Here is a 131,756-nt window from a genome sequence, read left to right on the forward strand (position 1 = left end):
TCTCCGGTTTAGATAATCTCTGTGACAGGAAAGCACAGGGATGAAGTCTGCCATCACTCGGGGATCTCTGAGAAATAACAGCTCCCACCCCCACATCAGAGGCATCAACCTCAACCACAAACTGCAAAGCAGGGTCAGGAACGGACAGGATGGGAGCCTTAGTGAAGGCCCTCTTAAGGCGGACAAACGCCTCCTCCGCCTCAGGGCTCCACCTGAAAGTAGTCTTGGGAGAGGTGAGGGCATGTAAAGGGGCAGCCACATTGCTGAAACCCCGAATAAATTTTCGGTAAAAATTGGCAAAACCTAGGAATCTCTGTACCTCCTTACGAGAAGCAGGGGTCGGCCAATCCCTCACCGCACTGATCTTGTCTGGGTCCATCTGGACGCTTCCTTCACTGATAATGAAACCAAGGAAGGACACCGATGTCTGGTGAAACTCGCACTTTTCAGCTTTGACATAAAGCTGGTTCTGCAGGAGTTTTTGTAGAACCTGTCGGACGTGCTGGACATGTGTCTCTTCATCTGGGGAAAAAATTAAGATATCGTCCAGATATACAAAAACAAACTTATTTAACATGTCCCGAAGGACGTCGTTGACCAAAGCCTGAAAAACGGCAGGAGCATTCGTCAGGCCAAAACGCATCACCAAATACTCATAGTGACCACTAGGGGTGTTAAAAGCGGTCTTCCACTCATCCCCATCCTTTATTCTAACCAGGTGATAGGCGTTTCTGAGGTCTAATTTGGTGAAGATTCGAGCGCCATGTAAAAGCTCGAATGCCGATGACATCAGAGGAAGTGGATAACGGTTACGAATAGTAATATCATTGAGTCCCCTATAGTCAATACAGGGCCTCAGGGTCTTGTCTTTTTTATCTACAAAAAAAGAACCCCGCCCCCGCCGGGGACGAGGAGGGCCGAATTAGACCTGCTGCTAAAGACTCGTCAATATATTTCTGCATAGCAGCAGTCTCAGGACCAGACAGAGAATATAGCCTTCCCCTAGGGGGACAGGAGCCAGGGCGAAGGTCTATAGCACAATCATAGGGTCTGTGTGGAGGTAAAGAGGTGGCTCGGGATTTACTGAATACCTGTTTCAGATCATGATAGTGTACAGGCACCTTATTCAGAGCAGGAAAATCCGTCACTTCTTCAGAGACCACCTGAACAGGAGCCACCGAAGCTGAATCAGCTGGGGACAAAAAATCAGAGTCATTGTGTCCAATTCCACAAGAAAAACAGTCTTTACCCCAGGACCGGATCTCCCCCGTACTCCAGTCCAACTGGGGATTATGTCGCTGGAGCCAAGGGAAACCCAGGATGAGCGGGTGTGCCGCAGAGTGATAAATGTGAAAGGAGAGGGACTCCGTATGTCCGTCAGCAAAACGGACCGTCACAGGTTGGGTCTGATGGGTGATTCTGCAGATGATGTGGTCATCCAAAGCTCGAGCCTCTAGTGGACGCTCGAGAGACGACAGGGAGAGTCCCAGTTTAAAGGCGAGTTGATCGTCCATCAGGTTAGCGTCCGAGCCGGAGTCTATCAGAACTGGGTGCTGTAAAGACAGAGATTCAGAGCAGAGGCAGACCAGGGGAAGCTGACGGGATAGACTAGACATACACAGAGTCCGACTAAGCAGCTTATCCTCACCTGGAGCGGGTTTTCTTTTATTAGGGCAGGTTCTCACCCGATGACCCTCCTGACCACAGTAGAGACAGAGACCCGCCGCCAGTCGGCGCCGATGTTCCTCCGCTGAAAGTCGAGTACGACCTGACTGCATGGCCTCCTCTTTAGTGCCGTCACCAGCCTCGGCCGCCGGTAGATGGAGATGGGGAGATGGGGAACTGGCAGCCGGTCGTTCGTCTGCGGGTTCAGCCTGCCAAACCATCATCTGGTCCGAGGTGTGAATGGCCGCCGTGATGACCTCATCCAGCGTCTTCAGTTCCTGCCGGAGAGCCATTTCCCGGCCGATGGTACGATTAAGACCAGACTGAAAAGCACTGATTAGAGATAATTCGTTCCACCCTGCCTCGACAGCCAGTGAACGGAACCGACTTACATATTGCCTGATAGACATACTTCCTTGTCTTAATCTCATAAGCTGTTGCCCCGCCTGCTGCCCCCGTACTGGGTGATCGTACACACGTTTTAATTCCGAGCATAAACTGTCAAAAGAGCGTGTGGACGGGGAACCACTTTCAAACAGAGCGTTGAAATAGCTTAAAGGGGGGCCCCTCTAGTAAACTAGCAACATAAGCAATCTTAGCTGCGTCACTAGAAAAACGATGAGGCTGAGCCTCAAAAATCAGCTGGAGCTGAGTGAAAAAATTTCTACACGTATCTGGATCTCCAGCATACTTGTTGGGCGGGGGAATGTTAGGTTCATCGGCGGAACGAACCGTAGAAGCCGCAGCCACTGGTTCGACAGGGAGGTTCGGTTCAGGAGCCCGGGTGTTGGAAATCTGGGACATCTGGACTGATAATTGGTTCATCTTGTCCATGAGGGAATGTAGCACTTGCTCGTGCCCCCCCAACCGTTGCCCCTGCGAGCGAATGGCCTCCCTGACCTGGTCTAGGTTGGCTGGGTCCATGCTTGGCCAGTTCGTACTGTTAGAACCAGAGACACAAGACTTGGACCCAAATGCACAACCAACAGACAGGAATAAAGTTAATGAGTGTTTATTAAACACGGACAGAATTAACTGTTCACAAAAAGGTTTCTTTAGAGAATCCTCGCAGGTTAGACAGTGTGAATTCGTCATGACGTCCGAATCCAGTAAGGGGAGCTCTCTGCCCGGGTCGGGAGCACACGAGGGGAACCCGACTAAAAACAAGCAGAGAAATGTCAGGGGACAGACCAGGTCATACACAGGAGATCCAAAAAACAGGCAACGGTACATGGGGGAAAAGCAAAGGCACAAACCGTGAGTCCAGGCAGAAAGTCGAAAACCAGTGTAGCAGAATCAGGCAGAGGTACCAATGGGGATCAGGCAGGCTCAGAAAACGAGGAACAAACCGAGTCAGGAACGAACAGACAGGCAGACGAACAGGTTCAGGGAATCGCTGGTAGGTAATCACAACACAAGGAAGGAATACGAACTGGCACAGGACAGGGGAAAACACAGGGCTTAAATACACAGAAGGGCGGGAAGACAATGAGACACAGGTGGAACAAATCAGGGCGGAGACAGGTAATCAACACAGGTGAAACAATCAGGGAGAGGAAGCAAAGACACCAGACATGACACAAGAGGAGGATTAACAAAATAAAACAGGAAGTGACACACAAGACAGACAAAACATACAAGAGTCTGGTACTGATATGACAGTATCCAGAGATGAAAAGCAACTGTCTACAACAAAAAAGAATGTTCACCATTCACATAAAGGGTTAGTCCATAATCCATAGGCTTTAATATTTAATACATCCAATATCTATCACTAATTGTCATCTATTCAGTGCTGTATTCTAATAGATCAATGACTGCAGTCTCAGGTCTGTTTTTTTTTTGTTTGTTTGTTTGTTTTTTGTTTTTTTTTTTTACCAGGGGGCAGTTTATAGATAAATATCATTGCATTTTAACCTCAGTTTTGTCTCATTTGTAAGCAGCTGTGGGATTGTAGCTCCACATTATGTAATAACAGTGCAATATGTAATAATGTAATAATTTTTCACCTCATTATGTAATATCACCGCATTTTGTAATAAAATTCTTGAGTGTATTTTGCAATAAACTTTGCTCCATTTTGTAATAACTTATTACGTATTGCAACAGTTATTGCAAAATGTGAGTGCAGCACTTTTTTTTAAAGAAAATTTAATAATTTGGCACATTATGTAACTAACCATCGAAAAACCATTGAAATTAATGCCTTAATTGGAAAAACCATCATACTAGCAGAACAACATTAGGCGTTCCATCTTAAATAGAATTCATTAAAAAAAAAAAAAAAAAACCTAGTCAAATGTTTCATTGGTCAAACCTAAATCAAATGTAACTTTGTATTCATTGTAATGGGGAATGTGTGCGCAAACTACAGACAAAAGCTGCACTAATTAAGTATTACTGAATAGAAACTTACGGGTGCACTTACTTTTCTGAAGTTATTACAAAATGCGGCAAAGTTTATTACAAAATCCGTTAAAGAATTTTTTTTTTTTTTTTTTAATTAATAATTTCTGGCAGACAGAAATAATACACATACATACACGACAAGGCTGGGATGGGGGTGGGGGGTTACAGAGCATTATATTAATACAATTTGTTACACAAAAAAGAACAGGACCATAAAATTAACATATATTTTTTAAGCAAACAAGATTTGACAGTGGCCCATGGCCCTGGTGTTTATATTCACTGGGAGAGTCCAAAAAAAGTGAGGTCAGTTCCATATGTGGCGAGAGAGAGAGAAAGTAGGGAAGTCGGGTGACAACGCCACCTGGGGAATTGCACCCCAGGAAATTAGTAGGAGGCTCACAGGTTCGAATTTGAAAACAATACCACAGGGGCATAGACGATTTCCATTTAAAACAATTTATTGGACAAGCTATTATTAAAAAGACTGCTATTAAAAAAACCGAGTAATTAAAAAGCTAGCACGTGGCCCATATGGGTGAACAGGGCCGGGGCTTACCACTATGGCAGGGATCCAACAAAATATAAAAAAGGGGACCGCAAACCAACACCTGTGAACTGCACACCAACAAAAATTGGAAGCTTTGTGAAGAAAATTCCACCACCAGGGATCACGCTGCCGCCCTAGGCCCACGGCACCTGTTCAAAAGAAAAGAGAGAACAATTAATAAAAGGCCACGTGCTGCCCCCAACCCCTCAACTAAAGTAAAGAAAAAAACAATTAATCAAACTATAATACACAAAATTAAACAAAACATAATAACAAACTAAGAATAGACAAACACTAAACAAAAAGGAAAAAATATATACTAGAAATTCAACTAACCCAACACTTAACAATAAACAAAAGTTACTAAACAAAAAATGCAGTATAATAAGCAAATTAACCATACAAAAGAAAGAGGAACACAATAAACCAAGATTCAATGAAACACAATATAACAAATGGAATACATACAATTATAATAGAACACAACCCAATAATACACTGACACAAAACAAATGAAGATAATGTAACAAAAGATTCAATGAAACCAATTCAATATAACACAAACAAACGAACAAACAAACACACTTAACACAACGGAATACAAATCAACCAAATGAAAGGAAGGAAACGCCGAAGAGGGAGATGGCGCATCCGTGTCGCTCCGCACGGAGGCCACGGATGTGGGATTCAAATAAAATCATAAAAGGCAATCCAAACGCCAGAACAGCAGTGCTTCGGAGGGTGAGGGAAATTGCGGTGGTGGACTCTGGGAATGTCCACCGGCTCCACAGTCACGTTATGTGTAGAATGGGACTTTTTCAACCCGGCTTCACCACACTGTAGCATAAAAAGAACATAATTAGCTCCGGGAGCCAGGCAACAAAGACAAAACTGCACCGACAGACTGACAACGGCAACCTACCGGTGTACATACACCCGATTGAACGCCAACAGGGAAACACGCTTCCACACACTGTTCAAGAAGTCAGTTGCACTACAACAAATGGTAAAATAATAAATGAGGAGGTACTAAAGTGCTTTCGTGCAACCGACCAACGGCGGATTGAAAGCGGCTTACCTTCTCAGCCTCGCCGACCAGCCACCAGCGTTGCACTGGATTTTTAAAAAGAAACGCCACACAGCCAACGCTGCTGCTGATGAGGAAGAGCGAAAAGAGAGAGAGTAGTTGCACCTGCGTATATATACGGCGCGTAGCGCCTCCCTTCAATCAATGCCGATTTGGCACACGGGGGGAAGGGAGGAGCAAATCCTCCTGCCACACATAGAAGGAGGTCCAAAAAGTCCCTGTACCAGCTGTCTATACTAATAGTGTTGTGTTTGAGTTCCTTCCAGTTCCAAGGATTTTATTATAAAATGGGGTGAAAGAATATTACATTACTACATACTACACCGTTATTACATGATGCGGCACTACAGAGATAAATTGAGCTGGTAGAGCCCGGACGTGGAACAGAGGGTTTCTATCGATCCGGTCTTGATTTATATCACTACCAACCTGCTCACTCGAATTTATTCCTTACTTACACCTTACCTGTGAAAGGTGATTCCACCAGATCTTGTGTTTATGTTTCACTCGTTAGAACAGCCATAAGCGCCACAGAAGTCTGGCATCATTTATGGTTTTGTCAGGAGATTGTCTGTTGGAAACATTACGTAGAATTTGGATTTTGGGTAGTAAAACCGACATTTTTTTAAAACACCAAAGCATTGTGTATCATACCTACATGTGCGATGTTTTCAACAAATCAAACCGTTTGGAAATTGGCCAAAATTTCAGCATTACCCAGTGGCACATTAGGCCCTTTCCCACCGCAGGAACTTTTGCAGGAACTTTCTGTATTACCCTGAACTTTCAAAGTTCCTGGTGCGTTTCCACTGAAAGTTACCCTGGTAACTGACCCTCCCCCAGCCCCAAATTTACCCCGAAGAAGTTCCTGGTACAGAGGTAGTACTTTCCAGATTACCAGGAAGTTTAGGGGGCGGAGCTGTGTACTGGAGAAGGCTGAGTGGTGGACTAGACTCGCAGTATTTCCGCATTCTGTTCACCGCCAATATTTAACTCATTTCATTTCCACTAGCTTTGTATTTTGATAATTTGGAAGATGGACCGAAAGAGAAGCTACAACAAGTGGACGGACGACGAGGAAATTCAGACGGACTTTGAATCACCGACACAAAACGAGCGAGTAAAAGCTGTCGGAGCCAAATATAAGACACAAGCCTAAAGAAATACGAGAAAAGAAGAAGAAATTTATGCAGGATTAAAAGAAACTAAAGGACCACAACGGTCGCAGTGGATCTGACTGTCGAACAAACAGATGGTATTCATATCACAGAAATATTCACTGTTTAGTTGGTTCATGCTGTAACAGTAGTCAGCGGCATCAGCTGTTTAGTCCAAAGTGAAGTCCGGTTAACCTAATGCTAACTGGTCAACAGTCTGACGCTAAACCTAAATCAGAGAACTGGATGTATTTGTGTTGTCGCCATGAGCTGAACACTGATTTATTCTGTATGTTCGTGATTTCCACCTGAAATGGACCGGACGGACTCATCTCTTTTTCCGAACCTGTGGCTCGTTTGTGTCTTGGTCCATCATCTACTGCTGTTTACAATGGCCCAGGTCAGACATTTGACATGTCACATCACACTGGTAGGAATCTGTCATCATGTGTTCTGTTATTCATTTTAACATTTTTATTACTTTTCCTGTAGGAAAGCGAAAAAGGGACTGGGACCATGGAGTTCAAGACCGGCTGTCCTAGACTAGCTGGACCAGACCCTGATCCAAAAGCCTGAACCTTTCACACGTGTTCATTTCCCTTTTAATCTCAAGGCACCTTTATTTTGTTTCAATTTTTAATTAAAAAAAAAAAATCTAACCTAATACTATCTGTTCATTTACAAGGCATCAAAATATGAGTATAAGTACTTTTATCAGTAATATGCAGTTGAATTAAATGCAGGCATTTGAGTAAATGTGTCTGACTTTAGGGTTGAACCTGGACTATATCTGTAAAACAATAGAAATGAAACAGAACCATCCATCACACTGAAAGTTAGATGTGATTTAGTTTAAGGAATGAGAAGTTGAAAATACATGTTCTACCATTTTTAAATACAAATTAAGGATATGTAACAATGGTTAACTTCATTTAAAATGTATTCCAGATGGATTAAGTGATTCAACAACCAGTAAAACGTTAAACCCAACCCATCCACTTAAAGTAGTGTGTCATTTTATTGGACTAGAGGTTAGTTTGTGAATGCACATGAACAGGACAACAGTTTCTGTTACTGCTCCCTCATACATCATCAACCTGATTTGAATAAATTACCCTGAACTTTCGGGTGCGGTGGAAACGCAGTTACCAGGAACTTTTTTACCCCAAAAAGTTCCTGGTAAATAAGTTCCTGGTAATAAAGTTCCTGGGCCTTTTGGTGGGAAAGGGCCTATTCAGAGGATTGTATGGGGGCTAACTTTGGATGCTAGTGTTAGCACGGCTGCTAAACTCATTAAAAATTCAACATTAGCAAACTGAAAACTCAACAGAATTATTATAGGATGAATCAGATATTACAAACAACAAGTTACAGGAGTTTGGCCTTCTTTAACTCATGAATAATAACTTTAATGAACTTTTATTGGCAGAGCTCAGCTCTACAACAACTCACCTGGGGAAGGCTTTAACTGGAGCATAGCTGGACGTGCCTACGTCACTGTGCTGGAAGCTGCCACTCATACACATACACAAGACTCTACACACACACAGGCAGGATATAATGGTGAAACTAAGAATTTTTTAGAGGCTATCAATATTCAACCGTTTCATGTGTGAATCACTGCACCTGCGCCACTTCCTGAGCGTCACGTGATCTTCGGCACGACTTATGATTGGGTGAAAGTTAGATCGAGTGGCTCAGTACTCCACTGGTTTTGCCTGGTCAAGATGTTATATCGAATTTTTTTTAGATTGATTTTTTTTTAGATTGAATTTGAAACACATTGTATTTGAGAATATTGAATTAAAAAACTTTTTTTTTTTTAATAATTGAATTCAGAATATGAAACTATGTGTAAAAATTTAACAATTAAAAAAAAATCAACTCTAAAAAATTCAAATTATGAAATACAATGATTCAAAAAAAAAAATCCAATTATAAAAAAAATCAAATAACGAAATACAATTATTAAAAAATTCAACTACAAAAAAGTTCAAATTACAAAATACAACCATTCAATATCTGATGACACAAATTTGCTTCCATAGAGCTCACAGTGCGTTTTGAGACAAACCGCTGCCATTTTGAAAGGTATCGGACGTTTCGTGACCACGTGAGGAGGAAGTGAGCGAGGACAGAATACGGAGCAATCGAGCAGAGCGACCAAAGCAGGCGAAAAAGGACCAGCCCTCAACTCTACTCATCTTGACTACCTGGGCTAACTTTAGCTACATGTGCTGAGGTCGAGGGAGTAACTGATCTCAACTGCAACAATGCCGACAGTAACTTTACCCCCGAAAGAAAACGCTCTCTTCAAGAGGATTCTGGTGAGTTTGCTACTGACTAAACGTACATATATGCTGCCGTTAATCCCGGGACATGCCGGCTTTTGAGATCCGGTGGAGGCTCTGGGTGCAGCTCTCCGGTTGTTAGCTTCATTATTAGCAAAATGGCATCATTGAATGGGTTGGCTAGTCCGGCCCTGTTATGCGCTGTCACGCCAACTCAAAGCCAAATTGGTTATTTTGGATGCAGTTGTGACTTTGACAAACGCCTTGGTTAACACAGTATTGTAGTATTTATAAAACATTTGTGGTCTGGATTAAATCCTTACAATTTCATAGGTAGTTGCAATAGGCCCTACCGCTTTTCAAGCTTATGATCCACGATGGCTAAGATACCTCGATAGCAGTACAAGTAACGATCACATGTATTGTCAAGATAGCTTCCAGTATTACTTTCCCAGGTTTTGTTGCGTTTGTTTTATTGATGGCTATAGACAAAATATGCATTGTTATTGTAAAAATACTTGCGAGTTTGTTCGGTGGCAGACGCCCATGCTAACCCGTTACCAAAACTCAGCTCGCTATCTGTTTGGCGTTTGCTAATCGGCTATCAGTAGCTAACTATTTATCCTGGTTTAGCAGACTATAGATTAATGTCAGTCCGATTTTGTTTTTGTGGTCCGCCGCCTAACATTCAGTACTATACAGGCTGACCTGTATTAAGCCTGATCTATTCGGTGCGTATGAAAACAACTGAATCCCACTGAATGACCGGCTTGATTGTATCAGCAAATCTGTAGCTGCTTCAGGCCTGCTGTGTTCTCTATCTATCTATCTATCTATCTATCTATCTATCTATCTATCTATCTATCTATCTATCTATCTATCTATCTATCTATCTATCTTCAATGAATTATTGGGGCTTATGACACTTTATTTATTCTCTGCAAACAGTACAATATATGTCAAATGAATGATTGATGAGGTGAGATTCAGGCCTAGTTGTACTGTTACAGGGATAGAGCTGTCTTTACTAGCTGGTGTTTTGTTGTTGCTTTGAGCTGCCATGCTGTCTGGTTGACAATGTTTGTTTTGCTTTTAGATGTGTGATTTTCAGGGACTGTATGGAGTATGTGAGCAGTTTTTAACATCACTAACTGCTCCAGATGAACAGCGTTGTTGTGGAAAGCAGCAGGGCTCAGTCTGCTTAGAGTGCATGTTGGCATTGAGTTACCTCTGGCAAAAAAAACAGCCCTGTGACCTGCATCTGAAAAGTTAGTGAGCATTTGCTACATACCTCACAGGGAGTATTGCTTTTCTTTGAACTGTTGTTGACTTGTTTTATTTTCTGATTTGTCAATACACTCCTACAGAATTAATCACAAAACACAAAATATTACAACTTGGGTTAAAGAGTGCAAACACTGATGAAGTTACACTCAGTTGATAGGAAATTAATGAAGAATAGAGATGTTTTGTGTGTGCACAGATTAAGAGATAAATACAGTGAAATTTCAGGGTAGTAAGTGAACTGCTGAGATACCATCCAATATAGGAAAATGTCCTGTTGTTTGATGGACAGCTCCAATACCTAAAGAGCACGTCTCATCAGTGTGACTGAATACAGAAGGAACCCTTAGCTTAAATTGTTCATCAATGCTAGGATGTTAAGACAGATTCTAAATGTAACCTGTTTGCTTCCTATAATATATTGACATTAAATGTGCTTCTTCAGTTGCATACGACATACACTTTGAGTAAAGAGAGAGTACTTCCCGAATCATGATTTGTCCTCAGTTCATGTCACCAGAAAACATTCAATTAAAATTGTAAATTGTCCAAAGCATTAAATAAAAAAGGGAAATTTAGTTTTTAGTCAGATTGTCCAGCTCTATGAATAAGAATTGTCGTGGTTTACCTTTTTCAGCTTTCCAAACAGAAACTCCTCATTATTAATAAGGGATGCAATGATCCACATTTTTTCCCTTTCCGATCCGATCCTGACACCTGAATTTGGATATCTGCCAAAACTGATACTATTCTGATACCATACATGATCATGAACTATTGTCATGTTCACTGTTGGAAATATGTTACAAACAGATTGTTCTATTACATTGGGTGTTTAGTAAATAAATCACTGTACTCTGCACAGTCAAACAGTTCAAGCATCTTGAATTTTATGATCAGATGATAAGAATCGTGAGTGATATAGCTGGGTTATTCAAAAATATTTTTTTGTATGTTGGAGTCCTAGAACCATCATGAAATTTTACATTTTGTAAGCATATGTGATGGTCTTTCAGAAAATAAGTTCTTTTGGTTGGTACTCCTTGTCATACCTGTGGTATTTGAAAGTGAAAATTAATAAAAAATGTTATTTTGTGATTTTATTATGACAAAAACAACAACAAAAGAGGATCATACCCATTAATAAATGCTGATCCGATTACTCTATATACTTATGTAAAAGGATGTGTAATTATTTGCAATATATCATATTTGGTTTGTGTTTAATTGGTCAATAAATATAGGGGTTCGTCAAAGTTTCAAGTTTATTTTCCAGATTTCACAAGGTCATACCACAGTCCCAATAAAGACAATGTTATTGAGAATAGACATGTGCAATCTATATGTGGTAGTCTTCCTTTGCCAAAAATTTCATGCATTTAGCTAGAAAACTTACTGAGATATTGCACTTTAAACTTTGCTGCATTTTAAGACGATTGCGAAATGCACCAAAAACGGCAAGGAGGGGGGGTGCCTTCAAGAATTTTTTTCTTTGGATACATTTGATGTATCGGTCTGAAATTTTGGCGGGGCTAGTTTTCATGGTTGAACTTCACACGGTAAAAATTTGAAGCAAGTCCAAGATGGTCGAGCAGGAATTTTTTTCTAAACCCGTTGAATTGAGGTGGAATGACCCTTGTGGGTAGGGCTGTGTATTGGCAAGAATCTGGCGATACGATACAAATCACAATACTAGGATCACGTTACGATATATCACGATATATCATGATACTATTAAAAAGGCAATTTTTTTGTTGGTTTTGTTTTTAAAGATTTTTTCCTGGAAGAATGGAATTACACCAGAAATCTGCACAAATATTAAACACATTTTTATTTTATCCCAACAGGATCTAATGTTATATCACAAAATATTCCTGTGCTAAAACTGAAATGATGTTTTACAAGACATTACAGTTTAAGATCCTGTTCAAATGTTCATATTCTATTAGTTAAGAACTAACATCAGAACATTATTTTTTGTTCAATCCCAACAAAGGAACTAACATTATTTATTAAAGAGTGTTAAATAATAATAAATAAAATATAAACACAAAAGAAAAACAAAAAACCACAAATGAACCTCCACAATATCTGCATTTGAATAAATGCCTTAAAATGTCGATACAGTATTGTGAAATGAAATATCGCGATATATTGCAGAACCAATATTTTCTAACAGCCCTAATTGTGTTTTTTTTTTTTTTTTTCTGCATAGAAGAGGTACAGTTATGCATTTGCAAGACCAAAGAATCAACACAAGAATCACTTCATTGGAAGGTTAGAGTTTAAGTTTGCCCTCTAGCACTGTGTAAGTTGTTAGTGAGATGGCTAAAGTTGTCACAATCTTGAGTTCTCGTACAATTTGTGTGTCTTTTCACCACCTTCCTCCACCTTGCAATGTGATCATGGCGTCGGAACAGGAACAATCTGTGACTGTTTCCCCAAATTCAGCATTTGTAGCTCCTTATAGCATACCCTGCAGCAGAGAGCCAGGGCTCTGTCAGATTCTTTAGACTCCCTGTGTAACTCAGGGTCTGAGTTATTTTGGGTGAGGTGCAGAACATGCTGGATAAGCGCCGCTGGTGGTGTTAATTTTGCCAACTGTATGTACAATGTACAGCATGTGTCTGAACATTCAGCCTCCCTGATTCCATGGTAATTAAGTTTCACTTGTGCTTTTATGTGCTGTTTTGCTGTTTCCTCTTGTTGATGTATTATGTTCTGTCAGTCGTGTCTCTTTGCTCCACTGATTTATCAGTCCTGAAGTTACTTTCACACCCTGAGAAAATGGACATTTGGTGTAAGAGATAGCCTGGAAAACGTAAGAGATAGCGAAGTAAGAATGGACCAGTTTCTGTCACTCTACTAAAGACACAGACATGCACAGAGCAGCTGGAGTCATTACTTATTTGCAGTGTTGTATAGTAACAAAGTAGTAGTAACTAGAAAAGAACTTGGAGAGCGCAGACCCCCGCCAGGGCAGATCAGTGCCTCCCCCGATCACCACCAAAATGTAATCATTTGTTCCTTGTGCCAGTATCAACATTTCCTGAAATTTTCATCCAAATCTGTCCATAACTTTTTGAGTTATCTTGCACATGGACAGAGAGACAGACAAACCAATGCCGGCAAAAACATAACCTCCTTGGTGGAGGTCATAATACTAATTCTTCATTACTGTACTTAAGTATGTTTTGGGATAATTTTTACTTTACTGCAGTGTATTAGGCAGAAATGGAGTAACAGGGTGTGTAAAACAAACAAGCAAAAAAAAAAAAACAGGGTGTGTAATATTTCGGCAAGCGTAAAAGCAACCAGTGTTGTTGAATGTATTGTCAAATCCTGTCCATTATACAAACAACATTTTAACAGCTTAGAAAATTTATTCAACCATGTACAAATGTGTAAAAATAGTTTGGAAAAAAATAATTAATGAAAATAATAAAAATTCCACTCACTTTTCAGTGGCAAAACAAGTTGAAGTTGATATAAGATGGAGATGACAAGGTATAAAAGTTATATTGGTTAGAATACTCACACAGTGTGGATGTCTGATTGGTCCATGTGATGCACTTTTCCACCAAAAGAAATATATGTAATATGTTTTCTTTTATGCAAGCGCTTCTTGCTTGATGGAAATTCACTTAGAAGCTTGTTTTTACCATCTCTACCTGCACCAGATGCGCACCAAATGTAATGACACTATTGCTGAAAAATTATGCTTTTAATGTGTCTCATAAACTTTGGTTTTACATGTGCTTTCAACACCATTTGCTTCACAGTATTAATTTGATATCTGCACTTTCCACACAAATTGAAACAAAGTTAACAGCACGGCTCCCATCTTGCTGCTACGTCATGTTAAATCCCACATGTCATCAGGATGTGCCAACACATCCAGGGACCCTCCAGAGTTAATTGATGGTTCAGTTCATTTTTGCAAAGAATTTAGGACTTGCAGCTGACGTCACTGGTCATGTGATTGTTGTTTACACTGCCATATTGGTAGGCACGCTATCTGGATCCAGAAAATCAGAACTGTTGCTTTATATCATGTTTTTCTTTGGACTTGTGTTTAGGTGTTTTGTTATTTGCAAGTATGTCTGCTTGTGATAAAGGCACCATAGATGAGTTTCAGTGTTTACTAACAACAGTGATGCGTGTGCAACTTGGAGGCAAAAACACGAGTACCAGCTACCAGCCGGCTCACATCAGCCGCGAACACCTCCAGGCTCTCCCCCGGAACTCGTGAACAAGCCGATATGTTAGCTCTAAAAGGGTCCATTAACTCTTTCTGTCCAAAAGCCGATCCCATCCTCTTTCACGGCAGCATAATTTGACTTGACCGCATTGGGAAGGCTGTCCCATAGTAGAAAAGCAGACTTGCACAGATGGGGAGTATTCTCACCAGCTCCCTGCTGAACTCACTGGTGTCGCCCACCGTAGCTCCAGCTGCCACTTCCATCTGCCTCACCTAGCTGAGGAAACTCTGGCTGCCATCGCCGGCAAAGGGAGCAGGTAGATCCACAGTCACTCTCTCTATAGGGTGATAGGCCAGGGGAAGCCCTCCTGGTAGGTTTAAAGGGGTCTTTATCACTGTACCACATGATGACAATTCTTTTTTTCCACGCTGCTAACCACAACAGGCACGCAGGCTAACTATACTGAGAAGCTACGCTAACAGCGGTAATAGCTATAAACAGTGGTCGGCAGAACAGAACCACCGCTGCCACCAATGTAACCGAGTGGTCTTTCTGCCTAATTTATAATTGGTGAAAGCTAAGTAATAAACGGCACACAGGAGTTTAGCAGGTCTAGCGTTTAACACGTTGTACGATCCAAGGAAAGCTTGCCTACCAATATGGCGTCATAAACAGCAAACCACATGATCATGTGACATATGTGCAAAACGTCAATAGAAGGATTTAGCCAAAATTAGGCTGTGACAAGGTAAAAGACAATATATATGTCAGGGTAGAGACTGCGATCTGGTAGGATTGGCGATTCTACCAGTAGAGACTCCGATTGTAGTCTCTACCAGTAGAAACTCCGATCAGAGTCTCTACTGGTAGAAACTCCGATCCTGCCAGTAGAAACTCCGATCGGAGTCTCTACTTGTAGGGTTAGGGTTAGGGTTAGGTCTGGTAGGATCGGCAATTCTACTAGTAGAGACTCCGATCGTAGTCTCTACCAGGAGAAACTCCGATCAGAGTCTCTACAGGTAGAATCGCCGATCCTACCAGATCGCAGTCTCTACCCTGACATATACAATATATTGATAATTAGCATGGCTCTGAGCAAGCCGCGCACCATTTTTTTTTGGTCATGCTTTTTGAAAATTGACTGTGCAAATCACAGGTACATGGCTCGCAGCCTAATGCACTGCTTTACTGAGTATTTTTATTCTGTTTACTTTCACTTTTATTTCACGACATTTTCTAGCTCAATTGCAGACTTCTACTCTGATACATTTTTAATGCACTGTATCGTTACTCATTACAAAAAAAAAGGAAATTTAATGTTTTCACCGCTGAGATTGCTGGTGACTGCAAAAATGTCAGGAAGCTGATTTGACATTAGTCCGAATTGCGTAATGCGCAAGTGTAAATGATGGTTCACACTCAGTCTGTCAGCAATCTGTTGATGTGAGCAGCAGTGTAATATTCAAAATTCTGACTGCCTTTAGTTGTTATTAACATTTACTTTAGGGATGCACCGATACCGGTATCGGGTCTGATACTCAGTGTGCATACTTGTGCTAGTACTTTTATTTGTAAAAGTACGCCGATACAACCGCACCGATATCACTTACAGCAGAGTAACATTCACAGTAAAGTGCAGCAGGTATGCAGCAGAGGAGTAATGTCAGCAGTGTGGAGATTTTTCAAAGTAAATGACGGTGACAAAAGTAAAGCTGACTGCAAGTAACGTTAAAGACAGACGGAGCATTCTGTCTGTCCTCTGCATACATTCCATCAGTTTTCCTGGTGCTCGTGGATGCGTACCCAGACGGAGAATACCACCGGGAACTCTGAAGGAAGCGTGTAAAAACTATGAAGTTTGATGATGAAGGGCTGATTTGTGTTGTAATAATTAAAACTTCTTCATTGGCATACGGTCAAATATGATAACTGGTCAGAGATTGCGTTTAATGCTTCATTCTTTCTTCATGCAGATTATTTAAAGGTGGAATAGTTCTGGTGATGACATGGGTAGGATGATTTGGATTTGACATGGATGAGATGATTTTAGTCTAAAACAAACGGAAATAATAACTATTACTAAACAATTCCAAACATATTCAAAGATATTCAATTAACAATAACACAAAATACAACTCACTCAAGTATGCATCCATCCAGTCTGTGCATTTAAGTCTTTGTCTTCTCTTCAGACCACATGCTCCTAGTCAAGCAAAGGGAAAGAACATGGTCTGGGCCCGGTCCTTCCTCTTAAATGGTTGGGTGTGGCCTGATAGGTGAGGCGAGGTCCTGCCCCTCCCCAACCAGGAAGTGGAGTTTTTAACAAAGTGGGTCTTTTCAAAGAGCGACTGTGAGTTAGTGAAAAACTACTGACTTATTTATGAGAACTACCCTCATCAATATCAATGTCAACATTAGTACCCACATTTGTGTTACCTCTGTCATCTCCATGTTTATTATTACTGACTTTATTCTTCTCAAAAAACTTTATTTTTCTTCATGGTATTTGGCCAGTATGGCTAATTAAGAGCGGCGCCCCCTGGTGGATTGATTGAGAAATGCTCATTCCAACGCATTAAATGTTAGTAGCAGCACTTTGCTACAGTCAGACTAATCACAACGATAAGAAAGCACATTTTCAAAAGTAACTAAGAACTGTAATGGTATTATTAAGTGCTCATATTGGTACTTGGTATTGGCAAGTACTCAAATGTAAGTACTTGTAAGTACTCCAGACCAAGTGCAAGTGTGGAAAAAAGGGGTATCTGTGCATCCCTAATTTACTCATACTTTTCTTCTCATTACTTGAGTACGTTTAATTGTAGATTACTTGATATACTTAAGTACAGTAAATACTAGATACTTAAAGACTTTAACTTGAGTAGCATTTCAGCTGGCGACTTGAACTTCTATTAGAGTAATTTTTGTTGGGTACCTGTACTTCTACTCAAGTGGGACTTTCCAATACGTTAAACAACACTGCTTATTTGTTGATTATCCCATTATTTGTTTGAGGAAATGACATTTCAGTTTCAAAAAGACAAATGTTGATGCTGCAGATTGCTCCTGAAGATGAAGATGTTTGGTTCACTGTAAAACTAAATATCAGATACTGACCACTGATAATTGGTAATCAACTAAACAGCAAATGACAATGATGCTTCCCTTAACATTCAGTTCATCTCATTGAGTTGGTTTTGTCTGTTGTAGCTGTGACCCTCTTCACTTCAGAGGCTGCTGATTGAGGGTCTGGTTGGGTTGTGTGTTTTGCTGACAGGCATGGACATGACTGTAGTTTGAGTGCTTTGTTTCATTTTCATTGCTGTGCTTTGTTATGTAAACAGCGTGCTCCAAGTTTGCTCCAGAGTTAATTTACATCATCATCATGCAGGGCTTTACATTAACCTTTTCAACCTACTGGCCAAAACAGGACCCGTAACTTTCTAAAGTCACTGGACCTGATCCATGAGCTAGTGGCCCATATATCGAGCCTACTATTTTTGGTTTGGGCATATACAGAGGATGTGGCATTGTTTCGTTATTTTCAAATTTTCATTAACCATGAAAAAAGAACGCAAGTGGCATGGTGAATGGGTTGTTTTTTTTAATCTTTTATATTAAAAAAATATTATGCATGATTCATAACCTGCCTTGTTCTAATTTCAGATTGCATGTGCCTGCTTGACATACACCTCATACCACCTCATCTTTGCACAGTGACAATGTCCTTTGCCTTAACTCAATCTGTGTAGTATTGTGTCTGTGCACCTTTTTCTGTACAATTTCAAAATGTGACAGTGCTAAATAAAAAGATGGAACATCATACTGATTTTATGCAGCTGATTATAAACATTGACAATGCTTACTTGGCATATAATTACAAAAAAATGACTGCAAATGAAAACTGCTGACAAACTGCAGAATTTTCCAAATAAAATTTATCTTTGAATAGAAAGTGTGCTTCTTACTAAGCCAACTCCGTCGTTCAGGCCATTTGGACATAAAACCTCTTTTTCTCTTCTTTTGATCACCTTCTTTATCAGACTTCTTCTTTTGTGCTGCTGTCCTTCTTGTCTTTGTTGCTATCCCAGGATTAATTTGATTTATCACCCAGACGTGGGTGCAGATAATAAGCACAGGGAGAATAGGTTGTCACAATTCCGTATACAAATGGCACCCTTGGACACATGGTCTTTCTGGTCACACACAACTCTTGTGCACCAGTTGGCACACTTTTGTGTCATATAAAGCTACAGCTATTGATAATTTGTGTAATCAATTAATCTATCAATTATTTTCTTTGATTAAATGATTGTTGTGAAAAGAACAGTAAAAATGTGAAAAGACTTGTCTAAGAAAAGCAACTTGGCCTTTCAATTTCAGAACCAGCTAAATTCAATTAACAACCACAAAAAGTAGAACTGTAGAAGAAAGAGAGAGAAAAAAAAAAAAAAAAAAAAAAAAAAAAAAAAAAAAAAAATATATATATATATATATATATATATATATATATATATATATATATACACACACACATACACATATTACCGGTCAAAAGTTTTAGAACACCGCAATTTTTCCAGTTTTGTATTGAAATTCAAGCAGTTCAAGTCCAGTGAACTGCTTGAAATGGTACAAAGGTAAGCGGTGAACTGCCAGAGGTAAAAAAAAAAAAGGTAAGGTTAAACAAAACTGAAAAATAATGTACATTTCAGAATTATACAAAAAGGCGAACAAGAAATGGGTTAACAACTTAAAGCAGTTCTGCAGCAATGGAGGTTGATCAAGCCTCCAAAGTTGGTGCTACCAATTCCTACAGGTGTCCCAACATTTCTGAATTCCTTCTAACCCCCTCTGTCGGCATAAAAGTAGTGTTGGAACACACTTTGGTACCATACCATTGTGAGCATTATTTGAACAGTATTGTACTGCCGAAAGTATTGTGTTACTATAAAAATGGAAAAGAGGAAGGGGCAATTAATGATAGAAGAGAGACAGACCATCATAACACTTAAAAATGTAGGTTTTTCCTACAGAGAAATTGCTGAGAAAGTCAAAGTGTCAGTATGTCCAGTTTCCTTCACCATCCAAAGGCACTCAGAAACTGGGGGAAATGCTGACAGGAAGAGGTCTGGCAGACCCAAAGCCACAACAAAATCAGAAGACGAGTTTCTGAGAGTCAACAGCTTGCGTGATAGGCGACTCACAGGACAACAGCTTCAAGCACAGCTCAATAGTGGTCGTAGTAAGCAAGTCTCAGTTTCAACTGTGAAGAGAAAACTTCCAGTTGCAGGTTTGATGGGTCGAGTTGCAGCAAGAAAGCCATTGCTGAGACTTCATAATAAGAAAAAGAGGCTTGCCTGGGCCATGAAACATTGCCAGTGGACTACTCAAGACTGGAAGAAAGTGTTATGGACTGATGAATCCAAATTTGAAATCTTCGGTTCGTCAAGTAGGTGAAAGGATGGTTCCTCAGTTTGTGACATCAACTGTCAAACATGGAGAGGAAGTGTGATGGTCTGGGGCTGTCTTTGGGTCTGCCAGACCTCTTCCTGTCAACATTTCCCCCGGTTTCTGAGTGCCTTTTGATGGTGAAGGAAACTGGACTTACTGACGCCTTGACTTTATTGGCAATTTCTCTGTAGGAAAGACCTACATTTTTAAGTGTTATGATGGTCTGTCTCTCGTCTATTGTCAATTGCCTTTTCCTCTTTTCCATTTTTATAGTAACACACTACTTTCTGCAGTACAATACTGCTCAAATAATGCTCACAATGGTATGGTACCAAAGTGTGTTCCAACACTCCTTTTATGCCGACAGAGGGGGCTGTAAGTAATTCAGAAATGTTGGGACACCTGTAGGAATTGGTTACACCAACTTTCGAGGCTTGATCAACCTCCATTGCTGCAGAACTGCTTTAAGTTGTTAACCCATTTCTTATTCGCTGAAAAAGGCCTTTTTGTATAATTCTGAAATGTACATTATTTTTCAGTTTTGTTTAACCTTACCTTTTTTTTTTTTTTTTACCTCTGGCAGTTCACCGCTTACCTTTGTAGCTGTTCATTGGACTTGAACTGCTTGAATTTCAATACAAAACTGGAAAAATTGGGGTTTTCTAAAACTTTTGACCGGTAGTGTATATCCTCGGACGGTCAGTGATGAGCCTAAGGAGAGATTTTTTACTTGATTGTCCAACTACACAGCAGCTGCGTACAACTGATAATGCTGATAATAGTATAAGCTGATAATGTCTTGCAGGTTGTATTACATCAGTATTTCAGCATGACACTCAGCTGTGTGCAAAAATCTGATAAATTGTGTTATGAGGAGCAGTACTCTGGATATACCCCTGAAAGGAAATTGCATATTGATGTTGTTCTTTTGCTATAATGTCACAGCAGGAAAACTAGCATTGAACTGAATTTTTGACCAGAACTAACCTCAAACATTTTTCAAAATGTGAACCATGTAATAGAAAGTAAAATATTCTCCTGAGTTGACATGGCGTAGATCCTGCTGATGTGAAACTACTTGCTGTGACCTGCGGGGACAGCATCCACCATCAGTCTCTGTCTATTGTTTCCTCGTGGCCTGATGTAGTTTTTCTCATTCTCTTTGACAGAGATGTTATGAACACAAACAGTACAGAAATGGCCTCAAGTTCTGCAAACAAATCTTGTCCAACCCCAAGTTTGCAGAGCATGGAGGTAAGCAGAATTAACGTTTGGATGGAAATCTGCAGTGAACAATTTTCTTTTCACTAATAATACGGGATGTGGCTCTGATTGTTTTCTGGTCCATTGTATCCTTACAGAGACTCTGGCAATGAAGGGCCTGACCCTGAACTGTCTGGGTAAGAAGGAAGAGGCCTACGACCTGGTGAGAAGAGGCCTCCGCAATGACCTCAGGAGCCACGTCTGTATCCTCTCACAGCAGGAGTCTTCTTTTCGGAGACAGTGTTGGGATGGGTGTCATGCCACACACTACGTATATTAAGTCAGCAAATCCTCACTCTTGTTTTTTTAGCTGTCTTTTAGCCTTTCTCTATTTCTGACTGTCAAATCTGTGCACATCACTAACAGATAAGTTCTACCTCAGACAAAAGTCAACACATTTTTGAGTGGACAACATACAACTTGGTCTTTTTGATTTCACTTCTCATTTCTTATTGTTAGTCTGCAAAGAAAACCCTAATTTAATGTGAGGGATCTTGTTTTTAGGGCATTACAACAAATGAATTTATTGTATAAAATGTACATCTCTCTTCCTTAACAGTGAGGTAGTTTTGTTGCAATATCTTTGTAAAAAAAAAAATGCTATTGTTTCACATTCCAGGTCATGCTATTTAGTTTTTTTATTTACCTTTCATAAATTTTATGAAATTGTAGTTTTTGTATTACTACCCCATGCTTCCACAGGTGGGTCAAAAATGACCCACATTCATTTTCAGTGGAATTTCATCTGAACCTTTGAGTCATCCTAGTTCAACACTCAGTGAGCCTGTTTACATGCACACCAATACTTCAATCATTGTCCAATTTCTGGAGTTGTCAGATTATTTAAGTGACCATGCAAATAGGATAATCTGAAATGTTTTATCAGATAACCTCATTTTCCTGAGGGCTCTGCCCAAGGGATCCATAAAGTTGTATCTAATCTAATAACAGCAGTAATCAGATTGTGAGAAATCGGATTAACACACCTGGATTTCTCCCCAATAGTACGATGTCTTCCTGCATGTATACAGTTTAATATGATTTATTTTGTTCTTTTATGTCTCTGCATGTGTAAACACAATTAAAATAATAGAGAGCGAAAGTTACGTAGTCAAACATGAGTGGAAGACAACAGGAAGTTTAAGTCACTTGAAGGTGTAACGATTAGAGATTTTGGTGCTATGATTATCGCCAGAGAAATAATCATGGTTTCATGATTACTACAATCATTTTGTGGGGGTTTATACATGGGGGTGCAGTCCATGCCACACATACCCATTATGAGGTACGCGCGGCCCCATTCGACCGTATGTCCCTTTGCTAAATGAAAGTGAAACTTAACACGCGTTACTAAAAAAAGTCTCCCATTTGTTTAAGGGGGCAGTGCCCCCCCCGAATCAGTCCCACTCTACTGGTGCCTCAGATTATCTTTTGTAGTTTGCTTTGTGATCAAACAGAGCATGTTTACTGCATCAATTCACAAGTTTACCCTCCCGAAGCTTGTATGACAGTCTGAACTGCTGGAGAAGAATTGCCTTACTCTACGAAAGCTATGTAGCCAGATTGTTGTGAATGGATTGTGCAACGATAGCCTAAAGCTATGTAGATGATAGTAGCGAACACAAACTCTATGGAAACGAAAGTGAGCTCGCATCAAAAATATATATACGGTCAAAACAATTCAGAAATACATCCGCCCCCTCAGACAGATGGTCAGTTTGTTCCTTCTCTGTCATTTTCTCTTGTGGAATGATGATTGCAGTGCTTGTGCAATGTTGCTTTTGTTCTGTGCAGGATGCACATATTGGCGTGTCTTTGGTTCCACACTTAATCTTAGTTAGATGGTTTTTGGCAGCCTTGACAATTAATTAACCTTGACATTTAAAATTGCGATTAATCGTAACACCATCACATCGTTACAACCCTACCGTCACTACATACTTATGTACTCTGAGAGGAAAAACGATAATGGACAGGAGCATCTAAACCAGGGTTTTTCGATTATCGCATTTCCTAAGTGCATGCAAATGCGTTAGATGTATTATCAGATCAATTATCAGGTTTATCACTGTTATCAGACTTCATGATCATGTAAACAGGCCCATTCATTCTACATTTATTCTACAGCAAGAGGTAGAGTCAAACACAAAGGTGGTCAAAGGCGGTGCTGTAGCACCATGGGCCACTATATTATAGCATATAGCATATAGGGCTGCACAATTTTGACCAAAAATAAAATCCTGATCCCCCCCCCCTCTAAACACTTGATTTGGATTTTTGGGTAAAACTACAAAAGACAGCAGAAGTCAGCATGTCGTCTTCGCGGACAGTCCGCAATGCAAGGCCCTGCTCCCTACCTCAAATCTGTGATGGTATCACGAACCCCCCCAAAAATTCCATGACGGGCTCATAGAATTTATACCAATGTAAGTCAGGCAAGGGAGTAGGTTTGATTCTGACATTGGTGGGGACACAAATGTCTGGTCTAGTTTCGGCCAACTTGATATGTAAAGTGTCATGAAATAACTTTTGTTATGATTTGGCGCTATATACATAAGATTTGATTTGATTTAACAAAAGTGCTCCAAGGCAGCACTCCTGAAAGTTGATGTTTTTTTGCATTTGCAATCATAATTTCGCATCATGTAGAGCTGATCAAACAAGCAAACAATCACAGTCAGTCAGTTCTAGCCATTTTGGCACCCTAGGCAAGATATGAATGTAGTGCCCCCCCCCTTTTTAAAAACACACACATGCACACAAACACACACACATACATATGGGGGGGCACGAAGAGGAGATACATGAAGCATGAGAGGAGATGCACAAAGCAGCCAGCAGTAAACCACATAGAAACATATATAAATCAGATAGAAACATTTGTAAACCAGCCAACCAGGGGCCTGTTTCACAAAACTAGGATAAGGGATTAAGCCAGGATATGTTGGCTATCCTGGCTCAACTTATCCATGATCTGGTTTCACAAAAGCAGGATAGGGGAAAGCAGGATATGTTTTGATATATGTTACCATGGAGATTTAGTCTGTGGCGCTAGCCTGGTCCAGACCAGGCTAAGTTCCAGGATTTATTTTATCTCATCCCTCATCTCAGTCAACAGTCACCACAAATGGAAACCAATAGTTCTTCCACTGCCCATTAAACAATGGAATCACAGTAACTAGACCCACTGTCAGTATTTAAACATTTGTGATTATCAATTTCAATAATTTCACATAAATGATGATTTTAGATGATTTTGCAATCATTAGATCAGTTCAGTTCAATTGTGTTTATTCAGACATTTCAAACATTAGACATTTATGCAGATACAATTTTTAAAAACTTAAGAGTCTGTGAAGGAATAGCCTGAAGCCTAAGATCATTCTGCTGACCACCCCATTCATATCACTAAACAAAATTAAATAAAATAGATACCAATGTCTTTAGCTTAGTAACAATAGAAACAACAAAAAACTAAACAGTTCAATAGTTTGAGTGGAAAAATGAACATTCACATTATTCATATATTTTCATGACATTTAAACATAGTTTTAAACATAAATAGTGTTGTACAGTCTGAGAACTCAGGATTGAACTTGTTCCAAACATTTCCTCCAACACACATACTAAATGTGTTCATATTTGTTCTAACAGAAGGTTTATTGAACACACGACTTCCTCTGAAATTAGAAATAATTTCCCATATTTTAATCAAGCTCCGAATATGAACAGGCAACCAATTTTTTAAATTTTCAACATGAATTGTTTTGTTTTAAAGTAGACTAAGTTACCGAACTTTAAAACTTTTAGTTTGATCATAAACTGATGAGTGTGTTCCCTATAGGACACTTTATTGATCAGTGGTATTAGCCTTTTCTGAATAATGTTGATTAGATTTGTATTAGTTCTGTCAGTATTCACCCACACCTCCATGCACTACATCTTCACTTCTTTTGTATAGTTATTCCAAGGAATTTGATTACATTGACCCTTCCAGTCTCTGTATTATTTATACTTAGATAACTGACAGTTTCCCATAGACTATGTATGTCATATAAATATAAATGCACAAAGAGTAACATGATGTTCCTTTATTGAATAAGGATCAATCAAAGCAATTAAACCATCAGCTCCTTTAAAACTGAAGTCACACAGTGGCTGTACAAGATAGAAAGAACAGAACCAAAGCATATGAGAGAACAGAAGAATAAATACACATTTAAAGGTAGAATACAGCCCACATGTCTGTACACTGAAAGAAATACACATCTGTACACTGAAAGAAATGCAAGACAAATCCATACGTAACAAATGAACAGACAAATGAATGGATGCAGTAGCCTCACTGCAACACAGTACACACAGTAAACACACAGTATAAATACAGTATACACACAGTATATACACAGTATGTAACACAAACATCAAAACAGGCCAAATCAATTTAAATTGAATAACAAAAAAAAACAAAACACAAATTCCTCTGCCCCTGCAGGACATATTTACCTTAAATCATGTACGTGAACTAAAATAATTGAACACATATTGGTCCTTGGCCAGCTGGCCACTGCGGCCATCAGGGAAGATGGCAGGATTGTCCCAGTCCATGTGTGATGCACTTTTTTGAGTGGGGGCTCCCTCCCTCCCTCTCCTTCCTCAGGCCACATTGTGGAGGACAGTACAGGCCACAGTGATGTCACATGACCTCACAGGGCTGACCCTTAAGTGGTGAAGACAGTGAAAGCATTCCTTCAGGAGGTCAGAGGTCATTTGGATCCTGGTCCTTGTCCTGGCATGGGCATGACTGTAGGCCTGCTGTGGTTCCTGGGGGTCTGTGTATGGTGTCAGGAGAAAAGGATGGTAGGTAGACCCCCTGTCCCCAGGCAGACCCCCTGTCCCAGAAACACACCAGACAATTCACCTGTCAGCACAAAACCTCAGCACCACAACCTCATAAACACAGAGACATTCTGGACACAGATCTGATGTAAAACATGGTTGTTAATAGAGGCTGTGGCTCACCTTGTGATCGGCGCTGACAGATTCCAGAGGTCCGATAGACTCAGGAGTCATGGACTGAACCAGAACCAGACCACTGAGACACAACACTGATGAGACAGTCAGCATGGACAATCTGAAGTGATCAGATGAAGAATATTAAACCAAACAATGAACAGTGTTCATGAACCCATAAAGGCCCAGCACTACTTTAATGTCAGTTCACAAATGAATTTTCTCTATATCTAACCTTTCTTAAGTGATTTATCTCCATTTGTTATAATATTATCTTCTGTAGTTTGTATTTTATCAGTATATATCAGATATTTTCCTAGATTTAATTCACTGATCATGCAGATGTTCATTACAGCTCAGATTAAAGTTGATGGTTATTCTATCAGAAACAGATCAAACTGAATAAACAGTGTCTTTTTCAGTCCAATCTGTCATTAACTGAACATAAACCCAGTGTCCATCCATTGCCATTGATCCAACTCCATGGGTTTTACTGGTGAATCAATGTTGTAGAAGATGACTGTGTTTCCACGTTCACTACAGAGCCTCTGAATGTCCAAATGGGTCATATCTGATGACCATGAAAAGATGAAGAACTGTATTTTACACCAATTATTGACATGGGTTAATAGGATTAGTGGATCAACAGGGATTAAACAGTTTAGATCAGTAGTGATTGATGTTTGGGTCTTTATGGGTTAATTAACAATATCAAAGTCATGAATCATGATAAGATAAAACAAGATAAGTTTATTTATCCCAAAGGTAAATTCACTGAAGTCAGTGAGCTCATCTATTTATCAGTTATTCAGTCTGATGCAGTTACATTTACACAGTTTCACTCGCATCTACAGTTAGTTTAACTTACAGTTTCACAACTCCGTTTTCACAGGTGTTCATTAACTATTTGGGTTGTAATTGTGATGGTTTCAGCGGAGTGGTCAGTGTGTGTTTGTGCACTACTTACTCATTCAGGCTGTCTGTAATCCTTCGCCACGCTGTCTCTGGTTGTTTTTGTAACTGTGCTGCTGTTGTCTTTCTTTTTGATTCACTCCTTTACTTCCTCGTTAGCCAAAATGAGGAGTTTTGCGTCCAACGGGGTAAAGTTCGCTGCTGTAGTTGCCCTGGTGAATCGGTGAATCTGTGATCGATCTCGGGGTCTATTTGAGGAAGCCGGGTGCGCGCACTTATCCAGGATGAGTTACACCTGGCTTGATGAATCCGTGTCCGTTCATCCTGGCTTGGTCTTTGTGAAACCGATTAAGCCTGGGCTCCCATGTTTTGGATTCGTTGAGCGCGGCTTAGTCAGTCATCCTGGATGACGGAATCCTAGTTTTGTGAAATGGGCCCCAGCAGTAAACCATATAGAAACATTTATAAACCACACAGAAACATATAGAAACCAGCCAACTAGCAGTAAACCCTATAGAAACATAAATAAATCAGATAGAAGCATTTGTAAACCACATAGAAACATATCAAACAGCCAACTAGCAGTAAACCATATAGAAACATAAATGAATTAGAAATGTTTATAAACCAGCCAACCAGCAGTGAACAATATAGAAACACATAGAAACCACACAGAAACATGTATGAACCACATACACATATAGAAACCAGCCAACTAGCAGTAAACCACATAGAAACAGATATAAACCACATAGAAACATGTATAAACCCTATAGAAACATAAATAAATCAGATAGAAGCATTTGTAAGCCACATGGAAACACATACAGGGTGGGGAAGCAAAATTTACAATATTTTGAGGCAGGGATTGAAAGACAGTGTATGACCAATTAGTTTATTGAAAGTCATGAGAATTTATTTGCCACAAGAAATTTACATCATAGAAAATGTTTTTATTGTATGTGTCCTCCTTCTTTCTCAATAACTGCCTTCACACACTTCCTGAAACTTGCGCAAGTGTTCCTCAAATATTCGGGTGACAACTTCTCCCATTCTTCTTTAACAGTATCTTCCAGACTTTCTCGTAATAGTTTTGCTCATAGTCATTCTCTTCTTTACATTATGAACAGTCTTTATGGACACTCCAACTATTTTTGAAATCTCCTTTGGTGTGACGAGTGCATTCAGCAAATCACACACTCTTTGACGTTTGCTTTCCTGATTACTCATATGGGCAAAAGTTTCTGAAAAGGTATGGATAATAGTGTTAGGTATGATTATGACATCAATATATGTTTGGTTTCAAAACAATTGACGTAGTGCCTGCTGAGAAAAAACAACTAAATGTTCATTGTAAATTTTGCTTCCCCACCCTGTATAAACCACATAGAAACATATATGACCCAGTTCAGCAGCAGTAAACCACACACCTTAGCAGATATTTCATATCTTAATCATCTACAGTTCCATTATTAGCCAACTTTGCTTCAGTTCAGTTCAGCTAGTTGCAGCTAGTAACATAAAATGTATTTTAACATTATAAAAGGTTGCATACCTATACCTAATTGGATTATTTTTCTGCCTCCTCTTTTCTCCTCTTCTAAACTGTGCAGCTAAGGCCTTGGAAGGCCTTTTCATGGTGATAAACTCTTCAACCTTTACCTGGATGCTTAGTTCAACACCTGTCTGACTGTCATTCAGCTCTGCTCTGTCTCTGTCACTCACACACACAGTGAGCACCGGTCTGGGAGAGCTCACCTGAGAAATTATGGGGGGGGTTGTTGTTTTGTTTTTGTTTTTTTTTCCTCTTATTTCTTTATTTTTAAGACAATTAATGAGAAATTATCATGTTATCATTTATCAGCCTATGCCACTAACCGGCCCTGCATGCACCGACTCACATATGCACACGCATGCAGGCAGAGACATGCACAAATGTAAATGACACCTCTGATAATAATAATAATAATAATAATAATAATAATAATAATAATAATTCAAATCCGTCGAGCTGACGTGACCCAGGCAGAACAAATGCATACATGTTGTTGACAACTTACGCTAAGCGGTTGGAGATACGAAGTGCCTCCTGTCCGGTCCAACTTTTTTTTTTCCTTTCCTGTCCAACAAGCGGATAACTGTAGCATTTACAAGTAGATGGAGTAACAGCAGGGATGGCCAATCACATGTACAATAGCAAAACCGCAGAGCCAATCAGAGAGTGAGACTTAGGTTAGAGGCAGGACTTCTGTCAGAGACCGACTATTAACCCTTTGTGTGCCATAATCATTGACTAAACACTACGGACAGCAGTAATATTGGTAGGGACAAAACAATAGTGGCTGAATATTGGTAGGGACGTGTCCCTAGCATCCCTATGCAATTCTACGCCCCTGACGTCAGGCATCAGTTGTGTGTGCGTGGACCACATAATATGAGTGATCCCCATGTGGTTATATTTAAATTGGGGGATCCGTGTGTGGAAGAGACTGACCCAGGACACACTGGAGGGATTATATCTCTGGGCTGGCCTGGGAATGCCTCGGGATTCTCCTGGAGCTGGTGGAAGAAGACGGTACGGTATGAATCATAAGATGAGTGATCCCCCTGCGGCTCAGAGGCAGTGCAGCTCAGAGGTATGAGCAGAGGTCGCTTTAACCAAAAGTATTCTGTCATTGATGGATTTTTTTTAAGGATGACAGAAAATTCTGATGGCCATCCGTCATTTTGACAGGTTAACATACTGAGGGTAATTTACCAAAGAAAGTTTTCACACAACACAGTGAACAGAACCTGCCCACAGGATCGTTGGTCTGTCTCTCTTAACAAGGCATCAAACAGTCCATAACACCATCCTACCTGGATATAACTCTACAGCGCTTGTATATAACCCTACGGCACCACCGTTCACAACTATGCTGAATACAACACTGGAGAGTCCTGCATCAGACAAAAAAGAAGAATTCTTGTTGGCACGGGTAAAATTAAATGAAATGCGGGTGGTTAGTGGGCAAGGAAGTGAAAAAATAAAAGACGATGCATTGATGAAAATAATTTGCAGGACATTTAATGATTATAATCTAATTTAACTGTGGTTGACACCCAGCCGGTTTGTTTGTGTTACCTCTGTTTACATCCAGCCAAAGATGTTATTGAGCAGCACATGCTAGAGATTTATTTATGGCATGTGTTTTAGCTAAACATAAAACCCTTAAAAGTGAGTTACTGTGTAGACAACGTGTTTAATCATGGGTCAGGTCAGGTTGCGGGTCTAATGTACTTGGGTATGGGCAAGTGTGGGTTTGGAAAAGTAAACCCATGCAGGACTCTACAACACTGTTAATTACTTCTGTCAAATGACTCACTGTTAGTTCACCTGTAGTAGACCCCTGTCCACTTGATGGCAAGTATGCATATTATTCAGTCATTGTCAAGTCTTGTGTCATTGTTTAGCTGACTTCAGCCAAAATTATATGCTATGTTGCTTGCGCAAAATGTCAAGACAGCCACGTCTCCTTAGTTATTTTTAAAAGTCCAGTAAATGTAATGGCATTAATAAACACGATGAAAAAAGAGGGACTGATGTGGTGGAGGATGAAGGGCAAGCAAGTAGTAGTGATAACATTTATCAGCCAGCAGCAACTATAGTTGCTGCATCATTGAGATGTTTTTGAACAGTAAATACTACAAAGTATGTCTCATTATCATTAAAAATTTAATTTAAAATGACGGATAATAATGTGTTATGACAGAATTTTTATGACCCTGTCTGTCAAAATGACGGACAATAAAAATGTGTAGTGCAACGTCTGGGCACGAGAGAGATGAAATTGATATGACAATTTCCCTTTTTCAAAAATCATCATAAATAAAAAGTCCGAATTTGATTTAAAATCAATTAATCACACAGCCCTAATGGCATATGGGCCACTATACTTGACATTGGCACCTTGAATGCCTACACCTTTTTCATGGCCAAGCATCGTGAATTCATGTGTGGTATCACCAATGCACCTCCTCAATAAGTTCTCAAAGGAGCTTGGTGCCCTATACATGAGAAGGTGATAATTGAAGGAATGGGAAGGTGTAGGGTTACAAAAGCCACAACTAAGTCACAGGAAAAAAGCAGGCTTGTACTTGTACTTATACTGATCTTCATTCGCTTGTCCGTGGTCGTGGGGGCAGCAGCCTCAGTAAAGAAGCCCAGACAGCCCTCTCCCCAGCCGCTTCCACCAGCTTTTCCGGGGGAATCCCAAGACATTCCCAGACCAGACAAGAGATATAATCTTTCCAGCGTGTCTTGGGTCGGCCCTGAGGTCTCCTCCCGGATGGACATGCCCGAAACACCTCCCCAGGGAGGCGTCCAGGAGGCATCCCACACTAGATGCCTCAACCACCTCGACTGGCTCCTTGCGACATGGAGGAGCAGTGGCTCTGAGTCCCTCCCGGATGTCCGAACTACTCACCCTATCTCTAAGGCTGAGCTGCTTGTACCCGCGACCTCATTCTTTTGGTCATTACCCAGACCTCATGACCATATGTGAGGGTCGAAATGTAGATCAACCAGTATTTTAGTAATTCTGAAATGTACATTATTTTTCAGTTTTGTTTAACCTTTTTTTTTTTTTTTTTTACCTCTGGCAATTCACCGCTTACCTTTGTACCATTTCAAGCTGTTCATTGGACTTGAACTGCTTGAATTTCAATACAAAACTGGAAAAATTGGGGTGTTGTAAAACTTTTGACCAGTAGTGTACTTAAACTCCTCCACCTGAGGCAGGACTTCCTCTGCAATCCAGAGTGGGCACTCTACCCTTTTCCAGCTGAAGACAATTGCATCCGACTTGGAGGTGCTGATCCTCCTCCCAGCCACTTCACGCTGCAAACCGCCCCAGTGAGAGCTGAAGGTCGCTGCTTGATGAAGCTAAGAGGACCATATCATCTGCAAAAAATGCAGAGATGAGATCCTCCTGCCACCGAACGCGACCCCCTCCCCCACCCAGCTGTGCCTTGAAATTCTGTCCATCAAAGTTATAAACAGAACCGGTAGGGCTGCACGATTAATCGATTTTAAATCAAAATCGGATTTTTTAATTAGGACGATTTTTAAAAAAGGGAAATCGTAAAATTGATTTCATCTCTCTTGTGCCTTCTTGCGGGCTACCGTAGGCTCTTCCTCCTATCGGTGGCAGCGGTCTGTCACAGAAGTCTGTGTAATGACCGGACTTTAAATGTGTTAATGTGCCCGCAGTGCTTATAGCAATGTAAGCCGTGGCTTCATGCACGGATCCCGCTACTGAAATATAACTGCATGCAGATCATTCATCTTCCGTTGTCCCGGTTCCGTACCATACTGTCTTCTTCCGAACCGGGTCCGGGGTTGTGGGGTCATCAGCCTCAGCAGAGGAGCCCAGACAGCCCTCTGCCCACACACATCCACCAGCTCCACAGATAGAATTCCTCCAGCGTGTGCTGGGTCGGTCTGTTCCACGCACGGATCTCTCAGTTTAAATAGAACCGCATGTGGATCTCTCATATTACGTGGTCCACGCACGCACGACTCATGCCTGTCAGTGATCTACATTGGCATCATTTCTGTGGGCCAGATACCCCAAAAAGGAAGAAAAAAAAAAGCATTTTTTTTAAAAATAATTATTTAGTCCTCTTATTTGCTAAATTTTTCATTCACAAAAGTAAGTTCTGTAACACAAAACCAAATATTATTTATTTTTTGAAAGATGTTGAACTTTATTCAAAGCTGCTAGATAAATCTGGAAACAAAAAGGCTATAAAAAATGTCAGTATTTGCTCTGATTTGGACATTGTATTATAGTGTATTCCCCCTGGCAAACTTATGTTATTTTCTTGTTGTATACATTGTTTGTATACTCTACTTCATTCAAGAAAGATTTAATTAAGAAAAAATAAACTTCTGTGGGTTCATCACATGATACCATCACAGATTTGAGGTCAGAGCACTGCCTTGCATTGTGGGCTGCTCATGAAAACAACATGCTGAATTCTGTTGTCTTTTGTAGTTTTACCCAAAAATCAAAATCGAAAATCGAGTTTTTAGAGGAAAAAAATCGGGATTTTTTTTTTTTGTTGCCAAAATCGTGCAGCCCTAAGAACTGGTGACAAAGGGCAGCCCTGGTGGAGTCCAACTCTTACTGGGAACAGGTCTGACTTTTTACTGGCTAAGCAGACCAGGCTTGCACTCCTTTGGTACAGGGACTGAATGACCATTAGCAAGGGGCCATCCACCCCATACCCCTGCAGCACCCCCCACAGGATACCCCTATGGACACGTTCGTAAGCCTTCTCCAGATCCACAAAACACATGTGGACTGGATGGGAAAACTCCCATGCCCCCTCCAGCACCCCAGCAAGGGTATAGAGCTGGTTCATGGTTCCACGTCCAGGACGAAAAGTGCATTGCTCCTCCTTGATCTGAGATTCAACTACCGACCATACCCTCTTCCCCACTACCCTGGCGTAGACCTTACTGATCCCCCTATAGTTAGAACACACCCTCTGGTCCCCCTTCTTAAAGATGGGGACCACCACCACGGTCTGCCACTCCAAAGGTACTGCTCCTGATGCCCACACAGTGTTGCAGAGGCGTGTCAGCCAAGACAGCCTTCCAACATCCAGAGCCTTGAGATACCCTGACCGGATCTCATCAATCAGCTACCTTCGGATCATCAGTGGAGCCAAGGATGTCCAGGTGCCAAGTGCACTAATGGACATCCTTATGTTTGAACATGGTGTTAGTTATGGCCAATTAGCGACTCGCGCAGAAGTCCAATAACTGAACATCACTTGGGTTCAGATCAGGCAGGTCATTCCTCCCCACCATGCCCCTCCAAGTTACGCTCTCATTGCCCACATGAGCGTTGAAGTCCCCCACTAGGACAAATGGAGTCCCCTTTCGGGGAGCTTTCCAGCACCCGAACCAGGGACTCCAAAATAGGTGGGTAATCTGAACTGTTGTTTGATGCATACACACCAACAACAGTTAGGACCCGTTCCCCAACCCGAAGGTGCAGGGAAGCAATCCTTTCATCCACTGGGGTAAACCCCAACATGCAGGCATGTATCTAGCCAGTAACGCTTAACCTCTTCCACAAGCTCCCGCTCCTTCCCCACCAGAGAGGTGACATTCCATGTTCCAACAGCCAGCTTCTGTAACTGGGAATCAGACCACCAAGGCCCCTGCTTTGGTCTGCTGCCCGATCCACAAGGCACTGGATCCTTCCACTTCCCCCTGCGGGTGGTGGGCCTACAGGGCAACAAGCCCATGTAACCAGTTCAGGCTGGGCCAGGCCAGACCTTATGGGTGAAGGCCCGGCCACCAGGCGCTTGCTCACAGGCTCCAGCCCTAGGCCTGGCTCCAGGGTGGAGTCCCAGTAACCCTCCAGGCCGGGTTTAAATACTCTTGGTCTTGTCTTTCATCCGGGTCTTCTGAACTGTTCTTTGTCTGGCTTCTCGCCTAGGATCAATCTGCCATGGGAGACCCTACCAGGGGCAAAAACCCCCAGACAGCGTAGCTCCTTGGGTCATCAGGGCTCTCAAACTCCTCTACCACGGTAAGGAGACAGTTCAAGGAGGAGTCCCCAAGTAACAAAGAGGGTAAAGTCAGCAGTCAGTGTGGGATACGCAAGGTACCTGTGTGGAATTATCATAGCCAGAAACGGGTAGTGTATCACAGCTGTACACAGTGATGAGACAGAAGGCAAGAAGCAAGAGGAGCTGGACAGTTGCACTCACTCACTCACTCATACACACACTCATACACTCGCACACTTGTTCTCATGCACACACTAAATGGGTGTTGACATTGTTCTATTGCTGTTATATAGTATATATTATATGCTATTTATTATAGTTAGCTTTTCAAATTTTCAAAATATTTTTTAAAAAAAATTAATTGTTAAAAATATTTAAAACATGGCATTCTTTTGTGAACTGAAACATGATACAAACAAGAAAAGCACTCAGAGTGCAAACCTCCACCAAGACAGATCTGCCCCCCCCCATCCACCACCAAAATTTAATCATTTCTTCCTTGTGCCAGTATCAACATTTTCTGAAAATTTCATGAAAATCCGCCCATAACTTTTTGAGTTATCTTGCTAACAACGAACAAACAAACACGCACGCAAACGCGCAAAGCAAAGCGATCACAAAACCTCCTGGCAGAGGTAATGATTATTTTTAACATGACAAAAATGCCATTAAAATATATTGCTTTTGACACAGGTCATTTTTGACCCGGTTAAGGAAAAGCGTAGGGGCCAGTCACTCTAAGGGTTAAATACATTCTCTCCCTTATTAGTGGGTATAAGTAACTGAATTATTTTATTGCACTCATAACAACGGAAATCAAACAAAAACTTATCAACTTTAGATTCTAGGAGCTCCTAAAACGATACTGACTTATTCAGCAAGGTATTCACTTAATATATGTGAAGTTCTGCTGTATTTGAAAAAAAAAAAAAAAGAAAAAATCTGCTATCTTAAGTTTAATAGATGGGGCAGTGTCACTGCACACTCCACCGATGTAACAAAATTTCTGCACTGTTGGATGCAAATCGTTTCTGTGTTTTCTCAAGGATTTGTGTTTATTCTAGCAGAGGAGGAGGGAGGGGAGGTAAATTAAAAGTAAATTAAATGATTTAAAAATTATTAATCAAATGAAAGGTTTTAATTTTTCCCCCAGCACTTATTAAAGTATTAGTTATGCTACTCTTTGTCATCCTCTCCCCATCTATGCGGTTTTTATTTTTATTTTATCTTTAGAAATTACAGTACAAATAATGTAAGAATAAAACAAGATTAAAAACTCACTATTGAGAGCTTGATTCCTGCCCCTTCCACTGTGGCTCATGGGACCCAACTTCAGAGAAAATATGAATGGTATTTAGTGGCACCAGATAGCATAATCAATTTCAGAGATATTTGTATCTATTAAAGGTGCCCTGCCACATGTATTTCATTCCTTTTGTGATAATATCTGAGGTTCTACCATGCACTCTGTAACATTTTTTTGTGAAAAAATGCCTTGGTTACCAAGTTTCAAGCCATTCTAATTTGGTATAGAAAGCCTGCTGGAAGACTCAGCTCGATTTGCGCCAGTTCTCATGAATATTCAACATGCTACGAGGGCCGTTCAATAAGTTCATGGCCTCACCCAGAACAGAACAACACAGACTGATAATTTATATTTTATTTTTCAACATAATCTCCATTTACAGCAATGCACTTGGTCCATCGATGTTCAAGCATCACTATCCCAACACGAAAGAATGTAACATCCTGTATTATAACAACCAGTATTTCTGGGTGAGGCCATGAACTTATCGAACGGCCCTCGTAATTTGTTTAATTGTGATTGGCTATCAGCAAGTCAATGAGAGCCTGGCTTTTCGGCATCCTTTACCCTGTGCAACAAGTGGAGGAACTGGTGGAAACTGAAAATGAAACTCGACATGCTTTGAACATCCAACTCCTGGCTTTTATGCATCTCTTGTATGAACCTTAAGTGGAATTTTCACAACTTCTAACCTGTATCCACTGGGCCCGCCTCCACTGCTCTATGGGTATGGCAGGCCAAGTCTATCACAATCTGCCACTCCCACCTCCCGTTTATTATGCTGCAGCTTGCTGTATATGAAAACTATCACTGAGCTAGATGAATTCTGTGGGCGTGGTCTCACCCAGACAAGCTCATGAATAGTAATGACTAGAGCCCGACTGATTAATCGGCCGGCAGATTAATCGGGCCGATTATAGCTTATCACCGATTAATCAACATCGGCCAATATGTAGCCGATTTATTAACTGTTTTGCTGCGGACATTCTATCGCTCGCTGCTCCTGTGTGTGTGTGTGTGTGTGTGTGTGCGTGTGTGTGTGTGTGTGCGCGTGCGTGCTGCTCGGAGAGTTAGAGGAACAGTAAATCCTGTCGGTTTCACTTTCACTTGTGCTCGGACAATGACGCTATCACCCCCCACACAGTATCACAGACCGATACCCCCCATTCTGACAAGGATGGTCCGCTAATCCCTCCCGCTCCGTCCACCCCCTCCAAAGACCGCTACTCCCCATTCCGGCCAGGATGGACCGCTAACCCCCCCCTTCTGTCTGAAAATCATGGACCCCCCCCCCCCCCCCCCAAGTCTTATGAACTATTCAGCCCCCACACACACCCATGTCCGTACACTTGTTGTCTGCTTCACAGTTTAATTCTGCAGGTATGCCTGGGTATTACTAGTGTAGGGGAGACCGGGGACAGTTGTAACACGGGTCCGTTGTAAGTCTTGCACTTGCTCTAATCAAGAACAACTTAGGGCTCACCGAATTCACTCTGCACATGCTCAGTTTAGTCCTTAGTCTACTTTGGAAGTTGTAGTGCCGTGAGGCAGAGTCATCAAAATTTGTGAGGGAAAACATAATTTTGTGGTAGTAATATTTTTACCTCTAATTATTTTTGTGATTGAATAGTTTGCTTTATAGTGTGACTCAATAAAGGTAGGCGTCGCTTACATTTTAAAGAATGATTTACCAAACATTTTTTATGTCACTACTACTATAAAATATAGACTCACATCTTTTTCAAAAGTCTGCTCTCCCTAACATAAAAACTACCACATGTGCAACCTATGGTTCCCCACAGGTCACAGACTAGTCTAATATCAGACGATTATACAGCATTTGAAAGTTGTGTAAATTAAATTTGTGAGATGAAACAAAGATTTATGCAACTGTTAATCTACCTGTCCACAATTATATTATCTAATATAAGATTATTATGTCCTGTGTAGATCAATGTTCTTATTTCATATATCGGCCAACATATCGGTTATCGGCCAATATCGGATATCGGCCGATATAATGGATATCAGCTTTTTTTTAGCCCACAATATCGGTATCAGCATCGGGCCCAAAAATCCCATATTGGTCGGGCTCTGGTAATGAGCTCAGGCATTAACACATCCCACTGACCAGCTTTTCTAATTGACCTGATTTCTCCGCTCATTTCTTTTTAGTGGCAGTAGCAGGCAGAGGGGGGTAGCAGTTCATTTTCAAATTCACTACAAAACACAAATGCCTATGGACCTAAGATATTTGAAATAACACAAGTAAAAACGTTTTTGTGTGGAAGCGCACCTTTTAGAAAGTCACAGTTTGTGTGATGGTAAAGAAAACAGCTCAGTGGACTGCATTTCTCCTCAGTGCATCAAGTACACTAAAACAGCTGTTACCTCAGTGTGTTTCAGCTCAGTCTTCAAAAGGTGAGGTTGAGAAGGGAAAAACATTACAACAGTGGACACGCTGCAGAGACACGTTGAATTTCTAATTCTGAGTAATTTTAGCCAAATGGATTAGTTCAGTAACTATCCGTGTAAAATTATTATTACACTACATGTATAGTTGGCTTCCACACCTCTACCAGCACAGGTTGCTGGCTATTTAGCATGCACATGTAAAATGGTGTCATTTTTGATTTTCTATCTATAGGTTATATTTCTTAAAATATCTATGTTGCCTTTTAAGAGACCCCAAACAAATTGTCATGGGTTAATGTGACACAGCTGACAGGGCAGGAACACACAAGATGGACCTACTGATCATGTTACCATGCTAGGGTAAGTCTCACTTGTGGAGGTCATAAGGGTCTGAGAAGGGTCCTTAGTTAAGAATTCAACTATTTCCCTCAGTTATTTTAGGTGTTCAGTGGCAAGGATTACACTGGTATATATGTCACAAGATGCAATACTTTTGTGAATTTTATATACTGAACAATATGGGAATTTGATTCTCACACACCCAAGTCTATCAAGACATGTTCACCTGGTTGCTTTCAATTAGAGATCGACCGATATGATTTTTTTCAGGGCCAATACCGATACTGATTGTTAGTACTCATGGAGGCCTATAACTGATATTTGGAGTCGATATTCCTTTGCAGTAAAAGTGAAAATATTGGTGTCAAAATTTTGAATTATATGAACTCCAACGCTAAACTGCACTTAAACTTTAAATGCCTTTAAGCAAATGTTTATTAAACAGCTTTTCTGATTTGCAACATGTCAAAGGTTTTTGTAATCTTAGACAATAGACATCTTTGTTTAAAAATTCTAACAAGAAGTGCAAAGAGCTCCCAGGCTCAGCAGCATGTCTTTATAAAGTTAAATGAAAAATTAAACAAATAGCTCCCAAAATTTAAATATAACTGAAATGGAATTTTATCTTTCACTTGTCATTGTTTTAAGTTCAAACAAAAGCAAAAAGTGCTGGGAGGTCCCAGGTTCACCAGCATCTCTTATAAAGTTAACTGAAAATTTAAATAAATAAAAAGCTTGAAAGAACGCATACTGAAGGAGTGAACTAGCCCAAAATCTCAAAATTGACCACTGCATGAAAAATCGATGTTTTTGCCTGCCATGTTTCACCTTAAACAGCCATTATTGCCGCACAGTTTTCTCTCAGATGGTGCGTTGCTGTCAGTTTCAGCAGCTTCCCATGTGGCCTACATACACACAGAATTCTCAGCCCATCCCCTTAACGTGCTATCCTGCAATAAAACTAACTCAATGTTTCTGCTGTAAAGGCAAAATTCTTGCCACCACACCGTACATTTCATACAAAAAAAATCATCACCATTGCGTTAGATTTATTTTGTGTAATATATAATCGGCCAGGACAAACGTCCTGCCCTCTCAAATGAAAGTTTGCTAACATTCAGGAGATAGGGAAAAGGTAAGTGAGCGTTAAGTTTCACTTTCACTTCCGCAGACTGCATTTCCCCCTCCTTATGGTATTTTAAGTAGGATGGAAACCCCCACCCCACCTCACCCCCCTCCCCTCCCCGCTGAACCGCGCACAGGTGGGACAATGACAAAACAGTTGTTTCAAGTTTTCCTCAAAACGCCCTCTGCGGAGTCATGTAATGCAACCTTATAATGCAGTAATTTCACATATAGTTTATTTTTTATACCACGTATTTATTCTTACTCAATTTTTACCTCTTACCAATTTTTTTTAAGAAGGGGGACCGGAGGATGTGCTCCAACTATAGGGGGATCACACTCCTCAGCCTCCCGGGGAAAGTCTATTCCAAGGTACTGGAGAGGAGGATCCAACCGATAGTCGAACCTCGGATCCAGGAGGAACAATGCGGTTTTCGTCCCGGTCGCGGAACGCTGGACCAGCTCTATACTCTCCATCGGGTGCTCGAGGGTTCATGGGAGTTTGCCCAACCAGTCCACATGTGTTTTGTGGATCTGGAGAAGGCGTTTGACCGTGTCCCTCGTGGTATCCTGTGGGGGGTGCTTCGGGAGTATGGGGTCCGGGGCCCTTTGCTAAGGGCAGTCCGGTCCTTGTATGACCGAAGCAGGAGCCTGGTTTGCATTGCCGGCAGTAAGTCAGACCTGTTCCAGGTGCACGTTGGTCTCCAGCAGGGCTGCCCTTTGTCACCGGTTCTGTTCATTATTTTTATGGACAGAATTTCTAGGTGCAGCCAAGGGCCGGAGGGGGTCCGGTTTGGGGACCACAGGATTTCATCTCTGCTTTTTGCAGACAACGTTGTCCTGTTGGCCTCATCGAACCTGGACCTTCAGCGGGCCCTGGGGCGGTTTGCAGCCGAGTGTGAAGCGAGCGGGATGAGGATCAGCACCTCCAAATCCGAGGCCATGGTTCTCGACCGGAAAAAGGTGGTTTGCCCTCTCCAGGTCGGTGGGGAGTCTTTGCCCCAAGTGGAGGAGTTCAGGTGTCTTGGGGTCTTGTTCACGAGTGAGGGAAGGATGGAGCGTGAGATTGACAGACGGATCGGTGCAGCTTCTGCAGTGATGCAGTTGCTGTATCGGTCGGTTGTGGTGAAGAAGGAGCTGAGCCGAGAGGCGAAGCTCTCGATTTACCGGTCAATCTGCGTTCCTACCCTCACCTATGGTCATGAGCTTTGGGTCATGACCGAAAGGACAAGATCCCGGATACAAGAGGTCAAAATGAGTTCCCTCCGCTGGGTGGCTGGGCGCACCCTTAGGGATAGGGTGAGGAGCTCAGTCACCAGGGAGGAGCTCGGAGTAGAGCCGCTGCTCCTCCGCGTCAAAAGGGGCCAGCTGAGGTGGCTCGGGCATCTGTTTCGGATGCCTCCTGGACGCCTCCCTGGGGAGGTGTTCCGGGCATGTCCCACCGAGAAGAGACCTCGGGGAAGACCCAGGACACGTTGGAGAGACTATGTCTCTCGGCTGGCCTGGGAACGCCTCGGGGTCCCCCCGGAAGAGCTGGAGGAGGTGTCTGGGGAGAGGGAAGTCTGGGCATCCCTGGTTAGACTGTTACCCCCGCGACCCGGCCCCTGATAAGCGGTGGATAATGGATGGATGGATGGAATTTTTACCACTTTTTTTTTTTTTTTTTTTAAATATATCATGGTATTTACCACGGTGAGACAGAAACCGTATCTCTCTTCTCTGTATGTCCTTAGCATCTAGTGAATTGACAATAAAAGTTTCTGAATTGTTGAAAAATGAAAGTGATGTTAATAAAGTTGTTGAATGTGCTGTTGGATGAAATTCACACATGCATCCACAGAAATCATCTGTCTCTGTGTGTCTGTGAGTGTGTATGTTACTAGTCTGTAAACTTCATATTGTATGCAGGAAATGTGTGTGTTCCTTAACTCCCTGTGTGTCCCAGGCTGGCACGTATACGGCTTACTGCAACGCTCAGATAAGAAGTACGATGAGGCCATCAAGTGTTACCGCAATGCTCTGAAGTGGGACAAGGACAACCTGCAGATCCTCCGGGACCTTTCCCTCCTGCAGATCCAAATGAGAGACCTCGAGGGCTACAGGGTGAGGACTGGTGTGATATTAGGGGTCAATCAATCAATTTGAAAAACACTCTTTTCTGTAATGTAGTTAATTTCAGGACCCTAAAGATTAGGACTGCCATGAAAGGCAGAGCTTTGAAATGTGTCACGTCGTCTTTGTTATACAAGAACAGAACAACAGACTCCAACAATATGTGGGGGAAAGAAGTTTCCTGAATACCCACACTTCCATCTGTCACTTTCCTTGATCCAGGACTGTGTGACTCAGATCTGGAGAGGATGATGCATATCAGCAGGCAGATACCAGGTTGCAGTCGGTCTTGACTACATTGTCAAGACCGACCAATAAAAATTTTCATTTCCCTCACCAAATAAGCATCTAAATCCCAGGAGAGCTGTTCTACATTGAACAGCTCTACTGGGATTTAGATGCTTATTTGGTGAGAGAAATGAAAATCTAAAAGCCTGTTTGAAAGGATTAAAAATATGCATGAAAGACCAATAACAGAAGGGTGCTGAGTGAGTGCAAGTTTTTTGTATTTTTTTTCTCACCTTTCTTTCTGACTTGGAGTACCTTGCATCAATACGATGAATCAGCAAAATTGCTTTTCTCCAACTTAAGCAGCTAGTGGTCCTCTCCTAGTTTAGTCATAATACAGAGGCCATAAACTCAGCTTTTTCATCACACTGTTGGGTTCAACATTAAAGAACCAAATACAGTGGAACATCTCAGTATGAATTTAATTCTCTGATGCTGAGACAGATTACTCTCAGATCGAGGGTACAGTTATACTTTAAACCATGTCTAAACTGTGTTCCCTGTTTCCTCATGTAGGAGACGCGGTACCAGCTGTTGCAGTTGCGTCCAGCACAGCGTGCATCTTGGATTGGTTACGCCATCGCCTATCACCTCCTGGAAGACTACGAGATGGCTGCAAAGATCATTGAAGAGTTCAGGAAAACGCAACAGGTAATAATTTTTATATTCAAGTGTTTTGCAGTCACAGATGCACGTACACTGACTACTCACATATGAATATGAGTAATTTTAGTTGAAGTATGGGAGTTTTCTGTACGTTTGACATGATCACAGCAACAGTAGAGCTCGAATTCTCTTTGGCCAACTCCTGACAAGACCCGTGTACTTCCTGTATTTGTGCCCTCTATTTAATACATAAAGCTGGTGTGACTATTTCCTGAACACCAAAAACACAAGTCCACCAGTATCTCCCATCTTTTTCACCTTAGTTTAACAAACTATGGCTTTTTTTTCTGTTATTTACACATGTATCTTTGTGTGTCTGTCCAGACATCTCCAGACAAAGTGGACTATGAGTATAGTGAACTACTGCTGTACCAGAACCAGGTGCTGCGAGAAGCGGGTCTGCACAAGGAGGCCCTGGAACATCTGTGCAACTATGAGAAACAGATCTGCGACAAGCTAGCAGTGGAAGAGACACGAGGTTGGACGCTGTGCTTTATGATGACTTGTTCAGCTACGATTTTTGGTCCAGATTTTTGCACTTTTGTGTCTGTGTCTAAAGTAAATTTGCACGTGTAAACCATGTCTATCGAAGCAAATGTGTGCCATCAGATATTGAATGGTTGTATTTTGCAATAATTTTTTTTGTTGTATTTTGTGATTTGAATTGTTTAGAGTTGAATTTTTTTTAATAGTTGTATTTTGTAATTTGAATTTTTTGTAGTTGAATTTTTTTTTTAATCATTGTATTTTGTTATTTGAATTTTTTTTTATAATTGAATTTTTTTTTTGAATTGTTGAATTTTTACAGTTTCATATTCTGAATTCAATTATTTAAAAAAAAAAATTAATTCAATATTCTCAAATACAATATGTTTCAAATTCAATCTAAAAAAATTCGATATGACATCTTGACCAGGCAAAACCAATGAAGTACTGAGCCACTCAATCTAATTTTCACCCAATCATACGTCGTACCGATCACATGATGCGCACGAAGCGGCGCAGGCTGGGACTGCTGTGAAAAACCATTGTCTTGTTTCGCGTGGGCGTGGTTTACTGGAGCGTCGCCGTGCACATTCTTGGACCGCTTGTTGATCGTGTAGCGCCGTGCCCATGCTTGTCTTCCCAGCTGCGCTGCAGCAGGACAGGGTCTGGTACTGGAGAGGCTCTCCCAGAAGTAAGCGATGCTCTTGTGTTTACAAGCCTATCTTGCAATCCACAGGCGAAAGACACAAATATTCACTCTTTGGTATGTGTCATAAACATAAATATGTGGATTTCTATATGACATACGTAGAAACAAATTGTAAGAATTATCTGTAAATTGATAATTAGTGAGGTCAGCAGAGTGGTATTGTTATCCAAGTTTATGTGAGGCATAAGAAAACACTGACAAAATGAACTTAATGCATTTCAAATGGGTTTATTCACACTGAAGTAAAAAATAACTAGACTCAAATACAAAATGTTTTAAAAACTTTACAAAAGGGAAAAAAAATCCAGGTGCTGTTGGTGTGAGTCTGCCTCCTCGTCCATGGACAACAACTGTAAAGAACAAAACAAAGAAACCGTGGTTTAATTGGACATGTTCTCCCAAATGTGGACAATAACCCTGTCTAGTGGAACACAGTTCAGGTAACTACTCGGTTCAGTTCTGACTTTATTGAACCCAGGAAACAGTGTTGGAGACAACAACACGGAAATGTTATTGTTAGCTTGTTGTTAGCATACCAGTAGCTAGTGTTTTAAAGTCTGTAATGTTTGTAGCTCGCTTTAATCTCTGAAGTCGACTTTTTGTGAGCCATTAACCATGCGTTTGAGAAACAAAACTTACCAATATCGTCTGCCGCTGTTTGAACAATAGGGCTGGGTATCGTGGCCAATTTCCATAATCTATTCGATTTCGATTTATAAGATTCTGAATTGATTAATCACGATTCAATTCGATCCAAAATGGATTGATTCAGTATTGATTGATTCAGATTAATTTAGTGATATCAAAGTACAATTGATTATTTGACTGCCGCAGTCATGCAACACATCAATACTGGTATAAATATTGATATTAGAAAGGAAATAAATATGACATTTCAGCAGTAAGTAGCTGAATCTGCTCTTAAATAATGAACGGGACAGAAACATTCCCATGTTTCTACAGTGGCGTAGAACGAGCTTCTTCATCTTTATTCTGTTTTACAGCTGGTGGCCTCTACTCACTGGGGGGGGGGGGGGTCACGCTCCTAGATTGTTGGTCGGGGGTGGGGGTGGGGGGGTAGCGTAGCGGTCGGACATTGTCGCTTTACTATTCCTCTAACTCCATACTCAGCCATAGGTGACGGTATGGATCCAAGTTATTATTCCAAGAACGACCGGCTTCCGCGACTCGCCTCGGAGAACCTTTGGGCGGCCAGTTCCTTCACACTGCAGGTTCGAGTTTGAGGCCAGGAGGACCTCCAGCGGAGGGGTTTTCCCCACCCTTCCTCCGCGTCTTTTCCGCACCAGAGCCATCGTGAGCAAGACCAAGGAGTTCGCAAGACAAAATTAAACGAAATCGATCTAAGATGGATTAAATCGATTTTTCTACCCAGCCCTATTGAACAACAGACCTGTCCACAATCGAAAGCCTCCAGTCCGTAATGCTGTGGCCAAGTTCAGTGTATCGGTTGTCTGATTCACCGGTCCCCTAAAATTCAGTCCAGCGGGTCCAAATGCGGGGTAATTTTTTTTCAGCCATCCGCTGTGTCAAAGCTGTCTTTTCTGGTCCCTGTAGTCCATCTTTAACTTTTCTAGTTTGTTTAGAAGCTGGTCCGGTCATATCCATCTCTCTTTATATTTTTTCAAACACCCGCTTTGTGCGAGACGTTCCCTCCAACTTGTCTTGGACTTGGGATGAAGCCCACAGTGTCAGAAAACACTGGGTCTCCTCCTGTGTTCACTGCTGCTTGTTTTTGGCATCTATTACTCTTTCTCTAAAAACTAAACTAAACTAAAAACCCGCTGGCTGTAGTTTTTAAAAGGCCAGTTCATAGCTTTCACTGTTCCTGTTTGGTTCTGTAATCTCGACCCACCGATGACGCAGGGGGTCACTTCATCAGTTCTTAGTGTGGCCAGTGGGCGGAGATTACAGACCCAACAGGCATCTAATGAACCACATTTGCTTCCATACATGTCCTTTGTTTGGAGACATTTAAGTCTGAAAACACAGAAAAGCAAGATGGTAAAATACAATGAGACCAGTATTCTGATTTATGCTATATCATACAACAAACCAGTTAACCAACATGGTATTGGAGTCAGCGTATGTCCAAATTCAGGTGTCCTGAAACTTAGTAACCTGCAACTACAAAAACTGTTGCCTCTTGAAGGAGGTGGTTTTAATCACATGTTCCTTGACACTGCTGATGTTCTTCTTGTGTTGTTTTAGGAGAACTGCTGTTAAAGTTGGAGCGTCTGGAGGAGGCAACAGAAGTTTATCGTTGCCTGCAGGAGAGAAATCCAGAGAACTGGTCCTATTACCACGGGCTGGAAAAGGCCTTAAAACCAAGTATGTTCTTGTTTTCAACAAGTACCAAAACAGGCTTTATAATGGACAATCTACACTTGACATTTTTTTTTTTTCATAATTCTCTTTTATTGAAAGAATTCAGATTTTTTTTCACACATTGAAAAAACAGACAAATACAGAAACTATACACATCCAGAGAGTAGGTGTGAAAAAACAAAACAAAAACATTTACAGCAGCTCATCATGGTCCTGGCATACAGGATCCCAAAGTAAAGAATCAATGTATAAATAAAGATACATAAAAACACAAAAACATATTTCCTTCAGAGGATTTTGGGTTCATATTCATGCATTCATCTCAGCAAAATCAGGTCTCAAAGGCTTCACATATCTCACCCATCCCTCCCAGTGCTGCACAAAAAAATCCATCTTCAAATTTACAGTAAAGGTTATTCTTTCCATCCTATAAATTCCCATGTCTATCCAATTATTTATTGTCGGTTCTTCCTGTGTCATCCATCATTTAGTTATTGCTTTTTTTCCTGCAGCCAGTAATATGCTGAATAAGTATCTGTTTATGTTTTTGACCTCTGGAGAGATGAATCCCAAATACATGGTTTTGAAATCAAAGGGTAAGTAGGTATTACGAATGATTTCTATGGCTTTATGTATTTCTTTCCAATAATGGTTCATTTTTTGGCATTCCCAGAAGATGTGGAAATGATATGCAGTGTGGCAGCTATAATGCCTCCAGCACTGTGAATTCCCATTTGTACAGTGTGACTTATGGTTAGGGGTAATAAAGAAACGAGTTACGTTTTTCCAACAGAATTCTTTCCATAAGTGAGACTTTGTACTTTTCCATTGAAACTGGCAGATGTTTCGCCATTCTTCGTCCGTTATTGTTAGGCCTCCCTCTTTCTCCCATTTATCTTTTATGTATCTTGTTGAGTAATTGTTAAAGTTATAGAGACTTTTGTACAGTTGTGATATAATGTCTCTTTTCATATCTGATTTATATGCTTTTATGAATAGCTGGATGAAAGGTTTGCTGTCTTCTCTGATACTCTTCTTTTTGATGTTTTGGTTGTGATAGTTCCTTAATTGAAGATGCCTATAGAAATCTTCCTTTTCCAAAGAGAACTTTTCTTTTAATATTTGAAAACTCATCATTTCATTTTTCTGTATGATGCCACTCAGTGATGTTATACCCTTTTTAATCCACAATTTAAATCTGGAGTCTAATTTATTTGGTAGAAAATCAGAGTCGTATGTGCACCAACTGAGAATTTTAATATCTTTTTGTAATTTATATTCTTTTATTGTCCCTATCCACATCTTTAAGACAGATTTTATCCTTTGATTTTCTATTTTGTCTATGTAGTCCTTGAGGTTTTTATCGGGCAATAATGCCTGAGTGGGGATGTCAGATAGTATTTTACATTCGATGTCTTTCCATTGTGCTTCATAGGATAGATTACACCAACACAATACACTTGACATTTTCAAACTCTTTGATTTTTAGCTAGCGTAGAAGAGAGACAGAAGATCTATGAGGACACCTGGGAGAAGTACCCCAAAGGACTGGTTCCTCGCAGGCTGCCCCTCAACTTCCTTTCTGGTGAGGCAGTAATCAGTTTTCTTTCATCTAAATCGGTGATCCCGTTTACATGCACACCAATACTCCAATCATTATCCAGTTTTTGGATTCATCAGATTATTCAAGTGATCATGTAAACAGGATAATCTGATAGGCTTTATCCGATAACGGCAGTAATCTGATTATGAGAAATCGGATTAACACATCTAGATTTCTCCCCAATACTCTGATGTCTTCATGCATGTATACAGGTTAATCTGACTTATTTCATTCTTTTACATCTGTGCATGTGTAAACACTATTAAAAATAGTAGAGAACAGAAGTTACGTAATTAAACATGAGTGGAAGACAACAGGAAGTTTAAGTATACCATCACTACGTACGTACATACTCTGAAAGAAATCCAATAATGGACTGGAGCATCTACATCAGAGTTTTTTGATCATCGCATTTCTTAAGTGCATGTTAATGCGTTAAATCTGATTTTTACAATTATCTGATTACTCCCAGATATCAGACTTTTATGGTCATGTAAACAGGCTCAGTATCTTGAGTTAAAGCTACATTTGTTTTTTTTTTAGAGCAAACTAGCTGTAGCTGTGTTGGATTTCTTTTCTCAAATTACTATCTTCAAAGTCCTTTGAATGAACTAACCATCAGTGATGCATATTTGATTTTATGAAGCAAAGTAAATGTTATAGAACCACTTCCTCTGTACAGGTGAGAAATTCAGAGAATGTCTGGACAGGTATCTGAGGATGAACTTCAGTAAAGGCTGTCCACCCGTCTTCACCACCCTCAAATCACTGTATAATGACAAAGAAAAGGTACTAGTGCTGTTTGGAGAAATCTAAATCATAACCATGAATCTGCTTCTTTAAATTAGGGTATATAATGCACCAGAGAAAACAGCATACATGTCTGTCAATCAGAATTAAAACTAGGTTTCTTTCTGTTGTATGGCAATCATCCTCCCTCTCTTTGCAGGTTGCAATAATAGAGGAACTGGTGGTTGGCTATGAGACTTCACTAAGAAGCTGTCGAATGTTCAGTCAGAACGGTGAGGAAAAACTTACACGGTGAAAATGATGTCTCTTAAGCCAACAGCTGTTATTCTCTTTTATAGCTTTAACTACTGCAGTCTTTTCAATTGCAGCTCTGAACACTAAACTCAAAACAAGCAAAATACTATATATATGGTTTAATTTGTGATATGGTTAGGTGTACCAGAGATGAATGGTTGGGTAAAGCATCTTTAGTATCTGACTTGAGTGGCATTTATTAGATAGTCCTTCTGATTAGATCTTCTTTAAACTGAATTTTACTGGTGTAGAAAAAGTTCTGTTATTGTTTTTTTAACTGTCCAAAGTGTAGATGATGCATCAAGACAATCACTGCATCTGTGAGGATAGTAACTTCTTCACCTGTTCCCAATATGGGACTTGTATAAAGTATTTGATTAGGCTAGTTCAAAATACTACCTCCATTTCACTACCTCCACTGTTACAAAATTTGTCTGCACTTTTGTAGATGATGGGAAGGAGGAACCACCAACCACGTTACTCTGGGTCCAGTACTTCCTGGCACAGCACTATGACATGATTGGCCAACAGACCCTGGCGCTAGAATACATCAACACAGCCATTGAGAGCACGCCAACGCTGATTGAACTCTTCCTGATCAAAGCCAAGATTTATAAGGTAAAATCCAGCTCATAGTATATATATTTACAGTTTCTTACAACTGAACAATGTTTTCAGTAGACTGCATGTTGTGACTATTGTATTGACCTTTGTCATTTCGCAGCATGCTGGGAACATTAGAGAAGCTGCTCAGTGGATGGATGAGGCCCAGGCTCTGGACACAGCTGACAGATTCATCAACTCCAAGTGTGCCAAGTACATGCTGAAGGCTGGCATGATCAAAGAGGCAGAGGAAATGTGCTCCAAGTTCACACGGGTGAGAAAACTGTGTGGGTGTGTACACGCATAAAGCTGACAAGCTGCAGAAAAACATCCAAACAGATGCTCATTTACACTTAATGTCATGCAGGGATCAGTGATGAACAGTATATTTCCATGTTCTCAGAATATTTTTGAAATTCAAAGGCTAATTTACTGTGTTTTGTTGTTTGTTTTTAATCGCAGAAACTTGGACACTTAATTTATTTAACATTTCCCCTTTTCTATTGGTTCTAGACTGTTGTTTAAGCAGTGAAATCTCTAAATTCTTGCAGTGTTTCCAAAAATCTTGTTGAACATTGAAAACTTTGATTCTTTGGTGCCTTTCAAAGAAACTGTAGAGGATAACAAATTGATACTTAAATATCACAATATCTGATTTTAAGAAATTTGATCAATTTGAGCAAAAAATGCTGTATTGATTTTTAAATTAATATTTGACATGCAAAATTTCAAAACAGTTATGTTATCTTCAGCTACTCTAAACCCAGACAAGGAATTGTAGAGTCAACTTGTCACATACTGTAGGTGTCCCTTGCCATCAAAACATTTTATGCTTGGTTAATTTATCCTGTTTGTGTCCTTGACCAAGGTGTAAGCGTTTGTTTGTGGATTGAACAGCATCAGGGTGCTGGTTGCCGGTGTTCACTGGCAACCCACTGCTCCTAGTGGACTAGGATGGGTCAGATACAGAAAATCTGAAAATTAAATTAAAAAATGCTCAAAATACCTGGGGCCTCATGTACAAAGACTTGTGTGGATTTCATACTGAAACCTGGCGTACGTCCAAATCCAGAAAAGTCCGTACTCACAAAAAAATGCAGATAAACAAAACTGTGCGTACGCTTGAATCCAAGCACACTTCCTTTGTACATCCCAATCAGCGTGGAATTGACCGCATATGTTGGAGTACCTAACTCCTCCCTCTCCATGCCCATATTTAAATATGCAAATCAGCATAAACAGGGTCTGCAGGTGGGATTCCCTCTGGGATTCCCCTCTCTGCGTGATCAGATGATGACGTCAAGGTTTACGCAAAGCGGAGGCCAAAATAGGCGGAAGGAGAAAAGAGGGCGAACTCAGCCCGTTTGAGCAGAGTCGCCGCTATTTTGAGTGACACTGCTCTCACAGGGGCGACTTGAATCATCCCCAAGGTAAATATATATTTAGTATTTGTGTAACTCACACATTAGTTCATTCTACGGGTCATACAACAGTCTGATCACAGCCAAACAAGATAAAGGTTCATATGTAATCATGCCAGGATTTCCAAGAGGAAATCAAAGACTTGTGTTTAACCACTCCATTTATTATTTCCCAAAAGACAATGAGACAGTAGACGGTGAGGCGCAGTTTCAGTCTATCAGACCGTGGATCCAACAGCCAGCTGCTGTTGCCCATTCTCAGCCGCGTCCTCACCCGTGCTCATCTGAGTCACCAGAGGACATTGTGTGGGCAATCGGCGGCGTCAATGAGCACCTGGACCGACTTATAAATATTCCCACAGACATTAATATTACATTAAATGCATTTATCAACAAGTGAATTCTGTGTCCTTGTCTCTTCATGTGGTTGAAATCACATCCTGTTTGGATGGCAGAATTGGCATTGATGGGTCCAGGGTTGGTCTGGTTCTGGTGGTGGATGTGCTGCTCTGACAGCAGGATGACTGTCGGTGTGTTCATTGTTTAACTGTGTGTTTCTGATGTGCACATCAATCGGAGGAATGACCTTTGTCACATTATTAACAATTTCTCAGTATCACCTCTAAGTGTCACCAATGGTTCAAAAGCACTAGAAACGTGCGTATGCCAGCTATGAAGTTGGCGTGGAGGACTGCACACTTCCACAGTCATGTCCCTCTTTGTACATCTGAACGTGAGCGTGGAAAAGGGCGTACGTTTTTGTGCGTATGCAACCTTTGTACATGAGGCCCCTGGACCTGAGTTCAGCAGCAGCTCTGTTCTGATCCTGAGCAAAAGTCAGAGCAAGTGGACTACAGTGCTTCACACACTTTTGGATAGTTTGGGAGAAAGACTCAAATGGGTGGCTGGTCTAACTCATACAGATTTAGCTATTGGTGCCAAGATTTATAGTCGACAAGGTTAGCTTTTTCTATGATGTCAAGACTGGTGGTATGACTATAGAATAATGATCTTATGAGCTGTTGACCCAATGCTAAAGAAAAAAAACTAGTATGACTTACACATTTGTCCTGAACAATGACAACATATCAAATTCACCTCAGTTTAATTATGAAAGTCCAGTCTTTCACACAGGTTATCATTATCTTTGATTTGTCTATATTTAGCCTTTTTTAATGTATGTAATAAAAAACAAAAAGATCAGTTTATTATTTTTTATTTATTTCTCCACTGCTGTTGCTTGTTTTTGATTGTTACCACAGTAAGTATGCACATGTTGGTATGTTGTTTTTTTTTTATATTAAAATGGCAGTTTTCTTATTTAAATCATATTCACAATATAAAACCACAATTTCCTCACCCCTTTATTAGATTCAAATTCAGACTATGTTAATCCCCGAAGGGCAATGCAGTTCACAGTTACCCTGCCTTATTGAGCATCCAAACAATTAGGGACGAAGAAACAAATCCAAAACATTCATAGCAGCATATGACAGCCACATACACATTCACCTGTCAGTACTCATAGAACAGCAACCAGGCACTAAATTCAACAGTGAAATGACTAAGATGCTAAAAAAGAATAAAAACACAATAAATAGCAAATAAAATAAGCTTCAGTCACTTCCCAGCACTTGGCAGCCTGATAGCTGAGGGAATAAATGAGCTGGAATATCTGTTTGTTTTCCAAGGGGGTGCATAGTAGCGCCGTCCAGAGGGCATGAGAGAAAAGTCGGGGAAGAAAATGTGTTGAGACTGATCTATAATTCCCCTGGCTTTCTGGACCATGCGTTTTTCCCAGAGAGAGCTCAGGTCCGTCAGCTGAACTCCAATAATCTTTGAACAGACTTTAACAATCTGGTTCAAGCTGTTTGTGTCCTTTACTGACAGTCCATGGAACCAGCAAAGCTATTATGAGCTATCATGATCCATATACACTAGTCAACATTTGCTAGGGATCAGGACTATAACTTTGCTATATTCGGGGATGTAATTCTGGAAACTTGAAAATTTACTTTCCCAGTGGAGTACAGCCTGCGGATGCGGATGGTGGCCACACACATTATTGACATCACACCGTATGTGTTTCAGAACATTCTGAGTGGTTTCAGTGAGAACAAAATTGGAAGAGTAATTGTTGTGAACTCTAATTTCTAGGGTTGTATCACCCTTTTGCCTGAAAGTGCAATAAAAATTTGTTTTTTTTACCTTTTAGTCCATTTTTCTTTACATGACTAGCCAAAGTACACACATAATATATGAAGTCACCTAAAATATTATACAACATCAATTATTGTGCAAATATAAAACTGATCCCTAGCAAATGTTGACTAGTATATAACCCCAGACTCATCCCTATGAAACAAGCAGCCACAGCACAAAAACTTTCACAGGCAGGTTGAATATCCGTCTTTCTGTAGAGCTTTATTGTTCAAGATTTGAGCTTGGTTTTTTACTTCAGTAACTAAAGAAAACTGAAAAAAGAAAGACCAAAGTCTGAACATTGCAGCAGACCATAGTATGTCAGAACAGTGCTGTTTAGCACTAAATGGAATCCATACAATGTCTTGTTTGATGATTTAATTTGCTGATTCATGGCTGCATTTTGCCTTTGCCTAGGAGGGGGCCTCAGCAGTGGAAAACCTGAACGAGATGCAGTGTATGTGGTTCCAGACTGAGTGTGCGCTTGCCTACAAGGCTATGAACAAGTTCGGTGAAGCCCTCAAGAAGTGCCATGAGATTGAAAGAGTGAGTCCTTCTAGAAATGGTCAGCCATGGTGTGTAATGTTTTGCACAGAAACTCCCCATCTGCCCTGAATTCACACCGTCCCTTCTCACTCATTAGCATTTTGTAGAGATCACGGACGATCAGTTTGATTTCCATACGTACTGCATGAGGAAGATGACGCTACGCTCCTATGTGGACCTACTGAAGCTGGAGGATGTGCTCCGAATGCATCCCTTCTACTACAAAGCTGCCACCACCGCCATCCAGATCTACCTGAGCCTCCATGACAATCCCCTGACTGACGACAGCAAGGAGCTTCAGGCTGATACTGGTGAGGCTTCAGGAGTAATTGCATCACTCCAGAAGAGATGGATTCACATTTTCACTGCTCATTATTGTATTGAATCTGTCAGAGAGTGTAGTAAAATGAAAATGATAAATTTAGCTTTGCTCTCTCTTCTTAAGCTAACCTCTCAGACAAAGAGCTGAAGAAGCTGAGGAACAAACAGCGGCGAGCTCAGAAGAAGGCTCAGCTGGAGGAGGAGAAGAAGAATGCTGAAAAGGAGAAGCAGCTTAAAAACCAGAAGAAGAAAAAGGAGGATGATGATGAGGAGATTGGAGGACCCAAGGAGGAGCTGATCCCAGATAAACTGGTTAAGGTTAGTAGCTGTGTTTTTCAACCACTAGGTCAAGGAGTCCTCAAAAATGCTATATAATGTCTTCACAAATGTGTTTTTTGACACATTATCACAACAGGTTAATCCAGGACAAGTAGCCCAGTGTTCTCCCTGTGTCATTGTCCCTAAAGCTGATGTTACTGTTCTTTCTCTGTCACCTTTGGTTTATAGGTAGAAAATCCACTGGAGGAAGCAGTCAAGTTCCTGATGCCTCTGAAGCACCTTATCAAAGATAAAATAGACACACACTTACTGGCTTTTGAGATCTACTTCAGGAAAGGTCAGCAAACCAATACAGACTACTTTTTTCCCCTCAACACTGCTTTTTCTCCTTTTAAATTTTTCAACCATGTTGCATCTGTCTTCCCTCAGAAAAATACCTGCTGATGCTACAGTCAGTGAAGAGAGCATTGGCCATCGATGCAGATCACCCATGGTTACACCAGTGTCTAGTACGCTTCTTCAGAGGAGGTAAAGATTCTTGTTACTGGGTCCTACTTGAGCTACTTTTAATTCCTTGCATACATCATATATCCCTCCTTTTTTCTTTACACTCTACTTTCAGTGTCTGAGAGCAAGGGGCTGCCGGAGGTGGTCCGGACGGTGCTGAAGCAGGAGATCACCCGGCTGTTTGGAGACAGCAATGCTAAGAGCTTCAACCAGGCCTACCTCACCAAGCACTCCAACTCTATACCCCACCGGTTGGCTGGTAGGTCTTTTTAAGATCCCTAGTAATATTCAGTATTTGGACATTTTCGTTCCATGACTGAGAACTATTTACCTCTCTTCCTCTGTCACGCAGCTGCTAAGATGATGGTGTATCTAGACTCATCGACAGAAACAAAAGCAGCAGAGCTGGCCACTGCTCTAGATGAGTCACTTGACAACAGAACCATACAGGTTTCACTAAGTCTTTGGGTTGTTTGGGTACTTTGTATTCCTTTAAAGAAAATACAGTAGTTTGGTTGTGACAAGTGCAGTTGATGCTTCTGTAAAAGAGTGTCTGGGATTCTCATTTTGATGGGACATTTGCAGGGATTTAGTCATTGTAATACCATGTGCAAAGGCCACATGAAATGTATGTTTTTGTTAATCCTTGCAATTTTTCGTATGTACTGTAGTTGAATCTCAGTTTCTTTCATGTCACGGGGAGCTTTTAAATGGTAACAGATTGGAAGGGTAGGGAGGCAAAGAATACAGATTGAAATATTTGTCAAGTGGTGGGATTATTCATCCCATCACATAACCTTAATGAATAGAATGATATAATTTAGTATATTTTTTAAACTTGCTTTTCGTTCCCTCATCAGATCTGCACAGAGGTCTTGGAAAGTCTCCGGAGTGGTATCCTGGGCGACCGCAAGGAGCGTGCGGAGTCTTATCGCACTGAGTGTCACAAGCTTTACCCCTACACATTAGCTTTCATGCCCCCTGGATACGAGGAGAACACCAAGATTGCCAACGGAGACGTTTCCACAGAGACAGAGGAGCTAGCCAATGAGATGTGAGCACAGTACAACAACCGTGGATGAAAAAAATGGAATTGGGCCGAGTACGAAGCCTCACGGCTCGCCTGGTGGCCATTTTGTTTAGAACCAGGCATGGGAAGCAAAATGTGTGTTTCGTTCTTTGGCTCAGCTTATCAGGTCTAACCTGGCATGGCTTGGCTCCCTCCCAAACGATGAAAATCAGGACTGTATGTGTTTACTGAGTACATGTGTGTTTGTGTGCGTGCATGTGTGTATATTTGTGGGAAAGCGGGGGAGGGGAAGTTGAAGATGACAGAATGGCCATTTTACTTTTTTGATAGAGCAGACACTCAATGCAGAATATGAAAATAAACAGTAGTTATTGGCAAACTGTTGGGAGAAACCATGACAGATGGACACGGGTTTCTTCAGAGTTGACGGTGATGAAAACCGCTCGAGTTTGACTCGTTGCTGCTTCAACACATGCCTAACACATACTGTGTTCCCCTTATTTTGTAAAAGAGAAGTTAATTTAACTGAAAGGACTCGTCTGTTCCAGTGCAAGGGGAGACTTGAGGCTGAGTGGATCTGATCTGTTGGAAGTTGAGCAGGAAGAGGCACTGAGGACCTGAAGTAGACACTTGAGGACATCCAGCGGCCGCAGGTGGATCTGAATCTGCTGCAAGGATCATCTGTGCTCCCACTAAACCTGCCGCCGATGGTGTTAAGAAAGAGCCAACTTCTGACAGGGCACTGAGAACTCATGTCAACAAGCTTTTTTGATCAGACTGCACTTCCCTCGTGGTCCCCGGTTCAGCTTGGGAATATGTAATCCTGTGTTCTTATGGAGCACCTTGTAGCACAGCTTAAAAACTGTAAAGGTTGTATGTTGTGCTCCATCCAAAATACACTGCTACTCTTTAAGGTAGTTCAGAGAAAGCCAGATAGATCTAAGCAATACATAGACACCTTCCTTCCTGTGCTGAATGGAACAATGAAACTTGTTACTATTACTGATAATCATTTTAAGATCTGATTTGATCGTGGTTCCACTGGCAGTCACTTGTCTCATCGCTGTTGTCACTGTTTATTTTATCTGCATGTACACAAGGACATAGCAGTTGAATGTGGAAATGAGCCTCCAGTACTTCACACGTCTCCTCTCTGCAGATCAAAACATGGCTCCCAAATGTCAGAGCTCATCAGCAATTGTTACAAGGCGAGAGAAACAATAAGCACCTGGAGTTTGTTTTTACTAATCTGCCCCCCCCCCCCCCCCCTTTTTACTTATCTTGATTTTCTTCCTGTTTTCCTCTGTTTCGGGTTCTAATGTGAAAGATGAATTCTGAGATGGTGATGTATGATATCTCTGGATTTTTGTATTAAAACCAAACAAAAGAACAGAATGGTATGTGTGTGATAACCTACACTGGGTTGCTTGTGTGTGTCTGGCCAAGTGTGACAGCAGGGGGCACCACCTTGGCTATTGAATCTTATGGATGTAAAACATATTCCTTGGGGGTATCGATCTTCAAATTTTCTGCAAGAAAATTTTGATTTTGTAACATCTAAGACATTGAAATGTATCCTTTTCGCACACAAGTTTATAACTACACATTCAGTTTGACTAGCTTCAAACTTGTCAAGATCAAACTCAACTCAGTTTTAACACGAAAGCCGTCAAATACACAATCACAACATTTACTATACTGGTGGGATAAAAGCCCGTTATTGCAGTAACTAGTTGTTTTTGAAATTTGGAAGTCCTCAACATATTCTAGTAAAATATATAAATTGAATCATAGACTTTAATAGCTCTTTTCTACCTTGATGAAAGCACTTTACACCATCATATTCACTGACTTGCACATGTTGACACTAGTGAAACAGTCTCTAGTACAACTTGGAGATCAGTGTACAGCTCAAGGACACTTAATCATAAGGGCAGGAATCCGACATTGAACCACCAGCTTGCCAGTTAGTGGATGGTCCTTTTACCCCATGAGTCACACTGGCACAAAAACTGAGTGAAAAATGTATCCTGTTTAAAATATCCAACTTTTGAGGACATGCAATATGAAAAATGTGGTAAGGTAATTTTCAAGGGATTTCCCAATGGAAAAAGTTTCCACATAAAAGACAAACGATGTCTCCTGTCTCTGGTCCAGATCACACTAACAATTCCAGTGTTGTAATGCAAAAAAGTAGTCAGCCACTGATTTTGCAAGTTCTACTTAGAAAGATGAGAGAGGTCTGTAATTTTCATCAGAGGTACACTTCAACTATCAGACAAAATGAGAAAAAAAAAAATCCAGGAAATCACACTGTAGGATTTTTAAAGAATTTATTTGTCAATTATGGTGGAAAATAAGTATTTGGTCAATAACAAAAGTTCAGCTCAATACTTTGCAATATAACCTTTGTTGGCAATGACAGAGGTCAAACTTTTGCTTTAAGTCGTCACCAGGTTTGTACACACTGTAGCAGGTATTTTGGCCCATTCCTCCATGCAGATCTCCTCTAGAGCAGTGATGTTTTGGGGGTGTGGCTGGGCAACACAGACTTTCAACTCCCTCCACAAATTTTCTATGGGGTTAAGGTCTGGAGACTGGCTAGGCCACTCCAGGACCCTGAAATGCTTTTTACAGAGCCACTCCTTCATTGTCTGAGTGGTGTGTTTGGGATCATTGTTATGCTGGAAGACCCAGCCACGTTCCATCTTCAATGCTCAGTGATGGGAGGTTTTGGCTTAAAATCTTACGATACATGGCCCTGTTCATTCTTCCCTTAACACGGATCAGTCGTCCTGTCCCCTTTGCAGAAAAACAGCCCCAAAGCATGAGGTTCCCACCCCCATGCTTCACAGTAGGTATGGTGTTCTTGGAATGCAACTCAGCATTCTTCTTCCTCCAAACACGAAGAGTTGAGTTTTTACCAAAAAGTTCTATTTTGGTTTCATCTGACCACATGATATTCTCCCAGTCCTCTTCTGGATCATCCGTATGCTCTCTGGTAAACTTCAGACAGGCCTGGACATGTACTGGCTTGAGCAGGGGGACACACCTTGCGCTGCAGGATTTGAGTCCCTCGGCGTAGTGTGTTACTGATGGTAGCCTTTGTTACTTTGGTCCCAGCTCTTTGCAGGTCATTCATCAGGTCCCTCTGTGTAGTTCTGGGATTTTTGCTCACCTTTCTCATGATCATTTTGACCCCACGGGATGAGATCTTGCGTGGGGCCCCAGATCGAGGGAGATTATCAATGGTCTTGTATGTCTTCCATTTTCTTACAATTGCTCCCACAGTTGATTTATTCACACCAACCTGCTTGCCTATTGTAGATTCACTCTTCCCAGCCTGGTGCAGGGCTACAATTTTCTTCCTGGTGTCCTTCGACAGCTCTTTGGTCTTGGCCATGGTTGAGTTTGGAGTCTGACTGAGGCTGTGGACGGGTGTTTTTTATACAGAGTTCAAACAGGTGTCATTAATATAGATAACGAGTGGAGGACAGAAGAGCTTCTTAAAGAAGAAGTTGCAGGTCTGTGAGAGCCAGAAATCTTTATATATATATATATATATATATATATATATATATATATATATATATATATATATATATATACAGGGTGGGGAAGCAAAATTTACAATATTTTAAGGCAGGGATTGAAAGACAGTGTATGACCAATTAGTTTATTGAAAGTCATGAGAATTTATTTGCCACAAGAAAATTTACATAATAGAAAATAGTTTTATTCTATGTGTCCTCCTTCTTTCTCAATAACTGCTTTCACACGCTTCCTAAAACTTGCGCAAGTGTTCCTCAAATATTCGGGTGACAACTTCTCCCATTCTTCTTTAATAGTATCTTTAAGAAAGTCGACATTGCTGTGTGATGTTCTATTGGTAGCATGTTCTAAAACGCCCCAAATAGCATAATCCAGAGGATTTAGATCTGGGCTAGAAGGCGGCCATAAACATGATTCCCAAAAATTGCTAAAGTTGGGTTTGTTGCTGTTGTCAACAAGTGTTTTGGTGTTCTTGTGTAAGATTTTAACTTCAAATCATATTTTACTGCATTTCTAACTGTCTCGTTGTCTACCTCAAGCTCAATTGCCATTTTTCTCATGGATTTGGTTGGATCCTTTAGGACAGGCATGCCCAAAGTCCGGCCCCCGGGCCAAATCCGGCCCGTTTCTAAATTTCCACTGGCCCGAAGCGTCTGTCATGAAATCAATCATATGTGGCCCGCCAGCACGGTTGCCCACAGTAAAGAATACACACATACAAAAAAGCAATTTTACTGCCATCCTTCACCAGAAGATGGCAGTAGACCTGTGGCTGCACTCTTGCTGCGTGACCCCTATGTGAACTATTACCACTGTGGTACATTTTAGCCCATTTCTAAAATGGCAACTGGAACTAAAAAAAGGAAAGTTGACAACGAGGGCCGCCGTTTCCAGGACAAGTGGAAATCGGAGTATTTTTTCACGGACATACGAAACAACTGCGTGTGCTTAATTTGTCAAGAGACTGTGGCTGTTTTCAAAGAATTCAACATTAAGCGGCACTATCAAACGAAACATGCTAACTATGATAAGCTAACAGCAAACGAACGCACCGAAAAACTGAAGCAACTTGAAGCTGTTTTAATAGCACAGCAGCGGTTTTTCACAAGAGCCCGTGAATCACATGAGAATTCTACAAAGGCGAGCTACGAGGTGGCTATGCTGATTGCCAAGCACTGCAAACCTTTTACTGAGGGTGAATTTATTAAAGACTGCATGATGAAAATGGTGGAGAAAATTTGTCCTGAAAAAAAGCAAGAGTTTGCCAGTGTTTGCCTGGCTCGTAGCACTGTGGCACGGAGGATTGAAGAAATTTCATCTGATATTAAGAGACAGAGGCAAAAGGAGTGGAGTTTGACTTTTTTTCGTTAGCCTACGACGAAAGCACGGATGCGTCTGACACCGCTCAGTTACTGATTTTTTTGAGAGGAGTGGACAATGAAATGAACGTGAGTGAAGAGCTACTTGACCTCCAGAGCCTTAAGGACCAAACGAGAGGAATAGATTTGTTTGCTTCTGTTTGTTCCGCCGTAGGTGACATGAAGCTACAGTGGAATAAAATCACTGGGATTATTACGGACGGCGCACCTGCTATGGTTGGTGAGCAAAGTGGGCTATCAACCCTAGTCTGTAAAAAAGTCAGCGAAGAAGGAGGCAAAGCTGTAAAACTCCATTGTATTATTCACCAACAAGTTCTATGTGCCAAACATCTGAAATATGATCACGTTATGAAACCGGTGATAAAGGCTATTAATTATATTCGCTCCAGAGCCCTGTGTCACCGTCAGTTTCAACAGTTTCTGATCGACATCCACACTGAATATGGAGATGTTGTGTATCATAATGACATAAGATGGCTCAGTCGGGGGTCTGCACTGCAGCGATTCTACTCTCTCAGAAAAGAAATCGGACAGTTCATGGAACAAAAGGGACAACCGATCCCAGAACTCTCCGATCCTGTTTGGTTGGCTGATTTTGGATTTTTAGTTGACATAACATGACATCTGAACGCGCTGAACACGAGCCTTCAGGGGCAAAATGCAGTGGTAAGCCAGTTGTATTCACACACCAAAGCTTTTGGAACAAAGCTGCTACTTTTCCAAAGTCACCTGTCACAAACGCAGCACAATACCACACATTTCCCATCGCTGCAGGAAATGATGACCAGTTTTCCAGCAAACAATATCAGTGCGCAAATGAGGAGGTATGTAGCAAACATCTCATCTCTGGCTGAGGAGTTTCAACAGCGTTTCAGGGATTTTGCAGCTATTGAAAGGGAGATCACACTTTTTTCTTCTCCTTTTTCCGTAGATCCTAATGACGCTCCAGCCCACCTGCAGCTGGAGCTCATTGAGCTGCAGTGTGACGCGGAGTGTCAAAGTCGGCACCAGCAACTCCCTCTTATAAACTTTTACCGCCAGCTGGACAAAGACAGGTTCCAAGAGATTCGAACATTTGCTGAAAAAATGCTGAGTTTGTTTGGCTCGACATACTTGTGCGAGAAGACGTTCTCAGTAATGAACATTAACAAGAACCGCGTGAGGACAAGACTAAGTGACTCACACCTGCGTGACATCCTGCGCATCAAAACCACTGTTTTTGAGCCAGACCTGCCCTGTTTACTGCAGTCGAGATCTCAGTATCACCCTTCACATTAATACAGGTCAATTATTTTGTTTATTCTTCTGAGGAGAATAAATACTAAAGTCTCAGTGGGTTGTTTTTTGTAATGATCAAAACCACAGTTTTGTCAAATTTCAGTCAATTGACTATACTGTCCTTTGTCAAAATCCACTTTGATGTGATTTGTTAAAACAAAATCAATAAATACATGTTTCTGAAAAAGATTTCAGAGTCAGATTTCATAAAATAGTTCATTGGCATTTTTTTTTTTTTATTATTTTAAGCTTTATCTATCCTGATAAGGAAATTGACAACAAATACTCATTTGCAATGTCAACCTAGCTGCAGACAGCAGAGTAAAACAAAGCAAAATAAAAGCAAATGCAAATAAATATATACAACAAACTATACAAAGTGATATAGTTACATATTTACGTGTTAATTTACATTTGTAATAGTTCAAAGAATGTCAGACTGAGTGGTCGGCCCCCATACATTTTCACCTCACCAAATCTGGCCCTCTGTGCAAAAAGTTTGGACACCCCTGCTTTAGGATTTTGGATTTGAGAGCTTTAATAAAAGCTTTGGTATGTTTTTTATTGCTTCCTCCACTTCCAGTATTTCTTGTAATAGTTTTGCTCATAGTCATTCTCTTATTTACATTATAAAAAGTCTTTATGGACACTCCAACTATTTTTGAAATCTCCTTTGGTGTGACGAGCGCATTCAGCAAATCACACACTCTTTGACGTTTGCTTTCCTGATTACTCTTATGGGCAAAAGTTTCTGAAAATGTATGGATAACAGTGTTAGGTATGATTATGACATCAATATATGTTTGGTTTCAAAACAATTGATGTAGTGCCTGCTGAGAAAAAACAACTAAATGTTCATTGTAAGTTTTGCTTCCCCACCCTGTGTATGTATATATATATATATATATATATATATATATATATATATATATATATGTATATATATACATATGTATATATATATATGTGTGTGTGTATGTATGTATGTATATATACAGGGTGTCCCATAAGTCTCCATACATAGGAGACATAATACATTCCATACATATATGGTTCTAACATGTATTTCTTTATATTTCTTCTTTACAGTTCTTCAGCAGTGGAGGACACGCATTGAAATGTGTTCCCGACAAAATGGCAGTCATATAGAGCATATTATATAAATAAAAATGGTTTATGTCAAGAAACGTTTATTTTTCCTATGTATGGAGACTTATGGGACACCCTGTATACATATACATATATATATATATATATATATATATATATATATATATAATTGAGATGGTTTGGGGTGAGCTGGAGCGCAGAGTGAAGGCAAAAGGGCCAACAAGTGCTAAGCATCTCTGGGAACTTCTTCAAGACTGTTAGGAAACCATTTCAGGTGACTACCTCTTGAAGCTCATCAAGAGAATGCCAAGAGTGTGCAAAACACTCATCAGAGCTAAGGGTGGCTACTTTGAAGAAACTAGAATATAAGATATGTTTTCAGTTATTTCACACTTTTTTGTTAAGTACATAATTCCACATGTGTTCATTCATAGTTTTGATGCCTTCAGTGAGGATCTACAATGTAAATAGTCATGAAAATAAAGAAAATGCAAAGAATGAGAAGGTGTGTCCAAATTTTTGGCCTGTACTGTAAAAAAAAAAAAATAAAATAAAATATATATATATATGTGTGTGTGTGTGTGTGTGTGTGTGTGTGTGTGTGTCTGTGTGAGGGGAAAAATCATGACAACATAAACCTTACTTGTTACTGGGTACTGGTGGCATCCAACCTTGAAGTTTCGCACCCCTGACTTGATCAGCTCATCAGATATGTCTGCATCAACCTCAGTGTCTGATGTATCAGTCAAGCTCAGCACACCGTCAGTCATAAGTTGAGCCTGCAGACTAAATTTGTCGCTTACTGGGAAAAATACAACAAAATGAATTGCATTAAGCTACATTATCAACCATGTCATGTAGACTTATAAATGGACCCCTCCTTCTCCCAGCTGGCAAGTCTGGTGCACCATAAACAGTAGACATACTGTACATACAATGTAATTTTTTAAACAAAACTAATAAAATATTCTCTATAAGGCCAAGAGGGCATTTTTGGTTTGAAACGTGGAGACAAACCTTCCTGGAGAAACTGCAGGAAATCAAAGTTTTCATCAGTTTGTGGAACTTGGATGTATTTTTGGACTCCTCCATATTCCACCTTTGCCTGTATATATTTAGTGAAGTCAAGAAAGGATAGAAATAAAGAAATGCATCTGCACTTTTCAAAGACCTCAGACACAGAAAAAGATTTATTGTTAGTTATGTCATTGAGGTACCCTAAAAATTTGAGATGTCACTCAAAATAAACTCAACAAAACTGTATGTGAGACAAAACAGATGATACATGAAAATCACATCAAACATAATACTCTTTAAAGAGCATTGTTGCTCAAACAATGAACTGTAAGTGCTGTAAAAAATAAGCTTTGAATGTACCTGAATATTAAGCAAGAGACCACTGTAACTGTGTGTGGAAATTAATTGTTCACCTCAATCTTTTTTAACATTAATCTGCAGTCACAATATTTTGGCCCACTAAAAAGACAACATGCTCTACTGCTGCAGTTAGCAGGAGAGAAGCAACCTGTCTATCGACACAACAAGCAAAGCAGCTGTATGATCAACCAATTAGAAAGCTAGTCATTACTGGAGGACTCAAGTCATCAAAAACCGGATTTCACAGTCATAATTGTTTCGGACAAAAGTTATATTCTGACCAGAAATCTTCACCAAGACCTGTGTCATTTTCATAAAATAAAATGAATGGAGAAATAAGTAACTCCCAGTTCGGAGGAAGGTTTAAAACACTGAGTTTCAGCTAATATCCAGGGCTAACTAGCAGCAATTAAACTAGCGTTAGCTCCTTTGTAACACACCACCTAGCAACTCCACCGCTAAATATATGACACTTTTTGACTCATCTCAGTCAAAAGGTCAAGCCATACTACTATTGACTATTTAATGCCGTCAATTTTTCTGTCACAGTGAAATTAAGTATGCATGCTAACCGCTAGCTCCTTCAACAGTAAGGTTGGCGGGTATCAGCGTGGCGATATTAGTTCGAAGTTACAGTGACTCACCATTGCAAAACGACTGGTGCCAGAGGAGAAATACCAACATAAAATATAATATTAACAAATAGTAATTATTTTACTTACCGAACAATTTTAATGTAGAAAAGCAGGTCAGAAGCACGTTGATATTTGCAGCAGTCACTTGAGAGCTTTCATGCAGACTCTTCAGCAGACAAGGTGTATGTACAGTGGGGGCGGGGTAACATCACTTGGAGTGTAAATGCCAGGTTCAGAGTAAGAAGTTCAGAGTTAATATTTATACTATTACACTTTCAGATTTGATTTAGTGACACTTCGTTTTTACACTCGGTTTTGACAACTATTTATGAGCTGAGAATTAAATATAATGACTTTGACTCTATCCAGAGTATAATTGACTCTGCTTTTACTCAGATTTCACTAACAACAATATTTTAACACTTCTCAATTTGCTGTGATGGAGCCTACATTACACTTTGTAAACAAGGTATCCAAAGTCTAAACAATTTATATAATACCAACCTCTTTTTTGGCATAGATTAATTTTTTTTTTTTTCAATGTCATGATATGACGCAATATAGATATTTGATTTGAAGTAGAGTCTAGTACGATTTGATATGCTGTTTAAAATGAAGACTTTCTTCCCAGAGGTGTTATACTTGTTAATATAAATTTTTATTGACTCATTTGATTTTTATGTCTAAGCAGCAGTTTTTATTAACATTTGAGGAATTACTAGTTTCTAGTTTTTTGTTCTACTAACGTAAAGTTGACAGTAGATTAGCAGATTTGGACTTCGGCCGTTAATAGCGAACAAAGGAAAGGACCTCAAAGCACATATGTTACCTTGTTGTGATCTTGGTTATGCTGGAAAAATAACATCATTTCAGCCTAAATGACCCGCATTTCATTATATCAAAAGCAATTGCTTTCTTTAGCAGGAACGTTGTGCACGGACAGCTAAAGTGCTCAAACGCAAACAGTGGGAAATAAGCTTCTGCTAAAGGAGGGACATTTTAATTATTTCTTGCCCAACAGCTCCGCCCAAAAGAGGAGAGGAGCCTCCATATTCACAGGCCATGATAAGGACACCTCCCCCTTCCTACTACAGCACTCGGTTTAGGGAAATATACTTTTGCTAATGAAGAAGGCACTTTTAAAATGTTTCTTGCTCAATAGCTCCGCCCACAACAGAGGAGGACCCTGCATACTCAAACCCCATGACAAGGACACCTCCCCCTTCCTACTACAACACTCATTTTATACAAATATACTTTTGCTATTGATGGAGGAACTTTTTAAATATTTATTTTTCAGTAGCTCCGCCCACAAAGGGGGAGGAGCCTCCATACTCACAGCCCATGACAAGGACACCTCCCCCTGTCCTGAATGAATGTGACAAAAGTAGTTATTTTACAGTTATGTACATGTACTGTTGTCTATTAACAGATAATACTGATAAATCAGTGTAGTAGGAATACTACAACTCTCAGTTTAGGGAAATATACTTTTGCTAAAGAAAGAGGAACTTTTTGAATATTACCTTTTCAATAGCTCCGCCCACAAAAGGGGCGCAGCCTCCCAACTCACAGCCCTTGACAAGGTCACCACCCACTTCCTACTACAACTGTTAGTTTAGAGAATGATAATTTTGCAATTGAAGGAGGAACTTTTAAAATATTTCTTGCTCAATAGCTCCGCCCATAAGGGAGGAGGAGCATCTATACTCAAACCCCATGACAAGTACACCCCCCCTTCATTCATTCATTCATTCATTTGTTTATTTATTTCGAGCATTGCAGAATACATGCAAATTCGAAATTACAACAAAAATCATTCATCTATACTGAAAAAGGAGTGGGAAGAAGAAAAACCTATTTAATCCCACCCCCATTCTCATCATCAAATAACTTAACATAATAACATTTTAAATCCTCACTCCTGTTCTTTGACTTCAAGCCAGAACAATGGACAAAGTAGGCCTATACCAAATTAGAATGAACTTATTTGACAGCATTTACATTGTATAACCAAAATGTGTGTAAAAAAAAAAAAATAGAAACAAAGTATATTCCTGGTGGTGTTACCACATCAACTTATATGATAATAATTACATACCAACAATGATAAAAACAAAAAACTACAATACCACAAGTGGTAAAGAACAGCAACAATTACATACCAACAATGGTAAGAAAAAAACAAAAAACTACAATACCACTAATGGTAAAGGGCAGCACATACCAGCAATTGTAAGAACAATACCAGATGGTAATGGACTGGCACGTGCAAAGTGGGGGGCCGGGGGGGCCGGGGGGGCTTGAGCTCCTGCTGCTTTGATCCTCTGCCTACAAGTGCCCTTTTTAGTCTTTTTTTTTTTTGTGCAAAAAACTGCATGACTAAACTTTTGGTGACTAAAATTTTGATCAATGATAATAAATGTTACAAGTGGTTTAATTTGGCTGTCACTTGACCTGGTCATGGTGCCCTTTCATCTCTGTCATGCCCCACCCCTTCCTCCTGTGCAACCTTGCTTGCAACACACATACACCCGCGCATGTCCTGGTCTGGAGAATGAATGAGGAGGAGGGAAGCTCCGCGATTCAAGGTACATGAGAGTCCACCCCGCTATCTGCCCAAAACATTCACTTGTTGCTCTGGTCCTATTCTTCAGCAACTATAGTTTTGGGGCCAAAAACCGATTGTAAGTGAGTAAATAATTCAATATCATCGTCACGTCATGGAATTAGCTCACAGACTAGCACGCCCTAACAGGTGGGTGCCCACCTGAGTCTGAGTCTGAGTCCTCACTGAAGTAGTCACACATGCTTGCTTATGTTTTATTTCCATAAACTGTTGAGTTTTTACGGAAGCGTATTGCATTCACAAAAAAAAATAATTTCGGCTCTGTTTTTCTGAATTAATGAGATAATTATCTCATAATTACGAGAAAAAATAAGTTAAAAAAAAAATCGGCGCTGTTTTTCTGAGTTTATGAGATACTGTTTCCTGGGAAAAAAAGCTCTGTTTTTCTGAGTTTATGAGATACTTTTTCCTGACAAAAAAAACAAAACAAAAAAGCTCTGTTTTTCTGAGTTTATGAGATACTGTTTCCTGAAAAAAAAAAAAAGCTCTGTTTTTCTGAGTTTATGAGATACTGTTTCCTGAAAAAAAAAAAAAAAAAGCTCTGTTTTTCTGAGTTTACGAGATACTGTTTTCCGGAAAAAAAAAAAAAAAAAAAAAAGCTCTGTTTTTCTGAGTTTATGAGATACTGTTTTCCGAAAAAAAAAAAAAAAAAAAAAAAGCTCTGTTTTTCTGAGTTTACGAGATACTGTTTTCCGGAAAAAAAAAAAAAAAAAAGCTGTTTTTCTGAGTTTACAAGATACTGTTTCCTGAAAAAAAAAAAGCTCTGTTTTTCTGAGTTTACGAGATACTGTTTTCTGAAAAAAAAAAAAAAAAAAATGTGGCTCTGTTTCTCTGTGTCAGTGGGACAGTGGTCCCTGGTCCAGGCAGGAGCTCCTTCTATCTGTGCTGCTGAAAGCCTCGCGGGGGAGCGTGAAGTTGTTTCCGTTCTCGTAACCGGTTCCGATTACGGATCATGGAACTAGTTTCATTCACAGAAATCAGAACCAAGCCCCGCTTTGTGCACGGATCAAGCCCTTCAAGCACACCGGTGCTCAGAGCCTGTAACCCTGCTTCCTGACAGGGCACGACCGCGGTGATGGGAGTTGGCATTAATGAAGTCAAATAAAATGACATTCACCAGCATTAAAGAAAATATACACAGCAGAAGAGTGCAAATGTGGATTCATTTATTTGTCGGACCTGATGGAAAGCATTAGTCAGAACTAGATCCATGGAGGAGCGGCTTGGTGAACCGGTTCATCCCCCCCCAATAACTTTCCATCAGGTCCAGGCGGACAGCTATCCGCTCCCCGGTGTGTAAGCCGGACTGGAGCGGGTGGAAGGAGCAGCTCAACTCGACAGAACAGCGGCGCTCGGAGCCTGTAGCCCGGCACCACGACGCGGTGATGGGAGTTGGCATTAATGACTACTACCACTACTAGGACTCCTGCCATGGGGCGGGTGTCCCGTCCCGGTGCATTGGGCCGACCAGGTGAACCAGTGTTTTCCATGGCTGGTGGTCCTGTGCCAGCTGCTCTGCGTCCTCCATGGTAACTCCATGTTGTTGGAGGTCACCCGCAATGACGTCGAACCATCGGGTGCGGGACTTGCCTTGTGGTCGTTTCCAGCCTTTGGGTCAAACTGAAGGATGGCTCTTGTTGGATGGTCAGGAGGGAGGCGGAGGACATGACTGAACCAGCGGGGGCGACGTTGCGTGGCCAGGCTGGATGCTTTGGGCTGGCGTGTACGGGCTCCAAGCACCTGATTGGAAACCCGCCGGGTCCACCTGATGTTTTCGATGGTTCTGAGAGCCCTGCTATCAAAGCCATCTATTCTGACAGCCAGAGTCTGGTTTAAGGGCCGTGTTTCCGAGCCATAGAGCAGGATGGAGAGGACGGCAGAGTTGTAGATCCAGAGCTTCGTCCTGCGTGAGATGGTCTGGTGCCGCCACAGTGGTTTCCAGAGAGACTGCTGAGCTGATGCTGCCAGGGCTCTTCTGCGGGTAATCTCTGGTTTTAGGTCCCCGTTGTCTGTCACCACCCCAGATACACAAAGCTCTTGACAGGTTCTACAATGTCATTACCAAGCTGCAAGGGAGGTGGATCCGGCCCATCACCGACATGCATGAGCTTGGTTTTTGTCCAGTTCACTTGGAGGCCAAGCTTCTGTGCCTCTTCACTGTATCTGCCCAGAGCATCTGTCAGCTGACTGTAGGATGTGCTGAGTAGGATGGTGTCAGCAGCGTACTCCAGGTCCTGGCATTAATGAAGTCAAATAAAATGACATTCACCAGCATTAAAGAAAATGGAAACAACAGTGTACATGTGTATTCATTTATTTGTCGGACCTGATGGAACGCATTAGTCAGAACTAGATCCGTGGAGGAGCGTCTTGGTGTACCGGTTCACCCCCCCAGCCCCATAGCTTTCTACCTGGACCTGATGAAAAGCTGTCCGGGGGTGGGGGGTGAACCGGGACACCAAGACGCATATTTTCTTTAATGCTGGTGAATGTCATTTTATTTGACTTCATTAATGCCAACTCCCATCACCGCGTCGTGGTGCCGGGCTACAGGCTCTGAACGCTGGTGTTCTGTCGAGTTGAGCTGCTCCGTCCACCCGCTCCAGTCTGGCTTACACACCGGGGAGCGGATAGCTGTCCACCTGGACCTGATGGAAAGTTATCGGGGGGGGGGAGACGAACCGGTACACCAAGCCGCTCCTCCATGGATCTAGTTCTGACTAATGCTTTCCATCAGGTCTGACAAAAAAATGAATACACATTTGCACTCTTCTGCTGTGTATATTTTCTTTAATGCTGATGAATGTCATTTTATTTGACTTCATTAATGCCAACTCCCATCACCGCGGTCATGCCCTGTCAGGAAGCAGGGCTACAGGCTCCGAGCACCGGTGTGCTTGAAGGGCTTGATCCGTGCACAAAGTGGGGCTTGGTTCTGATTTGTGTGAACGAAACTAGTTCCATGATCCGTAATCGGAACCGGTTACGAGAACGGAAACAACTTCACGCTCCCCCGCGAGGCTTTCAGCAGCACAGATAGAAGGAGCTCCTGCCTGGACCAGGGACCACTGTCCCACTGACACAGAGAAACAGAGCCACATTTTTTTTTTTTTTTTTTCAGAAAACAGTATCTCGTAAACTCAGAAAAACAGAGCTTTTTTTTTTTTTCAGGAAACAGTATCTTGTAAACTCAGAAAAACAGCTTTTTTTTTTTTTTTTTTTTTCAGAAAACAGTATCTCGTAAACTCAGAAAAACAGAGCTTTTTTTTTTTTTTTCCGGAAAACAGTATCTCGTAAACTCAGAAAAACAGAGCTTTTTTTTTTTTTTTTTTGTCAGGAAACAGTATCTCATAAACTCAGAAAAACAGAGCTTTTTTTTTTTCTTCAGGAAACAGTATCTCATAAACTCAGAAAAACAGAGCTTTTTTTTTTTCAGGAAACAGTATCTCATAAACTCAGAAAAACAGAGCTTTTTTGTTTTTTTTTTTTCAGGAAAAAGTATCTCATAAACTCAGAAAAACAGAGCTTTTTTTCCCAGGAAACAGTATCTCATAAACTCAGAAAAACAGCGCCGATTTTTTTTTTAACTTATTTTTTCTCGTAATTATGAGATAATTATCTCATTAATTCAGAAAAACAGAGCCGAATTTTTTTTTGTTTTGTTTTTGTGAATGCAATATGCTTCCGTAATAATTTGTTGAATGCTTTAAATAAGATTATTGCTGTATAATATTTTACAAGTTCATGGATTTTTAATATCTTTGACTGAATAAAGAGATTATGAGTGTGTTCTAAAAGTCCAACCTTATGTATGATCCATACTGCTCGTTTCTGTAATATGACTAATGGATTAATGGTGCATTGGTAACCATTTCCCCACACTTCAATACAATATGTGAATTATGGGAGGACCAAAGAGCAGTATAAATTATGGAGTGCATTTTCATCAAGGTATGTTTTCTATCAAAGCAAAAGTCAGAGACTGAAAGGTTGTATTTTGCAATAGTTTTTTTTGAATGGTTGTATTTCATAATTTGAATTTTTTATATAGTTTAATTTTGTTTTTGAATGGTTGTATTTCATAATTTGAATTTTTTCATAGTTGATTTTTTTTTATTTTTTTTTTGAATGGTTGTATTTCATAATTTGAATTTTTTTTTTTTGAATGGTTGAATTTTTACACATAGTTTTATATTCTGAATTCAATTATGCAAAAAAAAAATAAAGTTTTTTAATTCAATATTCTCAAATAAAATGTTTCGAATTCAATCTAAAAAAATTCAGTCTAAAAAAATTCGATATAACATCTTGACCAGGCAAAACCAATAGAGTACCGAGCCACTCGATCTAATTTTCACCCAATCATGCATCAAGCTGGATGTCATGTGACGCTCAGATGGCGGCACCATAGACATATATACTTTTTTTAAATTTAGAACAGCACTGTTTACAATACAAAATGTTTTTTTTTTCATATCAAGCCAGACATACATACGCACTGCTTCTGCCCATTACAGTGACGTGCCTGCAGGGCGTCCATCATAATACCGTGCAGCCAAGTTAATACAGTGCTACTCACTGCCACTGCGCATTAAGTCTATAGAGGAAAGAGGTGTTTGTTTGCACTATTAAAGTGTACATAAATCGCTCAATTGTTAACATATATTTACATGGGTTGTTTATTACAAACGTCAGACATGGAAGACAGATAGACAGATACAGACATAAATAGAATAAGAGGAACTCAGAAAACGTGGTGTGCTCAGGTCTTTATTTTAAAGAATTGCTTTAAGGGTATATATTGCATTTGATTATTATTATCATAAAAATACTATTATTATCACTATCATAAATAATACTATTATAATTTGACTATTATTATAACAACCAAAATCACAAATATTGCTATTATCACTACCTTATTATTATAACTTTGAAATATTTGAGATAAATGCAAGAACATAAACAATCCCCCTAGAAAATATTTACAAATTTACAAGAATATTTACCAGAGCTGCCTTTCATTAATCAGGCCTATGGAAGCTAAAACCCCTGAAAACAGATAATTGTTTCACACAGCTTTGATTGACTGTTCATTTCAAATATCTACATTTAAAACCAGTCCAAGAAAAATCAATATTAAAAAAAACATATTCGAAAAGGAGCAGGGTGAAGTTCAACTTATTTACTCCCTCCCCCTTACCCTATATTTTTACTGACCATACATTCCCATGTCAGCTCCTATGAGCCTAACAAACCTTATACATATCTAAATAAATTCTGACTAAGCCTGCACAAAACACAAAATGCTACTCACATCAAAAATAAACTCTGTCCATTTAATGATAGTGTTCTACGTCAAACTGATCATACTGTAACACATTTTAACTAATACTTTTGTCATATTTTCTTAACATTTTTGTTTTGATTGACCTTTTAAATGTGTTATTTGATGTAACTTCCTTCAATTCATCATTGAAGTTGTTCAATAAGTTGATTCCTGAAGTCAGTGTTATAGTCAAAGTGGCGCAGCCTAATTTTGAGAAACATAGGTACTAATCTCAGTAGGTGTGAATAGTGGTTATCAATGCCAAATCGTGTTTCTTCAATATATTCCCTGAGCAAAAACATATCCTCTGTGTCAATCTCTTCCTAGACAACATGCGTCAATACTGACACCTTGGGAGTTTGTCCTAATTGGACCTGGCCAATCACCTGCTCTGCTGCTTTCATCACCTTTATAAAAAATAAATAAAAAATGGAATATATGAAACCTCAAAATGTTTCAGAACGCGTAATGTAATGTGATGATTTGATATGAGCTTTAATTTTTACTGGCTGTAACAAAACCTAATCTGTAGGACTAAAGTAGTTCATGTATTTAACAAGTAGGCAACATGAAGAATACTGTAGTAATGTATGGGGATGGAGCAGAGGAAGATGGAGAGACTGTGTCCAGTAAACATGCCTTCAGACCATGGAGGTGTAGTGTGAGGGTGAACTCTCTCTATGCTAACTTCTAAAATGAAGTTAACATAAACTAATTAGTAAAACCCCTTTAAATAATAAGGAAGGAGGAGTCTAACTGAGTGTAAACCTATATGAAATGTTCAAATCAGTATTTCCATTTGACCAGAGGATCATTCCAGTCTGTCCTTCAGCTCTTCACACATGAGGTTCTCTCCCTCAGATCCTCCAGAGGAGCACCCATACTCATCTTCGCCCTTTGCTCCTGGATCATGCTGTTGTTGTCCTGCTCCAGACTCTTCACTCTAACCAGAGCTTCAATAAGTCTGGCTTTCAGAGCAGTGGGAGAACCACCTAAAGTAGAACTGTGGTCCTAATGGAAAAAGGAAGGAAAAGATTGAGTGATGTTTCTAACTCCTCACTTCCACTGCTGGCTCACATGCTTCATCTCATCCCTCAGTCCCAGTGTGGGCACCTTGGGCATGAGCGTCTTCATGCCAGGGACAAATATTCAACAACTACAGTAGGTTTAAATTTTAAATGGATGCTCATGTGGATTTGAGCGGGTCTAAAATGAGTGGCAGAAAGCAACTGTGATGGAGGTTTGAATCTGACCAGGGCCTTGATGCGCTCATGTGTTTGAGAATTATTACATGTAAATACTTCCAACATTAGTCTGAGGGTCAGCCTCATGGAAATGCTGAGGTAAATCCACCGGCAGGCTCTCTTCAGCTTTCCTCTAAGCTTTTGTGGTCCTTGATGGTGCTGTTAAAAATAAGAAACGTAATACAAAACTTAAGAAAAGTATTAAAGCTGCAAGCAGCATTGGGTGGGACCTCGCACTGGGCGATCCGCCTCTCATACGTCCCGCCTCCCATGCGTTCTGCCTCCTGTGCGTTCCGCCTCCCATACATTCCGCCTCCTGTGCGTTCCGCCTCCCCTACGTTCTGTCTTCTGTACATTCCGCCTCCTGTTAATTCCGCCTCTTGTGCATTCCACCCCCCGTGCGTTCTGCTTCCCATGCGTTCCGCCTCCCATACGTTCTGCCTCTTGCGCAAGTTTCAGGAAGCATGTGAAGGCAGTTATTGAGAAAGAAGGAGGACACATAGAATAAAAACATTTTCTATTATGTAAATTTTCTTGTGGCAAATAAATTCTCATGACTTTCAATAAACTAATTGGTCATACACTGTCTTTCAATCCCTGCCTCAAAATATTGTAAATTTTGCTTCCCCACCCTGTGTACATATATATATATATATATATATATATATATATATATATATATATATATATAAAACAGGGTTTTACTTTGAAAGGCAATTTTCTGACTTCCTCTTGGACACAGCTCATAGCGTCCTCCTATATTTTTTGTAGTGCTGATGTAAGGAACGTTTTGACATTGGTTTCATGTCTCTCGGACATTCCTGCTGGCCGCTATGGCGGTTTCTGTGTTTTTTGACATAGGTGGCACTAGAGAGCGCATTTTGACACCTACAGGGTTAATTTTTGCATTTTATCAAATCTTTCGCCGGACCTGAGATACGTGCCAAATTTGGTGAGTTTTGGAGCATGTTTAGGGGGTCAAAATCCAGTTCAAAGTGGCGGACAGAAAATAATAAAAAAAAGAAACAAAAAACAATAGGGGCCTTGTCTTCTGACTAAAACTTTATTGTGTGTGTTTGTGTGTGTGTGTGTGTGTGTGTGTGTGTGTGTGTGTGTGTGTGTGTGTGTGTGTGCGCACTTGTGGGTGTGTGTGTTTTTATGTGTATGTGTGTTTGTGTGTGTGTGTGTCTGTTTGTGGGTGGGTGTTTTTGTGTGTGTGTGTACCATTCACATTTTTATCATGTCTTCATTTTTATTCAACTTTTATTCATCTATAATTTTTTACATACATACATATATTTCTTATGTAGTTTTCATATTTTTTTCTGTATTGTTCAAATGTTCTTGTGTGTAGACAGTTTATCAGTGAAGTGTCTTGTCATGTTTTCAGTCACACTAGGAATCTGACTGTCTGTTCATGGTCTTACAGCACCACCTGGTGGTTTCACTGTATGCATTCCACAGGAAAAGATTCAGCCAGTCAGCTTCCAGCTTCTGTTTCTCTGTCAGTCTCCTCTTCGGTGTCGAATTACGAAACAGAGACAAAGCTCAGAGTCTGTGGCAGGAGTCTGCCTGAATTTGCAGAAACAAACTGCGATTTATCCATAACGGTACATCCAATCTGAAAAATTCTTGTACTAGAAGCAAGCACATAGACTCCTGAGCTTATTTAATGAATAATATTAGTCATAAGAGACTGAACTGAATAAGCAGTGATGGTGGAAAGCACCTGGGGCCTCATGTATAAAGCGTGCGTACGCACAAAAACCTGGCGTACGCCCTTTTTCACGCTCACGTTCAGATGTATAAAGAGTGAAGTGACCGTGGAAATGTGCAGTCCTTCACGCCAAGTCCACAGCTGGCGTACGCACGTTTCTAGTGCTTTGGAACCCTTGGCGACACTTAGAGGTGACACTGAGAAACTGTTAATAATGTGACAAAGGTCATTCCTCCGATTGATGTGCACATCGGAGATACACAGAAGAACAATAAACACACCAGCATGAGATCCTACTGTCAGAGCAGCACATCAACCAACAGAACCAGAACCAGAACCAATTAGACCCTGTATCCATCAATGCCAATCCTGCCTGGATGGACATTCAGCAACAGCAAAGAGACAAGGACATAAAATTCATAGGTTGATAAATATAGTGTTCATGTCTGTGAGAACATTTATTAGTCGGTCCAGTCGCTCATTGACTCCGCCCATTATCCTCACGATGTCCTAATGTGACTCGGGTCAGTACAGACCCATGCTGGTCGGACGGGCATCAGCAGTGGGCTGTGGTGGACCAGAGGACTGGTGTTGCATAAAATACGGACCTTGTCAAATTTGGACCTATTTGGAATTTGCGCATGCGCGAGCGCAGCCTTACCGGATGTCAGGTTCAGCGAGGCTTATGAAATAAGTACCTTGCGAGTAGAATTGTGCGCTTTTGGGTTGGGTTAGGGTTAGGGGTTAGGGTTAGGGGTTAGGGGTCGCTGAACCTGACATCCAGTAAGGCTGCGCTCGCGCAAATTCCAAATAGGCCCAAATTTTACAAGGTCCGTATTTTATCCCACACCTGCTAACACTGGGGAGTCAACAGAAGCCTCTGTGACAGGAAGATGATACTGTGTCTGACTGTCTTCTGTCTCATTGTTGGAAAATAATAAATTGAGTGATTAAACATGAGTCAAAGTCTTTGATTTCCTCTTTGATATCCTGACATGATCACACATGAACCTTTATCTAGTTCAGCTGTGATCAGACTGTGTATGACCTGTAGAATGAACTAATGTGTGACTTACACTAATACTAAATCTATATTTATCTTGGGGGTGATCCGCATCAGCCCTGTGAGAAAAGTGTCACAATATCGGCGACTCTTTCCTCAAACAGTCTGAGTTCGTCTCTTTTCTTCTTCCACCTGTTTCGTCCTCCGCTTCGCGTCCACCTTGACGTCATCGTCTGATCCTGCAGACAGGGGAATCCCAAAGGGAATCCCACCTGCAGACCCCGTTTATACTGATTTGCATATTTAAATGTGGGCGTGGAGAGGGAGGAGTCAGGTACTCCAACATATGCGCTCAATTCCACGCTGATTGAGATGTACAAAGGAAGTGTACTTGGATTTGGGCGTACGCACAGTTTTATACATCTGGATTTTTTTGTGCGTTCGGACTTTTCTGGATTTGGGCGTACGCCAGGTTTCAGTATGAAATCCATGCAAGTCTTTGTACATGATTCCCCTGGTCTTTGGAATTCCTGGAAAATAGAATACATGCCGAGGCAGATTGCCAACTTCCTGTTGGATTTAGCTCATGAGTGTGAGTGTATGATTTTTCGGGCTCGATGAGACCAACATTTTGGCGTTGGTTTCATGTCTGTACGACATTCCTACTGGCCACTAGGGGCAATTTTGTATGCATAGGTGGCGCTACAGAGTCCATTTTGGCACCTAAGGGGTTAATTTTGATATTATATGAAAGTATTAACCAGACATGACATATGTGCCAAGTTTGGTAAGTTTCTGAGCATGTTGAGGGGGTCAAATGGCAGGTTAAAGCCAAAAAAGCATAAAAACTAACAATATTTTATAAATCCATAACTGTACATCCTATCTCAAAAATTTTTGCACGGGAGAGCTGGGGTGATTTTTCTGAACGTATGGGTATATAACGTGGGGAAAAGTTGAAATTTAAAAATTAGTCCCAAACATCGCATTTTGCCGAACTTATAAAAAAATAACTAAGACAGTAATTAGAAATTTGCGAAGCCAGTTTTTTGAGAAGGGTTCACTCTATCTTTTGGTGCTATTTAGAAGCCAATATGACAAAGTGGCTCATACTAGTTTTAAGTTGAGGGTTTTACTTTGAAAGGCAATTTGCCAACTTCCTGTTGGAGTTAGCGCTCGGCGCCCACTGGAACATCTGTAGTGCTCAATGTAAGGAACATTTTGACATTAGTTTCATGTCTTTTGGACATTCCTGCTGGCTGCTATGGTGGTTTCCGTGTTTTTTGACATAGGTGGCGCTAGAGAGCCCATTTTGGCACCTACGGGGTTAATTTTTGCATTTTATCAAATTTTTCACTGGACCTGACATACCTGCCAAATTTGGTGAGTTTTCGAGCATGTTTAGGGGGTCAAAATCCAGTTCAAAATGGCGTCGGGAAAATAATAATAAATTAAAGCTGCAAGCAGCATTGGGTGGGACCTCGCACTGGGCGATCCGCCTCCCATACGTTCCACCTCCCATTAGTTCCGCCTCTCATACATTCTGCCTCCCATGCGTTCCGCCTCCCGTATGTTCTGCCTCCCGTACATTCCGCCTCCTGTACGTTTCTCCTCCCGTGCGTTCCGCATCCTTTGCGTTCCACCTCCCATGCACTCCTCCTCCTGTGCGTTCCTCCCCCCGTACGTTCCGCCTCCCATACATTCCGCTTCCTGTATGTTTCGCCTCCCATGTGTTCCGCCTCCTGTGCGTTCTGCTTCTTGGTTACCATCGACACCTTCGTTCCACTCACACCTCTCCGTCCCGACACCAGCCCCCTTCCTTTTGCATCCGTCCTCCTTTCATCCCTACAGAACACCTGCACCCCTCTGCTGAAACCATCACCTTTTAATGAGGCTTTTATTTTGAAAAGCCAACTGTGTGTGTATGCAAGTGTGTGTGAAAGACCGAATCCGTTTGAGTGACTTGAAATTGTACAAACAGGTGAGCATAAAACTTATACTTTATCATTTTAAATAATGCTTTGGTTTTGTAAAACTTAAGTGTGTGTGTGTGTGTGTGTGTGTACCATTCACATTTTTATCATGTCCTCATTTTTATTCTAGTTGTCATATGTAACTGAGGCTTTTACTTTGAAAGGAAATTTTCCGACTTCCTCTTGGAGAGAGCTCAAAGCGTCCTCCTATATTTTTGTAGAACTCAATGTAACGAGGGGGGTCAAAATCCAGTTCAAAGTGGCACGGAATAATAATAATAATAATAATAATAATAATAATAATAATAATAATAATAATTGAAGCTTCAAGCAGCATTGGGCGGGACCTCGCACCGGGCGATCCGCCTCCCGTGCGATCCGCCTCCCCCATGATCCGCCTCCCGTGACCGTCCACACCTCAGCTCCACTCACACCTCTCCGTCCCCATACCATTTCCCACCCTTTAGTGTCTGTCCTCCTTACATCTGTACAGAACTCCAGCGACCCTCTGCTGAAACACCATCACCTTTAAAATGAGACTTTTATTTTGGAAACCCTACTGTGTGTATGTGCATTTGTTTTGTATGTGAGAGAAAGAATCAGTTTGAAAAATGAATTGAAATTGTATCAATAAGTGAGTATAAAAGTGATGATTTATCACATTCAAGGCTTTTATTTTGGAAAAACCCTATTGTGTGAGCGTGTGTGTTTGTGAGAAAGAGTACTTTTGAATGAAGAAATATTGTACAAACAGTTGAGCGTTTGGTCACAAAAATGAAAAGAAGTTATGTAACAGACAGTATGTATTATTTTTAATAAGGGTTTTATTTAGAAAAAAATGTACTGTGTGTACTTTGTAATGTGTGCAAAATGTCCAATATCCACAATATTATGATGTAAAAACCTGTTTTAAAATGTGATGAAGGGAAGAAAAAAAAAAAAAAAAAAAAAAAAAAAAAGCTATTTCCCTGTCTGGGGTTTGAACCCAGGACTCCTGTGTAACAGAACACTGCTCTAACCACTGGTCATTTGTCAGAAACCCACCAGATGGCAGTAGTGTGCTTTAAATAGGGACTTTGTCATTGTGAAAAGTGAAACTACACTTACTCTTCAAAAAAAAAATCGCCATAATTCCATAACCATAGGTCGTATCTGAAAAATTCTTTCACTTTTGGATTCTGCAGACTTGTGGGAATTTAATGAGGTATAACTTTTTTTTTCAGAAGTCTGAAATGAATAAGCAGTAACTGCAGAAACATAGAGTAACTTTCAAAGGCAGATTGCCAACTTCCTGTTGGAGTTAGCTCATGAGTGTCAGTGTATGATTTGTCGGGCTCAATCAGACCAACATTTTGGCATTTGTTTCATGTTTCTGTGACATTCCTACTGGCCGCTAGGGCAGATTTTGTGTGTTTTTTAGTACATAGGTGGCGCTACAGAGTCCATTTTGGAACCCAAGGGGTTAATTTTGATATTGAATCAAAGTGTTCACCAGCCATGACATACATGGCAAATTTGGTGAGTTTTGGAACATGTTAAGGGGGTCAAATGGCAGTCTAAAGTAGAAAAAGTATGAAAATAAACAAATTGTTATAAATCAATAACCGTACATCCAATATCAAAAATTTTTGCATGTGAGAGTTGTGGTGAGTCCCGTGAATGCGTAGATATTTCACATGTGGGGAAAAACTCCAAAGTGAAAAATGAGTCCCAAACCTCGCAACTTTGCGGGCTTCTAAAAAAAAACTAAGACAGGTCTGGAAAAGGTACGAGACCACTTTTTTGAGGAGGGTTCACTCTATCTTTTGGTGCTATTTAGAAGTCAATACGACAAACGGTGTGATCAGAGTTAGTTTTAGAAATTTTATTTTGAAAAGCATATTGCGAACTTCCTGTTGGAGATAGGTCATAAGTGTCAGTGGATGATTTGTAGAGCATCATCCAACAAAGATTTTGGCACCGGTCTCATGTCTGTACGACATTCCTACTGGCTACTAGGGCTGTTGCAATGTTTTTCACATAGGTGGCACTAGAGAGCCCATTTTGGGACCTATGGGGTAAATTTTTTCGTTGTATCAAATTTTTCACAAGGCCTGATGTGTGCGCCAAATTTGGTGAGTTTTTGAGCATGTTTAAGGGGTCAAAATCCAGTTGAAAGTGACGGCGGAAAAAAAAAAAAAAAAAAACGAATGAAAAACGGGAAAAAAATAATAATATTAAAGCTGCAAGCAGCATTGGGCGGGACCTCGCACCGGGCGTTCCGCCTCCCCCGCGATCCGCCTCCCGTGACCGTCGACACCTCAGCTCCACTCACACCTCTCCGTCCCCATACCAGTTCCCACCCTTTAGTGTCGGTCCTCCTTACATCTGTACAGAACACCAGTTACCCTCTGCTGAAACCACCATCACCTTTAAATGAAACTTTTATTTTGGAAACCGAACTGTGTGTATGTGCATTTGTTTTGTATGTGAGAAAGAATAAATTTGAAAAATGAATTGAAATTGTGTGAATAATTGAGCATTAAAGTGATGATTTGTCACATGTAAGGCTTTTATTTTGGAAAAACCCTATTGTGTGAGCATGTGTGTTTATGAGAAAGAGTACTTTTGAATGAAGAAACATTGTACAAACAGTTGAGCGTTTGGTCATAAAAGTGAAAAGAAGTTATGTAATAGACATTTTGTATTATTCTTAATTGGGGTTTTATTTTGAAAAAATATACTTCGTGTACTTTTGAATGTGTGCAAAATTTCCAATATCCACAATACAATGCAGTAAAACCTGTTTTAAAATAAAAAAAAAAAAAAAAGAAGTTGGATTGCCTGGGACTTGAACTAGGGTCCTTCTGTTCCATAGGTAGCTACATGAACCACTGCACTACAGACAGACAAGCACAATAAAGCACCAGGAAGAGTTTTATAGGTATTTTGCCATATTGAAAAGTGGAACTAAACATAGTCTTGAAAAAAATCGCCATAATTCCATAACCGTAAGTCGTATCTGAAAAATTCTTTCACTTTTGGATTCTGCAGACTTGTGGGAATTTAATGAGGTATAACTTTTGTGTCAAAACCCTGAAATGAATAAGCAGTAATTGCAGAAACATAGAGTAACTTTCAAAGGCAGATTGCCAACTTCCTGTTGGAGTTAGCTCATGAGTGTCAGTGTATGATTTTTCGGGCTCAATCAGACCAACATTTTGGCATTTGTTTCATGTGTCTGTGACATTCCTACTGGCCGCTAGGGCAGATTTTGTGTGTTTTTTAGTACACAGGTGGCGCTAGAGAGTCCATTTTGGAACCCAAGGGGTTAATTTTGATATTGAATCAAAGTGTTCACAAGCCATGACATACATGGCAAATTTGGTGAGTTTTGGGGCATGTTAAGGGGGTCAACTGGAAGTCTAAAGTGGAAAAAGTATGAAAATAAACAAATTGTTATAAATCAATAACCGTACATCCTATCTCAAAAATTTTTGCATGTAAGTGTTGTGCTGAATCCCATGAATGCGTAGATATGTCACATGTGGGGAAAAACTCCAAAGTGAAAAATGAGTTCCAAACATCGCAACTTTGCGGGTTTCTAAAAAAAAAACTAAGACAGTTCCAAAAAAATAGTGAGACCAGTTTTTTGAGGAGGGTTCACTCTATCTTTTGGTGCTATTTAGAAGTCAATACGATAAACGTGTCATCAGAGTTAGTTTTAGGAATTTTATTTTGAAAGGCATATTGCGAAGTTCCTGTTGGAGTTAGGTCATAAGTGTCAGTGGATGATTTGTAGTGCTTCATCCAACAAAGATTTTGGCATTGGTTTCATGTCTCTACGACATTCCTACCAGCTACTAGGGCTTTTGCCGTTTTTTTCACATAGGTGGCGCTAGAGAGGCCATCTTGACACCTATGGGGTTATTTTTTACATTTTATCAAATTTTTCACCAGGCCTGACATGTGTGCCAAATTTGGTGAGTTTTCGTGCATGTTCAGGGGGTCAAAATCCAGGTCAAAGTGGTGTGTGAATAATAATAATAATAATAATTAAAGCTGCAAGCAGCATTGGGCGGGACCTCGCATCGGGCGCTCCGCCTCCCCCGCGATCCGCCTCCCATGACCGTCCACACCTCAGCTCCACTCACACCTCTCCGTCCCCATACCATTTCCCACCCTTTAGTGTCCGTCCTCCTTACATCTATACAGAACACCAGCGACCCTCTGCTGAAACCACCATCACCTTAAAATGAGACTTTTAATTTGGAAACCCTACTGTGTGTATGTGAATTTGTTTTGTATGTGAGAGAAAGAATCAGTTAGAAAAATGAATTGAAATTGTGTGAATAATTGAGCATTAAAGTGATGATTTGTCACATTTAAGGCTTTTATTTTGGAAAAACCCTATTGTGTGAGCATGTGTGTCTGTGAGAAAGAGTACTTTTGAATGAAGAAACATTGTACAAACAGTTGAGCGTTTGGTCATAAAAATGAAACGAAGTTATGTAATAGACATTATGTATTATTTTTAATAGGGGTTTTATTTGAAAAAAAATTTACTCTGTGTACTTTGTAATGTGTGCAAAATGTCCAATATCCACAATACAATGCAGAAAAAACAGTTTTAAAATGAAAAGGAAAAAAATAAAAAAAAATAAAAAATTTCTTGGATTGCCTGGGACTTGAACCAGTATCCTCTTGCTCCATAGGGAGCTACATGAACCACTGCATTACAGACAGACACATGTAAGTGTGCACCAGGAAGAATTTTATAGGGAGTTTGTCATTGTGAAAAGTGAAAGTAAACATAGTCTTCAAAAAATCGCCATAATTCCATAACCGTAGGTCGTATCTGAAAAATTATTTCACTTTTGGATTCTGCAGACTTGTGGGAATTTAATGAGTTATAAGTTTTTACTCAAAAGTCTGAAATGAATAAGCAGTAATTGCAGAAACGTAGAGTAACTTTCAAAGGCAGATTGCCAACTTCCTGTTGGAGTTAGATCATGAGTGTCAGTGTATGATTTTTCGGGCTCAATCAGACCAACATTTTGGCATTTGTTTCATGTTTCTGTGACATTCCTACTGGCCGCTACAGCAGATTTTGTGTGTTTTTTAGTACATAGGTGGCGCTACAGAGTCCATTTTGGCACCCAAGGGGTTAATTTTGATATCGAATCAAAGTGTTCACCAGCCATGACATACATGGCAAATTTGGTGAGTTTTGGAGCATGTTAAGGTGGTCAAATGGCAGTCTAAAGTGGAAAAAGTATGAAAATAAACAAATTACTATAAATTAATAACCGTACATCCAATCTCAAAAATTTGTGCATGTGAGCGTTGTGCTGAGTCCCGTGAACACATAGATATTGCACATGTGGGGAAAAACTCCAAAGTGGAAAAATGAGTTCTAAACATCGCAACTTTGCGGGCTCGTAACAAAAAAACTAAGACAGTTCTGGAAAAAGCGTGAGATCACTTTTTTGAGGAGGGTTCACTCTATCTTTTGGTGCTATTTAGAAGTCAATACGATAAACGTGTCATCGGAGTTAGTTTAGAAAATTTTATTTTGAAAGGCATATTGCGAACTTCCTATTGGAGATAGGTCATCAGTGTCAGTGGATGATTTGTAGAGCATTTTCCAACCAACATTTTGTCATTGGTTTTATGTCTCTACGACATTCCTACTGGCCACTAGGGCTTTTATGGTGTTTTTTCACATAGGTGGCGCTAGAGAGCCCATTTTGGCACCTATGGGGTTAATTTTTTCATTTTATCAAATTTTTCGCCAGGCCTGACATGTGTGCCAAATTTGGTGAGTTTTTGAGCATGTTTAGGGGGTCAAAATCCAGTTGAAAGTGACGGCGGAAAAAAAATAATAAAAAACGAATGAAAAACGGGAAAAAAAAAAAAAAATATTAAAGCTGCAAGCAGCATTGGGCAGGACCTCGCACCGGGCGTTCCGCCTCCCCCACGATCCGCCCCCCGTGACCGTCCACACCTCAGCTCCACTCACACCTCTCCGTCCCCATACCAGTTCCCACCCTTTAGTGTCTGTCCTCCTTACATCTGTACAGAACACCAGCGACCCTCTGCTGAAACCACCATCACCTTTAAATGAGACTTTTATTTTGGAAACCCTACTGTGTGTATGTGCATTTGTTTAGTATGTGAGGGAAAGAATCAGTTAGAAAAATGAATTGAAGTTGTATGAATAAGTGAGTATAAAAGTGATGATTTCTCACAGTTAAGGCTTTTATTTTGGAAAAACCCTATTGTGTGAGCATGTGTGTCTGTGAGAAAGAGTACTTTTGAATGAAGAAACATTGTACAAACAGTTGAGCGTTTGGTCATAAAAATGAAAAGAAGTTATGTAAAAGACAGTATGTATTATTTTTAATAAGGGTTTTATTTTGAAAAAAATGTACTGTGTTTACTTTGTAATGTGTGCAAAATGTCCAATATCCACAACAAAATACAGCAAAACATGTTTTAAAATGTGATGGAGGGAAGAGAAAAAAAAAAAAAAAAAAAAAGCTATTTCCCTTCTTGGGGTTTGAACCCAGGACTCCTGCATAACAGAACACTGCTCTAACCACTGATATATTATCAGACACCCACCAGATGGCAGCAGTGTCCTTTATATGGGGATATTGTCATTGTGAAAAGTGAAACTACACATACGCTTCCAAAAATCGCCATTATTCCATAACCGGAGGTCGTATCAGAAAAATTCTTTCACTTTTGGATTCTGCAGACTTGTGGGAATTTAGTGAGGTAAAAGTTTTGTGTCAAAAGTCTAAAATGAATAAGCAGTAATTGCAGAAACGTAGAGTAACTTTCAAAGGCAGATTGCCAACTTCCTGTTGGAGTTAGCTCATGAGTGTCAGTGTATGATTTTTCGGGCTCAATCAGACCAACATTTTGGCATTTGTTTCATGTTTCTGTGACATTCCTACTGGCCGCTAGGGCAGATTTTGTGTGTTTTTTAGTACATAGGTGGCGCTACAGAGTCCATTTTGGCACCCAAGGGGTTAATTTTGATATGGTATGAAAGTGTTCAGCAGCCATGACATACATGGCAAATTTGGTGAGTTTTGGAGCATGTTAAGGGGGTCAAATGGCAGTCTAAACCGGAAAAAGAATGAAAAGAAAACAAATTGTTATAAATCAATAACCGTACATGCTATCTTAAAAATTTTTGCATGTGAGTATTGTGGTGAGTACCGTGAACGCGTAGATATGTCACACGTGGGGAAAAACTCCAAAGTGAAAAAAGAAAAAGTAAGACAGGTCTGGAAAAAGTGTGAGATCAGTTTTTTGATGAGGGTTCACCCTATCTTTTGGGGCTATTTAGAAGTCAATACGACAAATGGTGTCATCGGAGTTAGTTTTAGAAATTTTATTTTGAAAGGCATATTGCGAACTTCCTGTTGGAGATAGGTCATCAGTGTCAGTGGATGATTTGTAGTGCTTCATCCAACAAAAATTTTGGCACTGGTTTCATGTCTGTACAACATTCCTACTGGCCACTAGGGCAGTTGCCATTTTTTTCACATAGGTGGCGCTAGAGAGGCCATTTTGGCACCTATGGGGTTAATTTTTGCATTTTATAAAATTTTTCGACAGGCCTGACATGTGTGCCGAATTTGGTGAGTTTTGGAGCATGTTTAGGGGGTCAAAATCCAGTTTAAAGTGGCGTCGGGAAAATAATAATAATAATTAAAGCTGCAAGCAGCATTGGGCGGGACCTCGCACCGGGCAATCCGCCTCCCCTCACCGTCGACACCTCAGCTCCACCGAGCCCTAAAGTCCAAGCCACGCCCTACTCAGCAACATATGAAACCCCATAAGCACTCCCTGTATATGAAGGATGTGATGATCAAAATTTGAGTGTGGCATGTGGCCTGGTTAAGGTTTGATTGACATGTTGGATGTATTACATTTGTACATATAGCCTCATTTTTAGACAACACTGTGTTACCCAGTAAAGTATCTTCGCTTACTACACAAACTACAGTACCACTTTAACCAAAATATCACAAATACCACTTTACAGTTAATAAGAATTTATTTAGAATCAAGTCATATCGATCATCATTTTACATATATGTAGTTGCATTAATTTAACAAAAAAAAACTGACAAAACATCTTTTAGAATTTTGCATTTTGTTTAAGAAGCGCCAAACACTACATTTACAAATGGTAAATTTGTATAAAATTATGCCTTTTCTGTGCAGTAGGGAAGGTTAAAAATTCCAACATTCACTGTAAACATGTAATGTTCTGAACACAAATTACTGTGAATAGGGTTCATCTAAACTACTGCTAACTGCTGCTATATAATATTACACAGAAATAAATATCAAGTAAAAAAAAAAAAACACTTTAAACATATCACAGACAACACTTTAGAGTTAACAAGCATTTATTTCTAATTAATTAATTAATGTTTTTTTTTCTTCTTGATGGGCTCAGCTGGCTGACAGGCAGCTATCTGTACCAATAAGAAAAAAAAAAAAAAAAAAAAGATAGCAAGATGGCGGCGCGCATAGTTCGCGAGGCTCAGCGTCTCTTCAGATTTTGCAAATTAGTAGTTTTAGTCATACTCTGTTCGGGTCTGTTCGTACAGAACAGCATCTCCCTAACATCGTACACCTGACAGGAGCTTCTGGACATCAAATTTCAACCATCGGATAGTTTTATCAGCAATCTCCATCTCTTCCCTGAGCTGCGGAGATCACCGGACACTCCGGGGACTGCCAAGCCGACAGGAAGTTCTCGCAGGCGGCGCAGGGACCGTAAACAAAGGCGGGGTAAACGCAGGGGGCTGGGAGCTAAGCTAAAGCTAACACCACACCAACTCTCCTTACCCAGCATTTTCCTTGCAAACGTGCGGTCCCTGGCAAACAAAATGGACGAATTACGACTCCGGATTACAAACAGTAAACGGATTATGGACTGTAACGTCATGGTATTCACGGAGACATGGCTACATAGCGAGATACCCGACAATGCTATCCAGCTAGCCGGGCGGCTCACTCTCCGTGCAGATAGAACAGCTGATGGCTCCGGTAAGACAAGAGGCGGGGGATTGTGTATGTATGTCAATAAGGCTTGTTGCACAGACTCTGTCATTGTTGAAAGCCACTGCTCAGCGAACCTAGAGTTTCTCTTGGTTAAATGTAGACCTTTTTATTTGCCGAGAGAGTTTACATCTACTATCATAACAGCTGTATATGTACCCCCGGACGCCGATGGCAAACAAGCAATGACTGAACTTCACACTGCCATCAGTAAACAACAAACAACACACCCAGAGGCTGCATTCATTGTAGCTGGCGATTTCAACCACACTAATCTAAAGACTGTACTTCCCAAATTTAAACAACATGTCTCCTGCCACACCAGAGAAAATAAGACTTTGGATCATGTTTATTCCAACATCCCTGGAGCCTACAAGGCTACCGCCCTCCCCCACCTGGGTCAGTCTGACCATCTCTCTTTGTTCCTCACCCCCACCTATTCACCACTCATCAGCCGTGTGAAACCAACTGTGAAGACCATCAAGGTATGGCCTGCGGAGGTAGACTCGGTACTCCAGGACAGGTTTAAGAACACAGATTGGAGTGTGTTTGCCTCCCAGGCTACCTGTGGCTCCCAGATTGACATTGACTCTTATACTCACGCAGTAGTGGAGCACATCAACACCACCACTGACAGTGTTACCACAGAGAAACAGATCACCACATACCCCAACCAGAAGCCTTGGATGAACAGGGAAGTGCGACTCCTACTGAAAGCACGTAATAACGCGTTCAGATCAGGAGATGCACTCGCCTACAGTGCATCCAGAGCAGAACTGAAAAGGGGCATCAAAAAGGCCAAGCATGAACATAAGCTCAAGGTGGAGGAACACTTTGTGAACTCCGACCCTCGTCGCATGTGGGAGGGCATCCAGGCCATCACAGATTACAAGAACAGCAACACCTCATCAGCAACCATAGATATGTCCTTTCTAAATGAACTGAATGACTTTTATGCCCGTTTCGACAAGGACAATAAAGAAAAGGTCATAAAGCTCACACCCTCTGAAGACCTTCAGCCACTCACCCTCTCACACACAGACGTCCAGATCGCACTAAGCCGTATCAACGCACGCAAGGCTGCTGGCCCTGATGGTATTCCTGGACGTGTGCTCAGGGCTTGTGCTGAGCAGCTCTCAGGAATATTCACGGACATTTTCAACCTGTCCCTGGCCCAAGCAGTAGTACCGGCGTGCTTCAAAACCACATCCATTGTACCGGTGCCAAAACTCTCCTCTCCAAAGTGCCTGAATGACTACCGCCCGGTGGCACTGACTCCCATAGTGATGAAGTGCTTCGAGCAGCTGGTCCTGGCACACCTCAAAGATTGTCTGCCCCCCACACTCGACCCACACCAATATGCCTACCGCAGCAACAGGAGTACAGAGGATGCAGTCTCCACAGCGCTGCACTGTGTACTCTCACACCTGGACAAGAAAAACACTTATGCAAGAATGCTGTTTGTAGACTTCAGCTCTGCATTCAACACTGTCATCCCTGCCAAGCTAATCACAAAACTCACAGACCTTGGAATCAGCACCTCCCTCTGCAACTGGATCATGGACTTTCTGACCAACAGACCACAGCATGTTAGGTCAGACCACGTCACATCCTCCACCCTCACACTCAGCACTGGTACTCCACAAGGTTGTGTGATGAGCCCCTTCATCTACTCCCTCTTCACCCATGACTGCAGACCTATGTTTGAATCCAACTCCATCATAAAGTTCGCAGATGACACCACCGTGATCGGACTAATCAGCGACAATGACGAGTCGGCATACAGAGCAGAGGTCAAACACCTTGCTGCTTGGTGTGCGAACAACAACCTACTCCTCAACACCAGCAAAACAAAAGAAATCATCGTGGACTTCAGGAAGGAGAAAGGAGGCACCCACACCCCCCTCCACATCAACGGCATGGAGGTGGAGCGTGTCTCCAGCTTCAAATTCCTGGGGACCCACATCACAGAAAACCTGACCTGGTCCACCAACACCTCCCACCTGATTAAGAAGGCCCATCAGCGTCTCTTCTTCCTGAGAACACTGAAGAGGAACCAGCTGTCTGCTGTCATCCTCGGCAACTTCTACCGCTGTGCAATAGAAAGCATCCTGACTAACTGCATAACAGTGTGGTATGGAAACTGCTCTGCTGCGGACCGCAAAGCACTCCAGAGGGTGGTGAAAACTGCCCGATGCATCATTGGTGCCCCACTTCCGGACATTGAGAGAGTCTACAAGAAGAGATGTGTGCGCCGGGCGCGTAGCATCCTCAGAGACTCTTTTCACCCAGCCAACAGACTCTTTCAGCTCCTCCCCTCCAGGAAGCGATTCAGGAGTCTGCTGACCAGAACAAGTAGATACAGGAACAGCTTCTTCCCCACAGCCGTCACCCTACTGAACTCTGCCAGCAGATGACTCCACACCTCCTCCTACCTGTGTTGACTCTTGGCGCACAAATGCACTGATAACTACACATCTGGTTCCATAGCTGTACACATTCATCAATACTCCTTACTGTTAAATCTATATCACACAACCAATATTACATGTGTGTGTATATATGTATATGCTTACATCCACACTGAAGCTTTGTGTGCATGCATAGGTGTATATATTTATGTATGTATATGTGTATATTCTGTAATGAACATCCTATTTATTCAACTGTATATTCAACTGCACATTCAATATTTAATTTAACCACCTTATTTGCACTAGCTGTACATAACTGCACTCATCTGTACATATTACTTACCTGTACATATGATATTTAACTGTATTATACTGCACTTCTGCTGTTTTGCACTTCTGATTGAATGCTAACTGCATTTCGTTACCCTGTATACTGAGTAATGACAATAAAGTTGAATCTAATCTAATCTAATAAGGCAGCAGCTGACACCAACTGTACTCCCAGTCATCATTGCCCATTTTTCTAACACCTTTGCTCTTTTATTTGGACATTTTACCAGGGAGTACTAATTAATTTAACTACCATAAAAAATACATATCAGAAATACTTGGGGATCACAGAGTTGAGACGTTATATACAGGAACAAACCTCAGAGAGAAAAAACATAATTAGTTCTGGCACACAGGAGGAGATACATGTTTTTATAATGCAATTTTGTCCTGTTCAACACCACTGGTACACACAACGAGAGGTGTGTGTACCTTTTGGTGCCACAACAGATTTGCTCTTAGTTCATGAACAGTACATCAATCTTAAATCAGAAAGTGCACCGTTAACAATGAACTTCAACCTGAGGAAAAAAAAAAAAACATACACATACAACCACATTCAAAGAATACATAGAAACTTAACAGTTACAGCACAGACCAACCATTCACATATGGCAGAACCCAAAAACACAACTACGTACAGTGGTGACACACGATTATCAATACAAGAATATCTATTCACCATGGTTAAATCTATGTGCTTCGCATAATGCACACTATCTAACAAGATAATAAATATACATAAATACCTGATATAAAAAAACATCAATAAATATACTGTCCCAAAACGCATACAATAAAACCACAAAAACAACTACACAACCTAGTTGGACAGATTTACACATTTAAGGAACAAAGTAATATGTACATAGTCATTTTTGTCTTAAAACCCTATATATAAAAAACAACTACACCTAGTCATAAACGACTGCAACAATCATCACGCAAATTATTTAACAAGAGACTGGCAACATTTTGCCAGAATAAATACCAATAAATACCCAATATCAATAACCATCAATAAATATACTGTCCCAGCATGCATACAATAAACCACAAAAACACCTACACAACCTAGTTGGACAGATTTACACATTTAAGGAACAACAAAGCATTATGTACATAGTCATTTTATTCTAAAAACTATATATATAAAATATATATATAAAAAACAACTACACCTACTCATAAACGACTGCAACAATAACAACCAGATCTAAGTTCATGACTCTTGTTTGCAGCATGCACATTAATTAACAAGAGATCGGCAACATTTTGCCAGAATAAATACCGATAAATACCAGATATAAAAAACCATCAGTAAATATACTGTCCCGACACAAACACAAACCACACAACCTAGCTGGACAGATTTACACATTTAAAATGCAACAAATAAATATATACACATGCTAAAAGTCAGTTTCCTCTTACAACCCATAAAAAAATAATCAATTATGCCTACTCAAACTGTAAAAACATCATCAACCATAACAACCATCAAACCTAATCTACTCTACATCGGACTCGTCATCGAAAAAACCCTCTAAATCTTCAAACTCCTCTGCAAACAGCAAATCTACATCTTCTAATAAATCCTGATCTTTAACACGAAAACCACACCAGATGGCTTCGTGATCACTAAAGTACGCAGACATCACTGTACAATCCACATCATACCATGTTGTTTTGACATAAACATGGTCAATCAGTGTCCCCTTCTCAGTTGTCTCTTGCGTTACATGCTGAATATATCCTTTTTGGCACATAAATTTACAAATTGATGGTCTTTTCAAAATGTCCTCATTAAAATCCCCCATTATAACAATTGTGTTACTGATTGGATTCAACCAATCTAGTAACTTCCCCAGATTCTGTTTGAATAATGAATTTGGATAACATGGTGGACGATAAATTACTGCCATCAAGATGTTCAATTTGGTACACAGGCACACCAAACACTCCAGATTCAAATCGGGCACCTGCAGAATCTCACAGTCCAAATCACCTGCTGTATACAAGCCTACTCCACCATGTTCTAGGTCCCTAAGCTCAGACAATTTGGGGTTACTGCTGCTGTAACACAAGGCTCGAGGACGACTGTGGAAAATGTAACCGTCAATGTGAACACTGTCTGTTGAGGATTGTGCACTGAGCCACGTCTCTGTCACAGCAATACAGTTAGGCTGTAAATGCTGTGTGCAAGACACCAAATGGGACAGGTGGCGACTTAAACTTTGAACGTTCATTAAATACACAGAGAAACTATGTGTATTTAATGAAGGCTGTGGTTGCTCAATCAGAAATGGAGGCATGCTATCCAAGGCCTCCTTTATAGTGTCCTTGCAGTAAATGGCCTTCTCTTTAAAATCCCTGATGACGAGTCCAGACAAAGCCCTGACACGACTAAGCGCTACATACGCCTGCCCAGGTGCAAACACCTTATTGAACGAAACAACGGCCTCATCTACAGTTAACCCCTGCACTTTATGAACAGTACACGCCCATGCTAGCCTAAGAGGAAACTGACGACGCAGACCACCCCGTGCAGTGGCCGACTCCTGAACGGGATCAATGGCAGTAGAATTACGGCATTCTACTGCAGCATGTGAACGTTGCTTTCTCCTCTGTGAGCCAATTTTTTCATCATCAAATTTAACATAAACTGTGAGAGGGAAGCTTTTGTCCTCTCCGAACTCAATATGAGTAACAGTTCCACATGCTCCATTGACCAGACCGTCTACAACGTCAATGTTTCTGCAAAGCATTACACGTGCGTTCCGAGCCAAACAATTTCTCGGGTAAACACGTGTACGATGCTCTGCTGTGATGCCCTACTATCTCCTCTAATTTACCCTTTTTCTTGCTATTCATAAAATCTTGAGCCTCAATAGTGGTATAATCTGGACAAGTTGCAAACAACCGTTTCAGGTTATGCTCACTGGTTTGCATATTAGTTGGAAAGATATGCAAAGCTGAGGTCTCTTCCCCAGTCTCACGGGACTTTAAAATCGCAACGTCGCTCTTCAACAAGGGGGTTTTCTTAGAACGCACTCTCAATCTATTCAGCAGCTCAGCAAAAACACTATCCTTCTGCCTAACGACTGTTGTGAGCTCCACCTTACTAAAATTACACCACAGGTCCACACCCACCTGACTGGTGTACAGAGGCCTCCCTTTAACGGGTGGCAACTGATGAAAGTCCCCCACAGCTATCACACTAACTTTACCAAAAGGGGAAAAGTCGCCTGACTGCTTGATCTGCCTCAACCGGCAATGCACATAAGCCAACAGATTGTGATCTACCATGCTGATCTCGTCGATGATTAGAATTTGGAGGTAACTCAGTTGAGCTCTCAAAGAGTTTAGCTTATCTTCACCCAAAGGAATGTAAGGTAAGCTAACCTGTTTGCCAATACTCAATGCGTGATGAATTGTTACTGCATTTAAATTATATGCAGCTACGCCTGTGGGAGCAGTTAACAAAACAGAAATAGTATCTGGTCAATCACAAAGCGTTGACAGCAGTCTCCCTGCCTCATATTGGATAGCTCTGATTAAATGACTTTTCCCTGTCCCTGCGCCACCTGTCACAAACACATGCAAAGGCTCAGGGTTTTTACCTATCACCTTATCCAAACACCACTTCCTAATCCTATCAAAAACAGCCTTCTGCGCATCATTCAGGGAATGAATCAAGGCTAAACCCTCAGTCCTAGACAAAATGGTGGTGTTTTTCTCAAACTGAGCTACCTGTCTACCACCAACAAACAAATCGGGGACATTTTCTTCACATTCTACCAATTGCTCATCCTGTATCTCTGCCTGCTGCTGCTGCTGTCTATCCTCTAAACATTCCAAACGTTCGACTTCCTGCTCAGGACAAAGCTCCCCCCACGCATCTTCATCAACACCATTTAACTTCTCCACAATTTCCTGAGCACGCTCTAAATGAGGACAGTCCACTTCAAACTTTGCCCTATTCTCATCGACGACGTCCTGCACCAAACGCACGGAGCCGTCAGCCAACGTCACCTCCCCTTCCTCATAGAACTGTTTGAAGAGCGCAAAGCCTTCAGGCTTGAGCTCTGAATCAGTTCGATAAGGAAGGAACAACTGCAACAGACTCTGAAAGTGGGCTTCCTATTGTTTTTCTAAATCAAAACGCATGTACCGCACGACCGCAAACTGAGATCGTGTTCTCCTCAAGATGAATCCCAAACCGCCTTTCAATTGAATTTGGTTTGGAGATTTTTCATTCTTGGTGAGAACACGATACTCCGACACAAAAGTACAAATGCACATGTCGTCAAACACATCACCGTCGGGCCTATTCCTGTATCCATCTACGATGCTAGTCATCCACATATCCTCTGACCCAATACCATGAGAGGATGCCCTTTGCAACAAAACACCGAGGGGCAAACTCATTTTCACAATGTTGTTCCCTGTTGGAACGAACACAACCTTCCTGGAACACTCCTTCAAATGCATGTTCGTTAGCCTATACACCGCCTCCTGAGCACAGACATCTCTGTTGTGTAAATATACACTGCCGAGCTTTTTCATAGCATCTCTAGCAGAGAGATTTCCTCGTTTTGATGCTTCTTTTTGGGCACTGCTCAATAACAGGCCAATTTCTCTCTCTGCTTTTGTAATATACGATACGATGTATATGATGACTGCGTAGGCGTCGGTGACGAAGCTAATGTCCATGTTAGCATTCCAGCACTTAAGCAAATTCTTGTTATATTGATTAATCCAAGTTTCATTTACCCCTCGTCGATAAACCACCCTATTCTTTTTCTCCAGCTGCCTGTAAGCCATCTCAAAGATTGCCTGGTTAATCCCCACACTGGCAAACAACTGTTCTACACTAGCAAAAGGCTCATCCCTCTCCATGGCATTTTTAACTCTAGTCATAATGGACTGAGCTAGCTCCTTAGGCATCTTCTTATCTAAATCCTCCCGACACGTGCACAATGGCTTGTCATTTGAATCAGAAGGCTCCCCTGTCTCCTTTGCCTTCTGTGCACAACGGCATTCCTCGATTTTGCAGATGAATGTGCGTGCAGAAACTGGTTTTGGAAAATTAAAACGACATTGCGTTTTGTTTTTCTTACACGACTTTGAATGTCTCTTCGAATGTGTCTGAACTGATGACACAATGTCCAAGAGCATGTCATCGTCTGAGGGTAGCTCACATGTAATATACTGGTCAATGAACTCTGCAACCTCTTCATCTGTGTTTTTGTAAATTTGGGGAGCTCCCTCCATCCAAAACAGCGCATGAACATGGGGAGACCCCCGCTGCTGGAATTCTATCCTATAAAAGTAATCAACAATCTTGCCAATTGGTTGAGCAGGAGACATGAGAACTTCATTCAAAAAACAGTGCCATCTGTAATCGAACATCCGCGCAGCTGTAACTGGGTTGCGACGCAACAACTCACACCTATCGGCCCAATCCAAATCCTCTACCGTCTGCCTTCTGCCTTCCTGTTTCAGGATGCTGGCAAGGAGATTCTGCCAGCGCAGATCTGCAGACGAAAACAACGCAAAAAACGTAGGAATCCCTAACTGTCTCACGGACGCAATGAGATCCTTTTGCACAGAAGACCAAAAGGCTGGCGTCCCGCGTATGGGCCGAAGGAACCGATAACCGTCGTCAAACTCCAAAAACTGCTTCAAAGACTTCTCATCTTGAAGCATGCTCATACTGATCCTCTGAGACTTCTGACCTCCTTTACCCTTACGCATAGCTACAGAAACACTCGACACAACCTGATCCATTTCAGACATCTACTGACTGTAAAAAATATACTCAACATTCCATGCAAAACGGCCGTCGGCATGCATGATCCTATTATTAAAATAACGCGACAATGTTAAATGATGCATGCGACTATCATGGAAGGTCTTAGTACTCAGAGGAAACAACACCGGGAAACACTTTGCTTCATTCAGATGGTCAGAAAGCATCCTAACTGGACTGTTTCCCTCTGCAGGCGCTATACTCACAATATCCTCAAAATACTGGTCTAAAGTTTCTTGCCCTATGTCAACAGGAAATAAGCAAGTGTCCTGAAACATGCAGTGCTGTTGTCTATCATGTAACAGTTCATCTTGCACTATGTCTGCTGATTCCTCATCTACACCATCAACATCTGCTGCAACATCCTCAGCCTGGCTAACCTCACCCTCTACAACAACCTGCTCAACCTGAGAAGACTGAACCTGAACATCCTCATCCTCATCCTCAGGGTCAGGCTCTTCTTGCTCACCATCCTCCTGCCTACAAAACTCATTAATCCACTCCTCGTTGAATTCAATATCTCTATACAACACATTTGTCCTCTTCAAATATTCTAGCGCCCGCCTTACACGCAATGTATCAACAAACTGATACTCGTAGTGGCCTTTATAGGTCAGTTTACGTTTCAACTTAACCTGAAGCAGAGACCCCTCCATACTGGACCGCGGCAACACATTGGTGGTCTGTACAATGTTGGCCGGAACACGTTACAGGCCCATGTACACCATTCTGACCACCTTTAGGCAACGCTAACATCTTCATAAATGGGATGTGTAAAGCTATCAGGTGCTGCTCTAAGCTATTTAGACATCCCAGTTCTGAAGGAATGGGGTCTAGATTGAGGTTATTTCTCCATGATTCAGCTGGGACTTCACCTTTACTAATCTTATTATGACACGTATAACAAATCCACAGCTGACCTCTACACGCAGCTAAGTGACACGGTTCAACACAACCCTCATCACAACTATGCAAATAATGCTCACTAATGCAATTATCTGCAATGCCAGCTGTTGCTACACTTGCAGCATAAACTTCCCTGTCACATGTCAGCACCTGAGATTTAAACATTAACCTATGACAAACACAGCACACAAAATCTGGTCCATCCCTGACCTTCTCTAAAAAGTGCTCCATAACCAAACCAAAATCTACCAACCTCTCGAGCCTCTGCTTCCGACTCAACCTCACACGAGCAATAACCTGCTCCCTATATTTATAATTACTGCGATAATGCCTTTTAACATTTTGCTTAACCTTGTCTCTATGCTGAAGGTCATCTCTGAATTTCCTGACACTTGCAGCTTTAACCCTGTTCCTATGCTGAATGTCATCTCTGTATTTCCTCACACTTGCAGCTTTAACCCTGTCCCTATGCTGAACGTCATCTCCGTATTTCCTGACACTTGCATCTTTTACCCTGTCCCTATGCTGAACATCATCTCTGTATTTCCCAATTGTCTTTAATTTAATCCTCTCCCTGAACGCCACATTCTCCCTGTACATCTTCCTCCACTGCAACTTGTGTGTCTCTCTCTCACATTTGTCACGCAAACTTTTCTTCTGCCTCAAATACTTAGACCTCACATTATTACTATTACTCACACCAACACCCTCTATCACCTCAACAATGTCTCTATCTGAACATGTACTGTCAACATCTATCACTGTTGACCTGGTACTATAGCCTGTCTCCTCACTAACTCTACAGTAACCGTAACAACCCTGCTGTCCAGGCTTACACACACAAACAACACACTCAAAATGCTCCCCACTGACATTTTCTACGTAAATGCAGTCTGCTGACGAACACTTATTGCTACAAGTGTACTTTATCCAACGTCCACCGAGAAACGTGCACACACCAACACCTAACCAATCTGCAGTGGCCTGGATTTCCACCTCTGTGGCCCAAGTGTTTACATACTTCATCCTGGACAGCTTAATGTACTCTGAAACAGAAGAATAACCAGTCCTCAAAAGACTCTGATATCTATCAGCATTACACTCCAACTCTCTACAAATGACCAACCTAATCCTACGATGGTTCTTCTGTGAACCACTAACAGCCTGAGAAACAGCTCTGAAGAAGCAGTTCCCGTCTGGAACTATCTTTTCGTTTCTACAAGGAACACCTAAATACCCGACCTCTCTACACACCAGACCACTGACTTTCATAAACTCTATATTCAACTGGCTACACAGAGCCTGACACACATCTACACCGAGGGGACGGAAGACCAGCTCTTCATTCGTAACTGCATTGACAAACTCTACATCAGAGATGACTGTAGCCCTATCAAAATGCTTTGATTTCTTTGATAGACAAGTGCTTGAAGAAATCTTGCGCTTTCTACCATTAGTAGCTTTGGATTCTGCTTCCGAGCTACTGCTAACCTCACCAGAAAAGGTGGGCAGCGCTGGGATCATCTCTACACCAGCCCCACTCTCAGACACAAAGGGGGCTGCACAATCATCAAAGACCTCACTAAACCCTGGTGCTGCAGCAGCGCTCATCTTAGAGATACAACTCTCTACAGAAACACCAGACGGCCCTGGACACACAATGCTACTAATACTAATGGCAGACAGCTCAAAGGGTTTCTCCCCTGAAGTGAGACTGTCAGCCAAACAACAGATGTACTCATACAGATCACAGAGACATGAAAAATACAGAACTACACTGGTACTGTCACCATGTACCAGGCCACAGCTACTGCGTGAGTGACTGTCGACCACAGCGAACTGTCCATTCTCACAGATGATGGCAGACGTATTGCCACAAAGTGTCAGCAGACAAGAGCTGTACTGACTAAAAATCCTCCCCAGACCATTCTGCAGACTAACATACACACCGACGTCAATCCATTCACCTGATGTAACACCTACCTCACCTGACCATGTGTCACCACAATGTACACTAAACTCTGGTCTATCTATTGGAAAAACCTTGGGAAGATCTGGAACAGATAACAAACCAGACACGTGGCTGAAGAGGTTTTTGGTACGCAAATCGCAATACAAGTTATCTCCTTCAACCAACACGCGATCCAGATCAAGCCCCTCCCACGAGAACACACTTTTCACCGTGTGTCTAGCTAAGCTGACTAAGGCAATGGCCATACACTGCACTCCTCTATACAAAAACCTGTGATCTCCCTGGTGAAAAGATCCACGCACAACCTTTACTAACCCAGTCCCTCCATGATCCCTCCTGGTTGCTGCCACATGATCACAGTCCGACTGAGCTGCACTAACATGAGGAACACTAACACAAGGAACAGTAAGAAAAGGAACAGAACCACACTTACCTTTGCTGATCTTCTGTGGCATCTGAGCTCCTTCCTGGACAGCGGACTGGTCCCTCACAGCCTCTGGCACCACCCCAACCTCTGGCATCTCCACCTCCCCCTGACACAATGTAGAAATGGCATTTTACCTACTAAAGTCATCAGGAGAAGAAATAATGCTGCTACCAATAATCAATAAGTACACACCTGGACCAACGCTGTCCTGGGCTGGGAGGCCACCACATGGGCAGGTGAAGGTGTTGCCGGCACCTATAAAGTTTAGGTACAGAGCAATGTTAAATCAACGCCGAGTCATTTATTTGCAGTTTGTGTTATTGGAATATAAAGAAACAGACATACAAATGCACGCAGTTTTACATTTTAACATTGGTGTGCATTCGTACAATCCATGTTTGACTTGTTTTTACAAATTCCACACCAGCGTAAAACCCAAAATATATACCTGCCGCTTTCGTCCTACATGCTTGGTGGCAACACCTCTCGCTCGATGCTTCCCAGGGGAATCCTAAAGAAATAAAAGAGGGACTTTTCTAGAGGATGTCTTGTTTTTTATATTAAAATGTTCAGTAACACAAAAACAATAACTCAGCTCAATGCATTGGTAAACTTTTTTCAAACATACAAACCTAATCAAAGCACCATTAGCACAAAAAAAGTATGTTATACACTACACACGAAGGTGAGAGGCAAAAAATGAATTAGCGGGAGACAAACACTCACATACTTACAAATAATAATAATAATAATAATAATAATAATAAATAACAGGAAACATTTTTTAAAGTTACCTGGCCGGATGGTGGAACAGCAATGCTGTCAGACCCAATGGAAGGAGCGAACTCCTCCATGGCATCCAACATAGCACTGGTGAACCACACCGCGTTGGATGGGATCGGATCGGACTGTCGCACCAGTGGTGTTCCAGCCTTCAAACAACAACAGAAAAAAGGAGTTAGTTATATGCTGGAGTTTTGTTTTACACATTCAAAATGACAACCAGAAAGTGGCTCAATGCCACACATTACCTTTCCCTCCTGTCCAACCACAGTCCACCCCCGGGGGTGCCTCCGACGAGGCAGGGGCTCCGGTCCTGTCGCAACCACCCTGGGAGCCACCCGGGGACTGGGTGGCGTCCAGGGACGGGGGGGCGTCTGAGGAGAGGCGGTAGGCTCCGGTGGAGGGGGTGCGAGCTGACAGAAGGCAGCATCACACAACAGGTCGATCAGGATGGGCATGCCATCGGTGTCACTGAGGTGAACCTGGAAAACAGTCAAACACAGCACACATTGACTCTATGCAAGTATGAGACACCACCGAAAAAACAAATCAGCGTAATAACGAGAGACTCTGTACTCACGCTGTCAGGGCACCAAAGGTTCAGCTGGTTCAGCGACAGGTGGTCCGCCACAGCCACGTATGGGAGACCTAACACACGTAAGAAAAAAGTCACGAGTTGTGCTTTTATTCACACAAAATAAATATTTATGTTGAATTATACATTCCAAAAAATATGCCTGTGAACGGGACCAAAGCTTCAACATACCCATGCGTGCTGCCACCCGGTGGTATTCGTTACGCAGCAGCTCCTGCAGGTCCATGGGGATGGTCAGTCGTGGTGGGAAGTCCAGAACAAACACCTACAGAAAGACATTTTGGCATTAAAAAAAAAAACAAGAAAAAAAAAAAAAAACACACATTGACTGCTTCAAACAAATCCAAGAGAACTTGTAAAACACACACCTTGGGCCAGCGGCTATGGACCGTCAGCAGGAGTGCGTCGAAGTCCACCGCTGCCTCACCGATAGTACGATTCCCTGTGAGGTTGTTGCCTGGCGCGCAAACACAGACGAGGTCAGGGGTCCAGAGGATGGTCAGATGCCTCACCTCCATCCTCAGATCAGCCGCTGCTCCACCTGGAACAGAGAGAAAAGAAAAACAAAAAGGCAGCTCCGGGATGGCGACGTCCTCATCCACCACAGCCCTCAGGTGGGAGTCCCCGATGACGAACACAATCTGAAACAACAGACACGGCACTTTAGAACAGACACACCAACCATGAGTCATAACAAAAAGCACTGTCTTTAGAAAATAGAAAACATGAGACCTTCTTCTCCGGGTGTCCTGGAGGGACCAACTTCACCTGACGGCCTGTCAGGTGTGAAGTTGGCCATGTCCTTGCGCAGTGGCGGCTGCCAGTGCCGCGCCCTGTATAATCAACATAAAAGACTGCAGTGTAAATTTACTTAGACTACGTAAAAAGATTATGAATACAAAATGTTTAAAAAATAACATTTTAAATATGGATAAGGAATTTAATAAACTGTTTGACACATACGGGGAACAAACTCAGGGACAGGTGGCTGGGGGGTCCAGTCCAGCTGCTTCGCCCTCATCTTCTTCATGGCCAGGGCCCGCCTGTGGCCCTTGGCACGCGGCATCTAAAAAGACAAAAAAAATTATCACAGGGAAAACACAGATGAAAGAAAATTTTGCATACATACTAACAAAAAAAAAAAGCTATAGCCAGCTTTTGACCTCAGCATTCCAATAAATGTTCAAACTCACCTTTGCAGGAATATTCTATGAACTCTACAACTTGTGTGTGTGTGTCTAGGTGTGCTTTATGTGTCTCGTAAGTATATGTATGTGTGTTTCTGTGAGTTTGTCTACAAGTCTGTAGTTTGTAAATTGAATGGAAGAATAAAAGTGTAAAGGTGTAGTGTGGAGGAATCACAACGTCGAATCTGAGGTCAGAGGCAAATCTTCAACCTGGAATTAAAGAACACATTTTTGTTCAACAATGAAAACAGTCACAAAACTTTGATGAGTTAACTACAATACTTTTGTTAACCAATCACAGAAAATGGACAGCATAACACAGCTGTCAATATGAGGGAAATGTAAACAGACAGATTCACTCAATGCAAAAAAAAAAAAAAAAAACAGGGAAATTACTTCAAAGACATCAACTTATATCAGCATGTCATGACTTGATGATGAAATTCTTTATTCAGTCACACAATAACTAGTGTCAACAACTTGACCACTGCTACTAAACATTGGCTGCACACTGTTTTACTTCAACAATAACCCCTAATCTGTGATTGTTAAAATTGGTGCAACAAAACATATACTGGAAAAGTAGTCAACAAAATCTGATGTGAAGACACCCGATTTTGTTGACTACACTGTAGACTGTAACAAATCATTTTTTAACTTTTACTGACATGAACAAAAAGTACCATTCCCATTAAAAGACTAGGCTAACCAGTAAACAATCCTCATTGAGTATTTACACATTAGGAAGAAAATGGCCAACATGACAAACAGTGTGTCCACATAGGCTGAAAAACAGAACAGGCAGAAGTGGCTAACACTTTCTCTAATGTAATAATACTAGCATAAACATAAATGCTGAATGACACTAGCATAAGCCATGACCATACCAGCATAGTATTAAATATAGAATAAAGGTCTAATATTACATTCAGACTCACACTCAAAATGTACTTAAACATGAGCTACATTGAACATGAAAAACTCCTGGTTTTAATATTAAATATTGGTTAAATATTAGTTTTTCAAGACAGAAATACAACCTGACCCACGACTTAAACTCCACGTATCTAGACATTAAACCCCAACAAAACAGCAGGAAATTTATCTATAGTCTCATAATGACAAAAAAAGCAAAATGTCAATTGAACACAGTCAGGAAATTAGTACAAAGGCCTTCAAACAAAAGAGTAATGTTCACATGCGATTAGCAATAATTCACTCAGGACCAGGACATAGTCACAAAGCCAGAAAAAAATGGCACAGGCCCAAACACATTTAACCTCTTAAATGTGAACTTCAAAAACCTTTAAATACAGCCCATTATCACTTCAGCTTGGCACAGACCCAATACACAAAGAAATAAGATAGAGCTATATGATAATTTATTTTCTTTCATAGACACACTCAAGAAAAAAGAAACCCCATTGTTCCAACATAAGCCACATTGAAGAGGAAAAACTCCCAGTTTTAATGTTAAATATTAGTTTTAATCATCATAGTTTTTAATAGCATATAGCAATAGTAATAGTGTAGTTATATTATAGTTAATATTGTGAAAGAGTATGGAACTCTGGATTGCCAATTCAAACTCAAGTTGGACATTACTGAAGAGAAACTCTGTTCAGAGAGTTGGTTAAGGAGTCATTAGGCCCTTTTTCACCGCAGGAACTTTGTGCATTACCGTGAAGTTTCAAAGTTCTTGGTGCGTTTCCACCTAAAATTGCCTGGGTGAATGACTTTCCCCCGGCCCTGAATTTACCCTGAAGAAGTTCCTGGTAGGGAGGTAGTACTTTCCATATAACCAGGAACTTTAAAGGGTAGGGCTGTGTGCTGCAGAGCACCAAGTGGTGGAGTAGACTCACAGCATTTCCACATTCTGTTCACCGCCAACATTTAATTCATGTAATTTCCAAAAGCTTTGTATTTTGATAGTTCGGAAAATGGAGCAAAAGAGAAGCTACAACAAGTGGACGGACAATGAGGAAATTCAGACAAGGCCACAAAACGGCACAGGCATAAACACATTTAATCTGTTAAATGTTAACTTCCAAAAGCTTTAAATACAACCCCTTATCACGTCAGCTTGGTACAGAACCAATACAGAAAGAGCTAAGATCAAGCTACATGCTAATATCGTCTTTATCATGCACACACTTGAGAAAAACAAAACCACATTGTTCCAACATGAACCACATTGAAGAGGAGAAACTCCGGTTTTTATATTAAATACTGGTTTTTAATCACCACGGTTTCTAATAATACATAGCAATAATAATAGTGTAAATCACAAATAGCGTAAAGGTCAAGTGAACAGACAGCAAATTAGCTCAAAGGCCACCGACTTAAAATAGGCTAACGTTTAGCAAAAATTCCCTCAAGACCAGGACATGGTCGCAAGGCCACAAAACGGTATAGGCACAGACACATTTAATCTCTTAAATGTTAACTTCAAAAAGCTTTAAATACAACCCCTTATCACTTCAGCTTGGTACAGAATCAATACACAAAGAGCTAAGATCAAGCTACATGCTAATACCGTCTCTGTCATGTACACACTTGAGAAAAACAAAACCACATTGTTCCAACATGAACCACATTGAAGAGGAGAAACTCCGGTTTTTATATTAAATACTGGTTTTTAATCACCACGGTTTCTAATAATACATAGCAATAATAATAGTGTAAATCACAAATAGCGTAAAGGTCAAGTGAACAGACAGCAAATTAGCTCAAAGGCCACCGACTTAAAATAGGCTAACGTTTAGCAAAAATTCCCTCAAGACCAGGACATGGTCGCAAGGCCACAAAACGGTATAGGCACAGACACATTTAATCTCTTAAATGTTAATTTCAAAAAGCTTTAAATACAACCCCTTATCACTTCAACTTGGTACAGAATCAATACACAAAGAGCTAAGATCAAGCTACATGCTAATACCGTCTCTGTCATGTACACACTTGAGAAAAACAAAACCACATTGTTCCAACATGAACCACATTGAAGAGGAGAAACTCCGGTTTTTATATTAAATACTGGTTTTTAATCACCACGGTTTCTAATAATACATAGCAATAATAATAGTGTAAATCACAAATAGCATAAAGGTCAAGTGAACAGTCAGCAAATTAGCTCAAAGGCCACCAACTTAAAACAATAAGCTAACGTTTAGCAAAAATTCCTTCAAGACCAGGACATGGTCGCAAGGCCACAAAACGGTATAGGCAGAAACACATTTAATCTGTTAAATGTTAACTTCCAAAAGCTTTAAATACAACCCCTTATCACTTCAGCTTGGTACAGAACCAATACACAAAGAGCTAAGATCAAGCTACATGCACACTCACTGCTTGCAAGAAATTTACTTAAAAGTCCGTTTTTAGTAGATAATACTCACCGTTTGGCTGGTCAGGAAATCCAAACTCCAAGGAAGTCCAAAAACCGAAGATGAAAAGTCCACAGATGAATAGATATCTCTTTTGTCTCGCAGTTGTACAAGGTATTACCGTCACAACCAAAATGACAAGAGTCTACAGGTAACGCGCCCTTCCCTCTTATATACACAAGTCAAACATGCACCTCTGAGCTAATCAGAACACAGGGTCCGTGCCATTTAACCAAATAAGGCGGTGCTGCAGTGCTGTGGGAGGGACAGAGCTCGCGCAGAGCAGAGCAGAGCAGAGCAGAGCAGAGGAGAGAACATGTCACAATCAAGTTGTGAAAAACTTCTATTAATCAATAACCATACCTGCTATCTTAAAAAATCTTAGACAGAAGACCTGTAGAAAGTTTTGTGTGTTGTATAAATAATATGTTTTTAAAAAATCTGAAACTAGTAAGCAAGGATCATGGAAACAGATAGCGCACGGAAAAAAAAAAAAAATCCGTTTTCTCCAGGACTCGAACTCAAAACTTTCTATGTGGGAATTCAAGCTATAAACCACTGCACTATTTGCAAAGTTAAGTGCAATGTTACCAGAAAAAGTTTTATAGGAAACTTTCTGTAGTCTCCAGACTCTCTCTTTCCATCATCAGTGTTAAAATACATTGAATGCAAATTGCCAACAGTCGAGCATTTGGTCATAAAAATATAGAGAACTGAAGGAGTAATTGAGCATAAAAGTGATGATTTATCACATTTAAGGCTATTATTTTGGAAAAACCCTATTGTGTGAGCATGTGTGTCTGTGAGAAAGAGTACTTTTGAATGAAGAAACATTGTACAAACAGTTGAGCATTTGGTCATAAAAATGAAAAGAAGTTATGTAATAGACATTTTGAATTATTTTTAATAGGGGTTTTATTTTGAAAAAATGTACTCCGTGTAATTTGTAATGTGTGCAAAACGTCCAATATTCACAATATAATGCAGCAAAACCTGTTTAAAAAAAAAAAAAAAAATTGAACTATCTGGGATTTGATCTCAGGTCCTCATGTTCCATAGACAGCTACATGAACCACTGCACTACAGTCAGATACATGGGAGCATGAACCATGAAGACTTTTATAGGGATGTTGTCATTGTTAAAAGTGAAACTAAACATAGTCTTGAAAAAAATCGCCATAATTCCATAACCGTTGGTTGTATCTGAAAAATTCTTTCAGTTTTGGATTCTGCAGACTTGTGGGAATTTAATGAGGTATAACTTTTTTGTCAAAAGTCTGAAATGAATAAGCAGTAATTGCAGAAACGTAGAGTAACTTTCAAAGGCAGATTGCCAACTTCCTGTTGGAGTTAGCTCATGAGTGTCAGTGTATGATTTGTCGGGCTCAATCAGACCAACATTTTGGAATTTGTTTCATGTTTCTGTGACATTCCTACTGGCCGCTAGGGCAGATTTTGTGTGTTTTTTAGTACAAAGGTGGCGCTAGAGAGTACATTTTGGAACCCAAGGGGTTAATTTTGATATTGAATCAAAGTGTTCACCAGCCATGATATACATGGCAAATTTGGTGAGTTTTGGAGCATGTTAAGGGGGTCAAATGGCAGTCTAAAATGGAAAAGTATGAAAATAAACAAATTGTTATAAATCAATAACTGTACATCCTATCGCAAAAATTTTTGCATGTAAGTGTTGTGCTGAGTCCCGTGAACACGTAGATATGTCACATGTGGGGAAAAACTCCAAAGTGAAAAATGAGTTCCAAACAGAGCAATTTTGCGGGCTTGTAAAAAAAAAACTAAGACAGTTCCGGAAAAAGTGAGAGATCAGTTTTTTGAGGAGGTTTCACTCTATCTTTTGGCGCTATTTAGAAGTCAATACGACAAACGGTATCATTGGAGTTAGTTTTCAACATTTTATTTTGAAAGGCATATTGCGAACTTCCTGTTGGAGTTAGGTCATAAGTGTCAGTGCATGATTTGTAGCGCTTTATCCAACAAGAATTTTGGCACTAGTTTCATGTCTGTATGACATTCCTACTGGCCACTAGGGCTGTTTCCGTTTTTTTCACATAGGTGGCGCTAGAGAGGCCATTTTGGCACCTATGGGGTTAATTTTTTCATTTTATCAAATTTTTCGCCAGGCCTGACATGTGTGCCAAATTTGGTGAGTTTTCGTGCATGTTCAGGGAGTCAAAATCCAGGTCAAAGTGGTGTGTGAATAATAATAATATAAAAATTAAAGCTGCAAGCAGCATTGGGCGGGACCTCGCACCGGGCGATCCGCCTCCCCCGCGATCCGCCACCCGTGACTGTCGACGCCTCAGCTCCACTCACACCTGTCCGTCCCCATACCAGTTCCCATCCTTTAGTGTCTGTCCTCCTTACATCTGTACAGAACACCAGTGACCCTCTGCTGAAACCACCATCACCTTTAAAATGAGACTTTTATTTTGGAAACCCTACTGTGTGTATGTGCATTTGTTTTTAATGTGAGAGAAAGAATCAGTTTGAAAAATTAATTGAAATTGTATGAATAAGTGAGTATAAAAGTGATGATTTACCACATTTAAGGCTTTTATTTTGGAAAAACCCTATTGTGTGAGGATGTGTGTCTGTGAGAAAGAGTACTTTTGAATGAAGAAACATTGTACAAACAGTTGAGTGTTTGGTCATAAAAATGAAAAGAAGTTATGTAATAGACATTTTGTATTATTCTTAATTTTGGTTTTATTTTGAAAAAATGTACTCCGTGTACTTTTGAATGTGTGCAAAATTTCCAATATCCACAATACAATGCAGTAAAACCTGTTTTAAAATAAAAAAAAAAGAAAAAAAAAAATTTTGGATTACCTGGGACTTGAACCGGGGTCCTTCGGCTCCATAGGCAGCTACATGAACCACTGCACTACAGAGAGACATGTGAAAATGTGCACCAGCAAGACTTTTATAGGGATTTTGCCATTTGGAAAAGTGAAACTAAACATAGTCTTCAAAAAATCGCTATAATTCCATAACCGTAGGTCGTATCTGAAAAATTCTTTCACTTTTGGATTCTGCAGACTTGTGGGAATTCAATGAGGTCTAACTTTTATGTCAAAACTCTGAAATGAATAAGCAGTAATTGCAGAAACGTAGAGTAACTTTCAAAGGCAGATTGCCAACTTCCTGTTGGAGTTAGCTCATGAGTGTCAGTGTATGATTTGTCGGGCTCAATCAGACCAACATTTTGGCATTTGTTTCATGTTTCTGTGACATTCCTACTGGCTGCTAGGGCAGATTTTGTGTGTTTTTTAGTACATAGGTGGCGCTAGAGAGTACATTTTGGCACCCAAGGGGTTAATTTTTGATATTGTATGAAAGTGTTCACCAGCCATGACATACATGGCAAATTTGGTGAGTTTTGGAGCATGTTAAGGGGGTCAAATGGCAGTCTAAAGTGGAAAAAGTATGAAAATAAAAGAATTGTTATAAATCAACAACCGTACATCCTATCTCAAAAATTTTTGCATGTGAGCATTGTGCTGAGTCCCATGAACGTGTAGATATGTCACATGTCAGGAAAAACTGCAAAGTGAAAAATGAGTTCCAAACATCACAACTTTGCGGGCTTGTAAAAAAAAAACTAAGACAGTTCCGGAAAAAGTGAGAGATCACTTTTTTGAGGAGGTTTCACTCTATCTTTTGATGCTATTTAGAAGTCAATATGACAAACGGTGTCATCGGAGTTAGTTTTAGAAATTTTATATTGAAAGGCATATTGCGAACTTCCTGTTGGAGTTAGGTCATAAGTGTCAGTGGATGATTTGTAGTGCTTCATCCAACAAGAATTTTGGCACTGGTTTCATGTCTGTACGACATTCCTAGTGGCCACTCGGGCTTTTCCCCTTTTTTTCACATAGGTGGCGCTAGAGAGGCCATTTTGGCACCTATGGGGTTAATTTTTACATTTTATCAAATTTTTCGCCAGGCCTGACATGTGTGCCAAATTTGGTGAGTTTTTGAGCATGTTTAGGGGGTCAAAATCCAGTTGAAAGTGGCGTCGGGAAAATAATAATAATATCTAAACGAACGAATAACAATAGGGCCTTGCTTGCAGGCAAGGCCTCTCACTGTGTGAGAGGGCCTTACCTTTCGGCTCGGTCCCTAATGAACGAATAACAATAGGGCCTTGCTTGCAGGCAAGGCCTCTCACTGTGTGAGAGGGCCTTACCTTTCGGCTCGGTCCCTAAAAAACGAACGAATAACAATTTCCGTCAAGGGCAAAGGCCCTCTCCCTCACTGTGTGAGAGAGAGGGCCTCTCCCCGTGGGCTCGGTCCCTAATTAAAGCTGCAAGCAGCATTGGTCGGTACCTCGCGCTCTGGCCGTGTTCTCCCTCCCATGCCACCACCCATTACCAGTCACACCTCATTCTTGTTTTTTTTGGCAGATTTATGTTTTTTTTTCCCCATTTATAATAAGGCTTTTATTTTGAAAGACCTTGCTGTGTGTATGTGTGTGTGTGTGTGTGTGTGTGTGTGTGTGTGTGTGTGTGTGTGTGTGTGTAAGAGAGAGAGAGAGAGACAGAGAGAGAGAGAGAGAGAAGCAGTTATAATCATTTTTTTTATTTATGCAAGTTGGATCAGTAATACTAGTAGTAGTAATACCAGGAGTAATAGAAGTACAATAGCAGTAGTTGTAGTAGTAGTAGTAGTAGTAGTAGTAAAAGCAGTAGTAGTTTTAGTAATAGCAGTAGTTGTTTTAGTAAAAGCAGTAGTAGTTTTAGTAATAGCAGTAGTAGTTTTATTATAAATAGCAGTAGTAGTTTTAGTATAAATAGCAGTAGTAGTAGTAATGTCACACACATGGTTGCTATGGACTCTACAGTGTGTGTGTGTGTGTGTGTGTGTGTGTGTGTGTGTGTGTGTGTGTGTGTGTGTGAGAGAGAGAGAGAATGAGAGAGACAGAATCAGTTATACTCAATTTTTTATATTATCCAGGTTTGATCAGTAATAGTAGTAGCAGTAGTCTCGCTCGCTCTCTCACTCACTAACTCACTCACTCACTCACTCCGTTGCTATGGACTCTCCATGGTTGCTATGGGAGCATAAACATGGCAGGTGCACCTGATCAACACTAATGACTTAGAGGAGACACTGGAGTTTCAGAGAAATGAACTAAAAACCACCTGTCAGACAAACTGACGTCAATCCAGAACAGTAGCTCCTATCTGAAAAATTCTGTCATGTCAGACTTCTGGAAGGTTGGAGCAACATTTGATTGTATAATGTGATGAAACAAAGTCAGAAGTGAATCAGCAGTGAGTGTATGAAGGTGGAGTTAGTCAAACATGTGAGTGAGACAAATGGAACACAGGAGGGAAGGAGGGAAAAAGCAGCAGTTGTGTTTGGAGGCCCACAGATCAAAAACTAAACACTTTAACATTCAAATGTCAACAGTCTGGGAAAGAAAAGACATTTTCCTACATTTGGATGTAGAATTTGTTCCTGTAACCCCAGAAATATGAGAGTTATGATGAGTTGTTTCTAGACTTTCAAACCAAAACAGGCTCTGCACTGTTTGAGCAGCAAGATTTCAGCCAATCAGCTGTCAGCATGTGTGTGCATGCGCACGTTCATCTAACATGGCTCCTATAGATCAGACATGTGAGTTAATAGAGTTAAGGCTGTAGTACACTCAGTGACCATTTTTCACATAAATTGCTGTAATTCGAAAACCGTACATTGTATCCCAAAAATTTTTTCACAGGAGTCTTCTGCTGTGTTTTGTGATCGCTTCAATATATAATATGTGGGGGAAATGTTCAAATTGAATTTTCAGTTTCAGACTTCGCAAGTTTCAGGGCTTCTAAAAAAAAACTAAGACACTTATCACAAAAGCGCGAGATCACTTTTTTGAAAAGGGTCCACTCTATCTTCTGGCGCTATTTAGAAGACGATACGACAAACGGTGTGATAGGAGTTAATTTTAGAAATTTTATTTTGAAAGGCATATTGCGAACTTCCTGTTGGAGCTAGCTCATAGGTGTCAGTGCGTGATTTTTCGGGCTCGATTAAACGAAAGTTTTGGAGTTGGTATCGTGTGTCTACGACATTCGTGCTGGAAGTTTGCAATTTGCGCATTTTATATTGAAAGGCATATCGCGAACTTTCTGTTGGAGTTAGGTCATGAGTGTCAGCACATGATTTTTTGGGCTTGATGAGACGAAAATTTTGGCATTTGTTTCATGTTCCTACGACATTCCTACTGGCCACTAGGGCCGTTTTTGTGTTTCTAGGGGGCGCTAGAGAGCTCATTTTGGCACCTATGGGGTTAATTTTTACATTTTATCAAATTTTTCGCCAGACCTGACATACGTGCCAAATTTGGTGAGTTTTCGAGCATGTTTAGGGGGTCAAATTCCAGATTAAAGTGACGGAGGGAGAATAATAATAACAAAACGAACGAAAAACAATAGGGCCTTTGCCCGTCAAGGCCTCTCACTGTGTGAGAGGGCCTTACCTTTCGGCTCGGTCCCTAATAATATAAAAACGAACGAATAACAATAGGGCCTTGCTTGCAGGCAAGGCCTCTCACTGTGTGAGACCACTAGGGCAGTTGCCCTAGTGACTTACAAAGATACATGAATCATAGACATTGGTTATATAGCACTTATACCTTGTTACCTATCTTTTCAAACAACTGTCTTTGGAAAACCTTAGAAATGTAAGGAAATTATCCAAAGATGTAAACAAGAAAAGCACTCGGAGAGCACAGACCTCCACCAGGACAGATCTGCCCCCCCCACCCCCCACCCTGATCACCACCAAAATTTAATCATTTCTTCCTTGTGCCAGTATCAACATTTCCTGAAAATTTCATGAAAATCCATCCATAACTTTTTGAGTTATCTTGCTAACAAACAAACACACAAAGCAAAGTGATCACAATACCACCTGGCAGAGGTAAAAATAGTCTACAACAAAAAAGAATGTTCACCATTCACATAAAGGGTTAGTCCATAATCCATAGGCCTTCATATTTAATACATCCAATATCTATCATTAATTGTCGTCTATTAAATACTGTATTCTAACAGATCAATGACTGCAATCTAAGGTCTGTTTTCTTTTCTTTCACCAAGAGTTTATAGATAAATAACACTGCATTTTAACTACAGTTTTGTCTCACTTGTAAGCAGCTGTGGGATTGTAGCTCCACATTATGTAATAACAGTGCAATATGTAATAATGTAATAATTTTTCACCTCATTATGTAATATCACCGCATTTTGTAATAAAATTCTTGACCGTATTTTGTAATAAACTTTGCTGCATTTTGTAATAACTTATTACGTATTGCAACAGTTATTGTAAAATGTGAGTGTAACACTTTGTTTTTTAAAGAAAATTTATTAATTTGGTGCATTATGTAATTAACCATCGAAAAACCATTGAAACTACAAAAGCACTCGGAGAGCACAGACCACCACCAAGGCAGATCAGTGCCCCCTCCGATCACCACCAAAACTGAATCATTTGTTCCTTGTGCCAGTATCAACATTTCCTGAAATTTTCATCCAAATCCGTCCATAACTTTTTGAGTTATCTTGCACACGAACAGACAGACAGACAACCTCCTTGGCAGAGGTAATTATTGACTTAATTGGAAAAACCATCATACTAGTAGAACAACATTAGGCATTCCAGCTTAAATAGAATTCATCAAAAAAAAAAAAACTAGTCAAATGTTTCATTGGTCAAACCTAAATCAAATGTAACTGTATATTCATTATAATGGGGAATGTGTTTGCAAACTAGAGACAAAAGCTGCACTAATTAAGTATTACTGACAAGAAACTTACGGGTGCACTTACATTACTTAAGTTATTACATAATGCAGCAAAGACAAAATCTGTTAAAGATTTTTTTTTTTTTTTTAATTAATAATTTCTGACAGAAATAATACACATACATACACAGACAAGGCTGGAATGGGGGTGGGGGGTTACAGAGCATTATATTAGTACAATTTGTTACACAAAAAAGAACAGGACCATCACATTAACATATATTTTTTAAGCAAACAAGATTTGACAGTGGCCCATGGCCCTGGTGTTTATATTCATTGGGAGAGTCCAAAAAAAGTGAGGCCTGTTCCATCGAAGGAGGTCCAGAAAGTCCCTGTACCAGCTGTCGATACTAATACTGTTGTATTTGAGTTCCTACCGGTTCCAAGGACTTTATTACAAAATGGGGTGAAAGACTATTACATCATTATATACTGCACCATTATTACGTGATGCGGCACTACAGACATAACGTAAATTGAGCTGGTAGAGCCCGGATGTGGAGCGCAGGGTTTCTATCTGTCCGATCTTGATTTATATCACTACGAACTTGCTCCCTCAACTTTATTCCTTGCTAACACCTTACCTGTGAAAGGTGATTCCAACAGATCTTGTGTTTATGTTTCACTTGTTAGAACAGCCACAAGCGCCACAGAAGTCCGGCATCATTTACGGTTCTGTCAGGTGTCTGCTGGAAACATTACGTATAGAAATTGGATTTGGGTAGTAAAACCAACATTTTTTTAAAACCCCAAAGCATCCTGTATCTTACCTACAGGTGTGATGTTTTCAACAAATCAAACCATTTGGAAATCGGCCAAAATTTCAGCATTAACCAGCGGCACATTCAGAGGATAGCATGGGGGCTAACTTCGGATGCTAGCGTTAGCACAGATGCTAAAATCATTAAAAATTCAACATTAGCAAACTGAAAACTCAACAGAATTATTATAGGATGAGTCCAATATTACTAACAACAAGTTACAGGAGTTTGGCCTTCTTTAAGTCATGAATAATAACTTTAATGAACTTTTATTGGCAGAGCTCTGCTGTACAACAACTCACCTGGGGAAGGCTTTAAATGGAGCGCAGCCGGACGTGCCTACGTCATCGCGCTGGAAGCTGACACACACACACACACACACACACACAACACACACAAGGCTCTACACACACACACACAGGCAGGATATAATGGTGAAACTACGAGTTTTTTAGAAAAAAACGGGGGGTGACTTTGTGAAATTCATAGGCTATCTATATTCAACCGTTTCATGTGTGAATCACCGTGCCTGCGCCGCTTCCTAAGCGTCACGTGATCTTCTGTGCGACGGATGATTGGGTGAAAGTTAGATTGACTCCATTGGTTTTTCCTGGTCAAGATGTTTTATTGAATTTTTTTTGGTTGAATTTTTTTAGATGAATTTGAAACACATTGTATTTGAGAAAATTGAATTTAAAAACTTTTTTTGAATAATTGAACTCAGAATATGAAACTCTATGTGTAAAAATTCAACAACTAAAAAAAATCAACTATAAAAAAATCAAATTAGGAAATACTATGGAAAAAAATCTGTCATCAGAGATTGAAAGGTTGTATTTTGCAATAATGTAGGGTGAAAGGTTGTATTTTGCAATAATTTAGGTTGAAAGGTTGTATTTTGCAATGTTTTATTTTTTTGAATGGTTGTATTTCATAATTTTGATTTTTTTTTATAGTTGATTTTTTTTCTTGAATTGTTGAATTTTTACACATAGTTTCATATTCTGAATTCAATTATTTAAAAAAAAAATTAATTCAATATTCTTAATTACAATGTTTTTCAAATTCAATCTAAAAAAATTCAACCTAAAAAAATTTGATATAACATCTTGACCAGGCAAAACCAATGGAGTATGGAGCCACTCGATCTAACTTTCACCCAATCATACGTCGCGCTGAAGATCACATGATGCTCACTTAGCAGCACAGGAAGGGACTCCTGTGAAAAACTATGCTCTTGTTTCGCGCCGCTGTGCACATTCTTGGACCTATTCCCGGTTGCGCTGCTTCTTCATGATGGGGAACAGCAAGACGGGGTCTGGTACTGGAGACGCTCTTCCAGAAGCAACTGCTGCTCTTGTGTTTGCAGTCCTATCTTGCAATCCACAGGCGAAAGACACAAATATTCACTCTGTGGCATATGTCATAAACATCAATATGTGGGTTTCTATTTGACATATGTAGAAACACAATGTAAGAATAGTCTGTAAACAGAAAATTAGTGAGGTCAGCAGAGCAGTATTGTTATTCAAGTTTATGTGAGGCATAAGAAAACACAGACAAAATTAACTTTATGCATTTCAAATGGGTTTATTCACACTGAAGTAAAAAATAACTAGGCTCAAATACAAAATGCTTTAAAAACTTTACAAAAGGGAAGAAAAATCCAGGTGCTGTTGCTGTGAATCTGCCTCCTCATCCATGGACAACAACTGTAAAGAACACAACAAGAAACCATGGTTTAATCGGACATGTTCTCCCCAGTGTGGACAATAACCCTGTCTACTGGAACTTGGTTCAGTTAACTACTCGGTTCAGTTCGGACTTTTATGAAACCACCGAGAAACAGCGTTGGAGACAACACGGAAATGTTACTATTAGCTTGTTGTTAGCATACCAGTAGCTAGCGCTTTAACATCCGTAACGTTTGTACTTCACTTTCATCACTAAAGTCGACTTTTTGTGAGCGATTAACCATGTGTTTTAGAAACAAAACTTACCAGTATCGTCTACCGCTGTTTGAACTACAGACTCGCCCACAATCGAAAGCCTCCAGTCCGTGTCTGCTGTGTCCCAGTTCAGTGCACCTGTAGTCTGATTCACTGGTCCCCTAAAATCCAGTCCAGCAGGTCCAAATGTGTGTTTTTTCCGTCCGTTTTCTGGTCCCTGTAGTCCATCTTTAACTTCTTTAGTTTGTTTAGAAGCTGGTCCAGGTCCGGTCTTATCCAGCTCTCTTTATATTTTTTTTGAACACCGGCTTTGTGCGAGATGCTCCCTCCAACTTGTCTTGGACGAAGCCCACAGTGTCAGAAAACACTGGGTCTCCTCCGTCCACTGCTGCTTGTTTTTTGCCGTCTATTACACTTTCTCTAAAAACTAAATTAAACTAAAAAAAAAAACAAACGCTGGCTGTAGTTTTTAAAATGCCGGTTCATAGCCTTCGCTGTTCCTGTTTGGGTCTGTAATCTTCGCCCACCGATGCAGCAGGGACGAGATCTCACTGTGGCCTGTGCCACAGCTCGGTGCCAGGTGCCATGCGTTCCTATCAATTACATTGGACTGTGAGCTGAGGAAGCACCTTGTTCGGAGCGGTGTTTTGAACCATGTCAGTGCTACATAGAGGAGTTCCAACTCACTACCAGCAGAAGGTGCACTTGCGCAAACAGATTCACATATTATAAACACTGACTTCGTTGTTGTGTTTGCACAGTGATTGTCATATTCTTCCCACTATTTGTTGGCAACCCTTTAACAAAAACATGAATAATAAAACCTTTTGGGAAAACTGGGACCTTGTAATGGCGCTAGTACAGGCACAGAATCCAAAAGCAGAACTCAGAGGCAAGATGTAAAGTTCAAAAGATTTATTAGTCACACACAGGTGTAAGAAAAATATTAATGACAAAATCTTGAGGATAATAGGTGGTAATTTCCTCTTCGAATCAGTCCTCCGGACCGAGAACGACAACCCGTCTCCCCGTGTGGTTAGCGGGGTCTTTTTCCCGACTGGGGAAAAGCAAAGGGAGGTCAGGGACGGAAACAGGTCATACACAGGTAAGCTATTAATCAGGCGACAGGACATAAGGGAAAGGCAAAAACTCACGTACCAAAAGTCAGGCAAGGCGATCAGAACCAGGAATCAGATGAGGCAGAAAAACCGACAGGGAGCAGGCAGAAGGCAAAACCGGGTAAGCAAAAACGGGTCAAAAACAGGAATCCAAAACAGACAGACAAGATCAGAACGCTGGTAAGTACTACAAGAGTAACAAACTGGCGTCTGACAGGGGGAAGAGACAGGGTTTAAATACACAAAAGGGAGGGAAGACAACTAGACACAGGTGGAGCAAATCAGGGCGGAGACAGGTAATCAGGTAAAAGGTGAGAACGATCAGGGAACAGGAAGTAAAGACGACAGACAAGACACATGAGGGGAAACTTAACAAAATAAAACAGGAAGTGACAAACAAACATAAAAGACAGACAAAACCAGACTAACGTCTGGCTGCAGGCATGACAGACCTGTATAGTCCTAATACAATCTAATGTCATAGATATGCAATGGAAAATGTTTGAGGGGGAAAAAGGAGCAGTTTGTCATGAAAGGAACAAGGTATAAGCAATGGCTGAGCGCATGACAAGAAGAAGAGCACAGAAGGAACGCAATAAATTTGAAATAATTCATACTGGTCAAATCCAATCAAATTTTATTTATATAGCACCAAATCATAACAAAAGTTATCTCATGACACTTTACAAATAGAGCCGGTCGAAAGCAGACGCTCAAGCCAATTTACAGAAACCCAAAAGAATCCTCCAGGAACAAACACTTGGGGCTGGTGACAGTGGTGAGGAAAACTTCCTTTTAACAAGCAGAAACCGTCTGCCTTGACCAGTTGGAGTAAGAGAGAGAAGGGGGGGTAGGGCGTGAATGCAACTGATACACAGATAACTGAACTAGAACTGACAAAAGTAGAAACCGTGATCAGTGTTGGCGCTAACCTTTGTATGAAATGTCAACAAGCTTTAAACGGGATTCTAGTGAATTGATATGTTTATTTCATGTCTTTGTCCACCACATTCTCGAACTCCGATTTAAACAGAGTCTGGCTGAGCTGGCAGCCACATTTCAGGGTCGCTATCCTAAGCCCAGTGAACACGTTTCAACATTGTACCAATAAACGTTTCTTTCTTTTTTTCTTTTTTTTTAACCCATCCTCCACCCCCTAATAGACCATTACACTGACTAAAACAATATTATTCACAGCCCCAACTGTCACAAAGAAGATAATCATTCTCCACTGGAAAACCAGAAATCAGCTAAATATTCCACACTGGAAGAACCTGTTAACTACAACGGCATATTAGGGCCACATAAGAAAATAAAAACACTTGTCACTACGAGAATAAAGTCGTAAAATATCGAGATGAAACCTGTATTTTCATGAGAATAAAGTCGAACACAAAAAGTCATAATTTTACGAGAATAAAGTGGTGTATTGAGAGTAAAAGTCATAATATTGAGGGAATAAAGTCGTATCTTAAAAAAAAAATCTTAATTTAACGAAATTTCAGTTGAAAAAATGTCCGCTTCACTCAATCTCAAAAGTACTCGTTTCAACAAAATCTGGTCTATATTCACGAACAAACTTACGTCTGCATTATTAGCCTGACTCCCATTCCATAACCAACAAACAGATTTACTTCATGCCTGGCTTGAACGTCCGTATAGTCGTATGATGCGGTAGCCATTGTAAACTGCTCTGTACCAATAGAACAGTGGCAGCTGTACCACAGCCACTGGAAATAAGCCACTGGCACCAGAAACAGTGAACCACAGGCACCGGCACCTCTTGCAGCGATGCCACAGCCACCGGAAGTGCCACAGACTACAGTGGCACCTCAGGCACCGGTGCCACAGGCCACAGTGAGATCTTGTCCCTGCTGCATCGGTGGGCGAAGATTACAGACCCAAACAGGAACAGCGAAAGCTATGAACCGGCATTTTAAAAACTACAGCCAGCGTTTGTTTTTTTTTTTATTATTATTTTTATTTAGTTTTTAGAGAAAGTGTAATAGACGGCAAAAAACAAGCAGCAGTGGATGGAGGAGGAGACCCAGTGTTTTCTGACACTGTGGGCTTCGTCCAAGACAAGTTGGAGGGAGCATCTCGCACAAAGCCGGTGTTTGAAAAAAATATAAAGAGAGCTGGATAAGACCGGACCTGGACCAGCTTCTAAACAAACTAAAGAAGTTAAAGATGGACTACAGGGACCAGAAAACGGACGGAAAAAACACACATTTGGACCTCCTAGACTGGATTTTAGGGGACCAGTGAATCAGACTACAGGTGCACTGAACTGGGACACAGCAGACATGGACTGGAGGCTTTCGATTGTGGGCGAGTCTGTAGTTCAAACAGCGGTAGACGATATTGGTAAGTTTTGTTTCTAAAACATATGGTTAATGGCTCACAAAAAGTCAACTTTAGAGATGAAAGTGAAGTACAAACGTTATGGATGTTAAAGCACTAGCTACTGGTATGCTAACAACAAGCTAATCGTAACATTTCCATGTTGTCTCCAACGCTGTTTCTCGGTGGTTTCATAAAAGTCCGAACTGAACCGAGTAGTTAACTGAACCAAGTTCCAGTAGACAGGGTTATTGTCCACACTGGGGAGAACATGTCCGATTAAACCATGGTTTCTTGTTGTGTTCTTTACAGTTGATGTCCATGGACGAGGACGCAGATTCACAGCAACAGCACCTGGATTTTTCTTCCCTTTTGTAAAGTTTTTAAAGCATTTTGTATTTGAGCCTAGTTATTTTTTACTTCAGTGTGAATAAACATAAATGCATAAAGTTAATTTTGTCTGTGTTTTCTTATGCCTCACATAAACTTGAATAACAATACTGCTCTGCTGACCTCACTAATTTTCTGTTTACAGACTATTCTTACATTGTGTTTCTACATATGTCAAATAGAAACCCACATATTGATGTTTATGACATATGCCACAGAGTGAATATTTGTGTCTTCCGCCTGTGGATTGCAAGATAGGACTGCAAACACAAGAGCAGCAGTTGCTTCTGGGAGAGCGTCTCCAGTACCAGACCCCGTCTTGCTGTTCCCCATCATGAAGAAGCAGCGCAACCGGGAATAGGTCCAAGAATGTGCACAGCGGCGCGAAACAAGAGCATGGTTTTTCACAGGAGTCCCTTCCTGTGCTGCTAAGTGAGCATCATGTGATCTTCAGCGCGACGTATGATTGGGTGAAAGTTAGATCGAGTGGCTCCATACTCCATTGGTTTTGCCTGGTCAAGATGTTATATCAAATTTTTTTAGGTTGAATTTTTTTAGATTGAATTTGAAACACATTGTAATTAAGAATATTGAATTCAATTTTTTTTTTTTAATAATTGAATTCAGAATATGAAACTATGTGTAAAAATTCGACAATTCAAAAAAAAAAAAATCAACTATAAAAAAAATTAAAATTATGAAATACAACCATTCAAAAAAAAAAACATTGCAAAATACAACCTTTCACCCTAAATTATTGCAAAATACAACCTTTCAACCTAAATTATTGCAAAATACAACCTTTCACCCTAAATTATTGCAAAATACAACCTTTCACCCTAAATTATTGCAAAATACAACCTTTCAATCTCTGATGACACAGATTTGCTTCCATAAAATACAACCATTAAAAAAAAAAAAAACAACTATGAAAAAAATTCAAATTATGAAAGACAACCATTAAAAAAAAGTATTGCAAAATACAACCTTTCAATCTCTGATGGCACACATTTTCTTTGATAGTTTTCACTTTATTTATGATTGAAAGGCTTTTGGAGATTTTTGTTTTTCTGTGTCTGGCGTGGGCTTTCCATGATAATTTACTGTTTATTATAACTCCTAAAAATTTGTTTTCATTTACATTTTCAATTTGAATTCCGTCAATCATTATCTGTAGTTCTGAGCTGGTTTTTGAGTTTCCAAACATCATTGTCTTAGTCTTATTTAAATTTAATGACAATTTATTATTATCCATCCATTTTTCCAGTTTACTTAATTCCTCATTTACTGTGGTTACAAGTTCATTATGATTATCACCACTGAAGAATATATTAGTATCATCTGCAAAGACTATGAGTTTAAGCAATTCAGATATATTAAATATGTCATTAATGTAAACGTTGAATAGTTTGGGTCCCAAAACAGACCCTTGGGGTCCACAAAAATGCCAAGATATCCTGATGAGTATTGTCCCATTTTTACATACTCCACCCTTTCTATTAGGTAGCTTCTAAGCCACTCCCCAGCAACCATACTGATACCATATAATTGAAGTTTATTGAGTAGGATTGAATGATTGATTGTGTCAAATGCTTTTTTGAGATCAATAAAAATTCCAATTGCATGTTTTTTTGTTTTTTATCCAGTGCGTTGGTGATTTCTTCTATTGCATTAGTTATTGCCATTGAGGTGGTAGTTTTTGTTCTAAAACTGTATTGACCTGGATTTATTATAAGATGTTTGTCAAGAAACTTTTCTAGTCAAGAATTAAATAGTTTTTCTAAGATTTTGGAAAATTGTGGTAGTGGGGATATTGGTCTGTAATTTGTGTAGCTGTGTTTACTCTCATTTTTGTGTAATAGAATGACCTTTGCTATTTTCATTTTATTTGGGAAACAACCAGTGTAGAAAAGGCTGCCTAAAAGACTGTAGTGCTGGCCCCTTTAAGGGGCAGAGCCTAGACCACCGGTGTCTGCAGCATAAGAGGGGAGAGGAGGAAAGGAGAGACGACGTCAATAGATGGAGTAGAGTTTAGAGTTTTAAGTTTGTGTAAAGCTTCAGTTTACAGTTTGGTTGTCACCATACTTTGAAGTTTGTGCGTGAAAAGCAAGTAAGTAAAGTTAAAAGTTATGAATAAGTTTTATTTAGTGAATTATACCTGTTTTATCTGTTAATTGGTGTCATGCCCTGTTCACATGCACACTGAATGAGAAGCTGCTAATGCGGTTTAGTTTATAGTTATAAATGTGAATACTGCCCTGATTAACAGTACATTTACATGTGTATTTTGAGTATTAGGTAGTCAGTGATAGTTTATTATTATTTGTGTTGTAGAACCACACTGGCTTCAACTTGTAAAGAAGAAAACAACTGTAAATCAAAGTCAGAGTTATTAAAGCTCAAGAAATCACTAACGACTCGTTATTTGGCGTTCTAACCGGACTCACAACAGTGATTTGACCATTCCAACCAGCATAAGATAGTTAATATCTTTCAATTGGTCCTTCGAGCCGGATTACCAAATTATTCTTTTACAAATGCAGAACCCAGAGTCAACAGCAAGAGACACTCGTCCCAAACGAGAAATGTCAGTGCCTTCCTACCTGTCAGATTATGACCTGAGTGGACCAAGGGCTCAGAGTAAATGTCGAATATCAGCTGCAGCTGTAGGGGAAGTACTAGTGGAGCCAACAATGTCAGAGCATCCAACTACTAGATCTCTATCATCACCAACTAACCAGAGCTTTGACATAGCAAACTTGGGGGATGTTGAGGAGCAAGAACAGGAGTTCAGCCAATCTAGGGGGCAGCAGACCAACCAAGATACTGACTTTAATGCTGTTCTCCAAGAGATGCGTCAAGAGAATGCTGAGCTCTGCAGACAGTTCCAGAGCCTGATGGTTGCTTTACAGCCCCAGCCCACAGCCCACCAGCCTCTACCCCAGCTTCCTTCACCTCAAGGTGCATATAGTGGTGGTTTTGATGGACGCTACCAACTCCCAATCAGAGCACCAGCTGATACTCCAGCTCCCCAACAGCTACAATATTCCACACTCAGCTCCCAGGGAAACCTGGCACAAGATTTCTCTCAACGCAGAGTTTCCCAGTCATCCAGAGACGTGCCCTATAGTCCATACTCTGCAGCCACACCCCAGCAAAGTGCTCCCTGTGCAGATCTGTATGGCCAAAGGTATCCTGCCCACTCATTTCAAGTAGATGACTCACAGTATGGAGTTTCATATGCACGTAAAGATTCTTCTTTTTCCCAATCACCCTACTCTAATGTGCCACAAAGAGAGCTCACATACAGGGGACCAAAGCCCACCATTCACCACACCCCAGAGAGTTTGCCCTCATGAAGATCGCCTTAGAGAATCTATTACCGGATGATGCCACTGAAAGATATAAGTACCAGATCCTCACAGATCACCTTAAGTGTGAAGAAGCCTCACTCATGGCTCACTCCTACTGTAACTCCAGGCAACCCTACACAGATACAATGCTGGTTCTCACCAAGATGTATGGACAGTCCCATAAGCTTGCAGTGCAACGGATTGCAGAATTAATGGATGGTCCGAATATATGCAGTGGTGATGTTAAGAGTTTTCGTCTATTCGCCCTCAATGTGAGGTCACTAGTTGGCATGTTAGAACAGCTGGGGCAGAGAGGTCAAGTAGAGTTAACCTGTGGCTCTCATGTTTCGAGGCTGTTAAGTAAACTTCCCCATGACCTCAATGCTAGCTTTAAGAGATTCATCCATCCGCTAAGAGTGGCCATTCCCACCCTTGTCGACTTTGCTGATTAGTTAGAATACGAGCTAGAAGTTCAGGAAGAAACCATTACACCCCCAAAGAGAGAGGAGTTTTTTAGCAAGAAGTTTGATACCAAGCGCATTCTCAAACACTCAAGTAAGTCTGCTACTATCCTTCTGGGCACTGAGAAAGCTTCGGGATCAAGTACTGCAGTAGCACCACCTGCACCAGAACAGCCAGCCAACAGATCGAAGAGAGTGGAGAAGGTAAAAGCCTACTGTCCCTATTGCAACAATGACAAGCACTTCCTGAACAACTGTTCTAATTTTAAGGACTTGAGCAAGGAGCAAAAGGTGACATGGATCAAAGTGAATAATAAGTGCTGGCATTGTGGATGTAATCACCAAGCTGCAAAGTGCACACTTAAAGCCCCCTGCAAGACCTGTGGTAGGAGACATCTGCTAGTGCTGCATGAGGTGAATAAACGGGGAAATGAGGAGGAACAGGCAACAGTTTCACCTCCAACAGAGAGCTGCCTCGTAAGCACTACTAACAAAGTCCTGTACGTCGACCGCCCAGTCTACAACTGCAAGGTGTTATTGAAGATCAGTAAAGTCTTCCTGAGGAATGGTGACAAGTCCCTGGAGACGTATGCAGTTTTAGATGATGGATCTGAGCGGACAGTACTGCTCCAGTCTGCTGCCAAACAGTTGGGCCTCAAAGGCAGCAGAGAAGTGTTAGCTCTTTGTACAGTTAGACAAGAAGTAAAGAAGCTGCATGGTGCGGCCGTGTCTTTCACGATTTCACCAGCTGCCGATCCTGACAAGATGTACAGTATCCAGAATGCCTTCACGTCCAAGCAACTGGGTTTAGCAGAGCATTCCCATCCAGTTACCTCACTCCAGCAGAAGTATAAACATCTGTCAGGTTTGCCCCTCCCACCTTTGAACAGAGTCCGTCCCATGCTGCTGATTGGTGCTGACTATACACATCTTATAACACCTATAGAGCCAGTCAGACTAGGACCACCTGGTGGGCCAGCAGCTGTGAAGATGCTCCTTGGATGGACGTTACAGGGACCAGCTCAAGCCATCAAGTCCAGTCCTAATGTAAGTCACTGCCTTTTCACATCTGCACCATCACCCACAGAGCTGTTCTCATGTGTAGAGAAGTTATGGCAGATGGATGTGCTCCCTTACCGCAGTGAGAAGTTAGCGGTTAGGTCACGACATGACCAAGAGCCAGTTAAGCTTCTTGAAGAACAGATAGTGAGAGTCAATGTTAATGGCACTGAGCATTATGCCACACCCCTTCTTCGAGTCAAGAACATGCCTCACCTTAGCGCCACTCCCACAGCAGTGCTGCCACTTTTGAGAGGCACAGAGAAGCGCTTAGCCAAATTTCCAGAACAAGCTGCTGCCTATCAGAAGGAAATTGAGAAGCTTGTAGAGGCTGGCTATGCGGTGAAGCTGGCAGATGACCAAGTGGAGAGCAGTGCAGAAGCTTGGTATATACCCCACCATATGGTTCAACATAATGGGAAGAACAGAGTGGTTTACAACTGCTCATTCCAATACCAAGGCCACAACCTCAACCAGCTCCTCCTTCCAGGTCCCACTCTCAGCCCTGCCCTACTAGCTGTGCTACTACGGTTCAGGGAGCATGCTGTTGCTTTCAGCAGCGATATCCGTGGAATGTTCCACCAAGTGAGGCTCCTGCCTACAGATCGACCACTGCTGCAGTTTTTATGGAGGGACATGAAATGAGACAGTCCACCTGATGTGTATGAGTGGCAAGTACTTCCCTTTGGGACTACTTGCAGTCCTTGTTGTGCAATGTTTGCTCTGCAAAAACACGTCACTGACCACAGCCAGCCAGAAGAAGATGTGTTTGTTGCCATCCATAAGTCCTTCTATGTGGACAAATGTTTACAGAGTCTCACATGTCCAGAAGCCGCCAACACTCTTGTAGACAAACTACGCCATCTCATGGCTAATGGGGGATTCGAACTGAGGCAGTGGGCAAGTAACGATCCAAGTGTCATCATTCATCTCCCTCCAGACCTCAGATCATCCAGCTGTGAGTTGTGGCTCAGTCAAGGTCAACCCGACATCCAGGAGCCAGCCCTTGGACTACACTGGAACTGTAAGTCCGACACCCTCACCTACAAACACAGACACACTGACTGCTCAGTGGTTATTATGAGGAACATCTATAGAATTTTAGCTAGCCAATATGATCCTCTTGGCTACATAGTGCCCTATACCACCCGAGCCAAAGTCATTGTGCGTCAGCTGTGGGAGAAGAAGAGGGACTGGGATGACCCACAACTCCCAGAGGAGCTACTGAAGAAGTGGCATGCATGGGAAGCAGAGCTGGCACACTTGTCCGAGATAATACTACCCAGGTGCTATACCAGTCCTAACCCGGACCAGCCCAATTGCATGAGAGACATCCATGTGTTTTGTGCTGCCTCTGAGCAGGCATATGGATCAGTGGCTTATCTGAGGACAGAGAATACAGAGGGAGAAGTCTAGATTGCTTTCCTTGCAGCACGGTCTCGTGTTGCCCCCAGGAAGCAGCAATCCATTCCCCGGTTAGAGTTGTGTGCTGCTCTAACAGGTGCCCAGCTCTACAAGGTCATCAGCACTGAGCTAACCCTTCCCATTCACAGCTGTACCTTATGGTCTGACTCAGCCACCATCCTAACCTGGTTGGGTTCAGAGTCCTGCAGATATAAGGTCTTTGTGGGAACTCGTGTGGCAGAAATACAAGAGCTGACTGAAGCTGCCACATGGAGATATGTGCCTTCACAAGACAACCCAGCAGACAACATCACCCGTGGCCTCACCCTCTAAGACACCAGCCGAGGCAGCAGATGGACAAATGGGCCTGCATTCTTGAAACAAGCTCCAAGTGAATGGCCTGATCTCCCGCCTCCACCTCAGAGTGACCCTGAAGGTGAACTGAAATGACACATTGTTGTTCTAACCATGTCCAGTTCTAGTGTTCCAGATCCACTCAAGTACCAGACCTGGGACAGCTTCCTAGAGGCCACTGCACATCAGCTTTACGGGGCACCCAACTTTAACAACCCTCTCACTACTGATTCCTATGCTGCTTCTGAGTTAGAAGCCTTACAACAAGCCCAGAGAGAGTCATTCCCGGAGGAAGCTGCCTGGTTAAAGGCTGGCAAACCAATTGCCAAATCCAGTCGACTTCTTCTACTTGCACCTGAGTTTGATGAGGAAACAGGGCTCATCAGAGTAGGAGGTTGTCTTCGCCGTAATCCTGACCTGACCATAGATGAAGTGCACCCCATTGTTCTCGACCCCAAACATGCTCTGACCCGACTCATCATACAAGACTATGGTGGTAAGCTCCAGCATCCAGGGCCAGAGAGGGTGTTTGCTGAGATCAGAAGGAGATATTGGGTGCTACATGGACGTGAAGCAGTACGCCACCACCAGAGAACCTGTGCCGAGTGCAAGAAGTGGGAAGGTCACCCAAACACACCTAGGATGGCAGATCTCCCTCCAGCCAGACTGCACCTTTTCAAACCAGCATTCTATTCCACAGGTGTGGACTGCTTTGGTCCATACACCATCAAGATTGGACGCAGGAATGACAAGAGGTGGGGAATATTGTTTAAATGTCTAACTACCAGAGCAGTCCATCTTGACCTGATCCCCAGTATGGACACAGATGCATTTCTAATGGCCCTAAGACGCTTTATAGCCAGGCGAGGGAAACCCAAGGAGATTCTCTGTGACCAGGGGACAAACTTCCGAGGAGGAGAACGCGAGCAGCAGGAAGCATTTCAAGTGCTTCACCCTGATCTCAAAGAGCAGCTAGCTGGCCAGCAAATCAAGTTTGCTTTCAACCCTCATGGATCCCCACACTTTGGTGGGTGCTGGGAGTGGGAAATTCACTCATTGAAGACCACTCTTCAAGTCACTATCGGAGCCCAAACAGTTACTGAGGAGGTGTTGCGCACAGTTCTAATTGAAATTGAGGGGATGCTCAATTCAAAACCCCTTGGCTACACCTCATCCGAAGTAGTGGACCCTGACCCCGTTACCCCCAACTGTCCCCTCATGAGGTGGCAGGATGCCTTGCTGCCGCAAGTCATCTATGAAGGCCCAGAGATTCTTGGGCGTACAAGATGGAGGCGTAGCCAAATCCTAGCTGACCATTTCTGGCACCATTTCCTAAAACACTACCTGCCAGGACTTCAAGCCTGCCAGAAGTGGCGGACGGAAGCAGCCAATCTACAAGTAGGAGACGTGGTCATGGTAGCGGACAAACAACTGCCAAGGGCCCTGTGGCCTGTGGGCAAAGTATCACAAGTCTTTCCTGGATCAGACACCCGGATCAGACCAGCTGAAGTGACTGTAAAAGGAAGAACCTACGTCCAACCAGTGGCGAGACTTGTAAGCCTACCTGTCCTGCCAAAGGACGATTAATCCACTCTTCTTGCCTGTTTAGTTGTTTGTATTCACAGGTGAATCTGGGGGGCGGCTGTAGAAAAGGCTGCCTAAAAGACTGTTGTGCTGGCCCCTTTAAGGGGCGGAGCCTAGACCACCGGTGTGTGCAGCATACGAGGGGAGAGGAGGAAAGGAGAGACGACATCAATAGATGGAGTTAAGAGTTTTAAGTTTGTGTAAAGCTTCAGTTTACAGTTTGTTTGACACCATACTTAAAAGTTTGTGTGTGAAAAGCAAGTAAGTAAGGTTAAAAGTTATGAATAAGTTTTATTTAGTGAATTATACCTGTTTTATCTGTTAATTGGTGTCATGCCCTGTTCACATGCACACTGAATGAGAAGCTGCTAATGCGGTTTAGTTTATAGTTATAAATGTGAATACTGCCCTGATTAACAGTACATTTACATTTGTATTTTGTGTATTAGGTAGTCAGTGATAGTTTATTATTATTTGTGTTGTAGAGCCACACTGGCTTCAACTTGTAAAGAAGAAAACAACTGTAAATCAAAGTCAGTTATTAAAGCTCAAGAAATCACCAACGACTCGTTATTTGGTGTTATATCCAGACTCACAACAGTGATTTGACCATTCCAACCAGCATAAGACAGTTAATATCTTTCAACCAGATTGGAATGATAAATTACAAATATGGGTTAGAGGTTTGGCAATGCTATTTATGACTTTTTTAACAATCATCATGTCAGTGTCATGACAGTCAGTGGATAGCTTACTTTTACACTTCAGAACAGTGTTTATCACCTCCTGCTGACTTGTTGCAGAGAGGAAAATTGAGTATTGATTTAGTTTTATCATATTGATCAATATCTTCCTACTATAACTCTTACTTTAGGGAAATATACTTTGCAATTGAAGGAGGAACTTTTAAAATATTTCTTTTTTAATAGCTCTGCCCAAAAGGGGGAGGAGCCTCCATACTCACAGCACATGACATGGACACGTCCTCCTTCCTACTACATCTGTCAGTATAGGGAAATATACTTTTGCTAAAGAAGGAGAAACTTTTAAAATTAGTGCTGGGCAGCGATTAACATTTTTAATCACAATTAATCGCATGGATTTCTGCGATTAATCACGATTAATTGCATAGTTATACTGGGGGGGGGGGGGTATTGCCTTTAAGTGATATTTCAGACTCTAAGTACTCCGGTGATAAAAAACAATTCCACATTGCATTGCTTCCAAACAACTGTGTCCTTCTCAACCCCACCGTCTGAAGACATTTAAAATGAAAATGTCCATGTAAAAGACCAGTACTTTTCTCCATGTTTATGTCCACACCAGTTTATTTCCGCTTGTGAGTGACTGACAGGAGTCTTAAGCCCATGAATAAGTACAAATACTAATAATCTCAATAATATGTGATGTTCAGTTGTTCAAAGTAAGCAAAGGGGGCCCTCTAGTGGTTGGAATAAGTTGCACTAATGTATGTTTTGTCCTTTCGCTGTTACCATAGCCAGTTTGGACATAAGAAGGAACTAACAGACACGTTTTTTTCACTCTGTTTGTATGGCCCCAAAAATGTTTGCCTGTAAGTATTTTATGTTCAGTTGTTGTAAGAATGAATAGTATAAAATATCTCTGATGTGAGCCTTTTGTTACTGGATAAAAAGACGTTGTAAATCTTAAATTAATCTGTAAATGCTGATTGTTAGCGTGTCTATGGATTTTCCCATTCAAGTTAGCATCGAGCTAGCGGTCTTTCCCCATTCATTTAAATGTATAATGCCATGTAAATGTACTAAGTGAACAAAACTGAGACATATTTTGTATGTATGTTGCAGTTTTACAGCGAGTCTCAAGTAAAAGATTTGGAGAGAAGTTTTGGGCTTTTCTTGTTAAACCTGTTGTCTATCTGCCAAGCTAATCGCTACACGCACACAAGCAGAGGGAGAAGAATAGGAGTTATAATTGTACTGTCCTCGCTAAGACGTCTGTAGCTTAAACATGTAAATAACACATTGTAATAAACACATCCAAAATAACGTCATAAACATGTTTCTAACAGCATGTTTGCATGTGAAATTATTTAGCAAACAACAGAATGATTGATACATACAGGCGTTGCTTCTGCAGGAGTTACACAAAGTTTGATTCAGCATTACACGGAAAAGGTCGCTCATTTTTCTCCTCTCAGCTACGTGCACAGTTCACACAGAGCACCAGCGTGTGGAGCGCCAAAATAAAAGCATGAGTTTCAAAATAAGAGTCCATATGTATAAATGAACTAAGACTTGCTTGAAAGGCAGAACGGCATTAATGGGAGATTTAAAAAATTGTCGGCGTTATTTAATGAATGCGTTAACGCTGTAATAACGTGTTAACTTGCCCAGCCCTATTTAAAATATTTCTTTTTTAAAAGCTCCACCCACAAGGGAGGAGGGGCCTCCATACTCCATGACAAGTATACCTCCCCCTTCTTACTACACCTCTCTGTTTAAGGAAATATACTTTTGCTAAAGAAGGAGGAACTTTTGAAATATTTTTTCAATAGCTCCGCCCACAGGGGGGAGGAGCCTCCATACTCACAGCACATGACAAGGGCAGGAAGGGGGAGGTGTCCTTTTCATGGGCTGTGAGTATGGTGGCTCCTCTGCCTTTGTGGATGAAGCTATTGAAAAAGAAATATTTCAAAAGTTCCTCCTTTAGCAAAAGTATATTTCCTTAAACTGAGAGTTGTAGTAGGAAGGGGGAGATGTCCTTGTTGTGGGCTGTGAATATGGAGGTATTGAAAAAGAAACATTAAAAAAGTTTTTCCTTCATTAGCAAAATTGTATTTCTCTAAACTGAGTGCAG

The 131,756-nt window shown here is 40.9% G+C and overlaps 2 protein-coding genes and 1 long non-coding RNA gene across 3 annotated transcripts; 1 reads left to right on the forward strand and 2 right to left on the reverse strand.

The window, feature by feature from the left end:
- Positions 1-9,013: 9,013 nt before the first annotated feature.
- On the forward strand, positions 9,014-57,596 carry naa15b (N-alpha-acetyltransferase 15, NatA auxiliary subunit b). Its single transcript, XM_030146185.1, has 20 exons — positions 9,014-9,195; positions 21,269-21,353; positions 21,461-21,565; positions 41,987-42,144; positions 42,958-43,092; positions 43,432-43,585; positions 46,532-46,651; positions 48,138-48,233; positions 48,934-49,040; positions 49,201-49,273; positions 49,744-49,913; positions 50,020-50,172; positions 53,939-54,067; positions 54,165-54,378; positions 54,513-54,706; positions 54,896-55,004; positions 55,097-55,195; positions 55,290-55,433; positions 55,527-55,624; positions 56,035-57,596. The coding sequence occupies exons 1-20, from the start codon at positions 9,142-9,144 to the stop codon at positions 56,230-56,232; spliced, it is 2,595 nt and encodes an 864-aa protein (XP_030002045.1). The 5' UTR covers positions 9,014-9,141; the 3' UTR covers positions 56,233-57,596.
- Positions 57,597-92,198: 34,602 nt separating this feature from the next.
- On the reverse strand, positions 92,199-92,715 carry LOC115431103 (uncharacterized). The gene is made up of 2 exons (XR_003937054.1): positions 92,606-92,715; positions 92,199-92,320 (listed from the first exon to the last, which is right to left on the reverse strand). It is a non-coding gene; the product is annotated as an uncharacterized LOC115431103 (long non-coding RNA).
- A 42-nt stretch (positions 92,716-92,757) lies between these two features.
- Positions 92,758-102,837, reverse strand: LOC115422045 (uncharacterized). The gene is given in 16 exon segments (XM_030138128.1): positions 92,758-92,849; positions 93,192-93,441; positions 95,048-95,334; positions 95,470-96,786; positions 96,910-97,008; positions 97,057-97,763; positions 97,765-100,472; positions 100,559-100,621; positions 100,815-100,877; positions 101,161-101,298; positions 101,398-101,631; positions 101,730-101,797; positions 101,916-102,009; positions 102,113-102,385; positions 102,477-102,577; positions 102,708-102,837. Coding segments are annotated over 16 exon segments (6,597 nt in total). The 5' UTR covers positions 102,811-102,837.
- Between the last annotated feature and the right edge of the window lie 28,919 nt (positions 102,838-131,756).

Source organism: Sphaeramia orbicularis, chromosome 1 (assembly GCF_902148855.1).
Source record: "Sphaeramia orbicularis chromosome 1, fSphaOr1.1, whole genome shotgun sequence".
Classification (NCBI taxonomy): Eukaryota; Metazoa; Chordata; class Actinopteri; order Kurtiformes; family Apogonidae; genus Sphaeramia; species Sphaeramia orbicularis.

Excerpts from the sequence above, each read along its gene's own strand:
- naa15b (XM_030146185.1), top strand. The coding sequence starts at position 9,142 with ATGCCGACAGTAACTTTACCCCCGAAAGAAAACGCTCTCTTCAAGAGG. Across the intron at positions 55,434-55,526 it reads TATACCCCACCGGTTGGCTG|CTGCTAAGATGATGGTGTAT; the intron begins GTAGGTCTTTTT and ends TCTGTCACGCAG. Across the intron at positions 55,625-56,034 it reads TTGACAACAGAACCATACAG|ATCTGCACAGAGGTCTTGGA; the intron begins GTTTCACTAAGT and ends TTCCCTCATCAG.